At 52.7% G+C, this 122,581-nt stretch overlaps 3 protein-coding genes and 2 long non-coding RNA genes across 12 annotated transcripts; 3 read left to right on the top strand and 2 right to left on the bottom strand.

Moving 5' to 3' along the window:
* The first annotated feature begins 12,217 nt into the window (after positions 1 to 12,217).
* LOC123479050 (leucine-rich repeat-containing protein 37A) lies at positions 12,218 to 33,545 on the top strand. Its single transcript, XM_045190076.2, has 7 exons — positions 12,218 to 12,633; positions 25,150 to 25,281; positions 25,764 to 25,906; positions 26,325 to 26,429; positions 30,881 to 30,930; positions 33,082 to 33,136; positions 33,219 to 33,545. The coding sequence occupies exons 1-7, from the start codon at positions 12,495 to 12,497 to the stop codon at positions 33,357 to 33,359; spliced, it is 765 nt and encodes a 254-aa protein (XP_045046011.2). The 5' UTR covers positions 12,218 to 12,494; the 3' UTR covers positions 33,360 to 33,545.
* A 2,562-nt stretch (positions 33,546 to 36,107) lies between these two features.
* Positions 36,108 to 80,780, top strand: PLEKHM1 (pleckstrin homology and RUN domain containing M1). 3 transcript variants are annotated; one of them, XM_053930577.1, is made up of 13 exons: positions 36,108 to 36,265; positions 38,863 to 39,077; positions 42,538 to 42,626; positions 43,971 to 44,218; positions 45,692 to 46,318; positions 54,860 to 55,271; positions 63,525 to 63,804; positions 65,717 to 66,637; positions 69,148 to 69,293; positions 72,446 to 72,639; positions 77,040 to 77,103; positions 77,612 to 77,769; positions 78,601 to 80,780. In XM_053930577.1, exons 3-13 carry the CDS (start codon positions 42,579 to 42,581, stop codon positions 78,707 to 78,709), a joined length of 3,207 nt encoding a protein of 1,068 aa, XP_053786552.1. In that variant the 5' UTR covers positions 36,108 to 36,265; positions 38,863 to 39,077; positions 42,538 to 42,578; the 3' UTR covers positions 78,710 to 80,780. The 3 variants fall into 3 exon arrangements, with proteins under 3 accessions (XP_053786552.1, XP_053786553.1, XP_071075506.1); XM_053930578.1 differs by having other exon boundaries at positions 42,535 to 42,626; XM_071219405.1 differs by lacking the exon at positions 36,108 to 36,265 and adding an exon at positions 38,720 to 38,774.
* LOC128781576 (uncharacterized) lies at positions 69,624 to 71,415 on the bottom strand. Its single transcript, XR_008427591.1, has 3 exons — positions 70,587 to 71,415; positions 70,144 to 70,267; positions 69,624 to 69,799 (listed from the first exon to the last, which is right to left on the bottom strand). It is a non-coding gene; the product is annotated as an uncharacterized lncRNA (long non-coding RNA).
* Positions 79,615 to 83,766, bottom strand: LOC123479045 (uncharacterized). Of its 2 annotated transcripts, none has more exons than XR_008427590.1 (4): positions 83,638 to 83,766; positions 81,640 to 81,697; positions 81,058 to 81,138; positions 79,615 to 79,748 (listed from the first exon to the last, which is right to left on the bottom strand). It is a non-coding gene; the product is annotated as an uncharacterized lncRNA (long non-coding RNA). The 2 variants fall into 2 exon arrangements; XR_006654509.2 differs by lacking the exon at positions 83,638 to 83,766 and adding an exon at positions 83,356 to 83,445.
* Positions 83,382 to 115,060, top strand: ARHGAP27 (Rho GTPase activating protein 27). 5 transcript variants are annotated; one of them, XM_053930580.2, is made up of 17 exons: positions 83,382 to 83,513; positions 85,051 to 85,728; positions 105,442 to 105,843; positions 106,026 to 106,208; positions 106,429 to 106,509; positions 106,582 to 106,665; positions 107,028 to 107,095; positions 107,373 to 107,463; positions 107,916 to 108,020; positions 111,706 to 111,804; positions 112,726 to 112,831; positions 112,960 to 113,082; positions 113,162 to 113,260; positions 113,447 to 113,524; positions 113,611 to 113,745; positions 113,872 to 113,977; positions 114,126 to 115,060. In XM_053930580.2, the coding sequence occupies exons 2-17, from the start codon at positions 85,069 to 85,071 to the stop codon at positions 114,301 to 114,303; spliced, it is 2,598 nt and encodes an 865-aa protein (XP_053786555.1). In that variant the 5' UTR covers positions 83,382 to 83,513; positions 85,051 to 85,068; the 3' UTR covers positions 114,304 to 115,060. The 5 variants fall into 5 exon arrangements, with proteins under 5 accessions (XP_053786555.1, XP_053786554.1, XP_053786557.1 ...); XM_053930579.2 differs by lacking the exon at positions 83,382 to 83,513 and adding an exon at positions 83,670 to 83,834; XM_053930582.2 differs by lacking the exons at positions 83,382 to 83,513; positions 85,051 to 85,728 and adding an exon at positions 90,400 to 90,555.
* The last annotated feature ends 7,521 nt before the right edge of the window (positions 115,061 to 122,581 follow it).

The raw sequence follows: 122,581 nt of genomic DNA, 5'->3' as shown, positions 1-122,581 counted from the left end.
TGCCCGGTTCCGGGCTTTCCTTTGGAATTTAGAAGAACAGCTGGGAGAGCGGTCGTTCTGGCACGGAGGCCAGTTCTGTAAGCGGACGGGCAGCATTAGGAAACGCAGCTTACCTCCAGCGCCCGAGAAAGGCATGTGTCGTAACCTCCCTTGCGGTGTTAAAGCGGGTGTGCTAGGGTTATTATCGTTGCAGGGCAGACAGGGACGTCCCACAGAACACCTGGGCAAGGCTCCCTTGATTTTGATACTGTCCATGAATCCAGACCGGGAGCAGAGCCTCGCCGTCTTTCCAAGAGCTGAGTTGTACTCCCCCTGGCTCACTCAGCCTTCATTAGTACGGCGTCGTGGTTAAGAGCCTAGGCCGAAGCCTGGCTCCGCTGCGCCATGTGAACATACCCTCTCTGGTGCCTTAGCCTTCTCGTCTGTAAAATGGGTTTTCTCATCTGTAAAGTGGGGATAATAGTACCTACCTCCGAAGGATGTTGTAACGGTTCAATTTGTTAATACATGGGAAGTTCTTAAGACAGCTTCTGATAATAAAGGTTAGATATTTATTTTCCTTGAATTATCAGAACACTAGGTGGAAGTACTGACAACACAGTGTTTCTCGATGACAAATAGCTGGATTCTCCCCACTGCCCTTTAGGTGAGGTGTTAGCCTGGATGCCTCCGGAACCAGATCCAGCGGTGTGGGAGAGGCACCGGCCCAGGACTGCTCAGCCTGCCACACACAGGCGAGGGAAAGGACTAGAAACGGCAGAGGCTGCACGCTCAGCGGAGGGTAGTAACTGCTTTCCTGGTTCTGCCCCATGGCCCATCCTGAGGGCCAGTCTCCAGGAGTCAGAGGTCCAGTTTCAACACCCTTTGGGATTACGCCTGGTTTTTAAAGGACAGCTCTGCCCCTGAGCAAGTTACTTGACCTCTTCTCTGTAAAACGGGGGTAAATACCTCAGGGTTTCGGAGGGTTTCGGGAGAAGGTCACGTAGCACATGTAAGGTATTGTCTTGGAGCCAGCCCAGGGACAGGTGGCACCTTCTTACACTTGCCTTTGTGTCCTCCCTGGGCTGGAGTGCCTGTCCCCTCCTGGAGTGAGGTTGCTGGAGTGGGATCTCGGGGAAGGAGCCTCTGCCTGCTTCTAGTGCAGAAAGGGATCCTCTGCTCCAGCAGATAAGGACCTTAAGATATTAGTGCTAGGGCCAACGCCCCGAACACTGAGCCTTCATTCGCCTTTTCTGCCCAACAGGCCTGGGGCTGCAGCACCGCCCTCGGTACCAGCCACTCAGTGGGCTGGGGGGCTGGGAGGGATGTGGGTTCCGACCTGTCTGGGGCGTAATTCAAAACGGGAGCTGCTTGCATCAACCGCAAAGGCCCCTCCTTCAGAATTTCTCCTCCACAACCTATTCCACGGCCAACCAGGACCTACCGGAGGGTGCAGGCGTTTTCCGATGAGAAGTTCTATTAACGGATTGTCGTCATATTAATTGATTCAATAAGAAACACCAAGTGGTCGTTTTTGTGGGCGCTGAAAGAGCATTTGATAAAACTTGGTCTCCTTTTTTACCAAGATTATTTTTAAAAGGTATTTATTGACATCATAACCTGTATCTATCTAAATAGTGATTTTCCGTTAAAAAAGTCAGAACTAGGACAAGTGAACCCGCAATTACTATTGGCTAATATTGTGTACGATCGATGGCCAGTGGGATGAAACCAGAAGTACAGTTTTTCAAAAAAATTTTTTCAAAGAGAGGTTCCAAATTACTATTCATAGAACACTGGTCTGAGAGACTGAATTCACAAATCAGTATTTGCAGAAAATCAACTCAGAGCTAATAAAAGCTCTGGAAGGCAGCTCCTTATGAAGCAAACACGCCCGATCAGTAACTCCTCTACATCAGTTAGGAGGAGCCTTTGCATTGGTCCAGGCAAGAGGTGCTGGCCGGGCGCTTGGGCTCCAATCGTGGCGGTGGGGGCAGAGGCAAGTGGATGGAAGGGGCTTGGCAAATTGGAGTGGGGGAGTGCAGGAGGCCCCCAGCATCCGGGCATCTCAGAGCCACCCCCACCATTAGCAGAACACTAATACGTGTGTGTGTCCTGGGAAGCTGTTAGATTTCTCATTTTAAAGATGGACAAACAGACGCACATGTATAGACACACACATGAACACGCAGGAGAGAGCTTGGCTCACACCCCTGAGTCCTTGGAAGTCAGCCTGGCACGAGGGCACCCAGAGTTTTCTGGGCAGCAGCCTCCCTCGACTCCCCCTCAGAGCCAGGACAGGGCAGAACGACATCAGGGATCTGGCCAGGACATTTTTCCTCCGCCTTTGGCCAGTTTCCTTTAGAGAAATGCTGGGCTACATCCTTTGTCCACCCTTTTCCTGAGACCAGCCTCTGACCTTTAATAAACCCTGAACTTGAACTCCATGCCCTTGACCCCATCCAGCCGAAGTCAGACTGTCTGCTGCACAGAAGCAGAAGGTGTGAGTAAAGGTGGGGCATGGGGCCTGCCTACCCCTGCAAGAGGCTGTGAGGGGGCTGATGTTTGGCCTTTCCCACATTAAGCACCTAGCGTATGTTCATGCATTGAATATACTACCTCGCTGCATTCCTACACCAGGCCTCCAGTTCCGCAGCTCTGTGTCCTCGGCATAAGAGAACGCAGGCTCAGAGCGGGCAGTCGACTCACTAAGACCACACAGATAGTTCAGTGCCACAACTAGAATGTGAGCCCAGGTCTGTCCTGTTCCAAAGCTACACTGATTATTCATGTCACACCCCTTCCACCATCCCTGAGCTGGTTTCTCTGGATACCTGGGAGGGAGAGGAAGATGTCTATGACCTGGGAGCAGGAAGGGAGAGAACTGGGCTTGTGGAGATAGACACAAACCATGCAAAGGCTGTTGATTCAGAGCAAGGGAGCCCGCTACCATCACTTGAGTTCGGCAGACACTCACAGGCAGGCAGAGGAGTGGGAAGCTCTATAGTGGAAACAGGGAAGGCTCTGGGTGAGCCCTGATTGGAGGCTGCTGGCAGGGGGGACGCTGAGGGTGTGCTGACCTGAAGTGGGCCATCCCATGGGGTTGGGGACGGGGGCATATTTGACTTTCTCGGCTTGTCCTGTATTGCAGGTGAGGGCAAAAGTAGGGGAGCGGTCAGTGATTCATCAAGTCCTGGCCGCTGTGGGCTGATGGCCTCGGGAATTGGTGGTTCGGCGTCCTGGGCTTTGCTGCAGTTGGTGCACCAGAGTTTTATTTATATACGGCCTGGCCACTGTTTATATATTCAGTCTCTCCTACCCGTCCCCAGAGGCTAGGAGTGGGGGCCTGCCTGGCCTGGACCCAGCCAGGTGCTCCCTATCCAGTGCTCCCTCCTCCTGCGTCTCCCTTCCGCCCTTTCTGGAGCCATGGTCCCAGCTCGGCTGGTTGCTGTGGGATGAGCATTAACTCTTGATTCTTAGGATACCCCAGGAAGGTGAGAGTATTAGCCATTCCTGGCCGCACCCAGCTAGGCTGCTTCCTGAATCCTGGCCCTCAGAAACTCTGTGAGATGATAAGTATTTAATAACTTTACTGGACTTCCACCAGTAAACACTGCGTCTTGCATCTCCCCTGGGAAATTAACCTGAGGCCGTGGTCAGGTGGCGGTTGTACTAGGAACCATAGGCCGGGTGCAGAGGGTTGGTTACCAGGGCGGAGGGCCCCAGCACCCAGCCAAGTGCAAAACTGTAAGCGCCTGGCACAGCCACTCCCTCAGGCATTAACCCCTGGAGGTCGACGCCTAGGTTTCAGCTCCAGGCCCAGACAGAGAAGTGACGCTGTGGCTGACATCAGGACCAGCCTCGATGCTCGATAACTAACGACCCCCTGGCACCTCTCCCCCACCCCCCCCATCAGTAGAAACCATGAGGGGACACACCTGGAGAGCTGAGGAATGTCCTACTGGGATTCTCCCCTAAGGCCTCCAGGTAAAAGCCCCAGGTCCAGGGACCCCACCCGTGCTCTCTCCTCCCCCTTTCATCCCTCAAGGCGGGTGTCTCTCTTCCTCTTTCTCCTAAACTGTGCAAGGGCCCTCGTACCACCTTTGTAACTTTCTAAATAAACTTTCCCCTATAACTTGAGTTCCGTGGCTCTGAATTCTTTCAAGCTGGGCTCAAGTACAGAGGCTGCTGAACCGAGGTCCAGCCTAGCTCATCCCTGACGACCGCCTGGTGCCATTTTCCCACGGCTAACAGCCATAGGAGGTCCATCTCCAACACGACCCCTGGCGCAGCTGTCGTCGCAAGGCCTCGTTCCCAGCTGTGTGAACTTCACCGTAGGGCTGCACGAGTGTCCTCGTGACGTGGCAGCTGGCCTGCCCCAGAGCCACTCTGGAAGAATGTGCTGGAAGGTGAGCAACTGGTGGAAGGACAAGGGACAGAGAGTTAGGTTGCAGAGTGAAATGGGTTAGCTACTATTGTTTTTAAATTTCTACAGCAAGCCTTACGGAGAGAAACCATTAGCCTCATTTGACAGATGAGAAAGGGGAGGCTCAGGAGAAAAGGTCTCGCCTGAAGTCACAGAGCTGCTTCCACCTCCTGACAAGCCTGCGTGCCCCAGCTCTGGAGGGGCCGTCCAGGCACTCGGTGGCCCCGGAAGAGCCTCTACCCCGAGGCCTCCGTGCAGGCCCCGCAGTCCCACAGCTGTGTCTAGATGAACCTTCAGCTCCCTGGCTTGTTGTGGTCAGGAAGATGCCTCCTCCCCTAGATTCAGAAATTAATTTCTTTTAAAAGAAACCTCCTAATTATTACCCCTTGCTGGATGGAACCATCTGAACTAAAATGTTTAAATCTGCAAATATTTTAAATTGTTCATCTTTCAAACAAAGACGATAAAATGCTGTATGGGTGAGCCATTCTGAGGATGAGGTAAAAATGATCTTATCCGCATATTCAGCTGTACACACGGGAAAGTGTAAACAGATGGTATCGCATGGCAGTGAACTTCAGGGAGGCACGAGAGCCCTTGAACGTAACTTAGTTTCTGAAGTGCATTCAAACAAGTCCCTTAAGCTCGTGTTTGGCAAACTCTTCCTGGATCAGAAAAAGGTTTCCTTCCGCCGGTTTTTCTCCAGGTTTCACATGGGCAGAGGTGGAGCTAATCACGTTTTCCTGCAGCTGGTGCAGTTTTTAAGTAAACACGGATTGTCCTGTTCAGCCGCTGTCCTCTAGGAGGCCCCAGGCAGCTCAGGCCCAAGGGGCCTCACCCAGAGCAGCAGGAGAAATGTCTCAGACAGATGTCACAGGTACCGTGGAGCTTCACACCCCACCTCCTGCCACCTTCTGATTTGTGTTTTGGAGAATGCCTGGATTTTAAAGATCTGGGATATAGTTCTGCCACTGCCCCTAATTGGCTGTGTGACCTTGGATAAGTCCGCTCTCCTCTCTGGGCCTTGATTGGCTCACCTGCAAAGATCTTTAATAAAGATCTTTAATAATCTTCAATAAAACTTGGCTTACAAAAAACAGGTAGTGGACCAGGTGGGTCATACGTAGTCTGCCTCCCTCCGCTGTATGTGTCCTGCGGGATACAGAGGGCACGGGCCCCAAGACTGGCGCCTGGTCTGTGCCTGACGCACTGCCTGGGCCCCCTTACCCATCTGTAGAATGAGGAGCATGGGTAATACCTGCAATCCCCAAACTGCGCTTTCAGGAGCCGTAGTTCGGTGAAGGCTGCTGCCAGAGTGGCCCTGGCCTATCCAGGCGTCTTCACTGCAGGCCTCTCGGGCCTCTAGTGTGTTGGTGTGCACTGTGAGCTTCCGAGGGGGTGGGGGGGTGCAGGATGCATCACGGAACAATGGGACTCTATTTTCCTAACACCAACCAATGTATTTTTGCCACTACATACCACTCAGCACAGTTTGGGAAATGCCCTGCGACCTCCCGGCAGCCTCCATAGGGTGCCTGCTGCCGAGAAGTGTTGAGAAGGTTAAATGAGGCAAAGCCTGGAAATGCACATGGCACCATGTCTGGCACAAGGTAAGTGCTCACTAAGTGCTGGTAGCGATTATTTATAATAAGGTGTTTCCTTTCCAGCTCTGACATGCTATGCTTCCAACTACAGCATGTAATTCAGCACCAGAGCTTCTCAAGTCAAAAAAAACAAGCCTGGAGGAAGGACAAGGACAGAGAAAAATCATCCTGGGCTGGCCATTCATGCACCGGGATCACTGCCAGTTCTCACAACGGGGACATGTTGCAAGGTGCCAGCCCCTAACGACAAGGCTCGGGACTCGGCAGTTCCCCGCTTAGCTCAGACGCTGCAGGGAGTATTTGAGACTGCACAGAGGTGAGAGGTAGGCTCAGGGCTGCTTTAGGGTCAAGCAGAAGAGCCCAACAGCGTCCCGTGTGGGTCAGCTTCCCCTTCCCACTGTCCTGTGCTGGCACTTTAGCCCAGCCACGAGGCAGTGCCCAGCCTCAGGGAGACACCAGGGCCCTGTACATTAGGGCAGGCCCTGCTGCCTCTAAGCCTCAGACCCACAAGTGTCCAGGGGAGGGTGTGTGCCCACGCCACAGGCTCACGGGCGTGAATGGGTGCTCAGCGTCTGGCACCAAGGAGGTGCTCCGCCAAGGTTGTGTCTTTCTCCATACGCAGCTCGGTCAGCCTGCAGCAGGGCAGCTTCTTGCTGTCCTGGTGGAAGGTGAAGGACTGGCCTCGTCAAAGCCAGGCCTGCCTGGGTTCGTTCTCAGTCTCTGGCCCCTGGTGCTGCTGCAGCTGCCTAGCTGCACCACTTGCCTGCTTTGGCTTGGAATCTGCTGCCCCCAGGATTTCCCGTGCTCCCTAGAAAGACCCTGGCTTCTCATCAACACAACCTGTTGACACTCTTGTCAACACAGCCTGTGCCCACTGTCCCCAGGTGCGGTCCCTTCCACATAAAGAAGGGCTTCGGGCTTCCTGGGCTGCTCACCTTCCATAAAAATGGCAGTAGTGGCTGCCATCTATCAACCCTACCTGCGCCTGGGCTTACACCCTGTCTGTCTCTCAGCCTCAACTCTTTCCGGTATGTGACAGTACTCCCACATCACCAGTGAGGCTCAGAGCGGGGGAGGAACTCAGTCAAGGTCACAGGTTGGTAGGTGGCAGCCTCTCTGGCTCCCACGTTTCTCTACCGCACCCCACTGCCTTAGCTGTCTCCACCTTCTGCGTCAACAGGCGGAGCTTCCCCAGTTGATTCTAATGCTTGCATTGACTTCAAGTTTGATAACCGCGGTTATAAAAGCACCGATTCTCACACTGACCTTGAAATCCCCTGGAAAGAACTTTTAAATGCTGGGGTGAGGGTGTGCACTGTGGGGGTTGCAGGAGAGAAGAGACAAGTTCTGAGGAGGGTGACTGAGGAGCAGCTGGAAGGGGACGTCGAGGCCTTCAGGGGTTGTCATAATGTCCTGTTTCTCGATCTGGGCGCTGGCTACTTGGGTGTATTTGTGTGGAAGTCACTGAGCTACACATTTATGATTTGTGTACTTTTCTGTGTGCATGTGATTCTATAGTAACATTGTTTAAAATAACTTTTCGAAGTAAAGGAAAAAGGCAGTTGTCATCAGCCACTTCACTGCCTCCTGGGAAAAGGCAGCCCGGCCCTGGACTTGTCGTCTTGGGGACGCTTTTCACAGCATCAGGCAGCGGTCGGCCTTTGGCACTGAGCGCACCTGCCTTCTTGCCCTGACGCTTCTGCCTGGGCTGATGCCGTTGTGAGCTACGAGACGCCCACCGTGGCTGCAGCAGCTGGTACCCACCCAAAGTCAGGCCCTGTGGCGAGGCTCTGCAGCTCCTCCCTCCCCACAGCCAAGCCCCAGGACCTAGGGCGGCAGGGACGTAACAGCTACAGCCTGGCGCCTGGGCCTAAGCTGTGGGTCCCCCACTGGCCTCTGCCTCGATTCTCTGCCCCACACACTGGAAGGGCTCCATACGGTCAGCAACCGTTTTCACTGAGAGGCCTCCATCTAGCACCCCGTAAGTGCTCCACCATCCCCCTACCCCCAGTTAAACCTCTCCCCCTTCCCTCTCCCTTATAAACAGGATCTTTGCAGTGTTTCATCCCATAGCCTGCTTGGCTAAGCCTATGATACTGCAATACCCGATAGCGGAGACTTGCTTTGTTTTAAAACGGTGGAGCTTCAGGCAAGGTGGAAGTTCAACACAGAGAATACTCCCAGCCTGGCAGGGCCTCCAGAAGCACCTGGAGAATCACACCTCTTTGGTGCCTTCTGCAGCTACTCCACATCAGCCCTGCAGGTGACAGACTGGGGCTATGGCAGCTGCCCCACTGGGGACAGGACGCCCTTTTAAAAGATATGGTAGCACAGGATGGTCGGTGTAAATGGGGTATTGATTCCTACCTCCCAGGCTAGAGAGCAGGGGGGGAGGGAAGTCTATTGTATTGGTGCCCTGCAGCCCCAACTTGCTGTGCCTGGGCCGCTGCTGGCCTCTAGTGGCCACTGCGTAGATTGCACAGTGAGTGGACGGAAGAGGAGGATGCAGGCGCCGCTGTTGCCCGCTTCTGAATCTGCCCGCCGCTGGAATTCTCAGCCTTGGCAGAACCCTGCTCCCCTTTTCATAAACTGTTATCAGCTTTGTGATTTCATCGGCTTGACATGTTAATGTCCTTTTCCTGGTTTGAGAAACCTGCTATTCCAGATTTAAAGTTGCCTTTGGCCAATAATTACTCCAGGGGGCGGGGGGCAGTGTGTGTGTGTGTTTCATTTATAATCATAATAAATTGTCTTTTTTTAATTGTAGCCAGGGTACAGAGTCTGTATAATTCTCCCTTTGGGGGAAGCTGAGATATTGTTTGTGGTCTAGTTTACAATCGGTGTGTCCCAGGATGGCTGTGAATGTGGCCCGATGCAAAGTCATAAATTTACTTAGCACATTATAAGTTTTTTTGTGATGACATGTTACAATGTATTTCACGTGTGGCCCAAGACCACTCTTCTTCTTCCTGTGGCGCAGAGACGCTGCAACACCCCCGGGCCCACCCCTGGAAGTATTTGAGAAGGTAGGTATGTATTCCATGGGGTAAAGTATAAGCCTGATAATAAAGCCAAAAATTCACAGTCTTATTAGCACATGGTTTGAATATGTCTAAAGCGTCACTGTGTGTTCATGTGTTTTGCGGGGATGTCGGGTACCTCTCAGATCTGCACCCCCACCCTCTTCAGCGCCAATGTCTGAGCACCCACTCTGTTGAACTGTGTTCAAGCCCCGGGAGGTGCTTCTCCACACCTAACCCTGCGTCCCTGGGGGGACAATGCAGCTGCCTTTACAGGCTCAGTGAAAGCTGAAGGGGGCCGCTGCTCGGTACTGTTCGGGGGTGTTCTTAGGTCAGGGGAAAACTTACCCACCTTGCCAGGGCTTTTCTCTCAGGTGGCACTAGCTGTGAGTGCAGTCAAGTAGCAGGTATCTGTACACATATATTTGTACAGTAGCTGCCTCAGTTGTAAATGGAAACTGAGGACATTTTTGCAATATTATACAAATCACATTACACATTAGTTTTAAATGTGTCTCTAAGTCTACAGTTTAGAATAACGTGATGCTGATTCTTTACGCTGGCAACTGGATGGGCACTGCTGCTGGGATTATGAATTGTAACATTTTTTGCTTTAAAAGTTGTGTATATTTTAAATTAAACTTTAAAACTGAAAGTTACTTAAAATTGAATTAAGCTTTCAAAGAGCGAGATTAAATGTTTGGATTTATGTAAAAATTTTGATATAAAAATTTGTTATGTATTAATTCTAACTTGTATTTGTTTGCCTTTTAAATCATTAAATACTTTTCAATATTTTTAAGAAGGTAACTTTTGGGAAAAAAATTAAAAATTTTTACATATATAATTATGTAATATAATTATGAATATAATTGTCTTTAATCCTGAAATATATTTTAAAATCTTGACAATAATATGATTAGTGATTTTGCTGAAAGGAAGAAAAATAAATTTCATGGAATCGTTATAATCATTTGTGAATTATATATGGATTTATTATTCATCTCAACGTGGTCAGCCCATCAACCCAGACATGTGCAGTGAAAATTCAGTTTGGTCATCTTTGACATTTTGCTACCTTTCTGCCATATATAAACCAAAACTTTGTATGCATTTAAAACTTTTATCCTTTTAAAGGAATATTGGTGAGAATATGAGGATAGAACACACTTAACAGCTTGTTAGTTGATTCATAACTTGTAAATATTGAAGCGGATGGTTTGTTGCCTCAGTTGCCTTCCTGCCCCAGGCTGTGACATCGAGAAGTTATTCTTAGACCCTGGATTGGGTTTTCCAGTTCCGTGAGCGGATGGGTACCCACCACAGGGTTCGTGTCTGTCCTGTTGGAGGAAGTGGGGGTAGAGAGTCCTTCCAGTCCCCTTTGGGTGCTGACACCATCCCCTCCAAGATTTTAAGCTGCAGGAAGATCCTCCTCTGGTCAAATCTCCAGCATGTGGGCCTGGCCTATGGAAGCCTCCCTCCCACCCAGGGCTCTAATCCTGTACAGATCAGAGTTTATCTGGGTCATCTGAGACACCATTAGATTTTGGGGGGCAGCTCATAAAGTGGTACCCCAAGAATGCCCTCCTCCCAGGGCTCTACCTCCACCCCAGCTCCTGCTGGCTTCACATCCCAACCTGCAATGTGTGGCGGCCCTGCTGGGAGAAGTCTGCAGGCAGAGGGCCTGGGCAGCACTGCCCTCTTAGAAGCACTCCCTACTTTCTTTCTGTCAGACCCCGCCGTCCTGTTTCCGGGGGCAGAGTGGCCACCGTAACAAAACTCTTCTGCCTCCTTTTTGCTCCAGTTGGTGGAAATCTCTCCCATGGTGACTAATGGTACTGAGATGTGTGGCCTTCATGGGCAGGTGACAGGCTGTCAGGTCATCATTCCACAGATGGCTAACCCCACGCTGACCCTAGCAGGTGTGCTCTTTCGGGTGCAGGTGTCAGAAACCCAACCCAGACTTGTTTTCACAGGAAGGGAATGCACTGCATTGCAGGGCCACGGGAAAGGCCAGGGTGTGTCCGGGAAAGGTGGACACTGGGGCCGGCAGCCCATCTGGGCTCGGCTTCCTCCTCTGGAGGCTCCTCCTCACAGTGGGTGATATCCACAGGAGTCCAAACTGTTGGCTCCAGCTCGCACCCACAGGCTCCCTGTGAGAGGCTGAGCTGCTCCACTCAGGTTCGACTCCAACTACGCTGTCGCCCAGGAGGGCAGAGCCCTGCAACAGCCCCACCGCCACCCCGGGGGGAATGGAGTTCCCTCGAAGGTGGTGCTGCTCCCGGGAGGGGAAGACAGTGGACAGACAGAATCATCCATGCCGTCCACCCTCTCCTACCCAGTGGTCCTCTCACAGTTGTCACTTAGCCTTCCAGGCCCATCGCCATTCTGCCCGAAGCTGCAACAGGCCTCCAGATGGCCCCAGTTTGCATGATTAAGACCAGAGTATTTCCAGGAAAGTGATGATGTCACAGAGCAGGGGTTCCAGAAGGGGAGGGGGGCGGGGCAGTGGCCCAGCACTTCCACCTTCTTTAGGACCAGAGTACAGTTCATGAAAAAGAGGAGGCTCCCACCAAACAGCTTCATTCTACACTCTCACGGAAACCCCCCGAGCTGCCGGGGACCTGGGGTCAGAGAGCGGTAGGAGAGAGGTAAGCTGCAGAAGGGGACGTAGAGGGGGAGGTAGAAATGCACCTGCCAGAAACACTGTCTTCCCCAAGGGGACCCCAAGAGGGGACTTCATTGCCTCCCAAGGCTCAGTGACAGCTGTCCCTGAAGGAGCCCAGTGCGTCAGGGCAGGGTAGGGCTGCATGAGACATACTTATGCTAAGAAATGTATTTGTTGTTTGTCTGAAACTCTGATGTAACTGGGCATCCTGTGATTCTGTTGGCTAAATCTGGGGACTGTAGGGTGGGAGAGAGAAACGGAAGAATGGTGGCAAGCTCGGGGTGGTATGGAGGGAGTCTCAGAAGGCAGAACAAAAGATGTGGGAGAAGGCAAGGCCTTTGGGGTGGCCTCCTTGTCCAAACAGAAGCTGCTTCATGCCTGACTCATCCAGCTGACAGATGGAGAAACCAAACCTTTGCAATCAAGAACATCTAGTTTAAGGGGAAAGATATATAAACACACACCCACACCCCACTAGGGCCAGAAATAGCCCCACTCTCTGTCTGCATGGCGTTGCCTGTTTTTGAAGAATGTAGGCCAATTATTTTACGATGTTCCCTCTGTTTGGCTTTATCTGATGTTTCCTTGGGGATTAGACAGAGGTATGCATCCCTAGTCAGAACACCACAGAATAAAAGAGAAGAGACTGGAAACAGCCAGGCGGGGAGCAGTGAGTGAGCGAGCGAGGACATTTGGCTGCTCTCTCCAGATTCCTCAGACTCTCTGAGAAGACCAGCAGGAAGTCCGAGAGACCCTGAGTGCCCCAGGCCCTCCACCGTTCCTGCTCCCCTCCGAGGATGACACGGGCGTCACTCATCTCCTTGGTCAGCTGCCTCGTGGCCATAAATCAGGCCGGCCTCATCAACCGCTGTGACTTGGCCAAGGTGCCTCCCCAGGAAGGCATGCATGGGTTTGAGGGCTGCTCCCTGAGAGACTGTGAGTGCCATTTCCCCACCCCCCACCCCATTTCTCCTCTCCTGCTCATGCCCTAAGCAGCCATCTTTCTCTCTCTTGTTCACCTTTGAAAGCCAAGTTCAGAAAGCAGTTTTCTCCAAGAAACCTTTCCCAACAGTCTATATTCATTCAACAATTATTAACTGAGCACTTATTAAGTGCCAGGAACTATTTTAGGTGCTGGGGATATAAACAAATCCCCTTCCTCCCAGTGTTCCCAGTCTGGGGGAAAGACAAAGGATTTCAAAAATATACAAAGCACTTCCTGATGGTGATAAGTGCTATGCAGAAGAATAAAGCAGGGGAAGTGATGTGTGGTAGAAGGAGAAGTCAAGGAAGGCACCTCTGAGGAGGTGACATTGAACAGTACTGAATGCAGGACCTGGTCACCCAAATTCTAGGGGAAGAGCATTCCAGGCAGAGGGAACAGCCAGTGCAAAAGGCTGTATCCTATTGCATGTTGGGGAGATCTCCATTTTGCCCAGAATTTGTGCACACCTGTCTTACAACACTTTCTCCTTTTAACTTGCTTTGCGGTTTTTTGGGTGTTTCCCAAATGTATAACCCGCCCTGCCCCTGACTCATCCAGCTGACGGATGGAGAAACCAAACCTTTGCAATCAAGAACATCTAGTTTAAGGTGAAAGATATATAAACACACACACACACCCCACTAGGGCCAGAAATAGCCCCACTCTCTGTCTGCATGGTGTTGCCTGTATAGTACAAGAAGGGAGATATTATATCTCCCTTCTTGTACTATAGGCCCTTTGAAGGTAGCATGTGCATTAGACTCAGCACTGTTCCCGGCAAACAGTAGGTGATTAGTAAGTGCCGGAAGCATGGATAGACAGATGAATGATTACACTGGTGGGTGGGTGGAGGGTTTAAGGGTGGGAGGAGAAGTGAGGGGCTGTTTCTAGCCTGCTAGCTCCACCCAGCCTCTTAGGTCTTGTTCCTCCCTCTTATCCCCAGTGCTGACCTTGACCGCTGTGTGTTGAGTCCCCCCGGTCTGGGGATGCCTAAAATTTCATCTTGATTGGTTCCCTGGGCTCAGCAGAGACCTGATGATTTGTCAGGTAAAGAAATTAAAATTATTTCCTGATAATACATATGCCATTTTGAAGTAGGTTTTAGGTGGGAAGTCATCCTTTCCAGGAAAAACTGGAAAGTTCTTGCCGAGGTGGTCAAGATTCTAGCTGGGATGCTAGGAAAAGCGGGGGGAGACTGGAATGCAGTTGCACTAAACAGTTTATAGAGGCTCTCCGGGTGGGTGGGGATGCTGAAGGGAAGATTTTCAGAGTGACTGTCCGGGGTCTGGCAGTCGGGGGCGTGGTTCCTGGCACAGCCCCCAAACAGTTGTCATTGGGATCAATTTCAGGACTGTCGAGAACCAAGCCTGTCGAATTTCACATTTCTGGGGGCTCATCTCCCCACCCCTCCAGTTAATTTCCCTTCAGTCACCCCCCTCCGCAGTACCCTCTGGCTCTTTCAGCATCAAGGGGGCAGGGCGGGTTATACATTTGGGGACTCCCCTGCCTCCTCTCTGAGCCGGAAAAGGGGATACACCAAAGGAGGCCCTGCTGAGCTTGTCTTCTGCATGGGATCCCCCGATAGAGTTGTCTCCTGGGGCTTTTGATGCGGGGCACGTCGCGAGGGTCCCCAGCTTTCTGGTGCGCGCCGCCTGTGTCTGTGGTCCAGCTGTGCCGCGAGGGGGCGCCCCGCGCTCCTCGCCCAAGACCCGGTGCTCCCGCGCTCCCCCTAGCGGCCAGGGGAGCTCGGTCCCAGGACTCTCAGCGGCGCAGCTCACGTGACCACGCTCCCCAGCCCGCCCGGACCCCACCCACTGGGTCCTTGGCTCGCCGCACCGCCGCAGCAGGTGAGGCAGGTTGGCCGCCCAGGTGAGCTGACACCCGAGAAGCCCGGTCCTCCCCAGCACTAGACAGGTTCACACACACGCACACACACACTAGGCTTCTCTGCGCACCCCTAGCAGTGTGTTTTTAAAGTGTGTTGAGCAAATGCATCAGTTTGGATTAGCACGGGAGCTTTATCTGGTTCTGTTTGTCTTTATCCTTTCGTGCTAATGGGCTCCTGCAGCAGTTGCTGGTGAATGGCTGATTAAAAAGCAACGCGGAAAACCAAGCAAAACCAAAACAAACGTGGCAATTCATCCGATTCAAAGTCATTTTGGTAAAATTCAAAATAAAAGTAAGACACTGTAGGAACACGGGTTTTACTGATTCGATCCCCTTGCTTCTGGCCTGAGGAGCGCGGTTTCGTGTCACGGGCAGCAAGCAGGAGATGTACAGCTGAGCCTGCAGACACAATTGCTGAGGGTGAACTTTGGGATCAACTTCTAAATCACACAGTAAAAGTCCAGAGGGATTTGTTAGAAAATGACTTTTTCTTTTTATCCCATTGCGAAGGATAAAAGTCCTTCCTGGATATGTAATGAATTTCCCCATGGTGACTCCTCTCCAATTTTCTCACCGAAAGTTTCTCTAGGCTGGTGCTGAGACAGATTTTTTTTTAACTGCACAGTTGCTGCTTTGTATTAAATACGTAGCTGCATGTTACTAATTTGTAAAAAAAAAAAAAAAGAAGAAGAAGAAGCATGACTTGCAGCAATAACCCACAGGATTTATTACATGTATGTGTTAATCTGGATTAACTCAATTAGAATCCAGTTTTAAGAGCATTTACAAAGTAAAGTTTATGAGGAAATAGGATCTTTAAAAAGTAAGGTGTGTCATTTTTTTTTTAAGGAGACTAGGGCAATAGAAGTGGTTAAATAAATTTACATGTTTCCGTTTTTTTAAACGCATAAATACTTACTGGAGAAGTAAAGGAATAAACCAAGTGTGATCACGTTTAGAGCATCCTGACAGCGAATGGGAAGGGTAACTTCTTTTGCCTGAAGGTAGAAACATCTGCCTGTCTTGGGGCGGGAAGGGGGTTGCTGGCTGGAGAATGAAGGGAATGAATCATCAAGTTTTATGTTTTGTATGTAGAGAGGACTATGCCACTTCATACCAACTTGATTTTAGTGCATCTTTCATAGTAACAGTTTTTACTTCAAGAAATCACATGTGATCCTCTCTACCAAGGGACCAGAATCCAAAGACCCACAGAGACTGAATGACCCTACCCCAGGGCGTTTTTGGCAGGGCAATTAAAGGAACATTAAGTCTCTTTGAAGACCTAGCAAATAATATTTGGGATTGATTGCTGTGTATGTGCTGAGTTAAATTACAATTTGTGGTTGGGTTTCCTTTAAGAAAAGTTGGACATTTGTGTACTTACATGACATTTTGTTTTCCTTAATGACAGTCTACTTCGTGTATACTTGCCCTACCTTTACCTGAAATTGAGGATTATGTATCTCTATATTAATCTTATATCCCCTTCGTTTTCTGGCCAAGTGTCTTGCAGAAGGCGGTAGTGGGTGCTCATCGGAGATCGGTTAGGAAACGATTGTCAGCAGGGGAGAACTTGGAATAGATGAAGTTTGGTAATTCTTCGGTGGGTGCCACAACTCTAAACATTTTGCATTTGGGGAACTAAGACCTGGCCGAATTAGATTTTGGTAGGCAATTTGACCGGTGACTGATTTTAGTAGCGGTTGGTGTGTTATGAGCTGTGGTTTCATATCGCTTGCCGGGCATTTTCCTTCCTTTATGGGATGTGGTGTTAGCTTGTTGGATGCTTTACTTTTTGAAATATTATTTCTCAAGATTATGGCAGCAGGGATGACACATTTTGTGTTCCAAACTTTTAGAATATGTCCACTTGCCCAGAATGAGTAGCAGTGCATGGCAGTGGGCTGTTTAGGCTAAGCACTGGTCTCATTTGGGGGTTTTGGCTGCGCTTCCAGACAATAAAGGCCGGGAAGAAGGGTGTCAGGCACATCATACGTGTGTGTGTGTGTGTGTGTGTGTATTCTTTGGGAGTAAAAACATTCTAGGGCTGGTTGAAGACATTCCAAAAGCACATAAAGAAACGTGATTAGCGGATTTGAATCCTGCTGACCTGTCAAAGCTAAAGGAGGAATAGACTTTACTGTTAATTTAGATTAATTTTTGCAGACTAGAATGTTGGCTTCGGCACTAACACTAAATTCGTCCTGAGTACTTTGTAGGTGAAAGACAGTGGTTGATGTGATTAGCATAATTTTCTAAAACTAGAGATTTAAAAAGGTTTATTCACTGGAGACTAGGTGTTTTCTTTTTATGAAGAAAAAATTTAAATGACACGTGAATACTTTACATACCCATGTAGGGGTGACAGCTTGTACAAAATTGAAATCATCTAGTTTTGCTTAAGCTAGAGATATTGGGCTGAATGAGGCTTTTATTTATTGTTATTGTTAAAATTCAAAGTTAGTTCAGCCTATAGGTTTTATGACCTACTTTGCCAATACCTTGAGAAGGATTCCATAGAAAATCTATTTCGAATAGGCATTTGGTAAAGTTCTGACAGCACCTTGAAATCCAGCATTTGCTAGCTTTAACATTTTAAATCATAGTTGAAATAGAATAGTTCTCGCATTTAACTTGCGTGGGACTTCCGAGTATACTAGCTGCAGTCTTGAACTTGGGAGCCTCTGATGACCACAGAGGGCAAAAGGTCTGCTGTCATCCTGGGCTTTACGAAGTCTGGCTTCCTGTGAAATCTGTGAGGAAGGGATTCAGTGTTGGCGCTGAAGATTTCAGAAACCTGAATGGAACAAGAGACCCACCGCCATATGAGCCCAATCTTGGAATCAATTCCATTTAAAAACCAAGGAATAGTTACATTTATACAGTCCTAAAATTATTTCAGCCCTTTGAAGGCAACCGCAAGGCTGATGTGGCCCCCGGTGAAAATGAGTTTGACACCCCTGTGCTAGACACTGGAAATAAGATGCAGCCCCTTCTCTCTCAGAGTTTACATGCTAGGGGTTGTGCCAGGCAATACACAGGAGTGAAATAAAACAATGTAAAAAAAGCTGTGAAGGAAGCAAATTGGGCGCTAGTTACAGTATTTCAAGAACATTCCTTAACATGCGGCTTTAGCACGGTAAGTGTCTTCTCCGTGTGCGCACACAGGGTAGCCCTCGGAAAAGTGCCTGTTACTTCCCTAGGTTAATGGCAGCGTTGAGCCAAGGTGGGAGGGGGCGCTTCCCTTACCGGTGCTTGCTTTTAGACCCTCTTTCCCAGAATGACTTGCTTGCCGTCCAAACCCCAGCTACAGAAATTTGTGAGTCATTGCTGATTCCGTGGTAGCTCCATCTCATCGAGTAGTGAGTTAAGAGTCAGTCGGGTCTTGTGTACTGAGAAGGTCCAGGGAATGGCAACGTTGTAGAACTGTAAAGTGCGTCCCCCCTCCCACCCCCCACCCTGCTGGTGTTCGCTTTGTAGGTCGGCTACTTTCTTGGGGAGCTGTATGGCCAAGAGGAGGAAGAACGTCGTCTCTCTGATTTCAGCTTTGAGGAGGAATTCAGATTGCCAGAACTGGACGAGCATGAATTTCCCGGGGTGGCAGGCCCTGTGGCTTCCTTGGGAAGCTCGGCACCACCCCTCCCACCCCCAGCCTCCTTTAATACGCCCCCCATTGTCCCTAGGCTGGGGCCACCCAGGCATGCAGCCCAAACCCTGCCTCACCGTGAGGCGGGGCGGGGAGGCCCAGAGGAAGGTAGTTGTCCCCTCTGCTGTGGGGAAGAGGACCACTTGGTCCCTGGTGATTCTGGGGGAAAGGCCCCCTCTTCTGCAGTCACTTTCAGCCCAAGACGAATAAAAGTTGCCTACACAAAGGTTGGAACCTGAGGCGGGGGAGGGGTGCTGGGTTGCTAGGGGTGCATGCATGACTGGGTTGCCAATTGTTCTGCTCCCGCTCAGCATGTGGTGCTGGCACCCCACTCGCCTGGGTCGCCCGCTGAGCCCCAAACCTCTTCCTGTCGTGTCTGGGCTGCACCTCTGGGCCCCACGGCTCCTGTTCACATGGTAGCTTTTGTGGTTGCTGGCCCAGGCAGCTGAGCCTCCGGAATTGGCCCTGGACCCGGTCCTGCTCACCTCCATCCCCCTGGGGCCAACCGAGCCCTGGCCTTTGGACCAGCAACACAACCCCCCCACACCTGAGCCTTCAAATACCTCCAAACCGCCATCACTCCAACAAGACAACTCAGCTCGGCCCACAGAGGCCCCTGAGGAAGTGGAACCTTCTCTAACCCCTCAGGGGGTCCCCGCTCAGCAAGCAGAAGCCCCTTCAGCCCAGGAGGAGGCTTCAGCTCAGCTTCCACCCCAACAAGAGGCCTCAGCTCAGTCTACAATGTTCTCTGAGCCATTGAAACCTTTGTTAGCGCACTGAGGAGTTCCTGTTGGGTATCCAGCCGCCTCTGAAAATCTTCAATCCAGCAGGAGAGCCCAGCTCTGCCTCAAGTGCCTCTTGCGGGCGTAGAACCTTTTCCACTCCAGCAGAGGTCCGGCTCAGCCTCCAGAATCCTCTGTGGTTGTTGTAACTCAATCTTCAGTACATCATGAGGTGACAGTCTCCCCTCTGGGTTCAGGGGATGCTCAGCATTCAGTGTTGCCTCCTGTTAATGTTAAAGATGTGGAGCAGGGGGCTTGGAGAACCGCAGAGCCCCCTAAGGAGACTGAAACACCTGTAATGGCCTGGGACATCTCAGGCCATCCTCCCAAGTCCACCGAAGTGGTCAAACCTGCAATCCAGCAGGAGGTCCCTCCACAGCTCCCTGAAGACACAGAATCATCTCCATCCCAGCAGGAGACCCAGCTCAGCCTACTGCAGGGGCTGGCACTACAGCTCTGCAGCAGACCCTGCTGCTCCGCAGCACCCTGAGCTGGCATTTCCACACCCAGAGCCTGTCCGGGCTCAGCAGCCAACCTTGACTGAAGTCACAGTTCAGCCTTCGGACCTGGAAGTTATCAGACCTCAGCAGCCACAGTCATCTGAGACGGGTCCTCCAGCGACTGAAGAGAACCCACCATGAATTCGTGTGGGCTCCGTGCCTGCAATAGTGAGACGCTGTCACGTATGGTCTCGGCTCAGGGCAGAGGCTCCGCAGGGTGCCTGTGCTGGAGCCCGCCACCTACAACAGCACGTGCACCATCTTGTAAGAATTGCCTTTCTTTGTTTGCTCTCTGCATCCTGCTTGACGTGGCGACCTTTCCCTCCGGGTCTCCCTGGGCCTCATCTTTGGTTTGTCAGCCATTCCTTATCTTCATTCTTCTTCTTACTCGCCCCTCACCAGCCTCTCGCTTGTAACTGCCCGTATTATTTTCCCTTATCCATGTTTTCAGACCCATCATTTCATCCCTTCCCTCTACTCTCCTCCCGCTTTGGCTCCGCCCTCTTCACAGCGAGGCGGCCCAATGCCCATCTCGTCGGTGGTGGCGCAACAAACTGGTTAAGAGTAGAGATGCTAGAACCGAGTGACGGGGCTCGAACCCTGGCAGGTCACGTGTTAGCGCTGGGACTCCGCTTCCTCATCTGTAAAATGAAGACAGTGGTAGTTCCTGCCCCATAGGACTGTGGGGAGGTTGACCTGAGCTGAGGCGTGGAAAGCACTTACATCCGTGCCCAGCACGTGTGGTGTTAGCTGCATCACGGTTCGATCCCTCAGTTACACGCAGAGCTCATCTCGGCCTCTGGCTCTCTATCCGTGTCACCCGTGCTGTGCCCAACTCGGGGCTAAGTAACTGTGGGAGCCACAGACGTATGGCATTGTCTACAGACATGACAGGGATAGATGGGAAGAAATATGCACAAAAGGGAGGTGATATATAACTACCGTATCTTGCCGTGTATAATGCTCACTTCTTTGGCCCACATTTCTGAGGGAAAGATAAGGATGCACATTACACATGGGGAGTGCTAATTCCGTACGTATACAGACATTTTTAATTCTTTTATTCATGCTTATGCGTTAAAAGTGTAACTCAGAAAGCAATAACAATATTCGTATGCAAACTAGTACCCTGGAATACGATGATCAGTTTTGTTTCTAAACATAAATAAATTAAAAAATTGAATTAAAAATTAAAACGAAAGATTTTTTTTCCTGAAAGTTTGGGCCAGAAACGCGGGGGCGCATTATACACAGCAAAATACAGCAAGTACTAAAAGAGGCGCGGACCAGAGATGCTACATGATTCAGCAGAATCTGCAGTCGCTGGGATGTGGAAGTCGGCAAGCCGCGTGGATAAGCTAGAGCTTCGGCTGGGACTTAAAGGGTGGCTAGGGTTTGTTAAATAGAGGAAAAATAGTGAGCACAGTGTAGGCAAAGCCGTGGCTGCGGGAATGATCAGGACTTAATAGACCCGTCTGGCTGCAAAGAATCGGTTCAGGAAGCAGTGGAAACTATGACTACGAAAAACCGTGGCTATCAGCTACCGGGGTTTAACTCACACTGAGACGGGGAGAGCCGCTGGAAGTTTTCAGGTGAGAGAGACAGATGATTAAAATAAGAGCATTATTTTAGACTCCCTAGGTAGAGCAATCTAGAAGGAAAGCTTGATTCAGGAAGACCACATGGAATGTTCTAGCACAATCTAGGAGTAAAATGAGAAGGCACTGAATCCCAGCAGCTGTGATAGGAGTAGGAAGAAAACCGTGGGGACACCGTGAAGGAAGAAGGTACAAGATTTAGTGGTTGACTAGAGTTGGGGGCTGGGGCATACAGGAAAGAGAGAGAGTGGACATGGCCCCGTGAAGTGCCGTCCTGGATGAAGGATGATGAGGGGAAGGGTGGCCGTGTGACAGGTGGGGTGTAACACGTGCTTCGCTTCCGGGCCTCAAGCAATTCTTCCCCCATGTACACTGGCCCGCACTTCGTTCCATACTCAAGAGACCCCTCTGCATGTCCCCAGAGTTCTTGTCTGTGCAGCCTCTTCCCCCTAGGATTCTGCTTTGTAAATTCTAGTCTCCTTGGTTTCGCCCCACTCTGATGTCTATTTTCTTAGGGAGCTCACCAGTCTGCTCTCTGGGTTTTTTCTGCTCTGCATCGCGGCCTGAAATCTCAGAGCGGTCAGCTCACCAGGGGGCTCGCTTCATTTATGTCCTGTCTCTCGGGCATCACTGTCCTTCACTGCCTGAGGTCCAATTTCTTGAAAACCGTTGTGACACATATTTTGTCTGGTTTTTACATTGTCTTTAAGCAGACGGTTAAATTGGTCCCAGTTACTCCATCTTGGCCAAAAGGAAGTAATGTTCTTTTTTTGGAAGGGGGGCCAATCATGTTCTTTAAATCTGTTGTAATCCAGGATCCAATTAAAGGTCTGGCATCACATGTCATGTCTTTGTTTCCTTTAGCCTAAAACATTTTCTTACCTTTTTTTTTTTTTTTTTTGTATTTTATGACAGTGGCATTTTTGTGCATCTAAGAGGGTTGTCCTGTGAACTGCCCCAAGCCCGGGCTTGTCCATTTGCTCATGAGTAGCTTCAAGGTAAACTTTAGATAGAATACTACATTGGTGAGGTATTCTTCCTACTTCACCGTTTTAAGCAGCCCACAATGCTAAGTGTGATGATCACTTGGTGAAGGTAGTGTCTTCCATATCTTTCCATGGTAAAGTCGTTTTTCCCTTGGTAATTAATAAATAATCTTTGGGATGATACTTGGGGATCAGTGAGGATTCTACTCTCAACTTTTTGCCCAACTGTGCCTCAATGATAATCCTCGTCTCAATCTATGATTACGCTGGTCATTACGAAGTGACCAATTTATTCTATAAATAACAGATCCCCCTCTTTTTCTTTTTATCATTGTGAACTCATGGGCTCTCCTTTAAATTAATCACATTATGCCTTACTAGCATCATTCTTTTAAAAACTCAAATCCCCCAGATCTGGCCAGTGCAATCTGTAATTATTTAACCATACAATGTTTGTTACGCTCAGAGTAATTTCTAATATGTTTACTACTCACAGTTAGGAATTGAAAAAGGGACTCCATGAGTCGGGGACTTATCTAGAGCCTTCTTAGAAGTCTTCCCTTGCCCTAGCTGGTGTGGCTCAGTGGATTGAGTGCCGGCCTGCGAACTGAAGGGTCGCCAGTTCGATTCCCAGTCAGGGCACATGCCTGGGTTGCAGACTAGGTCCCCAGTAGGGGGGCATGTGAGAAGCAACCACACATTGATGTTCCTCTCCTTCTCTTTCTCCTTCCCTTCCCCTCTCTCTAAAAATACATAAATAAAATCCAAAAAGAAAAGAATCTCTTTAAAAAAAAAAAAAAAAAAGAACCCGAAGAGAGACTTTCAGGAGAGACTTTCAGGCTGGGAGAAGGAGGCACTTCTGAATTACACTAGCGATCCGTGTCACCCAGTTCTAACCCCCATCCCCTCCATTCTAGGCGTGCCACACCCACGGCCATCCTTACCCTTCTGCTGGGCACTTCTGCCCTCTATTTATTTCCACTATTCAGGGCAGCACGTGGCCCCGACCCCTACCAAACGGCCCCGGCGATTTGCCCCAACAGCTCTGCCGCACATCCCGGTGCAGCCTGGGCCTACCTCCTCGACCTCCTCACCTACTCTTGGCCACTAATTTAATTCTCTGTTTCCGTTTATAGGATCCTACTTAGCCCTTTGGCCTGCTGCTCTGCCAATTTAACAGTAATACTGAGGCTGTCGGCCCGACAGCCAGCCCCTGAGACTCTGAATGTCTCACAAACACACGTTGTGGTGAGCCTGAATTGCCCGATGATAAATATTTTTATTTTTATTTTATCGATGTTGTCATTTTCATTTTCAATCGAGGATGATAAATCTTTAAACAAATAATGGAACCGCATTGTTTTTATTCATTCATTCAGAGTTCAACCCCCTAAAGTTCTAAGAATGCCTCCCTCGCTGTAAGTCAGATTAAGGAAGGAGAGAGGAACGGAAGGGAACGCACAGTAACAGCTGCGTGGTGTGCCGCGCGCTCTGCTGGGCGCTTCACTCCCAAGTGAGAACTTGCTCGTTGGTGTGTCAAAGTTTGTGCACCGGTTTTGTAAGCATTAGGTTTCAATTGCCCCTTGCCTCCTGGGACAGGTACAGACACATGTTTGTTTTGTTTGTTTTTGCAATTTTATAAAAAGAGCACCAATGATGCTGTTGTATGAACGTTCTGTTTAAACCCTGAGAAGTCCGGGTTCCTTCCCTGGAAGCTGCTCCCAGGCCCTTCCAGTGGGATGGGAGGGCTCCTGTCTTCTTACACTGTCCACCTCTGAGCTTGCTCTGAAGCTCAAGGTTTTCTACCCAACAAACACTCAGGTGCTTTTAAGTATTTTTCTACATGTTGGGGTTATTGGCACCTACGTGATAACTTCCAGAATGTGCTTTCGCGCCCAGGTAGCTTGAATACAGCTCTCTGTCAGTGGTCTGGAGCATGTCAGAGATAATAACACGGTGATACTCACATAAAGACAGCGTTGCTTAGTTTTCAAAACAATTTTTGACCAATCATATTACTCCCTTCTACCCAAAAGGTGGGCAGGACAGGCATTTTCATCTCCTTTGCCAGGTGCGTAAAAACAAGATCGGAAAGTGTTGAGACCCATTGCCCAGGTCTCTGGTTCCCAGTCTGCGGCACTCCGCAAGTCCACGCCCCTCCTTTCTCAGGACCCTCCCTCCCTTTTTTCACCCTCACCACCAGCAGCGATACTTTTAATTCTTCAAAAAAAGAAACTCAGCTGCACAATGGTACACTTGGCCTTCACGCAGGTAGATGCTTTAGACTGTTCCCCAAGTAAAGCCGAAAATACAAACGATGACATGAAATGAAAGCAGAGTAGGCAGCTGGCAAACGTTGCCTTTTCCCTTCTGTGTTTAGGACCCCAGGTATTATTGCATGGATTTATTGATCATTCCGCATTGGTACACAGCCTGCCAAACCTTAACCTTCATCCCAGAGGCCTGCCTAAATTGAAGCAGACAGCGAGTGCGGACGTAGTGGTTTGTTCTGTATAGAGCCCTCTGTTATGGGGGCCGGGATATGGGACCACGCTATGGAATCGGTGGGCAAGTGGAGAAGGGCATGTCCAGATGCGGACCTGTTCACAGCGGGTGTTAATCGTGGTCCTCTGTGATGGTGGCAAGAACACGAGCACACCAGAGAGGTGCAGGGAGGACGCCTCTGCGTCCGAGCGGGACCGGCGGGGCCCGTGAGTGTGGGGAGTTGCAGCAGACCTGCCGAGAGCGAACTGAGTGCAGTCGTCCAGCCTCGGCCGTTCTTCAGTTCCGGGCAATTGGCCCGTGGGGACCAATGAAATAATCCTCAATAAAGTTACTGTAGTTCACACCATGGAATGTTCTAAGGGAATAACCACTTGTTAAAGAAGATACCTTTTCCCCCTTTGTTGTGTTGACAGTCACAGGTGTATGTTGTCTCCCCTCCAAATGACGCTCCAAATATCCGCTGGTTTCCCGTGTTTTGACTGGGATGTGTGGCCATTGGCTGACAAAAAGCTGTCCCGTGAGTCCTTCGTTACCAAATGTGGTCTCTTCTTTTTTGACAGATAAAGAATTCATAGAAGAATTGTTCAGAAAAGTGTTACGAGGCCAGCAGAAGGACACCAGCGCTAAGCTGACGGCTGAGCCGAAGAGGGCATCCTCCAGCAAAAAGGGGGACAGCTGGTCGGCCTCCCTGAGTGAGTAGCTGGACAGCAATGGGAGAAGGGACATCGGTGCACTAAATTGCATATCGCCTTATTCCGGGGGAAAATATAGAAGATACGGAATCCATGTTATCACCATTGTTTAAACTCCTGTTTTCAAATGTACAAGACGGAGGTACGCCCCTGAATCACTGGAAAAAACAGCAGAAGGAGCCTTTCCAAATAAATTGAGGCCCCTGGCTAGTGTGGCTCAGTTGGTTGGGCATCATCCCGCAAAGCAAAAGTCGCCAGTTCGATTCCCAGTCAGGGCGCGTGCCTGGGTTGCAGGCTCGGTCCCCAGTTGGGGGTGTGTTCAAGAAGCAACCGGTGGATGTTTCTCTCTCACATCAGTGTTTCTCTCCCTCTCTTTTTTCCTCCCTTCCCTTCTCTCTGAAAATAAATAAATAAAATCTTTTAAAATATAAAAAGGAAACAATTTTTTAAAAAGTCATTGAGGAAACTATTTTCTGGAACAGGCCTCCTGACAAAACTTCTCAGTGAGCAGCAAGAAGTTCAGGTTTCCAAGGAAGAGCAAGATACAAATCAGTGGAAAAATGAAAGCTATAAGCCCAAGAGGAGAGAAGCCAAAGGGGAACGGGAAGCGCAGGAGTCCAGCGAGGTGAGGATGGCTCCCGGCTCTCAGGACCTGGGCTTCCTGTCAGTCAGCACCTGCTATGGGAGCTCCCAGGCAGGACAGCCAGGGGTGCCTAGTCTGCATCTGGTCTTGGCCACGTGGCTTTGGCTGAGACAGCAGTCTCCCATCCCTCTTTGCTTGTTTAGAGAACGGTGCCGCTGTTCCTAGGGTAGACAGGAGGAGGACCTAACACACAAGACAAGTAAATTATACAAGACAATAGTAAGAGTACATAACACATTAGGTTTGGCATGTTCTTTAAGAACGCATTAGCGTTTCACCTGAAAGAGTGGGGTTTTAAAGTGGTGGTTACGAATAGTTAGAATGGGCTAGAGAATAGTTTTTATCCTTTCCATCTCTTTGTATTTTTTTAAATTGTTCTTTGTTTTGTTTTCTTTTCTAGCTCACTAAAGAGTTGCCAGAATATGGGTATAACGGCACACTCACCGTGGCAATGCCTGTGATTGTAGGGGCAGTGATTTTCATTGTCATTTTCTGTTTCATTGCGGTAAGACCACGGTTCACTCAGGTTTCCTAAATATGTTCCATCTTTAGAGTAGATTTAGCACATAATCAGATTTCCACAAACTGAAATTCAAAGCCACTTTCCCACGGACTGCTCCCTGATACTCCTCTTTAGTCACGAGCACTGAGATATGCTTTGTTCTTTGATTACGAATTATATTCCAGGGGTTTGTAAAGGAAGCCCCCTCCCAGAGATCTCTGTGGAATTGAAATCAAGATAACGATCTGCTAGATATTTTAAGAAGCTAAGTTCAATAGGCCAGAGTGGACACGATAGCATAATTTCTTCCACTCAAAATCACGATGTTGAATTGATATACTCACCAGTCATCTCTCTTTCTACCGCTGATTTCTTTCCTTGTTGGCTGAAATGAGGAGAGAGAGAGAATCTCTACCCCCATGGAACTATATCTCCCTGGCGTAGAGGATTTGGCTCACCAGATAAAAGTGTGATCTTGTCGACTCCTTAGCTTTACTCAGCAGCTGTCTTCTCCAGTGAGTGAGGGGTGCCCAAACTTTTGGCGTGTCTGGGCCACACTGGAAGAAGAAGAGTTGTTTTGGGCCACACATTAAATACACAAGCCCTAACTGATGAGCAAAATAAGTTTACAATCTTGTGTTGGGCCACTTTCGTCGCCATCCTGGGCCACTTGTGGATAAACTCAGCTGAAACACTGCCACCTTAATCTAAATCCTACATCGGGCCTCTCTGAAGCCTGTCACATTTATAGTCCTCTGTTCCCGGAGCTTGCCTGTGGCACTTTTGTTCCGTTACATATTGACAGGCGCTAACATTGAAAGAGTGATTTAGTAAGCTGACAATCTTGACCCTGCCCTATGATTCAACCTTCCGTGGTCACCACAGCCCTCCGTTCCAGCCAAAGCAGCCCCTCACCATACCGTAGCCTCGCCATGCCCATTCCTACTTCTGTGTGTGCCTTTGCCCACCTAAAATACCCTTACTGAGCTCTGCCTGTGCAACTCTCAAAAGCCAGCTCAAGTTCCTCTTTCCTCATCAAGCCTGCCCTGAGCGCTCCAGCCCTGCTGGTCCTAGTCCTTCTGTGAGATTGTCACCATTTCGGGGGTGGAGGGGGGAGTAGTGAGGCATTCCCCTCCCCTGAGAATTTAAAAATATGGTAAACAATGTTTTAAAAAGTGGCTCCCTAAGAGAAAAATGCCAAGGTCAACCCATCATGGAGCAGAGCCTAGGTGTGTAAGGACCAATGGCTTGCTGGCCTACTAGACTTGAGTAAAACCTGACTGGGTGTTGTGCCTGCTAGAGAGGAACCTGTCTGTCTGCAGGAGGGTTGGCCAGTCGTAAAGCAGAGGAAAGGTGAGGAAGAGACCAGGGCATTGCCCATCCCAGCTGTGCCTCAGAGTGGGGGTGGCACCTCAGGCAGCAGAGGTGGAGAGCCAGGCCCACTAGCCAGGCTGTGCCGGTCAGGGGGCTAGATGGATCTGGCTAACTCAGTCTTTCCTGTGGAACACAGAATTCAGCTGAGTGCTTTTGTTCTGATTCTGTTCTCGCCAAGGAGCCTTCTGATCGTGCCTTAGTGAGGCCTAGCTCAACAGAGTGTGTCTCCCTGACCGTGCAGGCGCAGGTGGTGCCTGTGGAGCAGATGCCATTCTCATCGTCAGCCGTAGGCTGGCATTCCCATTTGTTATTAACCCTGCAGCACTGATAAGGTGAGACTACCCCAGTCAGAAGGAGTGAGTCCTCTCTTGGTGAAGAGGGTGTGATTTCTGAGCCCAGGAGCCTGGGGACTAGCATGGGGCCAGCTTGCCAAGGCCTCTGGGAAGTCAGTTATTGGCCGTCACCGAGACAGTATCCTCTACGTCTCCCGGTGGCATATGACCTTTGTTGTTTGGAACTTTATAAACTCCTATACTGAATTTAATTTCTATGTAGCTTAACCTTGCACTTACATTTCTGTATGTGGTTTCACTGTTTACACTTCCCACTTAGATGACAAGCTTTTTGAGGACAGGGACCAGACTGTGTTTTGTTCCATAGTGGACACTACTGGCGTTCAAAGGAACAAAGATGAGGCATTTGTCAATCCCACAATGAGGAGGGGTGCAACCTGCTGTGTATTTGAAGTAGCATACAGAGCGCAGCCACAGACAGACCCACACGCTCCTGAGACTTTGAAAAGTCATCTTTTACTATTCTAATCAGTGGAAAGAAGTGAACAAATGGTAATAGAATAGCAACCTAACTATATGAGGGGGAAATAATAGCAGATCTCTGTTTCTCACCTTAAACAAATGAATTTACATAAATGTTAAAAAAGAACCCATAAAAGTACTAGAAGAAAATAGAAGCAATATTTTAATAATTTAGTTGTGGTTAAGTGCTTTCTGACACTGATACCAGAGGGAGAACCCTTTAAAAAAATTTTTTTTAATGTATTGATTTTAGGGAAAAAGAGGAAGGGGGAGAGAGAGAGTGGGAGAAACATTAGTTTGTCATTCCACTTATCTTTTGTATTCATTGGTCGATTCTTGTATGTGTCCTGACCGGGGATCAAACCCACAACCTTGGCGTATTGGGACAACACTCTAACCAACTGAGCTACCCGGCCAGGGCCAGGCATAGTTCTTTGGTAGATTTGACCACCTTGGCTGAGGCACCATTAGCAAACTTAGCACTGGTTTAGGCCAAGCATAGGATGAAGTTTTCCACATGTCTTCTTATTCAATCTCTACAACCCTGTGAGGACAATATTACCACCCTCTCCTGTAGATGAAAGACATCAACTTAAGGCCCCAGTGGCAAAACCAAAAGCAGAACACAGTTTTGCCTGACTGTGAAGCCTGTGCTTCTTACTCTACTGTCCTGTCTCCTTAAAGACAAAAACACTGGGGTCTATTTGAATTTGAAATTCAGCGAAGGCCACATCAACAGGAAGAAGACAAGGGCTGTGAAGAGCAGGGTGTGTGCATACAGCTGCTATACCATGTCTGCCGGGCTTGTCACGGCTTATGGCTTGTAGGTTTTGTGGACAAAGCCTTGGTCACCTCAAGGTATGAAAGTAGTCTCTGATATGCCAGTCCTTTTTATAACATTTATTATTATTTATAATTTTTAAAATGTGTTTATCATGGGTTTTATTTGTTTTTACTGTGGTTGACTGTTTTTCCCCTATATGAAGATGCAATTGTTTTAAAACCTTCTATTGAATGGCTTGTTCTTTCTTCACTGACCTAAAATGCTATGTAGTCTGTCAAGCCAGTTATCTTTCTGGACCAGTAGCAGTATCACTATGTAATTCCAATTCCTTTATGACATATTTTGATATCTGGTAGGGTAAGCTCCTGCTTTTTGATCTTCTTTATCATACATTTTATAGCTAATCTTGCATATTTTCTCTACCAAATGTCAGCTGTCCTGTTTCTATTTAAAACTATCTTGGAATTTGAATAAGATCGCATTGCATTTGTAGGTTAATTTCAGGGAAATTGATATTTTTACAACCTCCTAGGAATATGGTGTCTCGCGTCACATATTCTTCCTAATGTCCTGTGGAAGAGCTTTAATGGTTTCATCACATAGGTCTTCCACTCGTTTTGTTCGGTCTATTCCTAGGTACTCTGTCCATTTTTATTGATATTGTAAATGAGCTCTTGCTTTCACTTTTTTAAAAGACTTGATTTATTTACTTTTAGAGAGAGGGGCAGGGAGGGAGAAAGAGAGAGAGAGAAGCATCAGTGTGTGAGAGAGATTGGTTGCCTCTCACAAGGTCCCCAACCAGGGACCTGGCCTGGAACCCAGGCATGTGCCCTGACTGGGAATTGAACCAGCAGCCTTCCAGTTCACAGGCCAGCGCTCAGTCCACTGAGCCACACCAACCAGGGCTCATACTTTCATATTTTTAGTTAGTTATTTGTGGTATATAGGAAAGCTATTGAGGTTTGCATGTTGCTCTCTTGATTTTGGACTTAGCCATCTTACTGAATTGTCATATTACTGCCAATAAAATTTTAGTTGATGCTCTTTGGCTTCTGAAGTTTTGCATCATCTCATATGCAAATATGTTTTGTCTCTTTCCTTCCAATACTTCACTTTTCTTATTAAGTTGATGAGGACCTCCTCAATGACGATGAATAGTAACAGTAGCAATAGGTCTCCTGCTCTCGTTCTTGACCTTAAAACAAAGCTGCTGTGCAGGTTTCTGATAGATATTTTTATTTTCTTTTTTCTAAGAGTTTTTATTAGGAATTATCTGCTGAAGATTACCTAAAACAACCAATAAAAGACACTGCCAGTTGCATGCAAGATCCTAAGTTAGGGGCTATGAAAGAATCAAAGGATTGTAAACAGAATCCCTGTCCTCAAAAGAGTTATCATCTCACTTAAAAGGGGACCAATGAAGATTTAGAGATAGCGGTCATGGTGATGAGTAATCGTGATGTTGCTTTCTTCCAAACCAGATTTACTGCCGTAGAACATCATCAAAGGAAGGTAAAGAAGGGAGCTCAAGGTAAATATTAGTCTGGCACTTTTTAAAGTAGAATTTTAGATCTGGAGGAGCTGCTTCTTCCTGTAAGCGGCCTGAGGCGACCTCTGAAAATAGTTCACTACTCACTTGATCCAGAAAATTCCACAAAAGCATGCAAATCAAGAGGTTCAGCCCTGGCTGGTGTGGCTCAGTGGATTGGGTGCCAGCCTGTGAACTGGAAGGCTGCTGGTTCGATTCCCAGTAAGGGCACATGCCTGGGTTGCAGGCCGAGTTCCTGGTGGGGGAGTGGTGTGCCAGAGGCAAACACACATTGATGTTTCTCTCTCTCTCTTTCTCTCTCCCCTCCTCTCTCTCTAAAAATAAGCAAATAAAATCTTTAAAAAAAAAAAAACCATGTTCAAATTTTCACACTCATTTGAAGCACACTCATGAAACAGCCCAGGCCATCAAGGGTATGCGTATCTGAAAAGCCACAAGTATCTGAAGGATGTTATGATGGAGCTACTACAAAGGTAGAGTTGGTAGGTGTGTCCAGGCCAAAGAATGGGGTGCGCGCAGGGTCCATGGCCCAAAATAAGTGCTGAATTTTTGGCACACGTGCTTAAAAACACAGAAAGTAATATGGCGCTAATGGGTTTGGATAGAGACTCTCTGGTCATTGAGCACATCCAGATGAACAAAGCTCCCGAGATCCAGAGCAGAACTTCAGAGCTCATGGGCTGCTTAACTCACATGTGAGCTGTCCCCGCCACACTGGGATGATCTGTGCAGAAAAAGAGCAGATTGCTCCTAAACCAGAAGAGGAGGTTGCACAGAAAAACAGATATCCCAGAAGGGAACTAGAGGAGGACTTAGAACCCGTCCATTTCAATTTCCTCATTTTACAGTGAGGAAACCAAATTTGGAAAGAACACTGACGTACCCTGATGCTTTGCCTAGATTTTGCAGACTAGCTCCCCAGCCCAAGCTGAGACAGAATGGGACCGGCACAGAGGCGTCTGCTGTCACTAGTCCTCTGTAAGGGGCCGAGGGACAGGTCTTGGTTGTAGCTGTTCCTGCTGGTGGAGGAGGCTCTGGGGAAGGGGTGGGGAAGCCACAAGGTCTTAGGGGAAGGGCTCTGGTCTCCTTCAAGGCTCAGGAAAGGTAGAATATATAAACCCTTCCTGTGAAGGAGCAGGAAAACTTTCCCTTCTCATCCTACTGGTTTTCAGGCCACTATTCTCCCCATTCCCCTTACCCAGACTTCATAGAATTTTAACCGGGTAGACCTTACATAGTAGTTTGTCTTTTCCTTTAATAATAAGGAAGTGGAGAAGAGGAAAGGGAAAACATCTTGCCCCATGGTCACACGGCTAGTGAGTGTCAGAAAAAAGACGGTGCCTTTCCAGCTGGGGACTTCTCCACTGGCTCACCGTGCTTGCGCCGTGAGCTGCATTTTGTGTTACAGCTCAGTGCACGCATACCACACAGACATACGTCGCTCTGAACGAAATCATTATGCACTCCGATTATGTTTCGATTCTGTTTGCATTCAAAGAGTGGTTTGTATTTTAGTGCTGGTTGTGACCTTTAAACTGATTGCACAACTCAGGCGCTCAGCAGTGAGTGCCTGTCATACGGAAGGCAGCAAGCCAGCTAACTGCTGTTTGGACTCGGGCATTTACTTGGTGTGATTTAGCTTATAGGACAAAGCGGCTGGGAAAATAAAGGCACCTTCTCCCTTCTCTCAAGCAAACGATGTAAAATGCTTTTGGAGAGCATAGACTGCTTCTGTCCAAGTGGTGGTGCTTTTATTTATATATATATTTTAAGATTTAATTTATTTATTTTTAGAGAGAGGGGATGAGGGAGAGAAACATCAATACGTGGCTGCCTCTCATGTGCTCCCAGCCAGGGACACAGCCCACAACCCAGGCATGTGCCCTGACTGGGAATCGAACCAGCAACCCTCTGGTTGTGCAGACTCATGCTCAATCCACTGAGCTACACCAGCCAGGGCTTGCTTTTTTTTTTTTTAACTGACTGAGGGCACTGGGCCAAGAAGGAGAGGGGTGATTTTGCTCACGTGTATGGACCCAGGTACCCATTTAGCCCTACTAAGACCAGAGCTGTACATTGTGAGAGACGTGGAAGGCATGGACCACTAATTGTCGCTATGCGTTTTCCTCCAAGGGGCTTTTTCTCAATTCTCCGGCATGAGAGATGCTCACCAGAACACACGATAAAGGTAAGTTTGAGGAGGATAAAGTACTCTGTGGTGGAACACAGCAGGGGAAACAGGAATTAACATTTCCCTGTCTGTTTCCCAGGAGGACGTTTCCTCTAGAAGGCAGCCGCTCTGGCTCAGGGATCTGTACAGACCGCGCAGTGCAACATGCATAGAAGACCTGGCACAGAAGCTACGCGACAAAGATACCTCTGTTGAGGATGAGCTGTTCTACCAAATGTAAATGGTTGGGAACAGTTTAGAATTCCTGACTCAACTGAGGAAATGAGGAATCGTGTAATTGTTCCTTTCAAGAACAAAAGCCTTGGCCTTCTTCCTCTTACCCCAGGTTGCGTGGTGAACTCTCAGTGTTAAGGGTCGCTGCCACAGACTCGGCTGTGTGACAGACAGGTGAACCACCGCCCAGGACACTGCCACCGAGTGAGCCCCCCCACAAGGCTCCCTGCAAATCTTAGTGAACTGCGTGTACAATAAATTGTGTTTGTTTTTGTTTTTTAGTTCATCGTCCTGGGATCATTTTTCTAGATTTATTGAGGCATAATTGACAAATAATAAAAACTTTTAAACCCATTTTTTAAAAGAGTATGGGAGGAACTAGCTTCCCACAACAGAACCCAGAAGAACACCAGCTATTCCAGTATCAAGAGAGGCAACTGAGCTAAGGCTAGTTTAGTGACTCCAGTCAGAGGAAGGGCCTCACTCCACCACTCAGAATAGCGGTTATAGGCACAGATGTGACTGGCTCGAAGACGTGACCATTGCTGGAACTGTGACAATAACTAGTCAGCTTCAGGCGCTTTCTACAGACCAAACATTGTCCCAAGGACATTATTTAGTGTTCACATGAACTGACATCCTCCCTGATTGGCAGATGAGGAACCGAGGCTCAGAGTTTTTGAAACGTCTATGAATTCACACATCCCGATCCCTCTTCCTGAGGCTAAGGGGCCATGGGCGGTGTGACCCGACTTCTCTTTTTCTGAACATTAAATTCAGTTGAGAAGTTTCTATCTTCAATGCTATCTCAAGGGACCTATAAAAAAAGACATGGTGGCAGTTGTCTCAGCCCCACACTTCTTAGGTCGCTCCAGGCCCCTGTTTAGGGGAGGCCCAGAAAACAGCATGGGGTAGAGCTGGGATTCAAACCTAAGCATTCCTGGCTCTAAAGCCCACTTGCTCTGTTACTGAGGGAACTATGCTACCTCTCCAACTAGAATCGGAAAGAGCTGGGTGAGAATCTTCCTTCCCTTTCTTAGTGGTGCAGCCTGGGGCCCCAAGTTGCTTCCCTCAAGCCTGTTTTCTTATCTGTACTATGGGGATAACAAAGGCACCCCCTCCAGGTGGTTGGTAAGGACAAATCACAATTCCTACTGACAAACACCAGGAGCTTCTGTTTTCCATGCATGTTAAATCCCTGACCCCTTATCTCCCAGGTTAGGGCAGAAATTCTCAGATTTTACTAAGTTCTTATTTCTAATCTTCCTGCTCAACCATTAACTGTAGTGAAGGCACTTAGCACCTACTCATCTAGCCTAAAACCAGGGGCATGGGAAGGTTTTCACTCCTGGAGAGAGAATTACACCACAGAGGGCCACACTCCAACAGCTGGTTTTACAAGTGGAAACTGGTACTGGGACCATGACCTTCCTGGAGATATGAAGGACACCTTCCTTCCCGGAAAAGCAGATGGAGCACAGGAGCCCTGGCAGAGGTCAGTGCAGCTTGCTCCCAAGAACTGGCCTGCTCCTCAGCCAGGCCCGTACCCACCTGCACCTCATCCAGCCGCGCCCCTGCATCCCTCCCTGCTCACACTCAGTGCCAATTGACCAATCTGTGACCGAACTTGCATCTGTGAAGTGTCTGAAGCACCAAAATACACCTGCTACTTTTTTTTTAAAGTTTGTGAAGCAATTTAATCTGATAAAATTACATTTCAGCTAAAAACCAGTCTCAGGATCAAAGTAGGGTAAATCAGGGGAAATGACATTAGGAAGCTACAATGTAGCTATTTCATTTTTAAAAAATATTTTATTTATTTATTTTTAGAGAGGGGAAAGGAGGGGGAAAGAGGGGGAGTGAAACATCAATGTGTGGTTGCCTCTAGCGGACCCCTACTGGGGACATGGCCTGCAACCCAGGAACGGGCCCTGACTGGGAATAGAACCAGCGACACTTTGGTTCGCAGGCGCGTTCTCAATCCACTGAGCTACACCAGCCAGGTCTATTTCATTTAAAAAAATTTTTTTCCATACCATTTATGCCCCCATACCCTCTTCCACCTCCATCCGCCCCCTCCCCCACTGTTGTCTGTGTCCATGAATTATTTTTTTTTGCTTGATTCCTCAATCCACCCCCCACCTCCAGAGCTGTCGAGTTTTGAGTCCATTTGAAAGAGATATGTCACTTTTACGAAAGAAATCAAACACATTTATCTGCATGGCTAGTTGAGCTTTCCTGATGGGCGGGTTACAAGAGAATGCCCAAGGGGTCTCTACGTGCTTCCTTTCAGAGTAAGGTGTGGTCAAAACACGTGTGTTTTTCCTGAGAGCCTCCAGCCCGGAGACTACAACTTGGACCTGAGCTCTGCCTGCAGGGCTACGCTGGCGCCATGTCAGAGGCAAATATAAGGTCGGCGTTATTGGTCCCATTTTACAAGTGGACAACCTCCACTGACCAAGGCCAAAGGACAGCCCCAAAGCTACGCAGATAGAGTTGAGGCCAGACGAGGTCGTGAACCCAGACGACAGAATCTACTTGGACGCAGACTTTGCGGGAAACGAGCAATGAGGACGCGCTCCGCCCCGACGCCGGCCCTCGGCTCTCAGCAACCCACTGGGTAACCGACCCCCCCCCCCCCCGCCTCCGAAAGCCCCTCGGGGTCTGGGTAATTAAGCAACTGGGAGCGCTGGCCCCGCCCCTCCGGTCCCCGCCCCGCCCCGCGACTCCTCTCGGCTCCGCCATAGGCTCCGCAGGAAGGGGGCGGGGCCTGACCCTGAGCCTACGTGATGGCGTCAGGCGTCCTGGGCGCAGCTTGATGTTGTCTGCAACTCGGAGGCCGTTTGGTCGGATCGGATCTTCGGGGGCTGCTGCGGCTGGGAGAACCCCACGCCCCGCTGCCCGCTCCCTTTGGTGAGTTAGGGGTTGGGGGCGTGGAGGGCAGCGAAGGGGAGGCGGGCTGAGACGCGAACGGGTGATGGTCCAGCTTTCGCCGTGATCCCAAACCCCCGCTTGCCATGATACTGCCCCTGCTTCGGAGCCCGCACCCTTCCCTGCCCAAATCCCGCGCCCCAACTTCCCACTCCGATCCAAGCCTCCGGCTGGCATTGCCACTGCTGGCCCGTCCCCTCTTTCTTCTCCCACCCGTGATCTGACTCTAGCCCTTACCCCCACCCCCTCACCACCGGTCTTGCATAAATGCAGTCTCACCCCTGACCCCACTCTAGCCCAGTTCCAACCCGATCCCAGCCACATTTCTCTGCCTCCCTATTCAGACATATCGTCCTCGGCTCTCGACCCTTTTGGCAATCTTAATGCTCCACGCAGATCTTTGAGAACCACTATTCTGTTTTGTTTTTCTGGATCAGCTTTCTTATCCTAGTCTCCCACATGCCCCTGCTCAGCTCCCCAAGGTCTGCTCATCCTAAACAGCCCACCTCTGACCCACTCTCATTTAAGACCCAACCCCAAAGTAGGCGCACTTTGAGCTCACGTCTTTCTTGATAACTCTGATCAGAGCCCTGTCCCAGGTCTCATATCTTCTTGTCCTCATACACTCAACCCCTAACTTCTAGCCTATCATATACTTCCTTTCCCTCTCCAGTCATCCTCAGGACATCCTCCATCCCTAAGTCTTTGCTAAACTGCCCCTGACTCTTGCTACACCAGTTCCTACTGCTCTCAACCCATCTTCTTTAAAATGGTGTCTCCAGCCCAAGCTGGTGTAGCTCAGTGGGCTGAGCGTGGGCCTGCAAACCAAAGGGTCACCGGTTCGATTCCCAGTTGGGGCACATGCCTGGGTTGCAGGCCAGGTCCCTGGTAGGGGGCACACAAGAGGCAACCACACATTGATGTTTCTCTTCCTCTCTTTCTCCCTCCCTTTAATGGCGTATCCTCTGCTGTAACTCTGCACCCATTCTTCCCTTGACCCAGTCCCTGTTCAATCTGAGATCAGTTTAGAGTGCCCTGCCAGCCCCACCAGCCGTCCCTCAACAGCAAATCTAGGGGCTTACTCAGAGCTGGGCAGTTAGAGACTGAACCGCTCGACCAGTGCATGCAGGGCCTCCGATGCTAGCTAGGTAAGTGTGGAGGAGTACCCCTTTGGGTCAGGGGCTTTCCCTGGGTGTCTGGTCCCCTTTTTCTGTCCCCAGGGATTATGATTCTAGCATTCATATTAAATTACTTGTGCTGTGGAATGGTAGGTATCTTCCAAATGCCTGGAAGGTGAGGAATGGCCACTCATCCAGCTCACTCAGGCTGAGGCAACAGAAGCCACCACTTCCTTTTGGCTGGTCTCCTGGCCTTGAAGAAACTCAGGAAGTACCACTGTGTGGGATTGGCCATGGTCACAGAACCATTCCACTGTGTGTTCTCCTAGACCTTGGAAAAGACCCACAGAGGACTTCTCTGCGCCACATCTGCTAACAGATCAGTCCCAGCACTGATCACAGGGAACACTATGGGTGCCAGAGGTGATGTCACACGTTGTGAAGAGTGTCAGTGAGCGGGGTCCTGAGGAGGCTGAGGACTCGGTGGGTTTGGAGGCTGTTGAGCTGCTTCCTCTTTTCTTGGGGGCTGCATCACTGAGTCTTGGCTACCGCGGTTGCCTATGAGCAGAGGGAGCTGAGTTACCTGAGAGGAGCTGAGGCACAGGGACATCCTGAGGCCCTCAGGCCCCATGCTCAGCATTTATCATCTGGGCTTTTTGAGTACCTGTTCCCTCCAGATTCTGGTGACCTGGTTTCAGGGGGTTGGCCAGGTGGCAGCAATTTTAAAGGGCTCCGAGCAGGACCATTGTCTTTGCTTGCCTTTTATAGTCTTGTTCCTTTGAAAATTGAATGCTCTTCTACCTCCAGTACGTCCCCAGTAAGGTGTGATAGATCTGAATGGCTTTCAACCTGTTGGCGGCTGGGTTTAGTGGAAGGAGCTCTTCCCACTGAAGAGCTGTGTACTTCAGCTTCGCACTGTTTAGGGGAGGCAGGTACCGCCCTGAGCCGTGTTTGTATTGTACCATCAGTTCATTCAGCGGGTGTTTCTTGAGCGCCACGGTGTGCCACGCGCTGTTCTGGACACCGGGAATGCAAATGTGAATGAGCCACGGGAAGTACCTGCTTTTCTTCATTCAGAGTTTGGCCCTTGCTAGAACCCTAAGGGATATGGGACAAAAAATTGGGGGGGATGGCTGGTTTTGGATGGAAAGAAGGAGGGAGGGAAAAAACGATAGCCAGTGTTAACTGATCTCACATTTCTGGCCTCACCCACCAGCCCGTGGTCTGGGAATCACAAGCTAGAAGTTTCTCACCCTCCAGCTCGTGTTCAACTACTTCAAAGGCCTTGTTCCCCCCCCCCCCCCCCCCCCCCGCCCAGTACACCTGCTAGAGAACACGGGAGCAGAAATCCAGATTTCTTCAGGTAGAAGCAGGTGCCGTTTACTCATTCATCACTCACACGGCCGAAAGATCAGCTGCCTTTCCGAATCGGAAGATAACTTTGTCATATTTTTTTTCCAGTTGAAAACCCTGACTCATCGATTGTACTGTAGCAGCTGGATGGCTTAAACGCCAGGCTGTTGTTCCGAACAGCCAGGTACAGGATTAGATTCAGGCCTCAGAGAGGAGACTGCTGGGAATGGCTGAGAAGTCTCCGAGGAGAGGAGGTTACTGTTTACTGATGGATGGAATGCTTCAGAAGCCGTGAGGCCGGCTCATCCATTTCTTCTTTTAATGTAAGTCTCATGTGAGCCATTTTTCCCTTTTCCCTCTTCCTTGGTTTCTGGAGGAAGTGAAATTAGGCATGTTTACACGGCCAGGCAGTGTAGGGAAGAAAAAGAACCAGGACAGTTCCTCCCTAGCTTGTGTTAGAATGCGTAAGAAAGGATGGCCCTGAAACTTGGGTACCAGGGAGAAAGAACCTGGCCTCAGCTGCTTGGGACTACAGGTCTGGTCGGCAAGATGGTTTCTTGTTGATCTCAAGCCTTATTTGATACATGGAGTTTCTGAGTGCCCTTTAAGGGTCAGTAAGTATTAAATTTGCCTGAAGCTCTTTGAACCAAAGACCTGAGGCAGTTGCGACTGGTCAAAGGCACAGGAGGACTTGGGATGAAGAAACCAGAGAATTCTGTTCCTTACCTGGGGCCTGTTTGTACTGAGCCCCTGTCTTCTCAATGAAATCCTCACCCAGGACTGTTGTTGGAGTTCATGAGATAAGAGAAGCTTGAAAAGCTATGTCAGGGGGGTAAAAAAAAAAAGCTATGTCAGGGTGAATCAGTACTTAGCGGGAGAGGCAGGCTTAGCAGGGTGTGGAGTTTCCTAAAAGGCAGAGTCACCTTTTCTGCTAAACTCCACTGGTGCTCAAGTTCGGTCTTTAGTCCCTTCAGCAAAGTCTCCTTGAAGCCACACCTCTCTTGGGTTTGATTCTTGGTGACAGTGAAGAGTATGCCAAGGACCGGGAGTAAAGCCAGCCCTGTAGGGTGGTAGGTCGGGGCCTGGGCCACCAGCAGAGTGACTCAGCACTGACTCAGCAGTCAGGAGACCCAGAGCCCCTGTCTGCTTCCAGCAGTGAGTTCTCAGTTGGAGGTGGTGGGGCTCCCACCTGGCAGCCAGCGTCCTGCCTGTGTGAGGCATTGTGGGTTACACACCATAGGCCGGGCGCTCTGCCTGCCCAAGATGAAGGTGTGCCCCAAATTGCTCCCTGAACCCCAGGGTCCCAGTCCTATTTTGTGAATTGTCCGGTGTCTTTTCTCCTGGATTCGTCTCTACCATTGTCATGTCGTGGCTTTTCTGAAACTTTGTTTTAGGCACCAGTTATTTGTCTCTTATCGGACTCTGCTCTGACCTCTCAGCACCAGTTTGCTTTGGTTTTTCCGTAGACCTGGGCGGGGCCAGAGCACCCACTTGTTGATAAGCCTCCCTCCCCTACTGGGCCTTAATGGACCCAGGCTACGATTCAGGTTGTTGAGGTCTAGGTCCCTAAAGGGCTGGCCTTGGGGCTGGCTGAGGGAAGGGTGGTTTTACAGCTGGATGGTCTGTACACAGATGGTCTGTAGAAGGGCTGGCCATAGGCCGCTGGAATTGCTGAACGGGGTTAGAGCTCAGGGTCTTGGAGCCAGAGAACCAGGCCTTGGCTGGCTGCGCTACATGAGGTAGCCTAGAAGGAACCCAGCCTCCGGGATCAGGCACGTTTTTAAAGGGGCTCTAACCACAGTACATACCTCTTTCCCTGTCGCCCTGGTGGCCAGACTGTGGAGCTGGTCTCCAAGGAGGCGCCTGAGGGTCCTGGGTAGGTGGGAGCAGAAAGACGGGTGAAGGGTGAGGCGGTCGGACAGGGGCTGCAGCCAGGGCCCCCTGTTCTTCCTGGTGGTCTCCACGCCCTGACTAGAGCTGGCCCTGCAGGGCCATCCTGCATGCGCACCTCCCTCCCCTGCATGTCCTTACTCAGGGAGGTTGGTTGGTTCTGGATCCTCTTTCCCCTCTGCCCACTCCAGAGGCCAGGGATTGAATCGGAGCCTTTTCCACCAGCTGAAGGGCCCTCCCCCCAGACCCCTGCTGCCCCCTTTTCCTTCCAACTCCCTTCCCCCCCATCCACTCCTTAGCCCTAGCTCACACTCGTCTCTCCCAGAAGGGAGGCAATTGCACTCATTCAGGAGTCTGGGGCTCCGCTTGAGCTGCAGTGGGCCTTGTCCTGGCCGAGGCACCGACCACATCAGCTCTGGGAGCTTGGGCAGTTCCTTGACCTGGGTCAGTTTCTATTTCTTATCCGTCAGATTGAAGTAATAAAAGAGCCCTCCTAGGGTTGTTACAAGAAATGGAATGTGGCAATAGATGTGAAGGGTGTAAAACCCATTTAGCAGGCCTTGGTTTTATTAACTTCTTTTTTTTTTTTAAGTGTGTTGTGAAATATTCAGACATTTTTTTTAAAGATTTCATTTATTTATTTTTGGAGAGAGGGGAAAGGAGGGAGAAAGAGAGGGAGAGAAACATCACTGTGTGGCTGGCTCTCACGCGGCCCCCACTGGGAACCTGGCCCCTAACTCAGGCCTGTGCCCTGACTGGGAATCGAACTAGCGGATCCTTTGGTTCACAGGCTGGCATTCAATCCACTGAGCCACACCAGCCAGGGCAGTTTCGGGGGAGCAGAGACAACAATAACCTGTTATTTCTGGTGTCCCGTCATGCTCAGCTGTGGGGTCACTAGACGTTTGTTTAGATGTGAGCGTGTCTGCCTGGCCCTGCCCTGTCCAAGTTGCTGGGGTGGGCAGGCCAGCCAGCAGCCCCCTCAGACTAAGACCCAAGCCCCTAGCCCCTCCCCCATTTCACCCTCAGCCACTCCTGGGAGGAAGCCAGCTGCCTGAGGGGTTTTCCTATGTACTGACTCCACCTACCTGTGCATATTGATTCAGGCAGTGGGATTCTTTGCCTGTAAATTTAAGTGGCCACATCCACTGTGATTGTAGATACCCTTTGTCCTTGGTACATAGTAGCCACTGTCCTAGCCATTTCCACAGTCATAATCTCCTTTGGAGCAGTCTGATACAGTGACACCGTGTGCCTAGCTGGTTAACGGTAAATTGAGATTAGGACCCGTGTCGATCCCCTTCACACGTGTCCTTGTGCTACCCAGGCTTGACCCTCGAAGCCCAAAGGAGAAGCGGACATAGCAGGAGAGTCTCCCTTTTGTAGCTGTTTCGCTTGTACTTCACTGCCGTGTGGCAGACACTGGACTGGAAGGAGTCAGAGAGGGGGCAGGTGCAAACCCCAGCCCTGACTGTGATCTATGAGGCCTGCTTCCTGGTCCCTGAAGGTTCTCTGCACCTGCAGCCGCAGCAAACCCGGCACCCTCAGCTCTGTAGCGAAATCATCAGCCTTTCGTTCCCTGCATTTAGTGCCAGCGCTTGGCGTGGAGTAAGGAGCCCTTGCCACTCACTCCTTGGGGTGCGTCCACCCTTGGCACTCTACAGGGCTCCTCACCTCCCAAGATCCGGGTCCTCAGACTGTTTTTCTTCCTTGTTTCCTTCCAGAAAATCCACTCTCAGTTTTACTTTTGTATTCAAAGGCCTTTCTTTCGGTTGCAGTTGGAGTAAAACAGGCTGACCTCATGCTGCCCTCTTGGGGGTGCGGGGGTTGGTGAGGGGGTGTTGAGGAGGTGAGCTGGGAGCTTGCTCACCTGGCCACCTTCTGTCTCAGCAGGTGTCATGTGATTCTCCTTGGGAGCTGCCGTATGAGTGGAAATGCTCTCAGTGGTGGAAAATGGACTGGACCCCCAGGCTGCCATCCCGGTAGGTGGCCAGGGAGGATCTGGGGTGGGGAAGGGGTGTACAGCACCGCTGTTTCATCGACTTTCCTCACTTTGAAATGTATGGACACTGTCTGGTAAGAGAGGCCTCGGGCTGAGAAAAAGTTCTAGCTGGAGCAGGCTCCGAGGAGGTCCTGCCCTTTCTACATCATCTTATTGGTGATAAGATGAGAATTGACAAAAGAACAGTTGGAAGTTAATGTAGGTTACCCGAAGACTAAGGGTTTCTCCAGAGAAGATACACAAGTTCAGTAAGCACGCGAAAAGATGCTCACCATCATTAGACATTAAACAAATGCTAATCGAAACCGTGACGAGATAGTTCTTCGCACCCCTACGACGGCTGTGACCAAAGCGGCAGACAGTAATAAGTGTTGGTGGGGCCATGCAGAAAGTGGCACCCTCGCACGTCGCTGGCGGGGGTGTCAAATGGCGCAGCCCTTGTGGGAAACAGTTTGAGAGTTCCTCAAAAAGTTAAACATGGTGTTGCAGACGACCCAGCAATTCCGCTCCGCGGTACACACGCATGAGAATTGAAAACATGTGACATATTTCTACACAAAAATTTGTGGGTGAACGTTCATAGCAACATTATGGCCCAAAAGTGGAAACAGCCCAAGTGTTTGTTAAGCAATGAGTGGGTAAATAAAAGTGGTATATCCGTGGGTGGAATGTTATTTGTAATAAGAAGGAATGAAGTACGGCTACGTGAAGAATGCTTTATCATAGAGGCACTTTGAAAACATGCTAAAATGAAAGCAGCCGGATGCCTGTCACATGATTCCATTCATATGTACTGTTAGCATAGGCAGGTCCCTAGAGACAGAGTGTGTGAGTGGTTGGCAAGGTTTGGGGGGAAGGAAATAGGGTACAGCATTTCTTTTTAGGGCAGTGAATGTTCTAAAGTTAGATAATGACCATGTTCACATAATTCTGTGATTATACCAAAAACCATTGAACCATATACTTTATTTTTAAGTTTTTAAAAATTTTTGAGAGAGAGAGAGAGAGAGAAACACTGATCTGTTGTCCCACATGGTTATGCCTTCATCGGCTGCTGCTTGCACGTGCCCTGACCAGAGATCAAACCCACAACCCTGACATAGCGGATCGATGCTGTAGCCGACTGCGCTCCCCAGCCCAGGGCCTCTTCTGTGTACTTGGTCTTCATTTTCTGTAATTAGCATGTGCTAGTTTTGCAGAAGGCACATACAGGTGTGTGTGTGTGTGTGTGTAGCTGTGCATGTATTTTGCGACGGGCAGAGTTACATTCCAGGGGTCGCCATAGGATCTTCTGAAGGCCTGTGTTACGTGTGGCCCTGCCCAGGTCATCAAGAAGAAGCTGGTGGGATCCATGAAGGCGTTGCAGAAGCAGTACGTGTCCTCAGACACAGCGGTCACCAGCGAAGACGGAGACGCCAACTCCATGTGCAGCGCCCTAGAGGCCGTGTTCATCCACGGCCTGCACGCCAAGCACATCCGAGCTGAGGCCGGGGGGAAAAGGAAGAAGAGTGCCTACCAGAAGCCTCTGCCTCAGCCTGTCTTCTGGTCCCTCCTGAAAGCTGTCACCCACAAGTGAGACCAGCTGGGGAGGTTTTGCTTTGGGGGAGAGCTTTGGAGTGTGGGACCTGGGGGGCTCTTCATCTCCCGCTGTGCGGGAGAGCAACAGGCACTCTGTGTTCTAGAGCAGAGATGGCTGAGGCAGGGTTGCCGTCACACGGAGCCTCTTCAGCCCTTCTTTCCTCGTGGAGCAGCCTGGGACTGCTTCCAGCCTCTGGGCCAGTCCCTTCAGCAGGTGCCATCTTTTTATTTTTATTTTTTAAAGATTTTATTTATTTATTTTTAGAGAGAGGGGAAGGGAGGGAGAAAGAGAGGGAGAGAAACATCAATGTGTGGTTGCTTCTCATGTGTCCCCCACTGGGGACCTGGCCTGCAACCCAGGCATGGGCCCTGACTGGGAATTGAACCGGTGACCCTTTGGGTCGCAGGCCGGCACTCAATCCCCTGAGCCACACCAGCCAGGAGGCGCCGACTTTTTACCACAAGCTGGCAGAGTTCAGTAGTTGTATCAGAGGTTATGTAGCCTGCAGAGCCTAAAATCTTTACTATCCGGCCCTTTGCAGAAGAAGTTTGCTGACCCCGCCTTAGAATGTTTGAACATCTCTATGCTAAGTATTATAATGAGGTAGGGTTTGTTTTTGTTTTTGTTTTTTTTAAATAAGAGTGAAATCCAAGTAGAGCATCTGAATATTCTCCCTGAGACACTTGTGCGTGTGGCCCTGCCCCTAACTGCCTGGGCCTGGAGCAAGTGGCTGGCACTGAGCCTCGAAGAGCTATCGAATGCCACCCTCAGCCCACAGGTGCCCTGTCAGCCTCTAATCTTCCTTTCCATGCCTCCTGCCACCGCCCTATCTCAGGTTCTTACCTCACTGCTGGGTGACAAAGGCAGGCTAATTGTCCCCCTTATCTCATTCTGCCTTTTCTTAACATTTATTGAGCTAGCTAACTGGAGCCAGTCACTGGGCCCTACAGAGCACGGTCCGCCCTCCCACGCGGAGGCATGAGCAGGGGACTGTGGTAGCCACGGGAGGGGCATTCCATCACAGGCGTCCGTGCACTGAGTGTGGGGCACCCGGGGTCTCGTCCTGTCCAGAGCAGCCCACCCTGAAGTCTGCATAGCTGAGGTCAAACCATTTCCCTACGCAAAAACCTACAACCCACCGGCTCCCCAGTGCTAACCTCGTGTCTGATTCACTCAGTTGGGGCCCCAGAATCTGTATCCTCACCAAGTTCCCCAGGTGACTCTGAGGCACAGCGCAGTGTGGGGACCACCGCCCCACTTTGCCTCACCAGTTTGATACTCAGAACCCTGCATTACCTGGCTCCTTAATGTTGCGCAATCCCCCTTAGAACACTATCATCCAAGAATTTTTCATGCCTAAATGTACGTGCAGCCGTTATTATTGGCTCTGGCCAGCCAGTGTGTACAGTGTCATCTCAGTGATTCCAAGTCCCTCGTTGAAAGAACCCCGTCCTCCCCACCCCCAGGCACATCATCTCGGAGCTGGAGCGCCTGGTCTTCGTCAGCACGGACGTGGGCCGCTGCCGGGCCTGGCTGCGCCTGGCCCTCAACGACGGCCTGATGGAGTGCTACCTGAAGCTGCTCCTCCAGGAGCAGGCCCAGCTGCGCGAGTACTACCAGCCCACCGCCCTGCTTCGCGACATGGAGGAGAGCGAGTTCCTCCTCAGCTTCCTGCAGGGGCTCACGTCCTTGTCCTTCGAACTCTCCTACAAGTCGGCCGTCCTAAACGAGTGGACACTCACCCCGCTGGCCCTCTCTGGGCTCTGCCCGCTCTCTGAGCTGGACCCCGTCTCTACCTCTGCTACCGAACTGCAGCGGAAGGAGTCTCTGGATTCCATTTCCCATTCCTCAGGCTCCGAGGACATCGAAGTCCAGCACTCGGGCCATAAGATCCAACGGAACAGGCAGCTCACTGCCTCCTCCCTCAGCCTGGACACGGCCAGCTCGTCCCAGCTGTCCTGCAGCCTGAACTCTGACAGCCTCCCACTCCAGGAGAATGGCTCCAAGAGTCCAGATCATTCTGAGGATCCCATGTCATACGACTCAGACCCGGGGACAGCCAATGCCGATGACTCAGACCTGTCTCTGCAGGAGTGAGTACCCCGCCTCCCCTCCTTCCCTCTTTCTTCTTCCTCCTCCTTCTCCTCTTCCCTGCCCTCCTTCCCTTCCTTCCTATAACATGTGATCGCCTGTCACCGACTCTGAACTCTGTAAGGGTGTGAGGAAGGACAAAGGGAACATCATCCCTCTTCCTCAGGAACTGAAGTTGCTGGGACCTGTAACTGGAGGCAGAATGTGGGCAGAGAGGAAAATGGGTTTAGACAGGGCTCAGAACTGGCTCGAGCTCCAGCTTGGTCCTGGGTGACATTTGACAAGTTATTTAATCTCTCTGGGACTCAGTGTAAAATATTAATTTTTCTCTTTATTGAGAGAGAAGGAAGCTAAGTTCAAAGCGATATTTACATCTTCCAAAAAATATAACAGAGCCTGATGCCTAAGGGTGATCTTCTGCGACCTCCACCTGGCAGAAGATCACCCAGAGGCCACAAACCTGAACTCCGCCTGGAGGAGGGGCAGACAAGTGGGGCCCAGCCAGAGTGTGGGCAAGGCGTGCGTGGAGCAGCCGCACTGGCTAGGGAAGGGAGCCTGGGCAGAGCCTTCCCTATTCGGGCTTTTTAACATTCATTTTTGAGTAGCTAAAGTATTTTTATGGTTAAAAAATATATAACATGTAGGGGGAAGTGGGTGGAGGCGGAAGGAGGGTATAAGAGGGATAAATAGTAATGGAAAAAAATACAATAAAAAATAAACTATAGTTTTAAAAAAAGAATTAAAAAAATCTAACCTGTATACAGTATCAAGTCTTTTCCACCCCTATAACCATAATTATTTTCTTGCCTATTCTTCAAATGTTTTCAAGTGCATCTGTAACAAATTTGCACGTGCCTATTTTAAAATTTTATTTCTTATCCCCTCCCCTCTCTCCAGAAAAGCTAGTACAAACACACGGTTCTACACCCAGTTTTGGAGGAGATCTTTTCATACCACAGTTTCTTTTCTTTCTCCCCCGTGACGTGTTTTTCCGTTCTCTGAACGTACTTTAGTTTATTTAATCAGCCCTGTATTTAATGGACTTTGGAGGTCAGTGTTTTGTAAGTGACCTTGTGTGTGTGGTCTTCTAGTTCTGTGCAGTTACCTCTGTTCAGTAAATTCCCAGAAGCAAAACCGCTGAGCCAAAGGAGAGATTAGTATGTAATTTTCACAGATACCGCCTTTTACACTCCATCAGGAGTGTGCCTGTGTGCCCTCAGCCTTGCCAGCAGACGGCCCTGTCAAACTGGGTGTTTGCTCAGCTAGTAGGTAAAAAACGGTAACATTTTATCAAGCATTTCCTTCCATCGATCCACGTTTCAGCAGCCCCAGTTTGGGACCTTCTTTTTCGCCCCTGCTGCTCCCCACCACCCGCCTTCGGGTCAGGGCTCTTGCCTGGTGCGGGAACACCACCAGTTTGGGGAGGTGTAACGGACTGACGTGGAGCAGATCGAGTTTCAAGCCCCACTCTACCCCTTGCAAGTCCAATGATGTCAGGCAAATCGCAGGCTCCTTTTGAGGTTCTGTTCTTTTCATCTTTATAAGATAGAGGTCCTCTCCTATGGCTGTTTGAGGATCAAGTCAGAGGCCTGTGAGTGAGCTGCCCACGAAAGAATGTTCTGTTGCCCGGCAGAGCCCGCTTCCGAGCCCTGAGCACATTAACAGAATTTTCCAGTGTCGAGTGGAGGAATCGGGCAGGACGTGTTGGAAGGGAGCCGTCCCGGCCCCGGCGTGGCTGGGCCTGCGCAGGACGTAGGCTCATTTGTGAGTCTCAGTCCTTGGTGGCCTCTCCCTCCTCCCACAGACCAGCCGGCCTTCTCTTCGTCATGTGTTTTGCCTTTATCTTTCATGGGTCTTGTGATTGGAAAATTCCAGCTTGAGGTCATTAAGCCAGTGACCGTCCACTCTGTGTGGCTATTATGGGGAACTCGAGGGGAGAAGCTCAGGGTGTACAGACCAGCACCGGGCGGCCTGTGAGGCACCGCACACTGAACGCACAGACGCGTGCACACACACCCAGCCTTCTTAGCGCCGGGCTTGAGGTTGGTCTTCGAGCAGCCACAGAGACAGGCCTTTCATGGGGTGCGTGTTTCAGGGGTGAAGGTCCTCACCAACACTTACGAGTTCACTTCAGCTACTTTTATTATGTCACTTAAATGTAACTTAAAATGAGGTATAAATGCCTCGTGCTTATAACTCTGATAACTCTAAAATCAAAACATCTACAAATTAAACACAAAGTATAAAACAGTAACATTCAACATGAAATGTGTTGATATAATAGTTCGCTGCAACCAACTGCAGCTGGCCTGATGAGCAGAGGACTGGCTGCCCAGAGAAGTGCTTCTGTGTTTGCTGGTCTGAGTTACAGTTATCCCTGAGAAGCATGGGTGCATTCCGCTGGTTAAGAATGTGGGCTCCGGAGCCAGGCTGCTTGAGTCTTCCTTAACCCGCTTTTTGACCCGGGACAATTTACTCAGTCTTTCTGACCTTGAAGTCCTCATCTGTAAAATGGGGACAGTAATGTGTAAAGGAGTGCCAGGAAGAGTAAACGAGTTAAGACAGTGCTTAGAGCGGGGCCTGACACGCAGTGAGTGCCCAACAGGTGGTGTGATTGTCACTTACTGCTCAGTACTCCTGAGAACCCGAAGCCTCGGCTCTGCCACTCCCGGCCTCTATAAACACTGCTGCAAAAAGCTGGCTTTCGTATTTGTCAGATGTTATCGTGAGGCCTTCCCTCGGAGGAAATGATTCTTAGCGTGTGCAGCCCACCTCCGCACATTAGTGACTGCCACGCACGGCCAACACAAGAGTCTGCACATTCAGGGAAACCACAGTCTCAGAACCTCCTGGCGGGGCTTCTTGGCGGGGTGTCCATCCAGGGTCTCCAGGCCACGCTTCTTATTTATTTCCCACATACATGCGCATATAACACATACACTTTTCAGATGGTTTCCTAAGTGTACAGAGTTGTAAAGTTTTTGAACAAAATGTTTTTGAAAACCACTGCCCTGAGCCAGACAGAAATGGATAGACGTAGCAATTTCACTGTTTAATTTCTGTTTCATTTTCTTCAGTTTTTTTCAGTTTTCTTTCTTTTGCCTTTCCTTCAAAATCTGATCTCTAGCACTCTTTCCAGTTGAGGCACCTGTCTCCCTTATTCTCATTGGGTCCTGAGGACCAGAACTGATTCTGGTAAAGCTCCGTGAACTTGATTTCACCTTGACCCTGGTTCTGATTTGGTGGAAGCTCTAATTTGTCACGCACATTTCTTGCTTTTTTGTGGCATTTCTTTATGCATTGTCACTCATTTATTCTAACACCCAGTCTACTCTATCATTAAAATCTTTCTCATAGGTCAGGACTCATTTATAACTGGTAACCACTTCAGTAATAACGCTAGTGAGTGTTTCCATAATTCTCCTTCCAGTTTTATATTTGTGGACATGGAGGCTGAGCAGTCTTATCAATGAGAATGAAAACAGCTACAATAACAAGTTGGGGTGAACATTTATTGAGATTTAACTTGTGCCAGACACTCTACTAAGTATTTTACCTATATTATCTCATTTGATCCTGGTCGCAGTCACAAAAGTGAGTTTTGTTACCACGCCTGTTTTACAGATAAGGGAATTAAATCTTTGAACTTTAGGGACCTGTTGTGGGCCACTTAGCAATGTGCTAACCAAGGCCAGAACTCTGGATCCCTGCTTTTACTCACAACACCACCTCCCAGGAGCCCACGAGGAGCTGGGATCTCACAGGGGATATTTGTCAGAAATCTGTCCCCCTACTTCTTGGAATGTGGCCCCGTTCAGTCAGAGTAGTTTGGACACATGCAACTGGTCAGCAAATGCCCCTTCCTCCTTTGCCTGTGGAAACTAGCCCTTTGCTTCCAGAACTCATCATTGCCTGCTCCCTGCAAATGGCACTCCTGGATTTTTATCGGTCTGTTTTTATTTGTTTGTTTTACTGTATTTTATTAATTATGCAATTAGAGTTGTCCTGATTTCCCCCCTTTGCCTCCCTTCCACCCAGCACCCCCCACTCCCTCAGGCAATCCCCACACCATGCGTGTAAGTTCTTTGGCTACTCCATGTCCTATACTGTACTTCACACCCACATGGCTGTTCTGCAGCTACCTGTTTGTACTTAATCCCCTCTCCTCTTCACCCATTCGCCCACACCCCCCTCCCATCTGGCAACCATCAAAACGCTCTCCGTATCCATGATTCTGTCTCTGTTCTTCTTGTTTGCTTAGTTTGTTTTTTAGATTCAATTGTTGATATATACGTATTTTTGCCATTTTACTGTTCAGAGTTTTTATCTTTTTCTTAAATAAGTCCCTTTAACCTTTTGTATAATTATGGTTTGGTGATGATGAACTCCTTTAGTTTTTTTCTTGCCTGGGAAGCTCTTTATCTGCCCTCTGATTCTAAATGACAGCTTTGCTGGGTAGAACAATCTTAGCTATAGGTCCCTACTTTTCGTGACTTTGAATATTTCTTGCCAATCCCTTCTAGCCTGCAAAGTTTCTTTTGAGAAATCAGTTGAAAGTCTTATGGGAACTCCCCTTTAAGTAGCAAACTGGTTTTCTCTTTCTGCTTTTAAGATTCTCTCTTTATCGTTAACCTTTGGCGTTTTAATTGTTGTTTATGTTGATTCTTGGAGTGGTCCTCTTGGCATCCATCTTGTTTGGGACTCTCTGTACTTCCTGGACTTGAATGTTTATTTCCTTCACCAAATTAAGGAAGTTTTCTTTCATTGTTTTTTCAAACAGATTTCCAATTCCTTGCTCTTTCTCTTTTCCTTTTTTTGGATTCTTTTTTCGTCTTGTTGTTCTGACTGGTTGTGTTTTGCTTCCTTACATTCCAGAGCATTGACTTGATTCTTGGCTTCATCCACTCTATGTTGTTTCCCTGTAAGTTGTTCTTTATTTCAATTAGTGTATCTTTCTTTTCTGACTGATCTTTTTTATGCTGCTGAGGTCCTTACTAAGTTACTTGAGCATCCGTATAACCAGTATTTTGAACTGTGTATCTGATAGATTGCTTACCTCCATTTCATTTACCTCTTTTTCTGGAGTTTTGCTCTGTTCTTTCATTTAGGCCATGTTTCTTTGTCTCCTCGTTTTGACAGCCTCCCTGTGATTGTTGCTATGTATTAAGTGGAGCTTAGGACTCGCTGTCTTGGTAGCATGGCCTAATGTAGTATGTGTCCTGTAGCGTCCAATGGCACAGCCTCCCCTATCCCCCAAGCTGGGTACTCAAGGTGTGCCCTTCATATGGGCTGAGTACACCCTCATCTTGTAGTTGAGCCTTGGTTGCTGTTGGCAGATCAATAGGGGGATTTACCCAGGCCAGTCAGCTACAAGGGTTGGCTGCGACCACTAGTAATTTAGGTGGGGCAGAGTCTCTTGCGACCTCCAAGGCAGGTCAAATAGTGTCAGCCAGGTTGATGGAGTCTCAGATATGGCACCAGCTTGCTGGCTTTGTTGGGGGAGGGTGTAGAAAAGGGACAATGGCCTCTGCTCACCCCAATGCCAGACACTTCACTCTCTCCCTGTGTACCACCGGTGCCTTTCAAGCTGCCACTCTGGAGCTGGAGCTCAGAGGGAGCAAGTCTGAGTAGGTGAGTCTGTGTGTGGGTTCTTTAAGAGGAAACACTTGGAACTCTAGCAGTTTCTTCCACTGATTCAATCCCCGCTGGGTTTTGCAGCCAGAAGTTGTGGGGACTTATCTTCCTGGCACTGGAACACTGGGCTAAACGGCCTGATGTGGGGCTGGGACTCTTCACTCCCAAGAGATGCCTCCCAAATTTTTATCTGTCACACATGGGTTTGTGATCAGCCTGTTCTGCATCTGTGCCCCTTCTACTAGTCTGGATGGATGTGGTTTTTTTAATTCTGTAGTTGTCAGACTTCCATTCAACTTGATTTCTGATGGTTCTGAGAGACTGTTGTTCTATATTTTAGTTGTAATTTTGATGTGGTTGTGTGAAGAGCCGAGCTATGTCTGCCTATATGCCCGCCATCTTGACTGGAGGTCAATCTGTTTTTAGAGTGAGGCCATAGAATGAGAACTAGCACCCACCTGCCTCCCCCATAACTATTCCACAAACACATTTACACCTTTCTCTGATAGGTCAGTTTTTAGTATATTCACAAGGTTGTACAGCATCGCTACTATGTAATTCAAGAACACTTTCATCACCCTGTAAGGGGGAACCCCTTACCTGCCAACTATGGATTTACCTATTTTCGATGTTTCGTGTCAGTGGAATCATGTAATACATGGCGTTTTGTGACCGGCTTCTTTCACGTAGTATGTTTTCAAGGTTCATCCATGTTTTAACATGTATCGTGGCTGAACAATGCTCCATTGTAGGGATATACCACAATTTGTTCACCTGTTTATCAGTTAATGGACAGTTGGGTTGTTTCCCACTCTCTGATCATTATGAATAATGCTGCTAAGAACACTCATGTACAAGTTTTTGTGTGAACACACGTTTTTAATCCTCTTGGGTATATACCTATCAGTAGAATTCCTGAACCATATGATGACTCTGTGTTTAACTTTTTGAGGAATTACCAGACTGTTTTCCACAGAGGCTACACCATTTTACATCTCTGCCTGCAGTGCATGGGTGTTCCAATTTCTTTGCATCTTTGCCAACACTTGTTATTCTCGGTTTTTCTTTTACTAGCCATCCTGGTGGGTGTAAAGTACATCTTACTGTGGTTTTGACTTGTACTTCAGTACTGTCAAATGATTTTGAACATCTTTTCATGTACTTGTTGGCCATTTGTGTATCTTCTTTGGAGTAATGTCTATTCATATCTTTTGCCTGGTTTTAAATTGTATTGTGTTTTTATTGCTGATTTGTAAGAGTGCTATATATTCTGGATACTAGACTTACCAGATATATGATAGTACTTGTGTATAAAATATGCAAATAATTTTCCTATTCTGTGGGTTGTCTTCTCACTTTCTTGGTAATAGTATCCTTTGTAAACATGAAATATTTTTTATTTTGACGAAGTCCAGTTTATCTGTTTTTTTATTGGCTGCTTATGCATTAAATGTCATATCTAAGAAACCATTGCCCGACCCGAAGATAGGAAGATGTATACTTGAGTCCTTCTAAGAGTTTCACAGTATTCGCTCTTCCTGTAGGTCTTTGATCCATTTCGAATTGATTTTTTTTTAACATGGTGTGAGATAGGGGTCCAGCTTCACTCTTCTGTGTGGCACTGTTCACTTATCCCAGCACCATTTGTTGAAAAGACTGTTCTTTCCCAATTGAAATATCTTGGCACCCATGCTGAAAATCAATTGCTCATAAATGTGTGAGAGGGTCACCCATTGATTATAATGTCTCGAAATGTTGTTCAGGGTTAAGATGGTGTAGATAAGAGCAAAGCTCGGCCAAAAGATGATCAGGTAAAAACTTGAGTTCTGAATTTTAGTTTCCGTAAGCCCACATTAAGGGGAGTGTGGTGTGTCTTCTGGACCCAGGCTCAGCCATGAGGGCAGATGTGTGCTGTCTCCTGGGCTCCAGACAGCCTTGTGGGATCCGAGCCTGCATTAGTCCATGACGGATTCGACTGGGTTCATAAGCAGAAGCGGAGCCAGCAAATAGGTTTACTTCAGAAACGGAACTTGGATTCTCAGAAGCCTCAGGAGAGGGAGGGCGGAGCAGCCACTAGCCAGTGCACATTCCAGAAGGCCCAGAAGTGTGTGTGTGTGTGTGTGTGCGCGCGCGCTCATGCACACATACAAAAGCAGCCACACAGGCTCCCCTAGGACCCAGAAGCACCACTTAGGGGCAGGAAGAGCCAGTCCCTGGGGAGGAGTGAGCAGGGGCACACCTTATGTACACTTGTGTACACACTCACACACCTGTGTTCACTGATTCCCAGCATCCATGTCTGGGCACGGGAGCCTTGCCTTCTCTGACTCCGTGGTCAGTCCAGCTCTGGGGTGAACCCGCCGTTGTACCTCACCCCAACCCTGCTGCTCCGTTATTGTACTGGGAACAAGGTCAGTTCTCACTCCCATTAAGTCCGTGTCCAGGGGTGGAGTCCTGGTGCCTCCGTGCTCTTGGGGCGCCCAGCTCTGGGACACGGTGTTCACGGGCCTGTGCCACAGTCAGCGTGGGGAAATGATTGCCTCATAACCATTCCTATGGCCGAGCGAACTCTCCAGTTAGCCTGTGCAGAAGGTAAATCAAAGGCAATCAGTTCTTCCCATTCCCATTCACATCGAGTCCTGTCTCTGCTCTCTGGGCTTTTCACCAGAGATCCTGGGCTGCACAGCTCCCCTGCCCACCCTCTCTGCCCGGGTCCCCGCTGGGACAGACTGGTGCGGAGGGTCAGAGGAGGGCTGTGTGAGCGAAGGAGGGCAACGGATGATGACCAGAGTGTCGCTTGTTTCTTAAATCCCCAAACAGCAGTTTTCTACTCCTACCACTGTCCCCGTGGCCTCGGGTGTTGTAGCTGACAACCTGTCACACAGGTTTCTTTGTTTAAAAACTTCTAGGGTGCTGTCGGAGTTCAGCAAAGCCCAGGTAAACTCTGTGCCAACCAACGGACTGAGCCAAGAACCGGGGATCCCCACACTGGAGGCCTCACTGTCCCTCCACGGCGCCCTCCACAGCGCCCACCTCAACACCAGCTCACACCTGCGCTTCCATGCGCCTGCAGAGCCCCTGCCTCCCCAAGCAGCCTCTGGGGCTCGGGACGGTGGCCCCACGCAGGAGCCGCTTTCCCAGACACCTGGCTCCCTGGGCTTGCAGCACCTGGGCACTGACCACGCTGCCACTTCGGGAAACACATCAGACCAGCAGCCTTCTAGTCCTGTGAGAGCATCCGGCCAAGGGAGTGGCCAGCGGAAGCCTTCGGTGGATGGCGGAGCTGGACTGAGCCCCATGGTCTCCTCACCCACCAGTCCGGTGAGTGGAACAGGCTGCTCTGGGGGGTGGTCCTGGTGAAATGTCTCCACACCGGCCAGGGTTTCCCCGGCTGGTGACCCCGAGTGGCCTCTGCCTTCTCGCCATTTACCCTGTCTCCCTGCGTGGTGTTAGTGTGAATGGCATCGTGACAGTGGAGCTAATGTTTCCCGGTGTGTGCGCAGTGGATGCCGTGCCGCTCAGTTCCCAGGGGCACCTTCTGTTATCTTCACATGGGCCCCGTGAGAAGATAAGTCTCATTCCACCGCAGACTCTCCACTCTGAACCACGGCCACGTGACACCGTCAGGCCTTGGGCAGGAGACACGTCATCTCCCCGAATCTTGGTTTCCTCCTCCGTACTTGTTATTAATTAATCAATATTTTTATATAATACCTTTGAAAATACTCATTTCACAACATGATCCAGATTTAGAGCTGTGCTATCCAGCCCCGGCTGGTGTGGCTCAGTGGACTGAGCGCCGGCCTGCGAACCAAAGGGTCCCAGTCAGGGCACATGCCTGGGTTGCTGGCCAGGTCAGTTGCGGGCACTCGAGAGGCAACCACACACTGAGGCTTCTCTCCCTCTCTTTCTCCCTCCCTTCCCCTCTCTCTGAAAAGAAATAAATATTAAAAAAATCTTTTAAAAGAAAGAAGAAAAAGAACTGTGCTATCCGGTTTGACTACCAGCCACCTGAGGCTGTTGAGCACCTAAAATGTGGCTGTCCGAACTCAGATGAGCCACGTAAGACACACAGTAGATTTCGAAGACTTAGTATGGGAAAAAGAATGTAAGATTTCTCATTAATAATTTATGGATTACATATCAAAATGAAAATATTTGGATATATTGGGTTAAATAAAATACATTATTAAAACAATTTCACCTGCTTCCTTTTACATTTTAAAAAATGTGGCTACTAGAACATTTTTTTAAAAGATTATATTTATTTATTTTTAGAGAGGGGAAAGGAGGGGGAAAGAGAGGGAGAGGAACATCAATGTGTGGTTGCCCCTCGTGCGCCCCCTACTGGGGACCTGGCCCACAACCCAGGCACGTGCCCTGACTGGGAATCAAACCAGCAACCCCTTGGTTCACAGGCTGGAGCTCAATCCACCGAGCCACACACACCAGCGGGGGCTGGCTACCAGAACATTGAAAATTGACACGTGTGGCTCACGTTGTGCTTCTTGTGAACAGCGCCCCCCACAGTAAGCCAGTGCCGTTTGTAGATGACCTGAGGCTGTCGGTCCTGGGCCCGGCTGTGGGCCGTGAGTCCTGAGCGCTGCTGGCCCAGTGGAGCCTCGGCCAAGCCCGTGCACCCAGGCTGTCCGGCCTTTTTGATGTGTGTTTTTGTGTCGCAGAATGCAGAGGTAGGGACGGTGTGCATGTTGGTGCATGGTCACGCTCTTCAGCTCCGTCCACACACACCTGTCCTTTGGCCAGTAGCTCCCAGACCCTATAGCCCAGGCTGGGGCCAGGGCCATGAAACAGACTAAAGGAGGCACAGGCACACATACACGCCCTTTTAACACAGCTTTGTGGCAATGTGACTCACGTGCCATACAATTCACCTAATTAAAGTATAGAATTCTTTCTCTTTTTTTGTACATTCACAGGGGTTTGCAACCGTCACCAATATCTAATTTTAAAACCTTTTTATCTCCCATCAAAGAAATCCCTGCCCGTTAGCAGGCACTCGCCAACCTTCTCCCCTCCCGCTACCTTACTCCCCTCCTCAGCCCCTGGCAACCACCAATCTGCTCTGCCATAGACACGCTCTTCCAGACATACCACGTCATAGAATCTTGTAACAGTAGCCTTTTGAAGCTGGTTTCTTTCAATTAGCATAATGTTTTTAAGGTTCATCCACGTTGTCGCATGCATCCCTGCTTCATTCCTTTTTACTGCTGAGTAGGATTTCATTGGAGATCCCATTGTATGAATATGTCACATTTTATTTATCCTCCATCAGTTGATAGACATTTGGGGGCGTCCCCCCCCCCTGCTTCTTGGCTATTATGAATAACGCTGCAATAAACATTCACGTACACGATTTGGGGTGGACATGTTTTAAATCTCTTGGGTGCATACCTAGAAGCGAAATCCTTGGACATAACTCTGTGTTTACCCTTTGGAGGAACCGCCAAACCGTTCTCCAAAGGAGCCGCCCCACGTTGTATTCTCAGCAGCCGTGAGTCCTCTGCGTCCTCACCAACCGCTCTTACCGTCTTCATTGTTTGTCGCTGTCCTTGCCGCTCTAGCGGGTAAGAAGTGGCATCTCCTTACGGTTTGGATCTGCATGTCCCCGATGGTCAGTGACGTTGAGCATCTTTTCGTGTGCCTGTTGTCATTTCTGTGTCTTCTTTGGAGAAATGTGATCTGAACCTTTGCCCAGGGTTATCTGTCTTTTTATTACTGAGTTATAATAAGGTTTATTTTTTTACTTTCTATTGAATTTATTGGGGTGACATTGGTTAATAAAGAGCTCTAATAGTTTTTTTATATATTCTGGATCCTAGGCCCTTATTAGATATGTAATTTGCTAATAATATTTTGTCCCATTCTGTGAGTTAGTTTTTGTGCTTTTTTAAATTAATTTTTTAAATCTCCCCCTGAGGATATTTTTATTGATTTTTAGAGAGAGAGGAAGGGAGAAAGAGAGAGAGAGAGAGAAGGAGACAGAGAGAAGGAGAGAGAGAGAAACATCAGTGTGAGTGAAATACGGATTGGTTGCCTCCCATACGTGCCCCGACCAAGGATCAAACCTGCCATCTAAGTATGTGCCCCAAGCAGGGATCGAACCGGCGACCTTCTGGTGTATGGGACAATGCTCCAACCAACTGAGCCACCCAGCCAGGGCTCTTTTCACTTTCTTGATTGTGTCATTTGCAGCATAGAAGTTTTAAATTGTGATGTAGTCTAATTTATCTGTTTTTTTTCTTCGTTGTTTGTGCGCTGGTGTGGCATCTGAGTACCCATTTCCTAATCACGTCATGAAGATTTACTCCTATGTGTTATTCTAAAATTGTTATAGTTTTAGTTCTTTTTTTTTGTATTTTTTATTGTTGTTCTTAGTTCTTACATTTAGATCTGGGATCCATTTTCAGTTAATTTTTATATATGGTAGAAGAATGAGGCCCCGCTGCATTCATTTGCATATCCAGTTGTAGCCGCTCTGTCTGTCGAAAGGACTATTACTTCCCCCTTTTAAAAAGCTTTGAGACGTGATGCACCCTCGGGTACACCTCAGTGGGTAATCATACGTGGTGCTCACCCTGTGACCACCATCCAAATCGAGACGTAGAGTATCCCCAGCCCATCAAAGGAAACCAGAGATTCATTTTTCCTGTCATTGAACTTGACATAAATGGAAGCGTACGGTATCTACTCATTTGCTCCTTTCACTGAAAATTATGTCTGTGAGATTCACCTGTACACACAGCCTGGGGCGATAGCTTGGTCTTCTCCATTGCGCTGTAGTATTTTGTTATAGTAAGAATACATCGTAATGTGTCTCTCCTGGCTCCCACTCACAGCCATTTGGGTTGTGTCCGGGTTTGGGGCGATCACGAAGAAGGCTGCTGTGAACATTCTTGTACTTGCCTTTGGTGAACCTGTTTACTCATTCTTTTAACTGCGATTTTTATTGATTGATTTTTAGAGAGAGAGAAACATTGACTTGGTGTTCCACTTATCGATGTATTGACTGGTTGATTCTTGTACCTGCCCTGCCTGGGGATCAAACCCGCAACCTTGGCGTATCGGGACGATGCTCTAACCAACTGGGCTACCCAGCCAGGGCCCAATGTCCCCATTTCTGTGGGTGTATGGTTAGCAGTGGAATGGGTAGGTCATTGGATAGGCATATGTTTAGCTTTAGTAGACGCTGCCAAAAAGTTTTCTAATGGTGCTTGTGCTAAGTTGACTTCACATCAGTGATATGTCAGCATTGCCCTTTCTCTGCTCGCCCGCTTTTGACCCCCTGGCCTTCTTGCAGCTTGTGAGCGAGCAAGCTCCTTCCAGCCCCAGGCATTTCCAGTCTCTAATGCCCTCTGCCTGGACCCTCTTCTGACTCACTCCTCCTCCGCACTGTCGTCCCAGCCTTTCCCTACCACCCGACTTCAGAGCAACAGTGACTGTCTTTCCCCTTTACCTGCTTCACTTGGCAACTCTCATCGCTGTGGGAAGTTGTAGCATCTCTTTACTTGCCTGCTTGTTTATTTTCTGTCTTCCCAACTAGAATATTGGCTCCGTGTCTGTTCACTTCTGTATTGTCAGCTCCAAGCACTGTACCTGGGCGAGAGTGGGTATCAATGAACAGTTCTCGAACTCTCCAGAGACTCTTGAAATGCCAGCTCGTAAGATTACACTGAGCAGCGCATCCACCAAGTGCGGGGATGGCGGGCTGGCCTGGCCAGGGCAGACTCCGCCTCCTAGCGGGCCTCAGGGGGGTCTGGCCGCCTGGGTAACGTGGCATCAAAGTCCCCGCTGCTGAGTCCCACGTGAGCTCCTTCGATGCTCACCCGTTCAGGAGCCTGCGTCCCCAGGGGAGTTGTGGGCCCGTTCATTCCTCCCCTGGGTAGTCGCCAGGCGCCACTGTGTGGCTGCCTGCCCACACCGCCCAGCGGGCTCTGTGCCTTTCCGCAGGGCGGGGCTATGCCCTGAGCGCTACCTCCATGGTACCCATCCTCCTATGCTCCTGTCACTGAGTCACTGCTATTTATTTACCACTTTGGGAGGGAGTTCACTGTCAAGTTTTGTAATTCCAAGCGCCATTCAATCTTCCTTTAAATTTTCTTTTTTAAATTCATTCAGTTCAAAGCACCATGCTTGGTACAGGGCTGGAACAGGACAGACGAGGGCTCTGCTCTTTGGGTACAGACACCAGATTAGATACTGTAATTACACTGGGAAGTGCTGGGAAGAAAAGGTGCAGGGCGTGGGGCGCTCCCCAGAGGGACTGTATCTGTGGGGCCGGGGTTGGGGTGTGTGGGTTGGTTGCTCAGCCTAATTTGCAGAAGGCAGTCTGAAATCCGAGAGCTGGCCCCATCACTGCCCTCATGGGCCACCTCCTGCGGCTCAGGCCTCCCTCCTCCAAACATGCTTTTCTGACAGCGGTCCAGAGACCTGGTACCTGGGGGCAGCTGTTGTGTAAAGCGTCCCAGGGCCTTTAGTAACTCCAGCTGGCATTTCTCTTGGGTCCCTGGTGGCAGGTACTGCTGTGGCTGAGATCCTTGGCCAATGGTGATCCCCACCCCCCCCCAACTGTTAAAGGGGCAGGGAACTGGCCAGATGTGGGCCCCGGGTGAGCAGGAGGTAGGAAGGCGGTATGAAAGGGGCAGGAGAAGGGAGATCGTGGTGCGCTCCTCTTTCCCCCACCTCCCTCTCTGCTCTGTAACCGGGGACCCTGGCATGGGGCATAGCCACAGGGCTCTGTCCAGGCCCGTGTGCAGAAGCTCTAAGGGCCCAGCGTCCCCACTGTTTTTCTCCCGTGCTTAAGGGAACAGCAGGTTTTTGTTAGAGGCCTATTTCCTGGTGGCTAACCTGCGGTCCTTGGAGCGCGTCTGCCCATTTCCTAGTAGCCTCCCCCGCCGTGGACAGAGGGGCCCTCCCCAGGGACCGTGCACCATGTCAGAATGCACACGCACCTCCTTCCTTCCGGTTCCCTCAGCCCACCCTTTGTCATTTCATGTTAAAGATGTTTAGAAGGTCAAGGCCTATGCTTTCATCTGTTCTGACTCTGCGCCAAACAGCATTGTAGGTACTGGGATGGGAGTAAGACTAGGACACCCCGGGAGCCCGGCTGGGCAGTGGGAGGAGGCTGGGCTGGGGGTGAAGAGGGAAAGCCTCCAGGAGGAGGTGGTAGATCAGGGGTCCCCGGTCCCCAGGCGGCGGACTGGTACCGGTCCGTGCCCTGTTAGGAACTGGGCTGCACAGCAATAGGTGAGCGGCGGGCAGGCCCGCAAAGCTTTGCTCGCATTACCGCCTGAGCTCTGCCTCCTATTTCTCCGCCCCTGCCCTCCCCCCGCCTCCGTGGAAGAATTTTCTTCCGTGAAACTGGTCCCTGGTGGCAAAAAGGTTGGGGGCCACTGTACGTACATGACCCCTGAGCTGAGTCTCGGTGCATAATGGTCCCATTAGGGCCATTAGCAGGGGCTGGGAGGTCACAGACCCCCAGGTGTGTGTGCCAGGCTGCGTGAGGCGGCCCAGACCGCCAGGAGGTTGCTGCTGCCCATCTTCCTCAGGGAGTCCCCCTGGGTGTGAACGACCTCATCAGGCTTTGTCCCGAATCCTGTGTTGTAAATGGTCCCCTCTAGCCACCCTCACTGACATTGTTCTGTCACTGGCAGAAGGAAGCAGCTGCCAGAGCTGAGGGTTTTCAGAGGAAGTGCTGGAGGCCTAGCTCTGTGAGCCCCTCTGCCAAGCGCCTGACTCAGAGCTCTCCCTGTTGGCTGAAGGAGTCTTACAGCTTCTGAATGAATTAAGTTGTCTAAACCAATCCTTCTGGGGAAGCCCCAGTCCTGCTCCCCTTCCCTCTGTGTGGGAGCAGGTGGGGCAGTCCTGATTTAAGGGTTGGAAATAGCAACATCAGGTTGAGTCACATAAGGGCTGGTCTCACCCCTCGTGTGACTCATTTCCTCTGTGTAGACAGCCGTGTCCGGTGGCCCGGCCAGCTTCCTTGCCTCTGCTCTTACACACTTCGGCACAGAAAGGCCAGGAGTGCTTGAAATAGTAGGGGGGAAAGGAGGTAGAATCCCTTCCCACAAGCCTCTGACTCCAGACCCACTCCATGTCCCATAGCCAGTGAGCAATTTCAGACTCGGAGAGACAGCAGCAGACGGGAAAGGGCCTGGCTGCCTGGGCCTCAGGCGCCTGCTCTGTAGTGGGGACCAGACGTGAGGTAGCCAGTCAGGACTCTGGGTCCTGCTCACCTTGTCTCAAACCTGACAAGCAGGACCAAAACCCTCTACATCCCTTAGACAAATGATGCTGGGAACTGGATATCCACATAGAGAAGAATAAAGGTTCACCCCTTCCTCACACCATACACAAAATTAACTCAAAATAGATCATAGGCCTAGTTCTGAGAGCTAAAACTATAAAGCTCTTAGCAGAAAATACAGGAGTAAATTAATCTTCGTGGCCTTGGGTTAGGCAATGGTGTCTGAGATGTAACACCAAGAGCACAGAGGAAAAAAAAAAACAGATGAATCAGACTTCATCAAAAATTAAAACTTTTGTGCCTCAAAAGGTGCCATCAAGAAAATGAAAAGACAGCCTGTATAATTGGAAAAATCATTTGCAAATTATCTTTGTTTCCTAGGACTTCCGTAACAGATACTATAACAGGATGGCCTAGGACGACAGGAATGTATTCTCTGCTAGAAGTCCAAAACCCAGATGTTGGCAGGGTCGATTACTTCTGCGGTTCAGGGAGGAGGTCTGCTCCACACTCTTCTCCAAAGAAGACGTACGAGGGACCAAGAAGCCCACGAAAAGATGCTCAGGGTCATTAGACATTAGAGAGGTGCCAGTCAAAACCGCAGGACTGCACTTCGTAGCCCTCAGGGTGGCTGTAGTCAGACAATAACAATAACAAATGCTGGAGAGGACTTGGAGAAATTCAAACCCTCACACGTGGCTGGTGGGAATGTAAAATCGTACAGCCACTTTGGAAAACAGTTTGGAAGCGCCTCAGAAAGTCAGACCTAGTTGCCATTCATTTCACTCCTGGGTGTACAGCCAAGAGAGCAGACAACACGTCCACAGAAAAATTTGCGCATGAATGTTCACGGCAGCGGTATTCGTAATTGCCAAAGAGCAGGAAAAACCCGAATGTCCATCAGCGGACGAGTGGGCAAACAAAACGCGGTCCATTCGTACACTGGAATATTACTTGGTAATGAAAAGGAACGGGACACATACATGCTACAGCATGGATGAACCTCGAAAACATTATGCTAAGGGGAAAGAAGCCAGTTAAGTGACCACACGTTACAAGATTTTATTTACACGAAATGTCCAAAATGGGAGATCTGTGGAAACAGAAAGTAGACAGTTGGTTGTCTAGAACTGAAGGGGTTGAGGGGAAATGAGGAGTGATGGGTAATGGGAATGGAGTTGCTTTCTGAGAAACGAGAAATGTTCTCCACTTAGTGGTAACGGTTGCCCAACTCTGTGAATATCTCAATGAAGACATTTAAAAAAAAAACAACTTTGAAACAGCCTGTGTCTTTACTTCTTTCCTAACAGAAAGGCAAGAGCTGGATCTCGGAAGATGACTTCTACCTGCCTCCCCAGGAACGACCCCTGGAGAGTCCTTCCAGTCCTTCTGATCGCTCCATGGCTTCTTCCGGGGGGACTCCAGAGTCCAGGCCTGGGCTCCTCAGGCATTTTTCTCAAGGACCAAGAAAGAGCTCCTCCATGGGGGCCTTAGACCAAGCTTGCGTGCCTTCTCCAGGAAGCAGGAAAAGCAAGGCGGCCGCGGCGCAGGAGCATAAGAACTTCCGCGTGGTGCACCGCAGGCAGATGGGTAGGTGGCCGCAGAGCTCCGGGCGGCCTCCCTGCGGGTTCTGCCTTTCAGAAAGCAGCTCTGAAGTGCTCTCTTCCCTTACCACTTGGGGGGTATCTTCTCACCAGAAAACCCTCATCCCAAAATGTAAAGAGGAGCCACCCTTACTGAGTCATTCAAGAAAGCATTGCAGGGAGGGTACCCTATTTTCATATACAACCTTGAAAAGTAATGTTCCAAATTGCCTACAGGGCGCAAAAATACTGTTTCTTCTATTGAAGTGGAAAATGCCCTCCCTGAAACTACCCCATAAGTCTTACTATACAGAACTCTTGATTCTGTCTGGAGCCCAGAGCAAACCCTGCCTCTCGAAGGCCCCCAAGTTCCAGGTGCTCCTTCCCAAGGCCTCTGTCTCAGACGGTTCATTTAACAGTTCTGGGGGCTTTCTCAGATCCGGGCGGTGGCCTCCGTGTGCTGCTTGCGCTGAGGCCAGCGTGATCTCCCCGCTCCTGCCCCGCCCCGTGAAGTCCAGAACGCACACAATAGCCATAACCTGATTGTAACCCTCATAAATGAACTTCCTCTTTCAATCACACAAACCAGTGTGCCCAAGAGCCAGGCTCTTTCTCTCATTTGCTGTTTGCAGTGGCCCAGCCAAGAACTCTGGGCAGGTTCCCGGGGCCCTGGCATGGGGAGTGTGGGTACAGCCCTGGTCTCCGGTCTCCGTGCTGGCCGCGGTTAGGTTTTTCTGCCAGCCAGGTGATATGGTTGTAACCATGCTGGAGAAGGCGTGCTTTGTGCCTGGGTCATCAGGTTCCCTGAGGAGCAGGCAGACCCTCTGCAGTGGTCCAGGCTGGGAGAGGGGGAATCATGTGTCCTCTGGTGGCAGACCCCCGGGAGCGGGGAGCATCGAGCAGTGTGTGGCACAGGGCCACGTACTCACTCATTCGGGAAATACTAATCGAGCGCCTGTGATGTGTCAGGCACTGTTGCTAGGTGCTAGGGACACAGCAAGAGAGAAGGCGAGGTCCCTAGCTTCATGGGACTTACGTTGTAGTGGGAGAGACAGGAAGTGAGAAAATCAACAAGCAAACACATGGTGTGGGCAGGTGATCATAATTGCTACAGAGAACAGCAAGTTGGGGAGTGCTGAGTCAGAGTGCAGTGTGTCACACGGGATGGCCAGGCAAGGCCCGAAAGTCAGGTGACTTTGAGGAGATGCAAAGAAAGGGAGGGAGGGAGGCACAAGACGAACTCTGTGGTTCAGCTGTTGCCCCAGCGCTCGGTCCTGGGTCCTCTTCTCTATGGACACCCACTTCCCAGCCGATCTCACCCACTCTCAAGGGCTTCATGCCAGCCACTCCCCGATTTTTGTCTGTGGACCTTGACCATGAATTTCACATTCAGGTCTCCATCTGCTCCACGCATGTCTAGTAGGCTTCTGTAAGGTGGCAGGTCCAAAAAGGACTTCCCGATTCTCCCACTCCGAACCTGCCTCTCTCCTCAGGTTCCTCATGCCATAAAATGGCCAACCTCATCCTCCCAGGTGCTGGGGCTAAAAACCTTGGAGTTATCCTTGATTTTCTTTCTTTCACACCACACAGCAAATCCGGTTGCTTATGCAGAATCTTCCACTTCTCACCACCTCCACTGCCTCACAGGTTCAGGCCGCTGACGTCCCTGGCCTGGGTTATGACAGTGGCCTCCTAACTGGCCTTTGTCCCCCTGTAGTCCTTCAACCCTGAGCCAGGATGACTCCCCCATTTCGAATACATCAGATCACGTCCCTCTGCCCGAAACCCTGCAGTGGCTGGCTTGTGTCCTGGTGACAGTCACTTTGTCTGCACCCACAGGACAATGGGCTCCAGAGGTTTTATTCCTTAGGTGGTAAAGGGACAGGCCCATTGTCTAAAGTGCCCCTTTCCTCCCCCAGGCCTGTCCAACCCGTTCCGGGGTCTCATGAAGCTGGGCACCGTGGAGCGGCGGGGAGCGATGGGCATCTGGAAGGAGCTCTTCTGTGAGCTCTCCCCCCTGGAGTTCCGCCTCTACCTGAACGGCGAGGAGCGCACCTGCGTGGAGAACTGCTCGCTGCTGCGCTGTGAGTCTGTGGGGCCGGCCCACAGCGACGGCCGCTTCGAGCTGGTCTTCTCCGGCAAGAAGCTGACCCTGCGGGCCTCCTCCCAGGATGAGGCCGAGGACTGGCTGGACCGGGTGCGGGAGGCCCTGCAGAAGTGCCGGCCCCAGCAGGAGGACGAGTGGGTGAACATCCAGTACCCAGAGCAGCCCGATGACCTCCCCGACGGCTCCCAGGGTGGCCTTCCCTCCCACTCAGATTCACTCACGGAGCCCGAAACCCTCCAGGGCACGCAGTTCGATTGGTCCTCTGCCCAAGTTCCCGAGCCAGATGCTATCAAAGAATCCCTCTTGTACTTGTACGCAGACAGGACCTGGACACCCTACATTTTTTCTCTATCCTTGGAGTCCTTGAAATGCTTTCGTGTGAGAAACAATGAGAAGATGTTGAGTGACAGCCATGGGGTTGAGACCATACGGGACATCCTGCCAGACACGAGTCTCGGGGGCCCGTCCTTCTTCAAACTCATCACCGCCAAGGCCGTCCTGAAGCTGCAGGCCAGCACTGCGGAGGAGGCCGCCTCGTGGAGGGACCTGGTGCGCAAGGTCCTGGCAGCCTACTTGGAGACAGCCGAGGAGGCGGTGACGCTGGGCGGGAGTCTGGATGAAAACTGTCAGGAGGTGCTGAAGTTCGCCACGGGGGAGAACGGCTTCCTGCTGCAGTACCTGGTGGCCATCCCCACGGAGAAGGGCCTCGACTCCCAGGGCTGCTTCTGTGCAGGTGCCGACTCGCCCTCCTGCCACCCCCAGCCCCCCAGCCTCCCTCCATCCCCGGTGGGGTTCCTGTTTGAGGCTCTGCACCCCTTCCTGTCCCTCCACGAGTGGCCCCATCCCACTCCTGGGGTGTTGCAGCAAATGAGGCTGTTTGCAGCTGTTGCAGCAAAGAGCGTCTGCTCCTCCCAGCGCCCAGGGAGGCCAGCGCCCCTGCCTGTGGCAGCCCCTCTCCCCTCCCACTCCTGCCACCTCCTGCTCCACAGTGAGACCTGTGGGTGGCAGCCTGCTGTGCCTCTCTCTGCTCGGGGAGTCCCGGGGAGCTGAGTGCTCCTCTCCCTTCGTCGCCGTATTACCACATTATCACATGATTTTGGAGCAGGGACATGGCAACCTCTCACAGATTTCTGCATGCTCTTGCAAGTGCACAGTTTGTTTTTAATTACAAAAATAGTCTCATACTACTCAGCACTGTCCAGTACAACTCTCTGTTGACGGAAAGGTCATAGATTTCCGCTGTCCAGTTCACTAGCTGCAGGCCACCTGTGGCTGCAAGTCTGTAAGATGTGACTGAAGAGCTGAATTTTTATTTTATTTAACTGAAGTTGATTTAATTTTTTTTAAATTTATTTGGTATTTATTTATTTTTAGAGAGAGGAGAAGGGAGGGAGAAAGAGAGAGAGGAAAACATCAGTGTGTGGTTGCCTCTCAGGCATCCCCTACTGGGGACCTGGCCCACAACCCAGGCGTGTGCCCTGACTGGGAATCGAACTGGAGACCTTTCTGTTCGCAGGCCGGCACTCAGCCCACTGAGCCACACCAGCCGGGGCTGAAGTTGATTTAAATTTAAAAGGGCACCTGTGTCTCCTGACCACCGTGTTGGCCAGCATAGCAGTATATTTATTATTCTGCAACTTGGACGTTTTCTAGTTAAAAGTACGTTGTGGACACCGTTCCAAGTCAGTACACCTGCCGTGTCATTGCCATCATCCAGCCTACTTCTGAGCTGGGTGCTGCGCCAGGTGCTTCTCCAGTCTGCTGGGATTGTCTCACCTAATCCTCACAGCCACGCTGGAGGGATAGCTGCTACTATCATCTCTGTCCATAGCTGAGGAAGCTGAGTCACAGGGCTGGTAAGAACCTGGCCCAGGCTCACACAGGTAGTAAGTGGTGGCGCCAGGTGAGGACCGTGTTGGTCCCAGAGCCCGTGCTCTTCACGGGTCCCCATCAGCCCTCCGCTTCCTTGTTTCCAAGGCTGCCTGACGTTCCACTGCTCACGTTCCATCTTTAGCTCTTCCCCTCAATGGAACCGGCCACCTCATCACCCTGGGCCTCCCAGTGAGCTGTGCGAAGCTTGCCTGCTGCAGGGTGCCCAAGCAATGGCCTCAGCTGCGAGTGGTGTAGGAGCCGTCCCGTCAGGGTGGAGCCTGTGGGACTGGAGGGGAAAGCCTGCTTCAGGTGTCTGGGAGGAAGTGGTCTGCGGTCCGTACCCCTGGAGGGTGGGAGAAGCTAGACAGGGTAGAGCTTCCTGCAGAAAACTTCTTCAAGCCTCAACTCCCCCACCAACCCTCACACCTTGCGAGGCAGATCGCACTTGTGGGTGTGAATGAATGCTGGCCAGGTGGAAGGGGCGGCTCTCACTGTCCCTGCCACCTGCCTGTGGGCAAGGCTGGAACTGGGGAGCCCGGGCTTCCTCTCCGCCTGTAAGCACAGCTCGGTGGCCAGGCAGGTGCCCATCACTGCCGTTTGGTTTGTGTTCCATAGTTTGTGGGGCACTTTCAAAACCGGTCTCGTTTAAACTTTGTAATAACCCCACAGAATAGCCAGTGGTAGCCGAATTGCACAGATACAGAAATGAAACCCAGCAAAAGTTCAGTGAAGGTCAGGATGAGGCAACTGGTAAGCAGAGGAGCCGGCCTTTCTAGTCCCGAGGCTGGAGGGACTCTTTCCCCCGGCCCTGTGGGAGGGAGGCTGCGCGTTGCTCCGGACTGGAGCCAGGCCTCCGCTTTGCCCGGGGCACACCGGCTCCTGCCCCCTCTGCTCCCCACTTGGGGGCACCCCTGCTGAGGGGCTGCCTCTGGGCCCCACACCGCTGCCCTGAGGTCTCCAGCAGCTCTGGCTTCAAGCTGGCACCAGGCAGTGTCTGGACTGCCCCATGGCCCCAGCTCCTGCCCTGCTGGCCAAGATCCTGACTTAGCTGCTTCCTTTTCTGGGCCCCATTGGAGGGACAGACCAGGAGGAGGTCGGCATTGGTCAGCAAGCAGTGGGGACACTGAAGAACGCAGCTAGGCGTAAGAGAGTGCAGGCTCCAGAACCAACACAACCTAATGAATTCTCGGGAAGATTAATGAATGGGGTTGATTCTGAGTGGCGGTGGTTCTCATCCTCATACTCTTTTTATTTTTTAACCCTTTATTTTCTTAAATAGCAGGCCCTTCCACCTTAGTAGCTTCCTCCGCGTTCCTCGGGAGCTGGCTCTGGCCTCGCTGAGGCTCACTCCCCCACCGTTCCTCTCCCCAGGCTGCTCCCGGCAGATCGGCTTCTCATTTGTTCGACCCAAGCTCTGTGCCTTCTCTGGCCTCTATTACTGTGACATCTGCCACCAAGACGATGCCTCAGTGATTCCGGCCAGGATCATCCACAACTGGGACCTCACCAAGCGCCCGGTAAGTCTTTAGCCCAGCCCATTATGGCCACACTGAACGGGCTGCTGAATGACAGAGGAATGGTCACTCTTTGCTGCTGCTGTCCATCTGCTGGGAGGACTTTGACTCTGGGGAAAGCAGGGTCACTGGTTCTGGCCACTACGCGGAGCTCTTTCAGGGCCTTTCTTGGCCCTCGGGTGGGAGTCCGAGGATGCTCTTCCCACGGCTACAGACAAAACTGTTTCAGGCACCAGCAACTGGATGGATGGATGGGTGGGTGGGTGGGTGGATGAATGAGTGGATGGATGGATGGATGGGGGGGTGGATGTGGATGAATGGGGGTGGGTAGGTGGATGGATATGGATGGGTAGATGGATGGATAGATGGGTGGATGGGCTGGCCAGCCGGCTGCACTTCCCCTTGGAGCAGTCAGCCTTTTCCGTTGACGTAAAAAACGAATGGCGGTGACTGGGAAGCAAGACCTCAAATGCTCCGGAGAAGGACAGTTTCGCACTTTCTTTTGTACACTGGAATTAACGAGGGACAGGAATGAAGATGACGTGAAGGTGGGAGAAAGCAAGGCAGGGAGGCACAGCGACAGTAGACAGGGCTTGCTTAAGGCAAAGGTAAGCCTTTTGCTAAAGAAGTTACAGGCCTGGGGCATGATGACCCACTGCCTGGACAGGAATTGATGATCAGATCGCCTTGTGAGGTTACTTCCGGTTAGAGTCAGCGCCCCTTTATTGTCCCCCCCGCCCTGTGCACATGTTATATTTGCCTACACATCTGCTTCTGTGAAATTGGGGTATGCCAGGCTCATACTGCGTTATAACACACTGTGTTTACTTAGTATCGCGGCGTTGGTACTTACGTCCACCAAATGCTTCTGACTAAGGCGCATTCTAAGATCATTCAGGTTTCCTCTTCTCCAGCTGAGTTTACCCGCTTTCCTGGCCGTGTTACCGGGAGCAATCATTTAATTTCCGCTTCCTCATCTGGAAAGGGGGGGTTAACGACCATCTATGTCGGGCTTGTGTGAGGACCGAAGGAGACAGCACCCTCCAGGCACTTCCACGGCGCCTGACATTGGCTCCCGTCCCCTCTCCTGGGGCATGTCATACCTCCTGCCCCTCGTTCTCTCTCCAAAGCACAGGGAACGTGACCCTCAGAGTCCGCACCACCCCAGCCTCTGCCCCCCTGGGGACAGGAACCCCAAAGCCATCAGCTTCACTTTGGCTTTTTTTGTTGGTTACGTCATCCCCACCCCTACCCTTAGTGTTAAGTATTTGACTAACAACGTGGAGAAAATCAAACCTCAAAGTCATCACAAATGCAAAGGACCCTTTGGCCGCAAAGTGCTCGCCGCTCACTGCACCTGGATACGTCCACCGAGCCACCTCCTCTTTCGTCGCTGTAATTCTTGTGCCACTTCCTTCTTCCAGCTAGAAAGTTACCGTGCTCTTCTCGGCATATCTGAGATTGGGAAATTCAAACTAGAGCGTGACCGGCCGGCAGGTTAGGGGCCTTGTTGCTCACCGTGACCACTCCGGCTGACCCACTTGGGCGAGGCCTGCCGGGCACTTGGCAGGACGTGAGGCCAGGACGGGGCTGCTATCTTTGTCTCCTCTGCACCCATGGGATGGTAACAGTCCCTGAGGAGCACAAAGCCCTGCCTGTCTGCATGCTTGGCAGTTTTCAGTGCACATTCCTTGTGTTATTTCATCTGAGCCTCACCCAAGGCCTAAGGCTGAGTCGTGGGCAGGGCCGGGCCAGGGCTGGGGCACAGCAGCTAGATTCAAGTCACCAAGGCTTTGCCACAGGGCTGCCCACTGGCTGGGGGCTGGTACCTCTGGGAAATGGGACAGAAGGAGTTATCCATACCGGGGGTGGTGGGAAGCGGGGGTGAGCAATGCCGGTGGAACTGGTAGACCAGAGGCCGCAGGCCTCTCCAGCCCCCAGGTAACAGTCTCCCCAGCTCCCTGTAATCTTCCTAATCCTCCGGGGGGCAGCTGGTCCACAAGCTACACTCAGAGTCTGGTGGCAGTCCCATTTACGAGGATACTCTGCTGCTACCTTGCCGGGAGCTTACCTGGATTGTTCTTTACTCTAAACTCAAAGTAATCCCAGGAGACACGTGCTTTATTTTTTCCATTACACACAGGAGGAAACTGAGTTTCAGAGAGGTTAAGGCAGGTTCACAAGGTCACGCAGCTGGGAAGTCGTGGAGCCAGGACTCAAGTCCCAGTCTGACCTGAAAGCCGGACTTCCGACGCCGCCCTGTAGTTGACAGCGGGGAGGGTCTCCTCTCTCCTGTTCTTGTCACAGTGAGGGGACGACCTCGGGGGAGAAAGGGCCCTGCTAGTTAGTGTGGCAGCCTGGTGCGTGGAGGTGGTCCTGGTGTCAGTTTGGGCCCTGTCTCCACTTCCTGCAGGTGGGCTGGGTAAGTCTCTACAGCTTCTCTAAGCCTCAGTTTCCTCCTCAATAAAGTAGGGACGATGGCGCCTTCCCCTTCCGGTTGTTACGAGGATGAAGAAAAGATGTGGTCAGTGTCCTCAGCCTAGTGTCTCACAAACAGTAGGAGCTCAGTAATTGGCTTTGGCATCGGGGTGGGGCCTGAGGGTAGAGCCTTTCATGCCCTGTCAGGCGGGAAGGTCTGCGATTGGCCGCTGAAGTCTGCACAGAGACTTGGGGGGCCCTGGTGGAGCTGCTGGCCAGAGCCGAGGGAAGTGGGGAAACTTCTCGTTAAGCCATGCCTGATCCGTGGCTTCTGTGATTGGACCCTGACCCAGATCAAGTCACCTGTCCCTGCGTCAGTTCAGGGGACCATGCCTGTTTCCTTTAGGTCGGAAAATGGGGGCTGGGAGGAGAGGAAATAGTGGGAAAAGTCCAGGGGGAGGAGGGCAGCCAGCGTGGTCTGGGAGGGGCGGCAGCTAGTGTCACAGAGGGAGAGAAGGTATGAGGGTCAGATCACCTGGGTTCAAATCTTGGCATCGATGAGCTGTGGACCCCGCCCAAGTCCCTGCCTCTCTCTGAACCTCGGTCTCTTCATCTGTAGAATGAAGATGGTACTTGTAGGGTAAGTGAGTGAGCGAGTGGGTGACACAGTACCTGGCCCGGAGCTGTTCACTGAGCGGCCTTTCTCTTTCACCCCCACTGCCTGGTGGTGTCTCCAGATCTGCCGGCAGGCCCTGAAGTTCCTGAGGCAGATCCGGGCCCATCCGCTCATCAACCTGCAGCTGGTGAACCCATCTCTGTACGAACACGAGGAGCGGATGCATCTCATCGGGCAGAGCCGAGAGCAGCTGAAGCTGCTGGGCGATTACCTGGGCCTGTGCCGGAGTGGAGCCCTGAAGGAGCTAAGCAAAAGGTGAGCAGCCTAGACACGGACACACACAGACACGCTTGGCATCCTCTCGGGAGAAACTCCAGGGCCAGATGGAGTGCTCCGGCCCCTGAGCTTGGGGAATGACCACATGCTTTAGGAGCAGCTTTTATTGGCTCATATAGTCATTCATTCATTCATTCACTCACTCAACAAATATTTACTGGGCACATACTAAGTGCCCAGCACCGGGCTAGGTGTATGGGATAACACGGAAGGAGGTAGGCCTGGCCCTACCCTCTTGAAGGGAAGGCTGCTGCTGGGGCTGAGGGCCAAGAGGGGGAGGTAGGAGGCGCCCACCTCTGGAGAGGGGCACATCTAGCTGGAGGAGGAGGACAGGGAGAGAGAAGACTTCCTGGAGGAACTGGCATCTAGGGTGAGACCTGAAGAATAAGTTACAAGGAGAAGAGAAGCAGGAAAGAGTGTTTGAGAGGGAAGCAATGATGTACATGGGGCCCCATTTATGGAAAGCACAGGGAGCTTTTCGGAGGGAACAGGGAGGGAAGTGGGGCGTGTGGTGACAGGAAGGCTGGAGAGGCAAGTGAGGGCCAGGCCACAGAGGCTGGTGGCCCTGGCTTCTCCCTTCACTGGCCAGCCCACCATCCCTTGGCTACTGTTCTGCTGTCCAGGGTAGCCTCCCTCCCACAATCCTTGGAAGAGCGCGAGATTAGGGCAGGATCCTCAGGATGCCCTTTAAGAAGCTTCAGGGGTCCAACCCAGGGGTGGGAAGTGATGCTGGGCTTGGACTTAGAGGCTCTTTCTGTGCCCGTCACAGACACCTCCCAGTCCCCAGGTCGCAGCCCAGGCTGTGGCCCTTGGTGGCACTGGGCCGTTCCAAGACCCTGAGGAGGACAGGCTCAGGTGGAGGAGCTGGTGCCTGCTGCCCAGCTGGGCTTCACTGCTCTGCTCTGGGGACCTGGAGCAGCTCACCAGCCCCTCCACATTTCCCCTACATCCACTCCTCCCCTCCAGGGTGGCACAGAGACTCCCTGTCTGGTGGGTGGGCCTCCTCAGGGCCAGGGCGGTGCCCAGTGATGTCCCCTGGGCCTCAAAAGGAGGAGCTGCTGCAGAGAGCTCTCTCTGAGTCAGAGGTCTGCTCCACAGGGCCTGGAGGAACAGAGAGCCCTCTGGGGCCATCATGAGGGGCCCTAGAAGGCTGCTTCCCTGGGTGGGAGGCTCTGTCCCCCTCAGCCATCAGCTGGGTGCCTGGCTCTTGACTCACTCCCCTGCTTTCTGAGAATCCAGGACCCGGGGCTCCAGAGTCTGTCCTCCTGCCTCCCCCGACCCCATGACCAGCGTGGGGAAATCTCTGGGGTCACATGGGGCCTCATCACCTGACCCAGGTGTCAAGGAGTCTGCAGACCTGAGTAGACCAGCTGCCTGCAGGGGGCTCCTGTCCCCGTCCTGCTGAGATGGTTTGGTTGTCACCCTTATTCACCTGTGCTGAGCACTGGGGCCAGTCCCACCTCCTTCTCCCCAGCCCTGCACACCTGCTGCGTGCCCAGCCTTCAGGGACGATGGGCTGCGACTGGGAGTCCCGCTGTAGAAGCAGCACGGCAGGGGAAAGCACGAGAGGAGCCTCTGCCTGGGTTCAGACCCGCTGTGCAACTCAGGGGAGTTGCTTCCCTTCGCTGAGCCTCAGCTCGCTTGTCTATAAAATGGGCAAGTCCTCCCTGCATTCGTGTGGCCTTCCCGAGTTGTGGTGAAGGCTGCAAGGGGGCTCGGAGTCTGGGAAGGGACACAGACGAGGACAGAGGGCCCCTGACCTGGGCAGGGCCCCGAGGGCTGGAGCAGCTTCCCGAGGAAGTGGCATCTGAGCTGAGGGTTTGTGGAGTGCTTTCTTCTCACGAAGGAAAAAAAGAATGCTTTCCTCCTTTGCAAAGACCGTATTCCAACAGTAGGAAAGAGAATCAGGCAGAAAGTTGGGACACTCCCCCCTCCCCGTCACAGCGCCTTCGTACTGCTGGGCACGCCTCCAGCCCTCACTCTGTCCTCACACGACGCCGCAGCACGCGTGGCATCCCATGTCTCATGAACTGAGGCTCAGGAGAACTAGGAGAAGGCGGGGGACAGGAGAGCCCAGCTTTCCTAGCTAAGGTGGCCTGTGGCGTGGAGGGGGTGGGAGTGTGGCTCACTAGGGCCTGCAAGGGGCTTTGTGCAGCTGGACTGTGGGTGTGGGGCCAGACCTGGAAGGCCCTGCGTGCCTCCCGCCAACACTGGGGAGCTGCTAGAGGGTTTTGAGCAACGGGCTGTCGCCTTCTGGTCAGGCGTGTGGAAAAGACCCAGTTTGCAGCAATAGTAGTCATTCGCCCGGGGGGTGAGGTGGCCTGGACTGAGGCATCCAGGGCAGAGGGTGAGAGGACAAGAAGGGCAGAGAGAGAATAGGCAGGTCTGGGATGTGGGACCCCTGTTCTCTCAGACCACCCTGCCCGGGGCTACCACCAGCAAAGGGAGCTTGTCCCGCCTCTGAGTGTGACAGGCCCAGGTAGGGCAGCTCACAGGGAAGGCCTGGGCCTGGCTGGGCCCCAGGCCCTGTGACCATGAGCAGAGGGCAGATGACAGACACAACTCTCCAGCCAAATCAGCCCCACCTTTCCTGCCAGCTCAGGGACAGCCTGTGCAGTCCCCGCCCCCTTTGTTTTCCTGGTGATAAATGGGGGCTTCCTGTTCCCAGAAAGCTGGGATTTTCCTAGGGAGACCAGCACAGCGAGCTGAGCATCCAGCCAGCAGCGTCCTCACCCCACAGAACACAATGTAGCCTGCCTGGCTGCCTGGTGGGACCTGCCGTCTCCAGCCTGGATTGGGCTCCCCCTGGACCATCACTGAGGCCGTGGAGTGAGCCACGGCCAAGCCCCCACTGCAGACACCCCAGGGCCTGGCCCCGTCCTGACCCTGGAAGTTCGGAGCCTCCTGGGGCAGGTTTCCAAGCTTCGTCGGACTTGGAGCGCTGTCCCAGGACCCCAGCAGCACCCACACAGGGCCAGGCCGGCTTTGTACCAGGGGACCGTCTGCAGGTGTTTCCTCTCCGTCCCACAGGATGTAACCCTCGGGGTCTCTGCCATTCGCTCTTGGGGCAGAAACCAGAGCCCAGCTGGTGGTTGAGCCTCATCCTCTGCCTCCCCCGCCTCCCCGCCTCTCCGCCTCCGAAATGGGATCTGCCACGGTGCTTAGGGCAGGTCTCAGTTCCTCTCACAGAGCACCGAAACCAGATGCTTGAATGTCTGTCCCTTGGCGAGGCCAGGGGCTACAGGAGGGCAGGAGCCACGTCCCGTGCGTTTCTGTGCCCTGCGCTGTCCCTGATAAGTGGTGGTGGCAATAACGGCCACAGCGCAATGGGCACTCACCAGGCGGATGCAGGCCCTGTGGGCAAACTCCTGCGTTCAAACGCCCGCCCCGCCACTCACCAGCTGTTACCTAACCTGCCTGCCTCCTCGTCCTCGCCCTCTCACAGGGGCACCGCTTCTCGTGGCACCAGCCCCAAGGAACCACTGTGAGGACCCAGTGAGTGTGTACGAGTGTGAACACACAGCGTCTCAGCCCGGCTCCTGGGACCGGCCATTAGCGTTCCTCATCCTCTTTCTTACCGTTATTTTTATAGACATTTGTTTTATTTTTTTATACCTTTAAATTAAAAAAATAGTTTTAGCCTTACTGGGACATAACTGACAAGTAAAATTGTGAGATATTTAAAGTGTGCAGCGGGACGGTTGCTCTATGGACGCGTCGTGAAGGGACTCCTCCTGTCTGGTTAATGAACACATTCAGCACCTTACTCGCTTACTTATTTCATTTATTTATTTTCAGAGGGAGGGGAGGGAGGGAGAAAGAGAGGTAGGGTAACATCGATTGGTCACTTCTCGCAACCCCCGCACTGGGGACCTGGCCCGACACCCGGGCCTGTGCCCTGCCTGGGATCTGCCCGGCAACCTTTTGATTCGCAGGAAGCATCACTCAGCTGAGCCACACCAGCCAGGACTATTCATACATTTTTTTTGTGACAACATTTAAGTTCTACTCTTAGCAAATTTCAACTGTGCGGTCCAAGTTTATCAACTATTGTAGGTAATTATGCATTGTTTACTATGTGCTAGGCACTGTGCCAGATGCTTTAAATAAATTATTTAATCCTCAAAACCAGCTCCATTTCTCAGGTGAGGAAACCTGAGGCTTAGGGCAGTTAAGTAACCAGCCCAAGGTCTCTACAGCGAGTCAGTCACCTGGAAGCCCAGGCTCCAGCCCGGGCTGGCGGGCTGTGCTCTGCCACCGCCCCGCCCAGGCAGCAGGTGTTGGTGCCTGGTTGGTCGGCAGTGCTGGGGGAACGAAAACAGACCCAGGTTGGCCGGGCTTGGAAACCCTTCTAAGAAGCCCTTGTGTTTTCTTCGAAGGCTCAGCCACAGGAATTACCTCTTGGAGTCTCCCCACAAGTACAGTGTCGCTGACCTCCAGCAGGTGAGAAAGCCATCCCCCCAGACCTCTCTAGAGGGGCCCCACACCTGGAGAAATCCGAAATGGAGAGGGGGGTGTTGTTTCCTGAGTTCACTGCACCAAGACAGCCGTCTTCAGCTTCTCAGAACCTCAGAGTGGGCGTCCTGCCGTCCCTGCTCCCTGGGGCAGCGAATGAGCCCCCCGCCCCCCGCCACAAGCAGGCACTCCGGCAAAGGCCAAAGTCACAGGGGTGAGAGTTTGAGACACCCCTTTCCTCCCTCCTCGAGGAAGGGAAGAGTGGGTTGGGGTTTTGTCTGTGAACCCTGCTGTCCCCAGTGGGCACAAGGGCTGGACGCCTGTGTTGCTAATCTTGGTTTGGGGAGGGTTTCGTGCCCAAGTGGAGTGACGCCTCTCTCGGAGTAGGAGCGTTTCAGGCAGGGCGCCAGGAGCAGCAGCGGGCCATGCTCTGCAGATGGCCTTGGCCTCCGCACAGCTCCCTAAAAGGCCTGGCGGCCTGCGTGTGCCCCGACAGATCTCGGAAGGGACGTATGAAGGATTCCTCAAGGCCCTGATCGAGTTTGCCTCCCAGCACGTCTACCACTGTGACCTCTGCACCCAGCGCGGCTTCATCTGCCAGATCTGCCACCACCGCGACATCATCTTCCCCTTTGAGTTTGACACCACGGTCAGGTACGTAGGACACCTAGCAGCCTCCCCACCCCCAGTCCCACCCACAGCTGACCCCAGTGTTCCGGGTGGCCCCGCACCACTGTGCAGGAACACACTCAACATCCTCGCTTGCCAGTGCCGTGGAGCCGTGGCTCGTCCAGAGCGCTGATGCCCTGGGCAGGCATGGCCAGCCCCCGTCCAGCTTGGGGACAAGTCAAGCCCTCACGGGACACTGTTGGCTCTCGGGTGGGAGGTGGGGGGGGGTTGCCTTCCTAGGCCTCGGTTTTGTCATCTGTGAATGGGCTGAGGAGGGCCCAAATGAGTTACTGCCCTGGCGTGTTGGACACGGCCTGGCACAAAGTAGGCCCTGGAGGGTGACACCCGGCGCCGCCACTGCTCCTGTCCTGATCGTTCTTGTCCCCAGTCACCACTCATTATCAGAAGCCTCCGAATGGACAAATTCATCCAGCAAACCTTCATTCCAACCCACAGGGGAGTGGAAATCTGAACCGGTGGGCACATCAATTCATTTTCAGTAGGTGTCCCCTGGCCCAGATTCAGCCCCTGAGCAGACGAGGGCTGAGTTTTCCTTACTGCAGTGTCTCAGACGTAGGCAAGAAGTCCTGTTGAGTCTCAGCTGCATTTGTTTAAAAATGAAATAGAGGATACCAGCATGCCGCCATCCATGACCTCGGGGAACCTTTACTGCAAGAATCTTTTGTCACTGGGTGGAGAAGCAGTGCCTGTGGGCCGGGGCTTGTGGGTAGAATGCTGCCGGGCTGTGGGCTCTGTCGGGAGCCCTGGCCGGCCTCGGGCCCGTCGTTACAGGTAGCACTTGCCGCTTTCTCCCAGGTGTGGCGGGTGCAAGACCGTCTTCCACCAGACTTGCCAGGCCGTGGTGAAGGGCTGCCCCCGCTGTGCCCGCCGGCGCAAGTACCAAGAACAGAACACTTTCACCTAACCCAGTCTCCTGCCCCCCAGAGGCCTCAGGTGAGGCCTCAGCTCAGCCGTCCCAGCCGGGTCTGCCATCAGCCCGGGCACTCCCTCAAGGTGTCACAGCTGCCTCCCTTGTCAGGAAGACTCAGGTGTGACTGGAACACGAGCCTGCCTGCCGGAGGGAGCCCTTGATGGCACACCCCCTTCTGCTCCAGGAGGTGGGGACGCCAGCAGAACCCCCTTGTTCGGGGGGCTGGGGCGGGGGGCTTGCACTAACCAGGCTCCAGCTGACTGCACTAAGGTGACGCCTCCATCGGGGCCATTCACACACTCGGGATGAGACTTGGGACACGTCTTCAAATTCACATTCCTGATTAAAAGGTCTAGTTTTTTAAGGTGGGTTTTTTTCCCCCCTCATATTTCAACAGAAAATATTTTTTTATTCTTAATCTTCACAAGTCACCCAAGAAATCCAGGCATTCTCACCCCGAGCAAACTCGCAGGGACTGCTCAGGCTGGTCTGCAGACTGGTGGGTGGACGAGCAGGCAGGCCACACCTGGGACAGCCGGTCAGCCGGACTGGGCGCCTTTCCTTCACCCTCCCCAGCCGCTGGCCGCCAGAGCTGCAATGCAACGTGCCAAACGGGCCAGACCCGATGACCGCCCTCTTCCTCTCCCTCTTTACTCCTCGCCCCCCGCCCTGCCCACCGGAAAAGCCCATCATCTTTCTCTGTGTCCTGGACTTGGGTCCCCACAGGGGAGGGGTGACTCAGGACCAGCACGGTCAGCACTTTGCACCTTCCTCCGTCCAGGGGAGGGCTGTTGTCTCGCTCGCCCCTCAGCCCCCCACACACTCCTCACTCCTGCCCTACACGTGGCAGGGTGCTGCTGCAGGCACTCCGGGGACGCACCCCTGCCTGCCGGACCCCTGCCAGGACAGAGACAGGCTGCACCCACAGAGAAGGCCGTGAGCCCAGGCCGGGGGCGAGCCTCGCACACACAGTGGAGCAGCGACGTGTCCTCCCACGAAGAGCGCCAGCCCTGCTGCTGGGGCGTGCGGGGACCTGCGGGAGAAGGTCCGCGGAAGGGTGCTTCACCTCAGTTTACAAAGCCATGAGTTCACACAGCTTCGCTGGGCTGGCCCAGGCGGGGCGGGGGCTGTGCTGCTAGAGACTGGAAAATTTCACTGGAGCGCCATTACTATCGAAGAGGTCGGGTGGAGTGGGAGTCTAGAATTGTTTCCAAATGATGGTTGGACTCTTGGGGTTTGGGGGCATCTGGGTGTGACTTCTCTGCTGCCTTCCCCCACCTCTCCTGAGCCCAGCAGGCTCCCCTCAGGCCTGGGGTCCTCTGGCCATCCTGCATACACTCAGCCTGAGACTGGAGACCTCCACCTGCCACCACCGAGAGATGAACCTACTCCCACCTCTCCCTTGGGGTGGTTCGCCTGCTGAGTCACCTGCCTAGCTCTGCGGAGCTGGATAAATTGTGCAATAGGACAGAGGAAGTGCTGGGCAGCTGGGGGAGGGGCTGCCTTGGAGCCTCTCTGTCCCCTCTCTGAAGGTGCACACCTGGACCCAGGGCACCAAAGCCTCCAGAACCGGAAGGCGGGTTCCCTTTCCTCATCCCACCCCCTCACAGTGGCATCAGTGCTCCACTGCAGGCACAGCCTGATCAGATCCCAAATTGCCCCAGGTCCCTGGGGTGGGCAGTGCCGCCTGCACCTGGCCCTGTGTCCTTGGGCCTGTGAGTATACTCCATGTTCCAGAATGTGCCCTAGGTGGTGGCAGGAGTGAGGCCCGGGAGGTACTCACTTCAATCCCCCCCCACTCCCCACCTCCCAGAGATCAGTAGCATTAGAACAGACTCCCTGCCCATCACCCGACGCTGCTGATGCTTTCCGATGAGCTGACCTTTTACCCCCTCACTTCCAATGGAAAGGTGATGTGAACCTCACTCTTTTTAACATGTCATTTTATGCAATAAACTCTCTGCAGCGTGGGACCTCAGCCCTGAGAAGTGCTTTGCAATGTACTGAAGGAACTGCTGCTGTGTGATTTTTGGATGATTTTGCAGTAAAGACCTGATGTTTCTAATCTGTGTGTGGCTTCTGAATCCCAGTGCTGCCGCTGATTGGGGGAGACCACGGGCCATCCATTACCAGTCTGACAGGGCCTCCACTCTCCTGTTAGTCTCTAGGCACGGGAGAGGGGGTGGGAGGAGGGGCAAACATTTGCAAGCAGGGGGCTTGTGTGCCAGCAGTGGGCATGGAGGAGAGGGGCAGTAACAGGTTTGGTATATACCCCACCCTTGCTCTGAGGAGGCAAAGCCCCGGTGGGGTCAGATTACAGGGCCTTCGGTAGGTATACTCACAGGTAACAACCGCAGCTGACGCCTGAAATTCCACCACCATGGATGCCTGAAATTCCGCCACCATGGCTTCTTTCCTGTGCCCTAAATGTCAAAGCACAGACCCCTGACGCTGGAACATGCAAAACCTCAGGCCCATGTCGCCCATTGGATTGAGAGAGAAGGAGCTCCGGAAGGACAGGCTGTTTGAGCAGGCCCCTGATTCAGGGCTAGGGCTTGTGGTGTGAGGGCTCACAGTGGCTTTTCCCTGGTTGCAGACCTTCCTCTGAAGGTCCAGGAGAAGCTGGGCGGGGGTGGCGCAGGGTGAAGCCCACCACTGCCCACTGTAAGGGCAGAAGAAGGAAACATTCATTTTCAGGGAAATCGGGCTGCAGGAAAAAGGGACTGGAAAGATGACATTTAGGACTGCAATTTCCTGTCCTATCAGCTCGCAGGGGAGCACTGTCTCCCCCATCCCAAGCCCAGCTTCCTTCAGGGGCCTCACCTCCTTCCAGGGCAGGCTCCGGGAAGACAAGAGGAACCTGGGTTGAGGGCTGGGGGGAGGCAGGTCCACCAGAGGACGAGGGGCAAGAGACCCAGCCTTACCTTTGGGCGCAGCGCCTTCTCCCTCAGCAAAGGGTCCCTTGTTTCTCCCCTCCCCATCCTGCTGAAAGGAGGGTGGGTTAGGGGTGGGGGGTGGTTGGAGACCTCCATCCAACCCCAAAGAGGAGGATGGCTCATCTCATTTTAAAAGTAGTGATAATCATAACTAATACATCATGTGTTCTAATAATGATAATGTGGTAACAGTAACACATTGTTCTTAGTGCATCTCATTTAATCTTCCCGACAATCCTATGAAGTAGGTGTTACTATCCCCAGTTTACAGGAAAGAAAACAGATGCAGAGATAAGGTGAAGACCTGGAGCCTAGCCCCAGGAGGTTGCTCTGATCTTACCCTAGAGACAGGTTGGAGGGTGGCCCTCCTGCGTGACAAGGCTCGAGGAGGAAGTGTGTGTGGTGGTGGTGGGGGGGGGGGTGTCAAGCAGCGGCAGAGAAATCTGGCCCGAAGTTGGTGAGGAGGCTCCCTCGCCCTTCATCCCACCATCCTGGTCCTGCTACCTCCACCTCCCAGGAGACAGCCAGGTGTGGCCCAACACCGGGGGATGTTCAGGGGGAGGGGGTGGCGTCCGGGCTCCTGAGGCGCTGGCCCAGCCCAGAGGGGACAGGAAGCCAGGACACCGGGGATTGTCTCTGGCGGCCGCAGCCCAGCCCCAGCCGGGGAGGAAGTTCTGCCTGGTGCTCTCGGCTAGTGCCTCCCTCGCTATATTGTTGAACAGGAAACCCGGCAGCGCGGTAGCTGGGCGGTGGAGGAGGGAGCGCCGGACGCCGAGCCCACGCGCGCCCTGCCGGGACAAGTGGAGGCCTGGCTAGCGAGTGGCCACCCCGAGGTGCCAAAGCCGGGCCAGACCTGGTGGGGGGTGCCGAGTCGGGGGTAGGGGTGGGGCGCCGCAGGAGCGCGGTGCTCCTGCTCCTCTTCGTACCGGAGCGGCGCGGGCCCGGGAGGATGCCGCGCGGGATGGTCCCCTCCCCACGGAGGACCGGGAAAAAAGGATGGCCCTCTGTCCGGGGAATGGAGGGGCCCAGGCCCAGGGCCCCAGCGCCGAACCAGGTGTTGGCGCCGCTGTGGCCCGCGTCACCGGGCAGTGGCGGCAGGGCACCTCCTGGCGACAGGTCGGTCCCCGCGCTCTAGAGGTCCTCCCGGCTGCCCGCATTCCCCCCTTGGAGTCGGGAAAGGAGCCCAGGCCCGGGTCCCTTCCCCACACAGCCCAAGACCCTGCGTTCTGGTGGGCGCCCCTGGGGGGAACACCGCTCCGAGTTTTTCCAGGCCCGGCTGAGCTGCGCCGAAAAAGCGACTGGGGAGGGCGGGGGCTGGGCCCGGCGCGGGGAGAGCCGGCGATCCGGCTGGGAAGGGCTCGTCGTGGGTGATTCAGAGTGCAAGTGGCCTCGCTACGACTGGGAACGCCCGGCAAGACAACGAGCCAGGGTCCTGCAGCCCGTGGGACGCAGAGGCTCGTGGACGACTGACCCCGCCTGAGAGGGTGGGGGCGGGGCGCGGGCGGGACTCTACCTTTTCTGCTCGGGACCCGCCAGCGCCCCTCCAGTCGCTGCCCTCCCCGCCCCCGTTCCTCCCCGTACTTTCTCTTGCACCGGGACCGGCTTCCAGCGTCCCCGCCGGCACAGACAGACTCACTCAGGCTCCCCTTCGACTCTCCCAGACACAGCTGCTTTGGGGCTTGGGGACGGCCCTCCAAAGCATACCTCTGCCTCTTTGTTCCCTTTGCCAGCTCCTGCTACCCGAACTCCCTCCGGCCTAGCCCTTCAATACCGGCCCAACGAGATGGCAGGAGCCTAGCCCGCATCCATCTGCCGGCTCAGCCCATCCAGCCCATGGGCTCCCGAAGTCCCGCCCTGCCAACGTGAGTGAGCCGCGGAAGGTCAGGGGAAGGTGGCGAGAAGGGGTGTCCTCCCCGGGGTTTGTTGGCTTAGCTCTGGGCAGCTCTCTGACCCCGCCTCCAAGGCCCAACGTGCTGAGTGACTCACTTTACACCGCTTGCCCCATCGAGGAAAGCTTGACAAAGTAAAGGAGCGCTATGCGCCCCCTCTGTGGGACCCTGTTCCTGGGGTCCCTCAGCCTCAGCAAGCAGCCAGCTCCCAGCTGCTGGTCCCGGGCCACCTTTGTGGGGCCGGAGGTGTGGTCAGTGTGGGAGGCTTGGAGGGACCAGCCACTTCCGGAGCAGGTCACCGACTCATCGCTTTGATGGAGGGACGCCGGCAGGTTTAGTGTTGGGCTCTGAGGCCAGGCTAAGCCAGCACGGGCTGGGTGGGGACTGTGGTGAGCACTCCAGGAGAGATTTGGGGGCCCCTGGAGGCAACGCACGGGCAGTCACTGCACCAAAGTGCACACTCTAGGCGCCACTCTCGTGGGGGCATATGCAGATCTCAGCGCCGGGTAGACAGGCCGCCAGGGCCAAGCCTTTCTCCGGAGGTGGAGGTGGGAGCTGGAGAGCAGGGGCGGTGCGGGCTGGTCTGGGCGGGCCAGACTCCGGGTTCACGTCGGCGGCACAGCCGCTGGAGAAGGAAAGAAAAACCGAGAGAACCGGTTCCCCGGCCTTGGCAGTCTAGGCCGCTTCTGCCAAGGCTCTTGAACTAAGCGGAGCAGGGACACTCCCATGGGTCGAGCGGCCCGGGGCCAGGAAGAGGCGCTCTGGACACGCATTCCCTGAGGTCTGGAGGCGGCAGGACGGGGCAGGGTGTAGGGAATGAGCTGTTCTTCCCCTTTCACAGACGGGGAAACTGAGGCCCGGTCAACTCTCAGGCAAATTGTGGCGTCGGCTTGACCTCGGGCAATCACCTTATCTCGGCGATTTTCAACTAGTGCGTCCCAAGAGGCAGAATGACGAGCTGCAAGAATTTTTAAAACATTCAATACCTGACTGTTCTGTCAGGGGCACTGACCTCTTTTCCCTTAGATTGTCAAATTGAAAAGTGACAGCAGCCAACACAACAGTAGCCATCGATGTGAATAAATCAAAATTATACCAATTTGTCAGATCGGCAAAAAATATATATATATATTTTGTTGTTGTGCTGTAGAATTTTAGTAATTAGTTTATGTGTGCCATGAGATGAAAAAGGTTGAAAATCATTACTTTATCTCTGAACCAAGTCCCAGTATTAGCCTCAGTCTCCCCACCAAGGAATTGAATCCAGGCCCAAAGCTTAAAATCAACACTACAGAATGAAAGGGTTGGCCTACTTCCGTCACTGCGTGCAAGAACTAGAACCTAAGAGATTTTATCCAGGTCTCCCGTTTCCGAGGTAGGAGAACTGAGGCCAGAACCCACACGACGAGCGCAGCTTGGATACTCGAACCCAAGCCTTCCCTCCCGAAGGGTGTGCACTTCCTGGCTTCCTGGCCTTGACCTCCGCGCCCCTCCTCCTTGCCGTCCACAGGGAAAGGCTGCGGCGGCGATGGCGGCGGACGTCGAGGGGGACGTGTACGTGCTGGTGGAGCACCCCTTCGAGTACACTGGCAAGGACGGGGGCCGCGTCGCCATCCAGCCCAACGAGCGCTACCGGCTGCTACGCCGCAGCACCGAGCACTGGTGGCACGTGCGGCGCGAGCCCGACGGACGCCCCTTCTACTTGCCCGCTCAGTACGTGCGCGAGCTGCCCGCGATCGGCGACCCTGCCGCCGCCCCAGCGCCGGCCGCGCCCCACCCAGGCCCAGCAGCCGCCGAACCGCTGGCTTATGACTACCGCTTCGTGAGCGCGCCGGTGCCCGCGGGGCGCGACGGCGTGCCCGCCGAGCCCCGGGGCCGTGCGGGCTCCCTGTGCGGCCCTGCGCGGCGCGGCGCCGGGTCCCAGCGCAGCAGCCTGGCGCCCGGCCAGCCCACCTGCCTGTACACGCGGCCCGCGGCGCGCGTGCGGCCCGCGCAGTCCCTGGACGACCTGGCACGTGCCGCCGCCGCGCCCCCTGCCGGCCTCCTCGGGAGCGCCGGCCGCTTCAAGGCCTGCAGCGTGGCGGGCTCCTGGGTGTGCCCGCGGCCCCTGGCGCGCAGCGATTCGGAGAACTTGTACGAGGCCATCGAGGACGTGCGCGCACCGCCGCGGGAGGACCGCCCGGAGCAGGTTGGTCGCGGGGAGCCGGAGGCGGGGTGGGGGGTGCACGGGAGGGGGCTGCGCCAGCTCTGAGTGGGTGCGCGCGGAGACCCACTCGGCTTAGCGTCCGGCGGGACGGGTAGCAGCAGAGTCCGCCGGCTTTGGCCGAGCTCCCTCACACCGAGCCTCGCTTTCCTCAGCCAGGAAACGAGGGGTACAGGCTCACAATCTTTTATCTGAAATTCCAAAACCCCCAAAGTTTCCTGGAGCCCAAAGGTTTCTCCGTGACAAAATTGATGGCAAAATTGGACTTGAACCCATGGAAGGCCATTGGTGGTCTTTATTTATTCCATTTAATGTGAGTGTTCAGGGTTTGCTACGGATGAACTTGATTACGGGGTGCTGACCCTGGCCTTGCTGGGAGCGTTCTGCCACCTGTGGCAGCAGGTGCGTGCGCCGTGTTACCATTCTAAAATCCCAACCATTCCGAAACGCATCTGGCATGAAACAGCGGGTTGCGGACTTGCAGCCGGGGCTCCGTGCATCACCTTCCTCGCAGGAGCTTGCAGGCGAGGGGGTGTCGGACGAGATAATGGATGTGGAAGTCAGGGGTCTGCTTCCCTTTTTGGCTGCCTCTAACATTTCAGTTCCCTCTTTAAAAAACAAACAAACAAAATGCTGATGGTGACCAGCTTGTTTCAGAAAGAAGTCCAGTCATAGTGGGGCCCCATCCGCTTCAGAATCCATTTATGTTCATTTGGAAACTCGAAAACAGCACGTTTTAAAAACTCTTTACATCCCTCAAATTCTGCTGGCAGCGCTGGCATCTTGAACTTGAGGACTTTTGCAGGGAGGGGTGCGGAGGGGAATGCACAGACATCTGCCACCAGCTGTGTGACATTGGTCCATTTGCTTCCTCTCTGGGTCTCAGTTTGTCCTTTAGCCCAGAGAGGGGCAGGGAAGATGGCTGGATGACCCCTGAAGCTTGTGAGGCTATGGTTTCTTTCTTTGTAGTTGGTGTCCTTTCAATAAACATTGATCCTTCCCGAGTGCCAGGACTGAGTCTGGGACACCCCGAGGAAGGAGGCACCGTCCGCAAGCGCCTGGGCCTCCCTTCCACCCATCTGGCTACAGCGCACAGAGCTCAGGATTTCAGGCTGCAGAGATTCGAATCTGACTCTGCTGAGTCACCGGCCAGCGAGTCATCATCCCTCGGCCCCAGTGTCATCGTGTGTAAACGTAGAAAAATACCTAAGGATTAAGGTTGTTGACGGCCTTCAACTACGCGAGGCGTGGACGCGCCTGGCACGTAGTGGGCGGTCCGCCAAGAGCGGCTGGGGGTCCCACTTAGCATCCTTTCCTGTGGCTCTGCGCTGCGTTCACACCGCTTTCTGCAGGGGCAGCCCGCCCCCTTGTGGCCAGCGTGCGGAACAGCATCCGGCGGGTGGGGACCGGACCCGGACGGGGCTGCGGGGATGCGGGTGGGGGTAGGGGTGGGGGAAGGAGAGATCCTCATGCCCGCGCCCTTGACAGTCGGCCAGACAGCTTCTCTGGGATAGATGGCGGAAAGCCAGCGCTCCTTCTCCCGCCCCTCCGTTTTCTGGGCAGACTCCTGGCGGCGCCCTCCTGAGCCTCCACGTTCTCTGCCCTGGTGATGGTGGGTCACCTGTCTCCCTGAGCTTCGCCCTTCGAGGTGGAGGACTCCCTGCCCCTCTGAACCCCCGCGTCCTGCACAGAGCATGTGCGAGAGTGTGTTGTTGACTAGGGAAGAGGAGCTGCCGAGCTCCCTTCCCCGTGAACCCGGACTCTGCCCACCCCAGCACCCAGGACGGGGTGGAAGAAGGAGAGGGAGGAGACCCCAAATCCGGGTACCTCCTGAGAAATCGCCCCAGCAGCCACAGTCACTGTGGGGTGATGTCTTTGCTCCTCCTTCTGCAGGCTCCCCGCAGTCACGGTGGTATCTTGAGGGAGGGTAGGGGTGAGCACCTGCCAGAGACGCGGGTATTGGCAAAGAGGCTCTGCCTGGTCCCACTTCTGGCCCTAATTCACTGTGTGACCTCAGCAAGTTGCATAGCATCTCTGGTTCTGTTTCCTCCTAGTGTGGTGGGTGTAAATCACACTCCCTGTGACCACACACCCCATCCCCAACAAAGTCCAGGGGTGGGGAGTTTGTTTTTCCCCTGGGAAGGAAATTCCACTCTGCTCTTAGCTGTTCAAGGTAGCATTTAAAGAAGGGATTTCCTGAAAGGTGAGCCTGCCTATTTTCTTCTTTCTGAGATATTTATTTATTTACTTACTTATTTACTTACTTTTAGAGAGAGGGGAAGGGAGGGAGAAGGAGAGGGAGAGAAATGTCGATACGTTTCCTCTCGTTCAATTGCTTTGCATCTGCTCCCCAACTGGGGCCCACACCTGCAACCCAGGCATGTGCCCTGACCAGGAATCAACCGGTGACCTTTTGCTTTGCGGGATGATGCCCATCCAACTGAGCCAAACCGGTCAGGGCAAGCCTGCCCGTTTTCTCCTTGGAGGTGACAGGAGAAGCAGGTTCTACCCTTCCCTTCATTCACTTGTTCTCTAAGCGTGAATTGACTGAACACACCTGCCAAACACCAGCTGAGCCTTCAGATCTAAAGGTGACTGAGGCGTAGCCCCGGCCCTGGGGGGCCCACCATCTAGGACGGGAGGATGTCAGGAGGGGACAGATGCCTCAGTCCAGCATGGCACAGGCCATCTGTGATCCAGCAACACTCAAGTACATTGGCAGAGGTGGAGGTTTGAGATGTGGCACCTTTGGGGGGGGCCTTGCAAGCCCACCCCAGCCTGTGCAGCTGGGGTCAGGAATGGAGGCTCGGATGGGGAATGGGGAGTGGCTGGCCAGGCAGGGCCTCATGGGCTCTCACCAGGAGTTTGGGCTTTATCCTGAAGCCCTTGGAAGGCTCTCAGCAGGACAGGGAGAGGGGTGGAGAAAAGACCCGTGTTGCAGGGGCTTTGAGAATGGAGGAGCACCTTTGTGGCCTCCTGGGTGCTCTGTGATGACGGGAGATTTAGGAGGTAGACTCAGCAGGACCTGGTAGCTCACGGGCTGAGGAGGGTGTGAGGGAAATCAAGATGAGCCCCAGTCTCCCGTTTGACACTCTGCAGGGGGTGTGGGGGGATGATAGGCAGGAGAGGAGTGGGCGTTGAGGCTGAACTGACCACTTTGGCTCTGCTGAGCTGGGCAGCTGGGCCTGTTGCCTGGGAGAAGGTATTCAGTATGTGATGTTGAAGCCAAGGGTGTGGACATGGGAACAGGGGTGCCTGAGACAGCCCTGGGACCACCACTTTGGGTGACAAAGGGAGGAGGGAGGAGCCTGAGAGGAAGAAACCGTCAAGGAACCAGGAGGAAAACCAGGACAGTGCTGGCCCAGAAGCTGAGCCAGAAGAAAGGGGAAGTTAGATAAAAGCCATTAAACATTTATCGGAAGAGGCCACCAGAAGTTAGTGGCCTCCTTATCAGGAACTGGTCGAGGGAGTTGCTGGAGGCGGAGAGGCTGAGGAATGAAGGTGAGGATGTGGACTGAGAGTGTAGACAACTCTCAGAAGCCTGGCAGGGAGAGGAGAGACGCTGGTGGCCTCAGGCAGGTGGAGGTCAGGGGTGGAGACTCCTCTGAACCTAAGTGAATGGGCAGGAGCTGGGAGGGGGTGGCTGAGGGTGGTGGGGAGGTAGTGGATGACATGGGTCCTGGGAGAGATGAGTGAGGCAGGGGCCCCAAGCAGAGGGGGAGGGGGAACAAGGGTGTGAAGAGCAGGTGACACATTGGAGAGAGTGGGGTCAGCATCCAGTCGATGGACCACTGGACAAGGAACAAGGGTGGTGTGGAGGGTGGACAGTTGTCAGAGGCAGGGATCCGCTCCCCAGCCACTAGAAGAGAGGAGCCACTGCACTAGACAGCATCTGACAGTCTCAGCACATGACGAACACCTGGTGTGTGCCCGTCACTGTGCTGGACACTAGGGACACAAAGCAAGGTGAGATACCACATGGTCCTGTGGGCCCTCCCTCAAAGGCTCCTCCGCCCAGCAGCTCAGAAGGCAGGCACAGGTACCCTCATTTGCCCCAGTACAAATGGAAGTTCAGAGAGGTTCAGTGACTGGCTGGAAGCCGCACAGCCAGGAGGCGGCAGCACTCAGGTCAGTTTCAGCCCTCCCGACCCCACACCCTACTCTGGCTCTGTCTCAGGCTCAGTCTCAGCTGGTGGCTTTCAGGACTGGCCACCCTGTTCCCCTCAGTAAGGACAGTACAAGCCGTGGGCAAAGAGGTGTTCCTTCTTCTGAATGTTCTGTGCGTCCGTGCCCAGCCCTGTTGTGGGCATGGGCTGCAGGGAAAGGGGCATGCATTCTAAATCCTCACCTTGCTTTCTGTACCTGAGGGGGTTGGAGGAGAGTGAGAGGTCCCAGGAGAGGGCAGAAGCCCCTGCTTCTGAAGAGGGAGAGACAGAGGACAGGGGGGGGTAAGCCTGAGCATGCTACCCCTCCCCCACCCCAGCTCCCCTTCAAGGAAGTGCTCCAGGAGCTCAGGGAAACCTGGGGAGGAAGGGGCCTGAGACTCCTCCTCTGTGGCTTGGGGCCCACCCCTGGCCAAGGGGCCCTCCTGACTGGGGCATTTCAGGGTGAGGTCACCATCCCCGCCCAGGCCTACCATCTGGCCTGTAGCCCGTCCCTGCTGCCTGTGCATTGGCCACAGGGAGGAAAGAGTTACAGCCCGGGCCTCCCAGGCTTCTTATGCAAGCAGCCTGGGAGGCACCTCACCTGAGTAGGCAGCCTGGACTGGAAGGAGCCCCAGGGCCCTGGCTTCTCCCTCCTCTGCCAGGAACTGTAAGTGACCCTTCACCTTCCAATGGAGTTGGGACCCTGGGGGAGAGGGCAGTTTCCCCACTCTCTCCCCTCCCTCCCTGGCTCTCACAGGTCTTTCCCTGCCCCAGGCTAAAACCTACCCAGTGACTTCCTGGGAGCCACCCTGCCCTCCCCTCTGGGTCCCAGGCCTAGCATCCCCTACCTGGAGCAAACTCCCTGCGCAGCCCAGGCAGCCCTTGAAACAAAAGAACTGGCTGGCCTTGGACAGATCCACCTGGATCCCCCTTTGGGGGCAGCCAGGCAGCCTTCGTTTAAGGAAGGGGGGCTAGCGAGAGCAGGGAGCTGAGCCCAAGTGGAGGGTCCAGTGAGTCCCCTTGTCTGTACTCCCTCCTCTCAATGACTCTCTCCACCCAGGGCAGTCCACCTCCAGGGCACCTGACCTGGGGCAGCCCAACTGGTTTGCTCACACTTGGCCTGACCCTTTCCCCCCTGTGACTCACTTGCAGCCCCAGGCTGACCCAGGTCCCCACCGCCCAGCCTGTGTCCTGGCTCCTGAAAGAGCAGGTTGTTGGGTAGCCCCTCCCATCCTCACCCCGTATTCCTGGCCACGAAGAGCCCTCCCCACCCACAGCTCACAAAGCAAAAAAGAACAACCTCTCATCCTGCAGGCTGAGGGCAGCCCCTTGTCCTCTGGGCGGTCTCCCCCACCCCTGGGCTTCATTTCACCTTCTCAGTCTCACCTTCTTCAGCTCCTGGGCCTTCTGAGACCGGGCCCAGTCCAAGTCTACCTGCCTGCCCACTTCCTTCCCGAGCCCCGGCAGCTGGCCCCAGCCTAGGTCTCTCTCCTCTGCCCTTCCTGGATCTGGGACCAACACTGGGAGGAGCCGGGCAGCGGGCACTGAATGTTAGCCCCGATGGCTGGTCAGCCGATCCTGGGCCTGGAGGAGGCCATCATCACGCCTGGGGTAGCTGGTGGTCAGATGTGGTCAGGGTCCCACACTGAAGTCTGGGGAACAAGGGGACAGTTGATGTTGGTTGGTGTAGAGGGAAATGGGGCCACCAAGACTGGGTCCCAGGGACATCTTGCTAAAATTTGGAGACTGTTTCCAAATTGAGAAAGGACTGTGGGGTTGAGGGGATTTCCAGAGCGGCTGCTGAGGCCTCACAGTGAGGCCTGCGGGCTGCTTCTGTTCAGGCCAGGCTCTGGGATCCTGTGGGTGCTGGGCCACCGGGAGGCATGCAGGACAGCGGGGCAGGGGTCCCTGTCTAGCGCTCCGTGTCTGTCCGGGGACTTCAGCCCAGGAGGCGCTCCCAGCTGTCACCCTTCTTCCTCTGCACCTGTGGAGGGCTCCTCACCTTGACTGAATTTGTAAATTGCTATTCCCTCTGTAAAGATAGTTGAATCCCATTACAAATATTTGGCTAATGGGGGGAAATTTCAGTCTAATGACTGTTAGCATTTTTTTTTTCTGTCCTGCTTTCCTATGTGCGGGGAGTTTTACAGATACAAGGACATGGCGGGCCGACAATTATGCCGTAATTTTTCACTCACTGTTGTCACTGATTGAGGAAATGGCAGGCGCTGTACTGGGCACTGGGAGGCCACAAAGAATAAGGCATGGCCCCCGCCCTCGGGTAGCTCACCGTCCAGGAGGAGATACTGGCAAGCAAACCAATAGTTATGATCTGGGGTGGGTTTCGCGTCTACAAAGTATTGCATGTGTGTGAAGTGGGTATTTGGGAGGAGCACACCCCCCAGGACCTCACTAGCCAAAGGGATTGCCTCCTGGCCAGGACGGTGACGTCAGAGGTGAGTCCAGCCCCCTCTGTGAACCCCGCTGGACCTGGTGCTTTTTCAACAGCAGGCATTTTTTTCTCATCCACAGTAATCAATGTTTTCAAGTCTTCCACTAGCTCTCCCACTAGTTTTCGCCATGTCATATTTTACTAGGAAAGCCCTCGGGGTTTTGTTTTAGATTTAGGAAATCTCCCCTTTTATATTTATAGATTTCTTTGTGACCAGATTAACCATTTTTCTAAGCTTTTCATACACATGAAAAAAAGTTTTTATTTTCTAGTTAAGTTTCTATATGGATCAAATGTAGTTTATTGATTATATTATTCAAACTTGCATTTCCTTTGTGTACTTATTTTTCTCGTCCTTGTTCTGTTCTGATAGATGTTCATTCAATCTCCCACTCAAATTTTCTCTGTAATGTTTTTCTTGTGCTTTTAATAGCTTTTGTTTCTTATATTTAACCACGACGTTGTTGGGACCATACAGATTTTGACTGTTCTGTCATCCCAAATTGTGCCTTGTGTTGCTAACTTGAAATTCAATCTTTCTGTTATTAATGTGGTGGCCACTCTGACTTTTTCTTTTCTTTCTTTCTCTTTTTTGTCTTTTTCATTTCTGGTATCTCTCAATATCCTTTTATTTTTGACCATTATCACTTCTTTTAAAGTGTATTTTTTATATACAGGGTCTATTTCAATCTGTTCACATTTAATTTAGCACCTGATAGGCTGTACGTGATTTGTAGTTCTCGTTTTTCCTTCAGTGGGGTTGCCATTGCTTCTCTGTTTCTGCCCCTGTTAGTCTGTTGTCCTGCTACACTTTCCATTTCCTTCGGGGCTTCTGCTTTTCCCTGGGGATCCTAAGTGAGCAGATTCTGTAGGACGGGCAGAGAGAGGGATTCTTTTCTCAGCACTCCCGTCTGAAAGTCACAAAACCTGTCAGCCTATAGACTCGGGTCTTCTTTCAGTTTAGAGAAATCTCTTTGGTGCATGATTATTGTTTTTATTTGTTTGTTTGTTTGTTTTTAGAGTGAAGGTAAAGGAAGGAGAGGGAGAGAAATACCGATGTGGACTGGCTGCTTCTTGCACGCCCCCAGTGGGGGACCTGGCTTGTGAGCCAGGCATGTGCCCTGACTGGGAATCGAACCAGTGACCTTTCGGTTAGCAGGCAGATGTTCAATCCACTGAGCCACACCAGCCAGGGCTGATTATTTTTTCTTTCCTTTTTTTTTTTTATTTGCATGTTCATTCTCCTGACTAGATCCTCCCAGTTTCTTATCTTTTCCCTCTTTATTTTTTTCTCTATGTACTTTTGCCCCGAGGCCTAAGATATTTCCTCTGCTTGATCTTCTAGGGCACAGATTTGAGTCTCAAGAGTACCCAGCTTTTCCTTCAATTCGTAGTATGTGATATGTTTTAAGTTCTAAAATACTGTATTTTGCCATGTATAATGCGCACCCAAATTTTTGGCTCAAACTTTCAGGAAGAAAATTTTTCATTTTAATTTTTTAATTCAATTTTTTATTTACTTATACTTAAAAACAAAATGGATTATTATATTCCAGGGTATTATATTGCATACACTAGAGTTACACTTTTAATGCATAAGCATAAATAGAAGAATTAAAAACACTTATGTAGATATGGAATTAGTACTACCGATGTATAATGTGCACCCTTACTCTTCCCTCAGAAATTTGGGCAAAAAAGTGCTTAGTGTACACGGCAAAATACGGTAGTCCTTTCCCCCCGACTTTGGCACTTCGCTTGAATCTTCTTACAAGTTCTTATTTTTGTTCAAGTTGGAATTGTATTTTCCATCCTCTCTCTGCTAGTAGTCTCAAATTTTGTCAAACTATATACTGAACGCGGTTTTTAAAAATCAAAGCGATATCTTAAAATATGTAGCAAAAATTCTCGCACACTCCCCCTGCTTCCCTGCCCTGTTCTCCATCAGCTGCAGAGTCACTGCTTTGCTGATTCTTTCTCTATTCTTCCAGTTTTTCTTTATACACATACAAACCAGTGTGAATATATATTTGGTTACTCGGTTTTCCGTCTGCCTTGCACAAAGGCAGTAGGCAGTGGGCCTGGTCCTACATTTGTCGGGATGCCCCACAGTTCCCGTAGCGGGTCCGCGGCTGCGGAACGCTTGCTTTGTGGCCAGTCTTTGGCTGTTGTCAACGGTGCTGTAAAATGCATTGTCTTAAGGTAGCTCGCATGTGCATTTCGTATATTTAAGGACTTTCTCTGCAAATGGTCTGCTCATATCCTTTGCCTATTTTTCTATTGAGTTATCAGTCTTTTCCTTACCGATTTTTTTAGGAAGTGTGTCTTGCTAGGGGAACTACCGCTTTGTTTATGACGAGAGTGTAACCCCCCCCGCCGAATTTGTCTTTTGACTTTGCCAACAGTATTTTTTAGCCACACTCGTTTTCTTAAAATAATTTATATAATGGAATGTGTAAACCACTTATTTCATGGCTTTTAGATTTGAGCCATGGTTAAAAAGGCCTTTTTTTTAATATAGAATTTTCCTTGTGTTTCCTTCTTTGAGTATTTTTATGGCTTCACTTTTTAAATCTAACTCTTTGATCCTTTGGTGGGGTGGGGTAGAGCTGAGTGGGCTGAGTGAGATGTAGACCCCCCCTTAATGACTTTTTTCTGGACGGCCACCCAGTTGTCCCGAAGCTCTTATTGACAAGTTCCTGTTTCCACGGTGATCAGTGATGGCATCTCCAGTGTGTCCCGGGCCCCAGCCTTATCGGGGTCTGACAGCAGTGGCCGGTTTGGTGGTTCTGCTTGTCTCCCCCTCCAGCCCCTGGGGTACAGGAGAAGCGGACTTTGCATGTGTCTGCTCATGTGACTGGGGTTGAGTTGTTAGAATTCCCACTTGGCGAGGGGCCCTGGAGCAGAGAAGGGGTGATGGCCCCCACTGATGGGTCTGTCAGGCTCAGGGCCCCTGCAGTCTGAGCAGGGATTCTGCCTGTGTCCGCCCCCTCGGTGTTCCCCAGCCTGAAGGTTAGAGAGTGTTTAGCCCACCTGCTTGGCTCCCCATCTGTTCCTAGGGGAAGGGGGTCTGGTACGAGGGTTACCTTGCCTTTCCCCTAAAGTCCCATGGTAGACTGGTCTGCCCAGGAGTCTTCCAAGTCTCAGACGCTCTGACCTCTGCCAGCCAGGTCTGCCCACCACACTGTCCCAGCCCCTGCTTGACTCGGGCAATAAAACAAAGCAGTTAGGAGGAAAGGAGAAACAGGACATATTTAAGCTGCTATATTCCTGGAACCCCTGGCCCCGTATGTGAAAGGGAGAGAAAGTACTTTGTCTGTGGCAGATGGGGGGTAGGGGCGGACTGGAAGGGCCAGTCTGTCTCCAGAAAGAAATAATGAATGCCTCATAGAGTAGTAACACCGAGGGTGTGGAATAATTGCAAAAAAAAAAAAAAAAGTTTCAGGGTTTTTTCTCTTACTTTTTTATTATGAAAATTTTCAAACATACCAAAGAGCAAGAAGAATATTAAAATGAATATAACTATACCTATTATTTATATTTAACAATTACTATTACCATGTTTGTTCTTTTTCCCTAAGAAATAATAAATTCCAGACTTCGTCATATTTCATTCCTAAAAGCTTCAGCATGCATTTTTTTTTCTTTTTAAGATTTTATTTATTTTCAGAGAGAGGGGGAGAGAGGGTGAAAGAGAGGGAGAGAAACATTGATGTGTGAGAGAAATGTGGGTTGGTTGCCTCACCCCCTACTGGGGACCCGGCCCGCAACCCAGGCATGTGCGCTGACTGGGAATTGAACCGGCGTCACCTGGGTTCACAGCCCGCGCTCAATCCACTCAGCCACACCAGCTAGGGCAGCATGCATTTCTTAAAAATGACATTTTTCTCTACAGCCACAATACCGTTATTACATCTAACAAAGTTAACATTAACTCCTTTCTAAGATTCAGGCCATAGTCAGATTTCCTCGCTTGTCCTAAAACAAGTCCCTCTCTGCTGGTTTGTTTGAGCCAGAGTCCAGGGAAGGATCACACAATACATTTGTTTGCCTCTTAAATCTCCCTTGACAACCCCTCCCTTTCCTTCTGCTCCGACAGCAACCTGTGAAAGAGACCCGGCCAGCCCGCTGCAGAATGGCTATTTTAGATTGGAATGTTTGCTTCCTCGTGGCAATGTGCCCATGTTCCTCTAACCCTTGTTACCTGGGGACAGGTATGTCAGAGAGACTTGGGCAGGTCGTGTCACCAGGGCTCAGGGGCAGATGATCCAAGGGAAGCAGGAGTCAAGGATGACTCTAGGCCTCTGATTGAACCACAGAGCGGATGCCGGGATGGGGAAAAGGGGGGTGGGTGAACAAACTCAGTCTAAGATGGGCAGCTTTCCAGTGACGTCCGGGTGGGCAGTTGGATTTCTGAACCTGGAGGTGAGGTTCTGAGTCGTTGATCTAGTGAGGTCGATTGAGTGTTCCCAGGGCAGAGGAGTGAGAAGCAAAGATGAGACACCAAAGCATCCAGGAGGTGGGCAGAGGAGGAACACGGGCCCGGAGAGCGGAGAAGCAGCAGACAGAGGAAGAGAAAGCTGACCAAGGGGCCATGTCTGCGGCTGTGTAGGAGAGAGAGGATTGTAAGCACGAGGACCAAATTTGTCCTCAAGGAAGTTGTGGCAGACCAGAGCAGCGGGCTGGGGGTTTGAGCGAGTGGGCAGCGAGACGGCGGAGCACACACACTCCTTCAAGAAGTCAGGTTTGGAAAGGAGGAAGGGAAAGCTGGGTGCTGGGGCCACTTTCTCTCTCAAGACGGAGAGACCTTGCATTTGTCGAAATGCCAAAGGGACAAATTGGAGGTGAGGCAGCTTCTGAGCAAGTGAGAGGCAATGAGGTTTCCCAGGGACCCTCCATTAGGGGAGGGAGAGGACACAGCGGGGGGTGTGGGTGCAGATATGTTTGAGGGAGTGGGCAGAAGGTGACCACCACCATCACATCCTCCCACCCCCTGAGGCTGGCTCAGAACCACGGCCTTTGCTGGCAGGCGGCTTCCTTGATGGACCATTTCTGACTCCTCCTGGCCCAGCAGCAAGAGGCTCCGGGTGTCGGCCTGCCTTACTCAGAGCACTGAGCCTTGATGGGCTCCACCCCAGGGTCCACCCACCCTGGAGGAGCAGGCCAAGCAGGCAGCCCCATGAAGTCACCGAAAGGCAGCGGCACAATCAAGGGCGCCAAAGCCCAAAGCCAGGAAAGCAGAAGTGCAGCCAGCCGGCCCCTTCCACTTGTCCTGGTGGGTGTGGGAACTCAGGCGCCTGCTAGCTCGGCTCTTTCACAGAGACCGGCCCTGTGAGGGAGGAGAGAATGACAGCCCATTGCGTGGATAAAGAAACCGAGGCCCAGAGCTTCAAGAGGTCGTCCAGGGAAAGGCTGAGGCAGTGTACGCTGGAAGCCAGGTCTCTGGACTCCTGCTCCACTCTTTTTCCCTTTTAATTGAATAAAGCTTCTGCCCTCACCCAAGAGAAAAGGCTCACCACAGGCCTTTGTGTTGGAATCTCATGCTCCGCCTGGGATAAGATCGCCCTGAGCCACCTGGGCCTTCACACAACGCGCGCTGCCCAGGCCCCAGCCCAGACGGGGACGTCAGGCTCTCAGGCTTGTGTGGCTCTCCTAGTATTCTGAGGCTTGAGGACCCAGGTCCTGCAGGTGACCTCCGGCCTCCCTCTGCACGTAGGTGGACGTGTCGCTAGAGCTGGGGTGGACACCCAGTGAGGCCTGGACTCTGCTCAGGGGAGGGACAGGCACCCGAGCAGTTCTGTGCCCTTGGGAGCTCCCGGAGGCAAAGATCGCAACCCCTTCTCACTCTCCCTCATCCTGGCCCAGCCCGGATGGCGCAGAGCAGGCTCAGAGGCAGCCAAGGAGGTCCTGTCCCCTCCCCAGGTCCCTGAGCTAGACCCAAGGCCGCAGGGGTGGGTTTGCAGGTATTTCTTTTGCCTCTGGTCCCAGAGAGCTGGTAGGATTGTTTGGCTGCATCTGAAAACCCCTGTGAGGGTTTTGAGAGAGGGGTGAGGACGGAGGGCTAGAGAGATGGGTGACGTGCAGCTGGTTTGTTCCGTCCCCTCCCTGACCATGTATCTCTCAAACTCGAGGGTGTAGTTGAGGGAGGAGGACCCCACTGGGGAGCTGCTGTGGTCACTACCTCCTCCTGCTGGGGTAGGGGAAGTGGAGACCCAAGGAACCAACCTCGGTGACCAAGAGCAAGCAGAGCTGTGTGGGTTTTGCCCAGTCCCTGTAGCGTGGGGCCCAGGGCATGCTTGCTGGGAGGCCCTGGGGCACGCAAGCCAGACCTCTTCCTGAGGAGGAAAAGCAGCAGTGGGGTCCTGGCTGCCTTTCGTGTGGTCCCAGGCCCCCCACACTGTCACTCCTGGCCCCTGCTTCCCAATTCCACCTGCAGGGCGGAGCTGAAGGCCTGGGTTCCCACCCCTGCCCTGCCCTCTCCCCTCCCCGAACCTGGTCCCTCCCTGGTGGCTCAGAGTTTCTGGCTGCTCTGGAATTTACAGCTGTTCCCAAGTCCTGGGCTTGGCTCCCTCAATCTTGTTGGCCTGTCCTGTGTGTGTGTGTGTGTGTGTGTGTGTGTGTGTGTGTGTGTGTTCCCTGACCCCCGGGGTGGGGCACTGTGACATGTCCTGTGTGCGAGGGCTTCAGTGGAAGGGATTAGTCTGCCTCTGGGGTTCGGAGTCAGGGCACAGGAGACTGTAGGGGGGATTTTTTTTCCTTTTGTAAAGATTTTATTTATTTATTTTTAGAGAGAGGGGAAGGGAGGGAGAATGAGAGGGCAGGAAGCATCAATGTGTGAGGGAAATATTGATTGATTGCTTCTCACGTGCCCCCGCTGGGCACCTGGCCCCACAACCTAAGCATGTGCCCTGACCAGGAATTGAACCAGACCTGCTCTGGTTGTGGTCCCCAAGTGTCCCACATCCCAAATCCGTGCCCGGTTTACTGGGTGCCCCTGTCCCGAGCCCAAGGTGGGTGCGGGGAAGGAAAGGCCTGGGGGACACGGCAGGGGAGAAGGTGGCGGAAGTGGAAGAGTAAGAGATGAGAAGTCTGGAATTACGGTGGGAGGTGGGGGTCGGAGCCTAAACTGGGAGCTGGGCCGCCCCTGTTGGGGAGCCTCCAGGCTGGCAGGGGGGTGATCAGGGTGCTGCCTGGCACTTAGGGCTAGGGAGGGAGCACCCCTGAGGGGACTAGTGAAGACAAAGTGGTCCCCAAGGGGTCAGAGGAGGGGCTGCAGCTTCTCACGGAGGACATGCCGCGTCCGCTGTGCTGTGTGTGACCAGGGTCTGTGTGCCCACCTGCAGGGGAGGGTCAAGGGAGGAGGGGCGAGGAGGAAGCTTTCAGAGTAGGGTTCGGGTGCTGGTTCCTGTCCCCCTCTCTGGGTCCTTGGAGAGTGGGGGAGGGGCGCAGGCACACTTGTCTGTGTGTGTGGACGCGCAGTGGAGGCCGGAGGAGGCAGACTCGGGCGGTCAGGCGGGTAGATGGTGATGTGGTCAAACTCCTTCCTTTCCTTCACATGGCCGGAGGGGTCCAGAGACCGGTTTCTTCTGATACCACGTCTGCCCACACCCCTTCCTCTTTGAGACGCCCGAACTTCCTCTTTCCCATCACACCCTCCCTGGGCCTTGAGGGAGTTGATGGCCACTGATTGTCCTGTCGCTAGCTCAGGCCCCAGCACCCAACTGTCCCCATGCTTGTCCCTGTCTGTGCAACCTCCCCTCCCCCCACCATGGCTCCAGCGCCATCCTCTGTGGGGCCTGTTCAGTGTCGGTGTTTGGGCCTGGGATTTAGAGCTCATGGGTAATCAGCACTGAGTGGGGCAGCCAGTGGTGTCCCTGGGCATGTAAAAATCCCCCTGACCTGAGCAATACCCCCCATGTCCCCCTGACACCCTGTCACAGGCAGCCTCTGTCTCAGGCAGCAACACTTCCGCAGCCCTGACAGGAAATGGGCTGGAGGCTCAGCCTCCCACCATCTCGAAGCAACTTCTTGTTTCCCTGTTGCCCTGTGCCAGCCAGGGGTTGTGCCCCGTGGCTCCACCCCCAAAGCCTTCCCAGGACAGCATCCCAGCAGCTCAGAGGGAACAGGATGGTGGATATAATTGCCAAGCTGACCAAGAGGCAGAGCCGGGCCCTGCGGGGGCAGGTAGGGACTCTGGCATTCGGGGCTGAACTTGGTCTCTGGTAGGGACAGCAGGGGGGCCTATGGGGTCAAGGGACCAGCAGTGGACCTCCATCCCCTGGCCTGTCAGGAGCTGGGGAGCTGGGGTTCGGAGCAGGGAGTCTCATGGAGTTTGGGAACCCTCCTCCGTTCCTCTTTCCTGCTCTGAGGCCTGGCCTGCCCAAGAGGGGCTGCAGAGGAGGGCTGCAGAGGGAGGCCTAGGGGCAGCGAGCAGCCTAGGGGAAGAGAGGCACCTGCCACCTGCTTGTGGGTGGGAATTGAAGAAAAGAGGAGCGCTGGGGGCTGGGAGGCTGAGTGTGCTGAGAGCGGGCCCCTCAGCTCCGTCCTCTGGCCTGAGGCGGGAGGACACTTCCTCTTTCCCACTAGGTACCCCCATGTCTGTATCATGACTGGGTCTGGACCCAAGAGCCCTTGGTGCCCTAGTCGGTCCCCTCTTGATGGGCTGCATCTGGGTGTTGTCAGGGCTCCCGGAGTTGGGGGTGAGGGGTGGCAGGCCCTGCTCTAACTTGGGCGAGCTCCCCCTTGAAGGCCAGAGGGTGTGAGGGACTGGCCCCACCTGGCTTCCAGGGGCCAGTCTGATCGAGACTGAGGCTCTGACAGGAAAGAAAGGTACCTCTGTCTTAGCAACGAGGGGCTCTATAGAGAGTTCTAGAATTTGAAGGGGCATCAGGGTTGCTGCCGTCCAGTTCCCTCACAGGGGGTGGGATTCTGCTTGCTAACCTCCAGTGAAGGCCCCTCATTACCTCCTGGGGCAGCTCCAGCCTAGAGAAAGTGCCTCCTTCAAGGAGGGCCCTGTCCTGCCCCCGCGTAACCTCTAATCTGCACGCTGGTGTCCCACAGTGTGATTCTGCACCTTCCCTTCCTCATGGCAGGCCTGCCAGGCGGGAGGCCTGAACTCCTGCTTCCCAAATCTCTGCACCAGCTGGGAGTGTTCCTAGTGTGAGATTCCCATCAGCCTGACCAGCCTGGGGCTCCTTGTGGACTCAGGGCCAAGGCCAGCAGCCTGGCCAGGAGCAAATCCCTCCTTCAAAGAGCCTGGCTCCTTCCTGGGCTAGTCCACTGCCCATGCGTCCTTCCAGCTCCTCTCTCAGGGATGGGCAAGACCACTGCCTCAGGGGGTCCAGCTAGGTGCAGTGGAGGCACATCCGGTCACTCACCTTCCTCTACTGCCTCCGTCCTGTCATCCCAAGAAATCTCCCGTCCCTGCACTCGAACCCTCACTCCCAGGAAGCCCTTGCTCAGAGTTAACCCCAGTCTCTCCTGTCATGTCAGGTGTGTTTGTGGGTCGCTGAAGTCGGGCGCCGAGACGACTTGTGTACTCAGGCAGCAAGTGCTTTCGGGGGAGCTGCATCGGACCACCTGCTGGGGGTGACTGGGGTCAGCTAGATCATTCTGAGTCTTGCTCTCAAGGAACTCCCGCCTTTTAGGGGCAGAGAAGGTAGGCAGATGGGTGGACAGTGAACTGACCCCCAAGGCAGAATGCCATCAGGCCCCAGCAGACCAGAGTCACAGCAGGTTGTGTTAAGGTTGTCGGTGACATGGGCTGTGAAAGAATTCACAAGGAGCTCTGGCTGGCATGGCTCAGTGGATCGAGTGCTGGCCTATGAATCAAAGGGTCACTGGTTTGATTCCCAGTCAGGGCACATGCCTGCGTTGTGAGCCAGGTCCCCAGTGTGGGGCATGCCAGAAGCAACCACACATTGATGTTTCTCTTCCTCTCTCCCATCCTTCCCCTCTGTCTAAAAATAATTAAATTGGCCCTGGCTGGTGTGGCACAGTGGATTGAGCCCTGGCCTGAGAACTGAAAATAAATAAATACAAATGTTAAAAAAAGAATTCACAAGGAGAAGAAAGTGTAGAGAATAAAGTTTCACTCCAAGAAAGCAGAGGGGCATGGTGTGCAGAGATACACCAGCCTTGAGGGGTGGGGGCTGAGAGTTTTTACTGGATTATAATTGGATTTAAAAAGGGCGGGGGCTGCTGTTGTGGGGACCCTAGGCTGTTGGGGTGTGGGAACACAAGGCTGCAGTCCTAGTGTTATCTTCTGTCTGTGGCTGCCAGTTCTGGTCTTGCTGCCAGTAATTTCCAGTCCTGGGGACATAAGCTCAGAAGAGTCAAACGGCAGTCGTGTTTAACAAGGTCATAGGCCTGCTGGCAAATGGTGCCACAGTTGCAAGTGGGGCTGGCTCTGTCCTTTCGGGTTAGACTTCTCTCTGGAGGGAGAAGGCCTCGCCCGGGTGAGGCCTATGAGCCGAGCTCCAGTGGAGGAGCGGGGTTTGGGTAGGCAGGGAATGACAGCAGGGACTTCCAGGCTGAGGGCAGGGCTGGAGCAAAGGCACAGAGGTAGGAAGGTGCCTTTGTGCGGGGGGCTGGTGTGGTTGGAATACAGGATGCCGCAGGAGTGTGGCATTGGGTGGAGAGAAAGGAGAAGTGGGATTGAGGGTTGTCTCGGCCACATGAGAGCTCGTGTGGTCAGGGAGAGGAGCGAGGAAGTGCTGGACTGGTGTGCCCAGCTCTTCCTGCCCGCCGCATGCCTGGGACCTGCCTTACACCCCTGTGTAAGGCCACCACACCCTCCTGTTCCACAGTGTTTTGGGTGTTTTGTTAGCAGCGATCGTCAGGGACATGCTGTGCATTTCACTTATCACCCTGCTTCCTCCCTGCCCCCCGCCATTCGCACACATGTGCAGGTCGCCAGGCAGGGATTCCTGTCCATTTCTACTTATTTATTTATGTATGTATGTATGTATGTATTTATTTATTTAGCCCCGCCTGGTGTGTCTCAGTGGATTGAGTGCCGGCCTGCAAAACAAAGGGTCCCTGGTTCCATTCTCCATCTAGGGCACATGCCCGGGTTGCTGGCTGGGTCCCTAGTAGGGGGCACGTGAGAGGCAACCACACATTGATGTTCTCTCTCTCTCTCTTCCCCTCTCTAAAAAATATTTGTTTATTTATTTATGTTGAGAGAGAAATGTCATTCCGTTGTTCCCCCTTTCCATGCATTCATTGCTTGTTTCATGTATGTGCCCTGACTGGGGATTGAACCTGTAACCTTGGTGTATCGAGACGACACTCTAACAAACTAATCCAGCCAGCCAGGGCCTCATGTCCATCTCTTCACTGTGGCATTCCCGTGCTGGTGCCTGGCGCAGGGCAGGCGAATCTCTGTTGGACAAATGAGTATTTTCACAGGTGCCCACCTAAGGCTCAGGGAGAGCCCACCTGGAGCAGGACATGCTTCCCCTCTTGAGGCGTTTACAGCTAAGTGAAGGGGTCACAGCAACAGAGAAACTTCTGTGACTTAAAAAAAAAAAGGTTATTGTACAAAACGTTGAGGCTGAAGAGAAGCTTTAAGAAAAAAACTGAACAAAACAAGCGCAATCCCTATCATTACACCGCCCGTAGACGACCTCGGTTCGTTAGCATTTTGGAGGGTTTCTAAAAACACAGCATTGGAATTAGGCTAAGTTTACCATCTTGAAATCTTCTTTTCCCTTGTAGCATTTTATATCTTAAAAAACAGTATTAATCACCTCGTGCTATTCTGCTGCCTGAGGTTTGGTAGTGTAGCTCTCTGTCCCTCTGGTGGACTGAGGGTGCAAGGCTATGGTGGGCACACAGGAGAAATCGTTGGAAAGGTCTCGAACCTGACACTTGAGCTGAGTCTTAAGGAAGGACTAGGAGTCAGCCAGGTGAGAAAGGGGTGACGATGGGCCTGGGCAGGCTGTGATTGAGCTGAGGCCTGTAGGAACTCAGTAGAGAGCCTGGGGGAGGTGCTACTGGAGCTTAAAGTTCAAGTTCAGGGGCAAGGAGTGGCAGGAAATAAAGTGAAAGATAGGCAGGTGATGGGTGGCCTCTGGTGCCCTGTTAAAAAATCTCCTTAGACTTTGCCCTGCAGTCTGCGGGGAGCCTTGAGGGTGTTAAGCAAAACCGGGTTTATAATCTGTGTGACCGATTCCTCCAGCCCGACTCACTGTCCTTTCGGAAGGCGGCAGGGGTTGGTGCGGGGTGGAAGAAGAACGGGTAACCTTTCTTTGCCCCTCTTTCCTCCCTTCTGTCTGGCTCTCCTCTTTCCCTTGTCTGGAGTTGATTCAGAGGCCTGAAAACACCACATCCAGGAAGTTCTAAGCCCCAAATCCAGAAGCAGTACAGATTCCGGTCCCAGAGATTTCCCAGCCAGGAAGAGAGGGGAGGGGCTGCAGAGCTCTGCAGCAGGCACCTGGCCCCTGTGGAAGGGGACAGGGAAAAAAAAGTTAAGGTGATTGCAGCTGCACTGAAAAATGTGTAAAAACCAACGTGAAAAGAGCAGAACATAAAAGTGTATGAAAACATGGAACACTTCAGATAAAGGAGTGTGAAACCCACTAACCTGTGGATAAAAATCAGAAAAGGGTTTAAACTAATATAAATAGTCAAATGATTTGATCAAAGAATGTGAGTAGTCTTTAAATTGCTTTTGTGAATAAATAAAATCAAAATTTTAGGTTGAAAAATAGAAAAGAAAAAGAGATGTCCTTGGACTCAAACCGGTGTAGGAAGCTGTGCTTTAAGGTACACATTTCTCAAATCACAGCGGGCGTTTCTCTGCTCCTGCCCGACACTGCATTCGCCCCTGCGAGTGCGCAGCTGGGAGAACTCCTTCACCGACATTTTACTGATACATAATTCATGTGATCGTCCCACGCATCTGGGGCATTTCACACGTTACAAAGCACTTTCAAGAACAGTTCCTCATTCTTTCTTCACTACGATTTCTGCAACGGCAGGCAGATGGAACTGAGGCAGGAAAATAGTGACTTGCTAAAGGTCGCCCAGGTGGCAAGGGGCCTAGTCCGGACTGTGTGACCCCGGAGCTGACCTGTCTCCTTCCTTCCCGCACAGGTGGATGAAGCCCCAGAGCCCGTGTACGCGAACGTAGAGAGGCAGCCTCTGCCCACTTCACCGGGCGCCCCTGCGGCTCCGCGCCCCGGCCCGGTGTGGGAGACGCACACGGACGCGGGCACCGGGCGGCCCTACTACTACAACCCAGACACGGGCGTGACGACCTGGGAATCGCCTTTCGAGACTGCCGAAGGCGCCGCCAGCCCGGCCACCTCCCCATCCTCGGTGGGCAGCCGCGAGAGCCTCGAGACCGAGTGGGGCCAGTACTGGGATGAGGAGAGCCGCAGGGTGTTCTTCTACAACCCGCTGACGGGCGACACGGTCTGGGAGGACGAGACCGAAGACGAGGACGAGCTGAAGATGCAGCCAGGCCTGAGCCCCGGCAGCCCCAAGGACCAGAGGGTGAGGGGCGGGACCTGATCTGGGTGGGCGGGGCTCGTTCTTAAGGCCTCTGACCCCGCCTCCTTCCCACAGCCCCGAGAACCTGGGGCGAGGGGCTGGGCCACGTCTGGAAGGGCGGGGCCGGGCCAGTGGTGGGTAGGGCTGGCTCTGGGGGCCTCTGACCCGTCTTCTCCTCCCTCCAGCCTCCCACCCCTGAAACGGACTACCCTGAGTTACTGACCAGTTACCCCGAAGAGGACTATTCCCCTTCGGGCTCCTTCAGTGAGCCTGGGCCCGCCTCTCCCTTGGCCACGCCCCCAGGCTGGTCTTGCCATGTGGACTCAGAAGGGCAGACACTCTACACCAACCACTTCACACAAGAGCAGGTAGGGGCAACAGACAAGTGGGTTCAGAGAGCCTCCGAGACACACCTCCCCCCTTTCCTTCCTCACTAGTAGCTCCCCTTAACACCAAATTGCAGCTCCTGAGTCACCTGCACCTGTCCCTCCAGACTCCTTGGGTCTATGCTGGGCTCTGGTTACGGGGAACCTTTCCTTCCCCGCTCACGAGCTCAGCCGTCAGCCCTGACCCTCCTTCTCCCCACAGTGGGTGAGGCTGGAGGACCAACATGGGAAGCCCTACTTCTACAACCCAAACGACGCCTCTGTTCGGTGGGACCTGCCCCAGGTAACCACCTGGGGAAGGGAGAGTCCTAGGGAGAGAGGAGAGGATTCTATATGACAGTGCCTTTCTCCCCAGGTCCCAGTTCCTGCCCCTCGAAGCATCCTCAAATCTAGCCAGGACAGCGAGGCCCCAGCCCAGGCCAGCCCTCCTGAGGAAAAAGTAAGGGAAGGGGCATGGAGGCCTGGTAGGACCCCACAGAAGAAATAGGGGGGTTCTGGAGGTGCTGGGGTCTGGAACTGGGCCAGGCATATCTCCTTCATAAGCCCCAGCACCAGCCTGGGCTGAATGAACCTGGATCTGGGTCATCCCAGGCCCAGAGTTGGGCGAGGCTGGGAGCTGGGAAGAAATCTCTACCGCTGCTGCAGCTGTGGGAGTGGGCACCCCTCCACCACCAGCAGCAAAGAGGGTTCAGTGGACACCCAGGCCCAGCCTGTGGCGCACAGCTGGCTGAGGGGGGGACCAACATCTGTCCACCATGGCTCACTGCCTTAACCACCTCCTCTTCTGCTCCTCTCTCTAAGATCAAGACCCTGGACAAAGCGGGCGTGCTTCATCGCACCAAGACAGTGGACAAGGGAAAGCGGGTTCGGTGAGAGCCCGTCCGCACCCCCAGCAGGGCAGGGTGGGCCTTGGTGACGACCTTCACTGAGTACTTCCCCTGTGCCAGGCGCTGTTAATCCTCATAGCAACTGTGTAAGGGCCCTGTGTGGACACTGAGGCCCGGGAGACAAAGGGAATCTGCCTCTAAGGGTTGGGTGTCCCAAGCTGTGTTCTTAAGCTCTGCATCCTGCACCTGGGGGTGGGAAGGGGGCCTCAGCCCAGGGCCAAATGCAAGCCCTGCCCCCCACTCCCCCGCCCCCACCTAGGAAGAAGCACTGGAGCGCCTCCTGGACCGTGCTGGAAGGCGGCGTCCTGACGTTCTTCAAGGACTCAAAGTCCTCAACTGCAGTTGGCCTGGTGAGGCCCGGACCCCCAAGGCAGGGATCGCCCCGTCTGCTCCTGACTCCTGCCTTTACCAAGCCTGAGACAGCGCAGCATGGACATCCAGGAAGCTGGGCCTTTGGCAGGGGGTGACAACAGCAGATTCACCGCCCACCTTGAGGGCGGACAGCTCCAGCCTGGTGGGCAGGCAGCTGGGGAGTGGGTACCCTGCTCGCAGGATGGGGGCTGCACACCTTTGTCCTTTCCTCTCCTGGGTGGGCAGGCAGCAAAGGACCAGCCAGCCCATAGGCTCTGTGGTTAGGAAGTCCCAGGATCTCTGGGTTGCGGAAATCCCTGGGCCCACGTCCCCTAGAGCTGTGTCCCCATCCCATCACTGGAGCCGAGGGAGCCTGATGGGTTGGAGCCAGGGTGCTGAGGCAGCTCTGTCTGAGCTGAGGGTCCCCTCGCCCTTCCTTTCTCTCCCACAGAGGCAGCCTTCCAAGCTTTCTACACCTGAATACACGGTGGACCTAAAGGGGGCCTCTCTCTCCTGGGCCCCCAAAGACAAATCCAGCAAGAAGAATGTGCTGGAGGTGAGCTGTGGGGGTGGGGAGACAGAGAGGGGGCTTGCTGATGGCTTAGGACTCAAACTAGGCAAGCCCCAAGTAGGGGCACCTAGGGGGAGTTGGGGCTGCAATTCTCAGGCTCAAAGGCAAAGGTGCCCCCACCTTAGGGACCCATCCACTGCATCTCTGGCACCAAGGGCTCTGCAGCTTCCTCTCCAGGAGCTGAGCTCACCAGTCCTTGGCCCCGGAAGGTGATGAGAAGTAGGGGTGTCTGGGGGACAGAACTCTGTCATGACCAGTAGGCAGCCCTCAGCCCAGCTACTCTGGCCAGGGATGGACAGGGGGCTCCACGCCCCTGGCCACTCACTCTGACTGGCTGGGGAACATGTGCTGGCTGGTTAGAGCTCAGCTTCCAGCTGGACTGTGTTCCCTGAATAAGCCAGGGCTGTGGACACATTTCTCTGTCTCCCCCTGCAGGCAGAGAGGGTGCGGGTGCAATCCAGGCAAGGACCCTCACAGTGTCACACCCTTCACTGTCCTTGTGTCCTTGTCCTTGTCTTGTTTTTATACTGCTTTTATTCTCACTTCCATCCCCAAAAGTTTTGAGACAGCTTACACCAAGAACACATGGTGAGCTGGTGAAACCCACTGTAAAGGCAGACCAGGCAAGACAAGTTAGAGAAGGGGGTCAAAGCAGAGAGGGATTAGGGGGCAGGCGAAGTACAGGTGCTAAGGTTATTGCTATTGAAAAAAAATTAGCTCTGGGTTTCCTGGGAGCCAAAGCAAAAAGAGAATGGCGGTTAGTTATGTGGCTCTTGTTACTCATTGGGGGTGGGGTGGGGGTACAGGGAACCCTCCCAGCTTTTGAGGGAAATTGAAGCTTGTTTTCTAACCCTTAGCTGTTGAAAAAATGTCTAGTATGCAGCTCCATTCTAGTTCAGTGAGGGACTCTTGGGTCCGCTTCAGGGAACATGATGAAAGCCGAAATCATGGCCTTACTTCTCAGTGCAGAGAAGGTGATTCTGCAAGGAGCTTGGGGGTGTAGCTTTCCGATGACTCCCCGAGCTTTGTTTGGTGCTGGGCATCCACAGAGCAGGGTTGGAGAACTGGTTTCCTCTCCCGAGCCGCTCTGATCAGCGGGCCCAGAGTCTTCAGCGGGATTAGCAGGGTAGAACGCTGCAATCAGCTAGCAATGTCTGCCACAGACGTCAAAGTGAGGAAGGACGGCACTTTTGCTAGGCCTGTTCTTTCCCTGACCCAGAGACATCCTTCACCCAGGGCTCTATAGATGTCACCTCTCCGACAGGGGTTTTGATGACATTCTCAGAGTAAATGCTCCTGAGTTGTCCTTTCTGGCAAGGACGGGGAGGCAGATGGCACTCTTGGAAGCTGCTCAAGCTGAGGGGAAGACTGACAGTCTTGAGTGGAAGTCAAGGAACCCCCTGCTTCCCGGTGGGCGGGTGGCCGTCCTCCCTCCACTCAAGGGCGGCCTGCAGGCAACTCTAGGATGTTTCTCAACAGGCAGCGCCCCACCGTTCCCTAGCATGGCCAGGTTAGCTGGGCCTGGCACGGTTCCACGCAGCTCTGCTCTGTCACCCCGGAGCCACAGAAAACGTGAATAACAGTCTTCCAAAGACAGCTGGTTTGGGGCAGCTCAGCTTGCCTCAGGTTCTGTGAAATGCATTGCTATGTAACTACATAGCTTTGCCCTCTGTATGAAACTTTCGAATATGAACTGATTATGTTTTGAGAGAGCTGCCCAAGACACTGGCTGTTTTAGAAGTGTTGCTAGACCATTCCCTGGGATAACAGGCAGCGTTCTGTCAGCTTGGAGTGGGGCTATGCTAGCCGCCTGCTGAAGGTTCTCGAGTCTTTGTGGGGATGGTGATGGGGTGGAACATGCAGGTCTTCTTTCCTTTGTTTTATTTTTTTAATTTAAAACATTATTTAAATAGCATGAAGTCTAAGTTTATAAGGTGGGTAGCCAAAACACAGCCCTTTCTGATGCTGGAAGTTGTGCCCTGTTGTCTGAAGCCGTGTCTGCTGACTCTGGCTCTCGGTGGACCCAAAGGGCAGCGTTGGTGTGAGCTGCCCAAACCAAACATTCACGTTAGCCTTGCATGCTGCGTCCTCAGAGCCACAGGCTGATGAGAGACCTAGGTAGGGTGCTGACTGCCTCACCCTGCTCCTCGGAGATTTGTTAGGGAATGAGGCCACTCAGCAGCGGGCCGTTTGAAGGACAGCCTGGGCTGTCGCTATCTGCCTACTGCTCAATGGTACAAGATAGCGGCTTTGGAAATCTAGACTTTGGGGCTCCTTGAGGAGGAATGGGGCCTGTGGTCAGGGTGGAGCTTCCAGCAGACCCATAGGGAGGGCAGTGCTCACGCCAGCTCACGGGCCTCTCCCAACCACGTGTGCCTTTCCTGGGAGTGAATAGGAGTAAGTGGGTTGCTCCCCGCTGGTCAGAAAGAGCTGTGAATAGACAGAACATTTTCCCTTCCAGCATGTTGTTGATTTTTTGGTTTTGTTTTTTAGATTTTTATTTATTTATTTTTAGAGAAGGGGGAAGGAAGGAAGGAAGAGAGGGAGAAAAACATTAATGTGTGGTGGCTTCTTGCGTGTCCCCCACCAGGGACCTGGCCTTCCACCCAGGCATGTGCCCTGACTGGGAATCGAACTGGCGACCCTTTGATTTGCAGGCCAGTACTCAATCCACTGAGCCACACCAGCCAGGCTTGTTTTTATTTTTGTTTTTTTTTCTTTTTATTGAATTTGTTGGGGTGATACACTGGTTAACACAATTATACAAGTTTTGGGGACACCATTCCTCAGCACATCACCTGCACACGGTACTGTGTGTCCATCGCCCCAAGTCAAGCCTCCTTCCATCCCCATTCATCCCCCAACCCTCCTCTACCTCCCCCCGCCCCCGCCACCCATGGTGGACAGCGGGACAGGGTTGGACCTGGGGCTGCAAAAGGGGGGCAACACTGCTGGTCCCCAGTGTGTGTAATGAGCGAGGCAAGGCTTTTTTCTCAGATCAGCCATGATCTGCTTTTACAGCCTTTCTCCCAGCATTTTCCTCATTCCTACTTCTAATGCCCGGGGGCCTCCACAGGGATTTTCTTCCTTTCTTTTTTTAAAATTTTATTTATTTATTTTTAGCGGAAGGGAAAGGGAGGGAGAAAGAGAAGGAGAGAAACATCAGTGTGTGGTTGCCTCTCGCACGCTCCCACCTGGAGACCTGGCCCACAACCCAGGCGTGTACCCTGGCTGGGAATCAACCCAGCAACCCTTTGGTTCCTAGGCCGCTGCTCAATCCACTGAGCCACACCAGCCAGGGCTCCACAGGGATCTTCTTTCACTGGCGTTTTTGCTGGCCAGCACTCTGGGTGAGGCCTGCCGTGTTGTGTGGCTCATGGGGAGGTGGGACGGGGCAGGGGAAAGTGTAGTAGACAGCTGAGCCCTGTAGATCTGCTTCACTCCAGTCCTTCTTCCATCGCTCACTGGCTGTGTGTCCACAAGAAAATAGCTTAAACCCACTGAGCCTTAGTTTGCACATCTGCAACCCAGAGACGCTGTCCCCTACTGCTTTTAATGAGCTGGAATGCCTTGGCCCGAGGTGAGGCCCTTACTCCATTAGCTCTGAGTTCCTGGGGACAGGAACAGACCCAGGGAACCAGAGATGACTGAGCGATTTGTGTCTCTCCAGCTGCGGAGCCGAGATGGCTCAGAGTACTTGATCCAGCACGACTCGGAGGCCATCATCAGCACCTGGCACAAGGCCATTGCCCAGGGTATCCAGGAACTGGTAAGCAGAGCCTGGGGCCTCCAGGGCTGGTGGGGAGGGGCTGGCCAGACATTATGCAGGGCAGCTGTGCCCACTGTGGGTGGGGTCCTCTACTCAGGCTCTGGGAGCTCCATGGCACCGGTGGGTAATGCCCCTTCCGGCAGATACAGGCCCACCCCCCACCCCCGCCACTTATGTCTGGAAGGCAGGAGGGCTGCTGAGGAAACGGCCTTTTTTAACTATGTGAACGAGCTTCAGGGGTGGCCTACTCTCCAGGTAGGGCTGGCGGTACCTCCTGGAGGAATATCCCATTTCAAGGGAGGCGGAAGGAAAAGAAAATACCTGAGAAATAGCTTCAGGCTGGCAAGACAGGCTGAAACTAGAAGATAACATTTTAAAGGGTTGAATGGGAGAGTCTGCCATTTTCCATTGCATAAGTAGAGATGGAGCAGGCCCCACTGACAGCTGTTCACCTGGAAACCACGGGGGCTTCCTGGCCCTTGGAGCGCTAGGACCCACACCGGGCACAACATGTGGCTGAAGTAGTAGGGGCAGGAGCCCAGATCCAGGGAGTCGTTGGCTCAGACCCCCGCTGGAACTGCAAGCTCAGGACTGGGAGCCACATACTGAGAACTGCTGATCTAGTGGAGTGTGTGCAGAGTTGCTGAGGAAAATACGGAAAAGGGGGCAGGACCTGGGAGACGGGAAGGGCAGATCAGGGTGACTGTCTCCCAGCACCCGAACAGCTCCACACAACCAAGGAACCTGAATGCTCTGAGGTTCCCTGGTGGAGGCGAGGGGAGTTAACCTAGTTAAGGGAAGAGTGAACTCTGCGGGGTGGGGGGTCACCCCGCCTGCTGGGAGGGCACTTGGGTCCTTCACCCCATCTCAGAAGGACCCCGGCTGACCCCAGGCTCTGCCTCTGAGGCTATGCGATTCTAGTCCGCAGACCTGCCCCCGGAGGAGGAAAGCGAGAACAGCAGCTTGGACTTCGGGTCGAGGGAGCGCCTGGGAAGCTGGCGGGAGGATGAGGCGCGGTCGGGAGCAGGTGTGCGCGGGGATGGAGGGGTGGGAGGGCAGAGGGCATCTTCGGTGGGACGGGCGTGGAGACACGGATGGGGCCTACTGGGCCACCAGGGAGCCACCAACTGACTCACCCCGCATTCCCCATGGCAGCTGCACCTGCCCAGAGCCCTGGGGGCCAAGACAGCGACTTGAGCAAGGTCCGATACAAGCTCCGCAAATTCCTGCTCAAGCGGCCTACCCTGCAATCGCTGCGGGAGAAGGGCTACATCAAAGGTACCGGAGGGCCCCGGAGAGCCGGGCGGCGCCGGTGGGCCTGGGGAGGGCCGCGCTGGCTGACGAGCCTCTCCCCCAGACCAGGTGTTCGGCTGCGCGCTGGCCACGCTGTGTGAGCGCGAGCGGAGCCCGGTGCCGCGCTTCGTGCAGCAGTGCATCCGCACAGTCGAGGCCCGCGGTACGTAGGCGGCGGGCTGAGCGGGCATTCTGGGCGCCTGACAGCCTCCTTCCAGGACCCCATGATGGAGACGCCGGGGTGGGCGCAGGGTCGAGGGGAAAAGACCGGGAGCTCCTGAGTAGGGATCGTAGCGCGGACTTTGGCCTCATCCCACCAAAGCCGGGGTCAGCGCCTCCCTTTCTTCAGGGCTGGACATCGATGGACTGTACCGCATCAGTGGGAACCTGGCGACTATCCAGAAGTTGCGTTACAGGGTGGACCACGGTGAGGATCGTCCCCAGTCCCTGCTCCAGGCCCAGAAGGCAGGAAGGGGCGTTGACCTCCTCTTCCTCCCTCCCCTCTTGCCGCAGATGAGCGTCTGGACCTGGACGATGGACGCTGGGAGGATGTCCACGTTATCACCGGCGCCCTGAAGCTCTTCTTTCGAGAGCTGCCCGAGCCCCTCTTCCCCTTCTCGCACTTCCCCCAGTTCATTGCGGCCATCAGTGAGTGCCGGGGAAGGGAGGGTGGGTGGGCTGGAGCGCAGCGGCCTGCCTCGGGCAGGACCCACACACGCACTGGGAGTCAGCTCCATCCGTTCCCCTCGCCGAGTCCACCCTTCCCTTCCCCAGAGCTGCAGGACCAGGCCAAGCGCAGCCGCTGTGTGCGTGACCTGGTGCGCTCGCTGCCCGCCCCCAACCACGACACGCTGCGACTCCTCTTCCAGCACCTGTGCCGGTGAGCGCGCTGGTGGGCAGGCAGGCGGCGGGAATGGGGAGGCAGGCACTGGCGGGACCCTCCCCCCCCCCCCCCCCCACACACACACACTTCCGCAGCCCTGAGCCCTGATTCCCTCCATTCCACCCCGCCCCCACCCCCGCTGCAGGGTGATTGAACACGGCGAGCAGAACCGCATGTCGGTGCAGAGCGTGGCCATAGTCTTCGGGCCCACGCTGCTGCGGCCCGAGACGGAGGAAGCCAGCATGCCCATGACCATGGTGTTCCAGAACCAGGTGGTGGAACTCATCCTGCAGCAGTGCTCGGACATCTTCCGGCCACACTGACCCCCCTGCTGGCCCTGCGGACCTGGGACTGGGCGTAGCCACGTCGGCCCCGCCACGGGCTGGACTCGGTTTCTGAGACCTTCAGCCTCCCGCCGGTCCACAGGCCGCTGGGAATTCTGCACCCCTCGGCTCTGAGGGTATGGCGACCCTGGGTGGGAAGTTCACAAAATATGATTTTTCCCCCATCACCGAGATCTCCTGTTTTGGGATTAGTTGGGTTCTGATCTTTATTACAGCGCCACCTACTGTGCGTGTGCGGGAATGTGGGGGTGAGGGCTGTTTTCCAGGAAGGCCAGAGCCCCACACTGGGAAGAGGAATTTGAGTGAGGGGCTTTCTGGCTTATTCAGGCTTGAGGCCTTAACAGAGACCCTGCGGGCTGGCACTGTGCCCACCGTGAAGTAGCATCCCTGCTGCGGGCCTCCAGCGCGGGCAGCTGCACCTGCTTCCCCCTGGCCCCACAGATGAACTCCCGCCCAGCCCTCTCCCTGGCTGCCTGTGAACTCTTTTCATTTGCTTTCTTGGTTGGGGTTCTGGGAAGCTGCCCTCCTTGACCCACTTGCATTCCGTGCAAGGGTTCTTCCTATTCACTAAATGTGTACCTGGCACCAGCCACCTGACATGCACCATTTCCACACAAAATCCCATTTTGCAGATGAGAAAACTGAGGCTTGCGGAGGCAAAGTGACGGACTTGTTCAGGGTCCAGCAGGCGATCTGACTCCCATCTCAAGCTCCTCTTACAGCAGAGCACAGTCTGGTGGGAGGGCAAAACTGATGCCATCAGCTACCCCCCAGCCACAGCACAGGCATATGGGTAAAGCAAAAGAAACAGCTGGGCGGGTTCTCCCCAGGCCTGGGGAGGTACCCGAAGGTGAAGAGGGAACCTACCCAGCTGTTCTTCCCTGGGGGGAGGGGAAATCGCACTAGTTGGAGCCCGTGGCCCCTTTCAGTACCTGCTGTCAAGTGGGCCCACCTGGTGCTCACCTTGTTATGTACAGCTGGGAGGGGCCTGCAGGGCGGGAGGAAGGAGCACATAACCTCCACAAAGGAAGTGTGGACCCTGGGGTCAGCAGCCCCCCTTCCCTCATACACGAACCACCTCAGTGCATGGGCCTCGGCCCCTGCCCCACCTGCCCTGGTCACCCCTTCAGCTAGCAATAATACTTAATATTTATTGACGCTTGCACTGCGCCAAGCGTTTTACTTGGATTTCTCACAGCCAATATTTATTATCTGCTCTTCTGCGCCAGGCACTGTGCTCTGGGGCGGGGGGACTGCGTAGTGCCTCCCTGGTGGGGTGTAGGGTCCAGCGGGTGCGGTGACCCAAGCCCACCCCTGATGCCAGTGGGACTTGGGCAAAAGCACAAATGGAGGCCACATATGTCGAAATACTGTAAAGTTATAAATCAAGGTAACAACTGTTCAATAAAACATGTTCCATTCTCCTACTTTGACAAATACACTTTCTTTTTAAAAAAAAAAAGATTTTATTTATTTATTTTTAGAGAGAGGGGAAGGGAAGGAGAAAGAGAGGAAATATCAATGTCTGATTACTTCTCGTGTGCCCTCTACTGGGGGCCTGGCCTGCATCCCAGGCATGTGCCCTGATTGGGAATCAAACCAACAACCCTTTGGTTCGCAGGCCGGTGCTCAATCCACTGAGCCACACCAGCCAGGGCAACAACTATACTTTCATACTGACCTGGAAGGCCAGGTTCTAATGTAAACTTCAAGTCTTCCAAGTTCCGTGCTCAAATGCAGCGGCATGAGAAGGGCTGGCCCTGCTCTCAGCCTGCCCCCTGTGCCTTCCCACCCGCAGATCCAGCCTGCAGCCATGTGGACACTCCGGTCCACAAGTGCAGCTGCCATACTCCCTGCAACCTGCTTCCCCTGGGCCGTTCCGCATGGTCCACCCTTCAGGGGATGGGCCTGGGGCCATTTGGGCAGGGGGTTCTGGATACCACATAACAGGAGTACGGTCTAAAGGAAAGGGCCCGGACTCTAAGAGAGCCCCCGCAGCTTCCTCCTCCCGTGGGGAGAGGCACAGAGAAGTCGAGTAGGGGGACCCATGGCAGGGCAGGGACCCCCTCAATCCAGGCCTAAGGTTCAGAACTGGATATATATCAAACACCTGATTACTTGGTTAACTAGGCTTATAGCAGAGCTAGGGAAAAGCACAGGGTCCTGTGAAGCTGTGTCGCGGGGCTATGACTGTCCCCCAGGGACCTGAGATGCCTCTGCAGAAGCCACATTGAGCCAGGCAGTAAAGAATGGAGAGGAATTAACAAGGGGAGGAATTAAGGGAAAAGTGTATAGTCAGAGGGAATAGCGTGCGCAAAGGCTGTGAGGCAGGGAGATTTGTGGGGAGGGCAAAATCCAAGACTATTGTGATTAGGACCCAGAAATCCAGGGGTCATGGGTGTGAGGTGATGCAGGAAAGGCTAGAAGGGGACAGAGTGTGCAGGGCCTCGGGTACCACAGTAAATGGGGCCCTGTGGCACCCACGTGTCATCAGGACAGCAGGCAGGGGGACCCCTGGGCAGGGATGTCTCGAGGTGTCCGCTCAGTGTTAGGACAGTCACACTTACTCAGAGACCTCTCACGGCGATAGAAGGAGACGTGTGCAGTATACACGGCCCAGAGCCTGGGGCAGGGACGTTCGTAAAGTCTCTCTAGTCTGCATTCCTCAGGCCCAGAGAGTGCTGGATCCTGGGGTGAGACAGCCTCTGGGGTGAGACCAGTGGGAGCCAGGTGCAAAAGTGTCCCAGAGGCCCCCCTGGGGGCAGCCAGAATACCTGGGGGGCAGAACAGCACATTGGCCTGTGACTGGTTCCCAGAGCTCCAGAGCAGCCTGTTTTCAAGACTTTGGCCCGAGCCCCAGTTGTGCTAATGGTGGGGTGCTTAGTCCATTTTGGCACCAGAGCATCAGAGATGGATGAGCGCCCCCCTCAGGCCAGTGCAGGAGAATTGGGACTACCAAGGGAGGAGGCCCTGCCAGGTAGAATTGGGGCTGTGATATCCAGTCCCCTGTCCCAGCCCACCCGTAAGGGATAGTCTTCTGTTGGCAGCCTCAGAAGAGGGTTTAGGTTATTAAGGAAGTTGGCCGATTTCCTTTCCTGGACTTCACCCTCTGCAGCCCACAGGATGCCACTCAGTACAGGTGAGCAGGTGGATGATATGGCCAGGTGTGTTATTTTTTTTAATTTCCATAATATTTTTTTAAGAGAGGTGGGGTAAGGGAGGGAGAAAGAGAGGGAGAGAAACATCGATTGGGTTGCCTCTCACGCCCCCAACTGGGGACCTGGCCACAGGCCAGGCATGTGCCCTGACTGGGTTTGCAGGCCAGCACTCAACCCACTGAAGTCACACCAGCCACGGCCTTTCCATAAACTTTTTATTGTGAAAGAGTTTTCGACTCACAAGAAGTTACATAGCTGATGATGTGATACTCTATCTAGAGAACCCTAAAGATTCCACCAAAAAACTACTAGAACTGATAAATGAATTCGGTAAAGTAGCAGGACACAAAAATAAACATCCAGCAATCAGCTGCATTTTTGTACACCATAATTAACTATCAGAAAGGGAAACTAAGAGCCCTGACTGGTGTGGCTCAGTGGGCTGGGCATCATCCTGCAAACTGAAAGGGTGTAGGTTCGATTCCTGGTTAGGGCACATGCCTGTGTTGTGGGCCAGGTCCCCAGTTGGGGATGTGAGACAGGCAACCGATCAATGTTTCTCTAGCACATCGATATTTCTCTTCCTCTCTCTCCTCCCTTCCCCTCTCTATAAAATAAATAAATAAATAGTCTAAAAAAAAAAGAAAAGGGAGACTAAGAAAACAATCCCATTTACAATTGCATCTAAAATGAAATACCTAGGAATAAATTTAACCAAGGATGTAGAAGACCTGTACTCAGATAATTATAAGACCCTGAAGCAATTGAAGGAGAAGCAAATAAGTAGAAGTATATGACATGTTCATGCACAAGAAGGATGAACATCATTAAAATGGCCATACTACCCAAAGCAATCTATAGATTCAATGCAATTCCTATCAATATATCACTGGTGTATTTCACAGAACTAAAACAAATATTCCAAAAATGCATAGGGAACCACAAAAGACCCTGAATAACCACGGAAATCTTTAGAAAGAAGAACAAAGTTGGATGAATCATATTACCTGGTATCAAACTATGCTACAAAGCAGTAGCCAAAACAACATGCTACAGGCCTAAAAACAGACACGCAGATCAATAGAACAGAACAGAGAGCCCAAAACTAAACCCACGCCTTTATGATCAATTAATACTTGGCAAAGGAGGCAAGAACATACAATGGACAAAGATAGTCTATTCAATAAATGGTGTTGGGAAAATTGGACAGATGTGTGCAAAAAAAGTGAAACTAGACCACCTTCTTATACCACACACAAGAATAAACTCAAGATGGATGAAAGACTTGAATGTAAGACTCTAAACCATAAAAATCCTAGAAGAAAACATAGGCAGTAAAATCTCAGACGTTTCTCGTAAAATATTCTGATATAGCTCCTGGGGCAAGGGAAATAAAAGAAAACCAAATAGGACTACATTAAATTTTTGCACAGCAAAGGAAATCACCAACAAAATGAAAAGGCAGCCCACTGGATGGGAGACCATATTCACCAATGATACGTCTGATAAAGGGTTAATATCCACAATTTATAAAGAACTTATACAACTCAATACCAAAACAACAAACAATGCAATTAAAAATTGGGCAAGTGATCTGAATGGACATTTCTCCAAAGAGGACATACAGATGGCCAACAGACATAGGAAAAGATGCTCAATATCACTAATCATCAGAGAAATGCAAATTGAAACCACAATGAGATATCACCTCACAGCTGTCAGAATGGCTATCACCAATAAATCAACAAACAGGTGTTGGAGAGGATGTGGAGAAAAGGGAACCCAGGTGCACTGTTGGTGGGGATGCAGATTGGTGCAGCCACTGTAGAAAACAGTATGGAGTTTCCTCAGAAAATTAAAAAGGGCACTGCCTTATAACCCAGCAATTCCACTTCTGGGTATATATCTGAAGAAACCCAGAACACTGATTCAAAAGACTATAGGCACCCCTATGTTCATAGCAGCACTTTTTACAATAGCCATTATTGGGAGCATCCCAAGCACCCATCAGTAGACGAGTGGATAAAGAAGCTGCGGTGCATTTACACAATGGAATACTACTCAGCTGTAAAATGAAGAAAGTCGTTCCCTTTGCCACAGCATGGAGGACCTGGAGAGTATTAGGCTAAGTGAGATTAGCCAGTCAGACCATATGACTTCAGATATATGTGGAATCTAATGAACAAAATAAACTAGCAAACAAAATAGACACAGTCTCAGAGTTACAGAGAACAGACTGACAGCTGTCAGAGGGGAGGGAGGTTAGGTGAAAACGTAAACGGATTAAGAAAAAGAAAACCCTCATAGACACAGACAACCGTGTGGTGGTTACCAGAGGAGAAGGAGTCTGGGGGGAAAAATAAGGGGAAATAAATAGTGATGGAAGGAGACTTGACTTTGGATGGTGAACACACAATACGATATACAGATGACGTATTATAGAATTGTACACCGGAAACCTATACAATTTTATTAATCAATTTCACCCCAATAAAATTTTTTTAAAAAAGAAGAAGTTGCATAAATAGAGCTGAGAGGTCTGGGTGCCCATCACCGAGCCTCCCCGGTGGTGGCAGGTTACAAAACTGTAGCGTGTTATGAAAACCGGGAAAGTGGCGGCCCCATACAATTAACTAGACTTCAGACCTTCCTGATTTCGCCAATTTTTGCATGCATTCATTCTTTGTATGTCTTTGTCTTTGAGTCCATGCCATTTTGTCACGTGCACAGGTTTATATACCCACCAGTACAGTTATAATAGAGAAGGGGCCCTGGCTGGTGTAGCTCAATGGGTTGAGTGCTGGCCTGTGAGCCAAAGGGTCACCAGTTTGATTCCCAGTCAGGGCACATGCCTGGGTTGCAGGCCAGGTCCCCAGTAGGGGGCGTGTGAGAGGCAACCACACGTCGATGTTTCCCTCCCTCTCCTTCCCTTCCCCTCTTTCCAAAAATAAATTAAAAAAAAAAAATTTTTAAGACAGAGAATTGTTCCACCTCCTTAAAAGATTTTAAACCCCTTACGCTGCCTCTTTCTAGCCACACTCTCTTTCTGCTTCCCTCATGCCTGACAACCCTGCCATTTGGAGAATGTCCTATAGATGGAATCATAAAATATGTACCTTTTGATATTGGCTTTCTGCACTCAGCATAAAGCCCTAAAGTTCCATTCAAGCTGTTGCGGGTATCAATAGTTCATTACTTGCTTTTAAAGAGATTCTCCCAGATGTGAGTGGAGGAGGGAGGGATGGAGGGAGACCAATCAGGAATCCAAGTAAATATCCCAAGCCAGGCCGCCGTCCTGGCTGGCCTCTGCACCGCCTCCCTACCCCTGAAGAGTGGCCCCAGATGTGTTCAGGCCCTATGGGTTGGCCACGGGACTGAGCGATTGGATGGTTGACGCAGAACTGCCAGTAGAGGGCGCCAGAGGTCTTTTGTCCAAGGGAGTATTCTCCACAGTGAACTACTGGGAGGGTTCCAGGGAGTTTGGGGCCCGCTGTGCGCGTGAACCGAGAGAATCCTGGAGTCTTGTCCCCCCTCCGGAGCCCAGCCCCAGAAGTTGCCGTGCAGCCCTGAGCCCCACGGCTGAGGGATGAGGCTGACGACGTGTAGTGGAGGAGAAGGCAAGGGAGGAGGTGGGAGGAGGTGGGCAGGCGTGGTGTAGAGCAGAGCCCGCCAGCCCTCCACCAGACTCGTGCTCCCGCTCCGCGACGAGCCTCTCTGAGCTCAGGACGCCAGGGTGGGCCATGGCACTTCTGCCGCTTCCACACTTCCTCACCCCTGATAATGGCCTTCAGTTCCTTACCCACTTCTCCCAAGAGAACGCTCCCGAGACCCCTCTGTCTCCACACTCTGTATCCCTCTCTCAGGTGCCCCCTGAGCCGCCGCACGTCCCTGCACGCGCCCGCCCGCTGATTCAGGGCTCACCCAGCTGGCGCTGGGCTGTGTGGAGCTGGTGTTTGCGAAGCAAGCAGAGCGGGCACTGCTGGGCGCGGACAGCTGCTAACCCTAGGTCTGGGGGGAGAAGCTCCGCTGCAGCGTTTCCAGGGACCACTCGTTGGAACACTGCCGAATGGCAGGCACTCTCCTCCAAACCCGCGCTGGCCCCATCTTCTTCCAAATGCAGCCCACTCTCTTGCCGTGATCTTAACCCCGCCCCGGGCTTCTGGTCCCCAGGAGCCTGCGGATGCACAGGTGCCCCGCTGCCAGACCGTGCCCAGCTGCTTCCCAGCTCCGAGCCCTTGCTCAAGCCAGTACCCTTCTGTGAAGGGCCCTAGTCACTAGGTCCATGTCCACTCCTCCAGGAAGCCTTCCCCAGGGCCTGGCACACAGTAGGTTCAAAGGTGGGAGTTCCCATCCTCTGTGCTCCCACAACATGTCGTCTGAACTTCCATAATGGAATCTTTTTCATGCAGCCTTGCCTAAGAACTTGTAGTTTGCACATCTGCCTCGCCAGAGACTTCTCATTCATCTCTTAAGAGCCTTACTCCCCAAGTTTGAATAAATGGATGAATGTGTCAGCTGACAGATACTTGAAGCCCTCTTCCTGTGGCCTGCTTCTGCCCTCCACCCCCTCTGATTACTCCTGGCTGGTTTTCTGTGTCATCCACCCCTTCTAAACACTGGCATTCCACCCTCCCCTCTGCCAGGCTCACTCCGCTCCTCTACCTGCCCGAGGCTCAACCCCCTGACAGCTGTCACTGCTACCCTCACCCTAAAGGGCCCCAATCCACCTTGCAGCCCAGAGCCCGGAGCCCCGAGGGCCATGCACACCTTCCCTGTCCTTATGTGTCTTTCCAACTATTTGCTTTCCCCCAGTCAGGCTCCATCAGAGCAGGAATTTTATCTGTATGATCGGCTGCTGCACCCCTGGCACACGGCCATGCTCAGTCAATATTTGTGAGATGAACGAATGGGAGACTCTCCCTCTGAGGTCCAGGGAACAGTTCAAATTCAACACATCCCCGATTAATATCATCATCTTCTCCCTCCCCATAATTTGCTTCTCTGGTCTTGGCTGCCTCTCGCCTCTCGGTCCTCCAGTTCAGAAAGCCCACAGTCCGCTCAGACATCAGCTTTTACTCAACATTACCACCCAGCCACTA

Source organism: Desmodus rotundus, chromosome 9 (assembly GCF_022682495.2).
Source record: "Desmodus rotundus isolate HL8 chromosome 9, HLdesRot8A.1, whole genome shotgun sequence".
In the NCBI taxonomy this organism is placed as follows: Eukaryota; Metazoa; Chordata; class Mammalia; order Chiroptera; family Phyllostomidae; genus Desmodus; species Desmodus rotundus.
This window is presented reverse-complemented; position numbering and strand designations above follow the sequence as displayed.

Bases quoted from the DNA above. Each gene is read 5' to 3' on its own strand.
- PLEKHM1 (XM_053930577.1), top strand. From the start codon at position 42,579: ATGCTCTCAGTGGTGGAAAATGGACTGGACCCCCAGGCTGCCATCCCG. The intron at 69,294-72,445 runs GTAAGTCTTTAG...TGGTGTCTCCAG, and splicing joins GGGACCTCACCAAGCGCCCG to ATCTGCCGGCAGGCCCTGAA. The intron at 77,104-77,611 runs GTGAGAAAGCCA...GTGCCCCGACAG, and splicing joins GTGTCGCTGACCTCCAGCAG to ATCTCGGAAGGGACGTATGA.
- ARHGAP27 (XM_053930579.2), top strand. From the start codon at position 83,688: ATGCGCCCCCTCTGTGGGACCCTGTTCCTGGGGTCCCTCAGCCTCAGC. The intron at 83,835-85,050 runs GTCACCGACTCA...TGCCGTCCACAG, and splicing joins ACCAGCCACTTCCGGAGCAG to GGAAAGGCTGCGGCGGCGAT. The intron at 107,464-107,915 runs GTGAGGCCCGGA...TCTCTCCCACAG, and splicing joins CCTCAACTGCAGTTGGCCTG to AGGCAGCCTTCCAAGCTTTC.
- LOC123479050 (XM_045190076.2), top strand. From the start codon at position 12,495: ATGACACGGGCGTCACTCATCTCCTTGGTCAGCTGCCTCGTGGCCATA. The intron at 25,282-25,763 runs GTGAGTAGCTGG...TTTCTGGAACAG, and splicing joins CAGCTGGTCGGCCTCCCTGA to GCCTCCTGACAAAACTTCTC. The intron at 25,907-26,324 runs GTGAGGATGGCT...TTTCTTTTCTAG, and splicing joins AAGCGCAGGAGTCCAGCGAG to CTCACTAAAGAGTTGCCAGA.